This window comes from Triticum aestivum, chromosome 4A (genome assembly GCF_018294505.1).
Source record: "Triticum aestivum cultivar Chinese Spring chromosome 4A, IWGSC CS RefSeq v2.1, whole genome shotgun sequence".
Taxonomy (NCBI): domain Eukaryota; kingdom Viridiplantae; phylum Streptophyta; class Magnoliopsida; order Poales; family Poaceae; genus Triticum; species Triticum aestivum.
The window spans coordinates 438,549,015-438,693,193 of record NC_057803.1 but is presented as its reverse complement, the minus strand read 5'-3'; positions in this window follow the sequence as shown (position 1 = coordinate 438,693,193).

The window sequence follows — 144,179 nt, the reverse complement described above, 5'->3', positions numbered from 1 at the left end:
CTATTAGTAGTATCTTGATCTAGTAGAATAAAGTTTATGGCATGATCTAGTTTTGAGTTTTGCTTTATGATCTTTCTTTGTAACCGTGTCCGTGAGCTATATATAATAAAGATTAGTGTTGAGTCAAGGGCTTGATTATTTTGCCATGATCTTGGGTGAATAAAAGAAAGAAGAAAAGAATAAAAAGAAACAAAAAGTTCATATTGATCTTATTGAGAGTAATGACTTCACATAGAAAGAGTATGATGATTAAAAGTTGTTGGGAGTTGGCAGACATAGCTTTGGTCATTATTGCAGTTAATAGGAAGTAATAAGGAAAGAGAGGTTTTCACATATAGATTTATTATCATTGACATCTTTTATGATTGGGAGCACTCATTAAAATATGACATGCTAAAGGGTTGATGTTGGACAAGGAAGACAACGTAATGAGTTATGTCTTTCTTATATCTGAGATAAAGTATGTTGTCATGGATCCTCTAACTTGTTGAGCTTGCCTTTCCCCCTCATGCTAGCCAAATTCTCAGCACCAAGTAGAAATACTACTTGTGCTTCCAAATACCCTTAAACCAGTTTTGCCATGAGAGTCCACCATATCTACCTATGGATTGAGTAAGATCCTTCAAGTAAGTTGTCATCGGTGCAAAGCAATAAAAAATGCTCTAAATATGTATGATTGATTGGTGTGGGAGAAATAAGCTTTATACGATCTTGTGATGTGGAAGTAATAAAAGTGACGGACTGCATAATAAAGGTTCATATCACAAGAGGCAATATAAAGTGACGTTCTTTCGCATTGAGATTTTGTGCATCCAACCATAAAAGCGCATGGCAACCTCTGCTTCCCTCTGCGAAGGTCCTATCTTTTATTATTATCTTCTACCTTATGCAAGAGTCATGGTGATCTTCACCTTTCCTTTTTCATTTTATCCTTTGAAAAGCTCAGCATGTTGGAAAGAACATGATATATATATATATATATATATATATATATATATATAATTGGATATAGGGGAGCATGAATTATTATTGTTGACATTACCATTGAGGTAAAAGGTTGTGGGGCAAAACTATAAGCCCCTATCTTTCTCTGTGTCCGATTAATACTCCGTAACCACAAGTATTGCGTGAGTGTTAGCAATTATGAAGGACTAGATGATAGTTGAGTATGTAGACTTGCTTTTTAGCTCTGACATAGACTCTTCCCGAGGTTATTATAAATTGCAATTGCTTCAATGACTGAGATTATAGTTTGTCGGAGCCCAATAAGGTTTATGATTTGTACTTTTGCATTGTGAATAGATCATCACTTGAACATAAGTAATCATATGACAAAATCTATATATGTTGCTGTTATGAGAATAATCATGATGCCTTCATGTCTGTATTTTATTTTTATCGAAGCCTCTACCTCTGAACATGAGGACATATTTATTGTTATTGGCTTTCCGCTTGAGGACAAGCGAGGTCTAAGCTTGGGGGAGTTGATACGTCCATTTTGCATCATCCTTTTATATCGATATTTATTGCATTATGGACTGCTATTTCACTTTATGTCACAATACTTATGGCTATTTTCTCTTATTTTACAAGGTTTACATAAGGAGGGAGAATGCCGGCAGCTGGAATTCTGGGCTAGAAAAGGAGCAAATATTAGAGACCTATTCTGCGCAACTCCAAAAGTCCTGAAACTCCATGGAACATCTTAAAATAAATAAAGAAAAATCCTCGCCAAAGATGAAGGCCAGGGGGCCCACACCCTACTCACGAGGGTAGGGGCGCTCCCCCCTCCTAGGGTGCGCCACCCTACCTCGTGGGCCCCCTGGTGGGTCTCCGACGTCCATCTTCTGCTATATTTAGTCTTTTGATGAGAAAAAAATCAGAAGGAACTTTTCGGGACGAGACTCCTCCGCCACGAGGCGGAACCAATCTAGAGCTTCGACAGAGCTGTTCTGCCAGGGATACTTCCCTCCGGGAGGGGGAAATCATCACCATCGTCATCACCAATGCTCCTCTCATCGGGAGAGGGCAATCTCCATCAACATCTTCACCAGCACCATCTCATCTCCAAAACCTAGTTCATCTCTTGTATCCAATTCTTGTCTCAAAGTCCGGGATTGGTGCTAGTAGGTTGCTAGTAGTGTTGATTACTCCTTGTAGTTGATTATAGTTGGTTTATTTGGTGGAAGATCATATGTTCAGATCCTATATGCATATTATTACCCCTATGATTATGAACATGAATATGCTTTGTGAGTAATTACATTTGTTCCTGAGGACAAGGGAGAAGTCTTGCTATTAGTAGTCATGTGAATTTGGTATTCGTTTGATATTTTGATAAGATGTATGTTGTCTAGCCTCTAGCGGTGTTATGTGAACGTCGACTACATAACACTTCACCATTATTTGGGCCTAGAGGAAGGCATTGGGAAGTAATAAGTAGATGATGGGTTGCTAGAGTGACAGAAGCTTAAACCCTAGTTTATGCGTTGCTTCCTAAGGGGCTTCCACATGTTTCATGCTATGGTTAGGTTTACCATAATACTTTTGTTGTAGTTGCGGATACTTGCAATAGAGGTTAATCATAAGTGGGATGCTTGTTCAAGTAAGAACAGAACCCAAGCACCGGTCCACCCACATATCAAATTATCAAAGTATCGAACGCGAATCATATGAACATGATGAAAACTAGCTTGACGATATTCCCATGTGTCCTCGGGAGTGCTTTTCCTTATATAAGAGTTTGTTCCGGCTTGTCCTTTTCTACAAAAAGGATTGTGCCACCTTGCTGCACTTTATTTACTTTTGTTACTTGTTGCTCGTTAAAATTTACCTTATCACAAAACTATCTGTTACCACTTATTTCAGTACTTGCAGAGAATACCTTGCTGAAAACCGCTTATCATTTCCTTCTGCTCCTCGTTGGGTTCGACACTCTTACTTATCGAAAGGACTATGATAGATCCCCTATACTTGTGGGTCATCAGTTGGTTAGTGCGTATAGGCCAGTAGCCAGACTCAGATCAAATACCCAGATCTCGTTAAGCGTGTTATTTTGAAATAACCACGAACACCAACCAGGGCCAGGCCCACCTCTCACCTTGGTGGTCTCCGCCTGCCCTGTCGCTTTGCCACAAAGTAATAGTCAGGGGCCATCGGGAATCTAGGCCTACCACTACCTGGGTGGAACCACCTGCCCCTTCATCCCCCAACATCGGAATCTCTTGCGGGTACTCAACGAGCCGACCCGACTTTAGTCACAACATGTATAGTATGTATGTATAGTATATATCCATGATCAACACCCGACGTGATCATGGCCCGATAGTATAGCATGGCAGACTGGCAAGAATGTAGGGCCACTAGTGATATTCTAGCATCCTATACTAAGCATTTAGGATTGCCGGTAAGGTATCAACAGTTGTAGCAACAATGATAGGCTATGCATCAGAATAGGATTAACGGAAAGCAGTAACATGCTACACTACTCTAATGCAAGCAGTAGAGAGAGATTAGGCGATATCTGGTGATCAAGGGAGGGCTTGCCTGGTTGCTCTGGCAAGAAGGAGGGGTCATCTTCGATGTAGTCAAACACACGGACTTTGGCAGCGGTCTCGGAGTCTACCGGAAATTAGTAATGGAGGGGGAACACAATAAATAACAGAGCAATCAATGTAATAAAAAGCAAGATGCGGCATTACATTGTGCTAGGGGTGACCTAACGTAGGGACAGGTGGTACCGGTGAAGGGGGGAAACATCCGGGAATGTATTCCCTGTGTTTGGCATTTTCAGACAGATGAAACAGAGGTGGGTTGTTGCACGTTCGCTATGCTAGGGACGTGCGGCAGACAAACGAACTGCGTATTCGGATTCGTCTCGTCGTTTTGAGCAACGTTTATATATAAAACTTTTTCATCCGAGCTACGATTTATTTATTATGAATTTTTCAAAGTTTTAAACAATTTATTGAAATTATTAATATTCCAAAAATATATCAGAAATGCTAAGTGTACCCAAAAGTACACCTAGCCCGCAGCTGTGTGGGGCTGACAGAGGGCCCGGTTAACTGCCTAGTCAGCAGTTGACTGGTCAATGTTGACTGGTCAAGGCCCCTGTGGGACCCATCTGTCATTGATTGAACTGATAAATGATTCTAATTAATCTAATTAAAATGTGGGGCCGAGCTGTCAGTGTCTATTAACTTAATGAAATTTAGATATTAGTTAATTGACTAATAGTGGTGGTGGGGGCCACCTATCATTAGGCCAACTCTAAGTAATAAAAAAACAAAAAGAACAGGGGCTAATCCCCATTACCAGCTCGGCTGAGCCTGCGCTCCTATAGAGGACGGCGAGGCCATGGCCAATAGCGGCCGGCCGGAGCAGTTGTGAGCGGCGGGAGAGCGGGGCACGGCCTGGCACCAGTGTGCGAGGCGCTTGAGATGGCCGCCGGCGTGCACGAGGTAGTGGGAGGAACGGTGGGCACGGGGGACCGGGGGAGCCACGGACGACGGTGGTTGCCAAAGCAACAATGGGCGGAGGCGGGGACTCGAGCGGGTGTGGTACCGGCGTCCGGTGGAAGGCGTGACTGCGAGCACCGTGGGGCGAGCGGCGCGGGAGGGCTGCCGGGCGTGGCGGGTTGCGTTTGCCGGTGGCAGCGGGCGAGAGAGCGTAAGGTGGCAGAGGCAGCCGCCGGCGGGCGTGGTCGGGCGCAGCGGCGGCGGGGTTATGAGGGCGCGAGTGTGGACGGGGAGCACTAGGCGGAGACGGGCACAGGGCGTGTTGCAGGCAGCAGCAGCTGTGACCGCACGCAGTAGCAGGGCAACGGTGGCCGTGAGACCATGCGCGCATGTGGGTTGCGGGCAGGGGCGTGTGGGCGCTGCCGGCGCGGCGCTGGGCCGCAACGGGTCCTCGCGGGGCGGCCGAGGGTGCGTCCTGGACGAGCAGGGTGTGGCCCGGGCACGACGACCGTGGGAATCGAGCGCGATTACGGCGAGCTTTGGCTTCGGCCACGGCGAGCAACGGTATAGAGGGGCACGGATCGAGACCGGGAAGAGCAAGAAGCGGACGAGAGGCTCACCACAAGCTCGATGGTGAGGTTGGGGGGTGGGTGGGGCGGGGACGGCTTTGAGGTGACGAATCGGAGCGATGATGGGCGGTGGCCAGAGGTTGAAGAAGGGGTCAATCCCGTCGTTGCAAGGCTCCCCAATGTCGAGTCGGTGTAGCAAGAGACGTAGACAATGACTGTGGTTCTTCTATACACGGAGATGCGGCGAGGGGAGCATGGTGGCTGTGCGAACGACGGTGCAGCGGCCATGGGCACCTCGAGGTCGAATAGAGTGATGAGAGGAGAGGGAAAGATCAATCTACGGCTCGCCAATGAGGCCAGGGGCGGTCTTATCCTCGCGGGGGTTCGCCGGATGCTTGACACGGCGACATCCGCGGCACGGACGCGCGTGCATGAGCCACGCCATGGCCTTTGTTCCCTCTATATAGAGGTTAAAGGAAAAGGTCCTGGTAGTGGGCTGGGCCGTTTACTGTAGCGGGTAGAGCCCATTGCTATAGTAGCAAGTTTTCCCTTTTTCCTTTTCTTTTATTTCTGTTTTATTTTAACTATTGTTTTATTTTTATTAGCCAAGGCAAATGAATTTAGTTAAACATGCAATTTGGCACATAATTCAAGCACAATATTTTGTAGTGGCACATAAAGTTTGGAGGTAATTGGAGTTAAATAAATAACTAATAATTTTGCAAAGGCCATTTTATTTACTGTTGGAGCACTTATTAATTTCCTAGGGTTTTATCTGTGATTCAAATGATGTTGGTTTCTACATGGTAATTCCTTAGTGAATATTTACAACCTAATGAACATTTTTAATTCACTGTTTTATGAAACTATACTTTGACTTGTTATTTGAATTTGTATTTGAACTAATTTTGAAACGAGTGAGGTTGAGAAAAATTTTAGTTACAATGACCTAGCATCATTAACAGGGGTTTACTGTAGCTTAACTATCAGGGTGTCACAGCTGGCCACTTGGGCAAAATAACAACAAATGTGACATGTTCAAAATATGACATGTCCACTTCAAAACGAATCATCCTAGAATTCTGTTAAATACACCTAAAACACCTAAATTCTATTAACTACACCTAATTAAAAACCTACATTTTTAACATGATTCGATCATAACTAGGGTTCATACTACATTGTTCGAAGATTAAACACCTAAAATACCTAAATTAAATTAACAACTTGGGGTGGCTGGTCTTACCTCCATCGAGGTCGGAGGGGGTTGGTGACAAGGATGATGGCGGGGATGATGCAGGGGCTCCTTGATTTCTACAAAAACAAAATATATACAAAAACATTCTTATCATCATCTTAGGACTTAGTGAAACTCCATAAGCTACATTTACTTATTCTATTCTAATTTACTTATAATTTCCTATTCTATCCAAATTTTCTAAAAATTTCCTATTCTATTCAAAAGACCTAGATTTACTTATTTTTCCAGTTTCATATGTTATTCTATTCAAATTTACTTATTCAAAATTTCAAAAAAAATCCTATTCTATTCAAAAGACCTACATTTACTTATTCTTTTCAAATTACTTATTCAAATTTTCTAAAAACAAAATGTACTGAAAACCTACATTTACTAAAAACAAAAACCTACATTAAAAAAAACTAAAACCTATTTATAGAGAGGGGGAGGAGGAGGTGGGAGGAGGCCAGGAGGAGGGAGGAGAGGATGAGGGAGGAGGAGGAGAGAGCAGGAGAGAGAGGAGGGAGGAGGAGGAGGAGAGATGGATCGACCTTGGGCTGGAGGAGGAGGACGGCGATGACGGCAGCGACGGAGGCGATGAGAGAGTGTGAGGGGGAGAGTGAGAGTACGCGCGCGGGGGCCTGTTTGGATTAGGGCCCTTAGTTGTAGCGCTTGTCTGTAAAAACCGCTACTGCTAAAACCTATAGCAGTAGCGCTCTCTGCAAAAACGCGCTACTGCTAAAATCTGTAGCAGCAACGCTCTTTGTAAAAATGCGCTACTGCTAACGCTAAGCATGTAATTTTTTTCAAAAATACATTAGTCATCAATGATATTTTTTTTTAGAATCTAAATTGTCAATAGGAATCTTCTCCAGTTTAAGAACCGGTGAAGATTCCTATTGCGGCCATAGATCCTACACATAGAGTTCAATGAATACCAAGTGGTTGTGATGGTTCAAGAAGCACCATATTTAAGGTGGTAAAAATTCTGATCGCGGAGCGAGGTGGGACTAAACTTTGGTCTTATTAGGAGGGGACTGAATTTATCGGTAGCGCTTTTCAGGGAAAACGCGCTATTGCTAAGATCAATAGTAGTAGCGCTTACTATGCATGAGCGCTACTAGTATCCCTAGCATACCTGGAACGGTCTGTCAGTTTTAGTAGTAGCACGTTTTCTAGCTCCAGCGCTACTGCTATTCTCATATTAGCAGTGCTGGTGCTGCCCAAGCGCTATGCTATTTAGCAACAACGCTTGTTTTGTAAAAGCGCTACTGGTGAGCTCCTGTGTATAAGCATTTCCCTAGTAGTGATTGGAGGAGTCACATACAGAAGAACAATCCCCCAAAACCATTTTGCAAATGGAGCTTTGCACAAGGGGATCAAAAATGGCAGTAAGATGAGCAAGAACACAGGTTTGAGCAATGGGATGATTTTTTTCTCGAGGAAGACGAAGTGGATGGGTGCTGGAATAAGTGGGTGGACCCACGTGGTACCCACAAGGCAGGGAGTGTGCCCTCCTGCCTTGTGGTCCACTAGTGCAGCCCCATGGTGTGTTCTCATTGCCAAAAATTCTTAAATATTCTATAAAAAAGTCATACTAAATTTTCAGGGCATTTGGAGAACTTTTATTTTCAGGACATTTTTTATTGCATGGGTAATTTAGAAAAATAGACGAATAATACTTTTTTTCTTTATTTATTCTAAATAACCGAAGGTAAAAAGTAGGTACACAAAGTTGTGCTTTCTAAATTCATCCATCTCATGCCCATCAAAAGGAATCCATTAACAAGGTTGATGAAGTCTTATTAACAAACTTCTTCCTAAAGGCATGAAACCGGAGAACTTTTGAATAACACTAGGTTACCTCAACTGGGATATGCATGGCCCCAACAATAAGAATATCATATTTATTTTTGACAGTAGGAATAGGGAATGCAAAACCTCCAATAGCAATAGTTGAAAATTTCCATTAGAATTGATGCTATTCACTTGAGGTTGTTTTTTTGAAAAGTGTACCGTATGATCATTACCATTAACATGAAAAGTAACATTACCCTTGTTGTAATCAATAACAGCCCCTGCAGTATGCAAAAAGGGTATACCAAGGATGATCGACATACTGACGTCCTTGGGTATATCAAGAGTAACAAAGTCCGTTAAGATAGTAATGTTTGCAACCACAATAGGCACATCCTCACAAATAACGATGGGTATACGAGTTGATTTATCTGCCATTTGCAAAGAGATTTCAGTAGGTGTCAACTTATTCAATTCAAGTCTACGATACAAAGAGAAAGGCATAATGATACGTCTCCAACATATCTATAATTTATGAAGTATTCGTGCTGTCATATTATCATTCTTGGATGTTTTACAACCATTTTATAGCAACTTTATATCATTTTTTCGGACTAACCTATTGACCCAGTGCCTAGTGCCAGTTGCTGTTTTTTGCTTGTCTTTTACATCACACAAAATCAATATCAAACGGAGTCCAAACACCGCGAAACTTTTTGTGGATTTTTTATGGACCAGGAGACATCCAATGGGCCAGAGCAGCACCTGGGGGGTGCCCTAAGGGGGGCACAACCCACCAAGGCGCGCCTCGGCCCCCAGGTGCGCCTAGGTGGGTTGTGCCCACCTCGGTGGCCTCTCGCACCCCCTCTTCGCCCTATAAATCGTCAAATATTCCAAAAACCCTCTGGGTAAACCTAGATCAGAAGTTCTGCCACCGCAAGACTCTATAGCCACGAGAAACCAATCTAGACCCCATTCCAGCACCCTTCCGGCAGGGGAAATCATCACCGGTGGCCATCTTCATCATCCCGGCGGCCACCATGATGAGGAGGGAGCAGTCCTCCCTCGGGGCTGAGGGTTTGTACCAGCAGCTATGTGTTTAATCTCTCTCTCTCTCTCGTGTTCTTGAGATGTCACGATCTTCATGTATCACGGGCTTTGTTAATATAGTAGGATCATATGGTGTTTTCCCCTCTCTATCTTGTTCTGATTAATTGTGTTTCCCTTTGAGATTTTGTTTTATCAGATTGAATACTTTTATGGATTTGAGAGCACTTGATATATGTCTTGCATATGAATACCCTTGGTGATAATAGGGTATTATTTTGATTCACTTGATATATGTTTTGGCACTCAACCCGCGGATTCCCAAGGTGACATTGGGGTAATCTACACATAGGGGTTGATGCACGTTCTGTCTTTGTTTCTCTGGTAGAAATCTTGGGGCACTCTTTGAGGTTCTTTGTGTTGGATTGAGTATTATGAATCTAAAATTATTTGGTGGTATTTTAGTATGAACTCTTGGATAGATCGATCGAAAAGAATAGCTTCAAGGTGATTTCGTACCCTACAAACAATTTCTTCTTATGCTCTATGCTAGATAGGAACTTTGGAGTGATTCTTCGTTGCACTTTGAGGGATGGTTATATGATCCAATTATATTAGCATTCTTGAGAGATTGCACTAGCGAAAGTATGGACCCTAGGCCTCATTTTCAAGCATTGCAACACCGTTTGTGCTCCATTTTATCAATTACTACCTTGCTGTTTTTTTATTTTTCCTATTACAAAAATAAATATCTACTATCCATATTACATTTGTATCACCATCTCTTCGCCGAACTAGTGCACCTATACAAATTACCATTGTATTAGGTGTGTTGGGGACACAAGAGACTTTTTATTATTTGGTTGTAGGGTTGTTTGAGAGAGACTATCTTCATCCTATGCCTCCCATGGATTGATAAACCTTAGGTCATCCACTTGAAGGAAAATTGCTACTGTCCTACAAAACTCTGCACTTGGAGGCCCAACACGTGTCTACAAGAATAAGGTTGTGTAGTTGATGTCGGTGTCAAAACCGACGGATCTTGGGTAGGGGGTCCCGAACTGTGCGTCTAAGGCGGATGGTAACATGAGGCGGGGGACACAATGTTTACCCAGGTTCAGGCCCTCTTGATGGAGGTAATACCCTACTTCCTGCTTGATTGATCTTGATGATATGAGTATTACAAGAGTTGATCTACCACGAGATAGGAGAGGTTAAACCCTAGAAGATAGCCTATGGTATGATTGTTGTTGTCCTACGGACTAAAACCCTCTGGTTTATATAGACACCGGAGGGGCTAGGGTTACATAGTGTCGGTTACAAGGGAGGATATCTACATATCCGAATCACTAAGCTTGCCTTCCACGCAAAGGAGAGTCCCATCCGGACACGAGACGAAGTCTTCAATCTTGTATCTTCATAGTCCAACAGTCCAGCCAAAGTATATAGTTCGGCTGTCCGAGGACCCCCTAATCCAGGACTCCCTGAGTAGCCCCTGAACCAGGCTTCAATGATGACGAGTCCGGCGTGCAGATTGTCTTCGGCATTGCAAGGAGGGTTCCTCCTTCGAATACTCCATAGAAGATTTTGAACACAAGGACAGTGTCCGACTCTGCAAAAAAAATTCCACATACCACCGTAGAGAGTATAATATTTCCACAAATCTAATCTGCTGACAACTTTTCATAACGTGACATCACGCCATGGCCCCGGTTATTATTCGAACCGTTTTTCTCAACCAGCTACTGCACATATTGCGAGGTGGTTTTCTTGGCACGTCTTGTTGAAGCAGAGATCGTGTCCCCTTATCACGGGATTCTCAACAATACGGGTGTGGGTAACCCAACCACGCCATCAATCACGACGCTTGGGCAATAAGCGTGTTTTACCAGGCAAGTGGGGAGGCATGCAGTTTCTACCACCCTTATAAAGGGATAAGGGCTCCTCTTTTTTACCCACGCCTTCTTCTTCCCTGTCCATCCATTCTCGCGCACTCAAGCTCCAGCGCCCAAGTTCTCATCTTCTCCGCAAAAACACTCCGAACATGTCCGGGGCGGGAGGCAAGTGGATGGCCTCCTCCATTACGGAGGAGAACATCACGAAGCTCCGGGAAGCCGGATACCTGGTCGCAGATATTGCGCACCGGCTCCCAAGTGCGGGGCAAACCGTTCCTACCCCCGAGCCCCATGAAAGGGTTGTATTCCTTACCCATTTCGTCCGCGGGTTGGGATTTCCCCTCCACCCATTTGTTCGCAGGCTCATGTTCTACTACGGGCTGGACTTCCATGATCTGGCCCCCAATTTCATCCTCAACATCTCGGCGTTTATCGTCGTGTGCGAGGCCTTCCTCCGCATCAAGCCCCACTTTGGCCTGTGGTTGAAGACCTTCAATGTTAAACCGAAGGTGGTGGTCGGCCAGCAAGCAGAGTGCGGATGCACCATGGTGGGCAAAATGCCCAACGTCACCTGGCTCAAAGGCTCCTATGTGGAGACCGTAAAGGGGTGGCAATCGGGGTGGTTCTACATCACTAAGCCACGCGACACCAACTGGGCGGCGGCCCCCGAATTCTGATCCGGCATCCCCATGCGGCTCACCTCCTGGAAAGAGAAGGGCTTATCTTGGGGTTCATCGGTGGAGCTGACCAGACTCCAGAACTGTGTTAAAAACATGATAAGCAAGAAAATGAAGCTTGTCAACGTGGTCCAGGTCATGCTCTTCCGCCGAATGCTCCCATGTCAAAGACGGGCATTCAATATGTGGGAGTTCGACTCGACAAGGCACCAGACGCTGCGAGAGCTCTTTGACACGACGCACCAGGACATCTGGAGGGTGCTGTTCAAATCTGCCAAGGTACCTCCTTCTCTTACCGAGGACCGCGGACTCAGCGCAAAGCGCCCTGCTAATTCGGTAAGCTCCTTATACCTCATAAGGCATTTCTTTCCCTAGTATAATTATGTGAGGGATCTGAACCTCCACATTATTTGACAGCGATGGGTTGCGACAGCGGAGCGGATCGATTGTCTGGCCCCACTGCCCGAAGATCCAGCAAGTACTCTCCTGACGGAGATGCTGGTTCCGGCACCCTATGAGGCGCCGAAGAAGAAGGCCAATAAGAAGGCCGCGGGGACCAGGAAAGGTCTCCGGCGCAAGGTTGTATCGGAATCGTCGTCCGATAGCACCGAGACGCCCTCCTCCCCCGAAGACGAGGAGGAGGAAGAGGAAAATTCCCCCCATTCAGCTGGGAGAGATAACAAAAGGAAGGCTGCCCCATCCGGGGAGGCCGAAGGGTCCAAGAAGGGAAGAGCCCTCCTTCCGGACCGCTCCACCACGGCCGCATTAGACGGTGAGGAGTGGTTGCCCAGGGACAAACCCCTGGCGAAGTTGTAAGTATCCGGATACCATAACAGTTCTGGTATATTTCGTATTATTGTTTCTTATCATGCCGAACATGATCATGCAGCCCACCCAAGGACCGTCTCGATGTATCCTCTTCGGATGGGTCTCTGGGCCTGTCGAAGATGAACAGTGATTCGCTCTCGACCGCCTCCTCCCCCCGCCCAACGGATAACACCGAGGTGTTGTCTCGAAGGGCACCAAGCCAAGGGAAGGTAGTTCTGGGGGCGCCCCAAGGCGACCTCCCAGACGCCGGGCGCATGGGAGGCAAGGTTCCCATGGGCCCTAATGACGGGGGCAGCAAGTCCGGCCCCCGGCCGAATACTACACTAGAACCTCCCATGGTTTCGGACTTTGTCGGGCGACCCCTCACTAAGGGGGGTGAGCCGTCTGTGCCGATGGCCTCTGTCCATCCAGAGGCACTGGACAACTTGCTGGAAGCGCTTCGCGGCGCTTCCATTGACGAAGAGCACCACACTGTCATGAGTGCGGTGGTAGAGAAGGTTCAGTCTGCTAAAAGAGGACTGACTGAAGCCTGTGCCAGCCTCCTAACAGGCTTTGAGGTAAGTAATCAATTTATAAGAAAATGTTATAGCATAGACAGTAGCCCCTGATGCTCTGTTTCGTGTTCGCAAAGAAAGGCCGAACAGAGGATCAAATAATAATCACAGGAGTCTAATCAGAATGTGTCTTATGTGAATAAGCAGGCTTCGCTGCTGGCCGCTGTCGCTCGCACTGCGGAAGTCTCCGCACTGAAGCGGGACCTTGAGCGGTCCGAAAAAGATCTCGGCCTTACCAAGAGGCAGCTCAAAGAAAACAAAGGTAAGTAATAACCGTCTGTATATTGATAAGGAATGAAAAGTAATGTGGTTGTTAAGTCACAGGATCATCATGAATTTTGCTAGGGGCCACGACCGAAGTGGCGGCCCTGAAGGAGGTGCTGTCCAAGGCCGAAGACAAAGCGGCCAAGGAGCACCGAGCGCGAGAAGCAAGAGGCTCGAGTCGGCGAGGTGCAGCAAGAGCTCTAGGATTTTGTCAAAAAATACGAGTCCTTTGAGCGTGACTCTAAGACGCAAGGGTCTGAGCTTGCGAAGGCCCTTGAGAACGCAAAAAATGCCAAGGCCGAAGCCCACAAGGCCCTCCAGGAGCTTCAGGCGGTCCAGAAGATAGTGGCGGGTAAGGAATTCATTATGCAAAGCAAGCACGTGAAGGAAACTTTCCTTTTACTTATCTGAGTTCGGAGCTCTCCTGGAGCGTTCGCAGATCTCCCCCACAGTGTGTCCGATGCCGCGGAATTTTACCGAACCAAGGAAGGGAGATCGATGGAGAAGTTGTTCTGGTCTCAGTATACTTGGACCGAACATCCAATGCCCTTGAGAGACCAGTTGAAGCAATTGGTCGAGCTCTACAAGGCGTCCGAATAGGCCATGAAGGGCCTCATAGTCCGGATGTGGCCTGGTGAGCCCCTGCTTGGCAGCTACTTCGGCCTGGTGAGGCGGCTTGTGAATGCCTGCCCATGGCTTGAAGTCATAAAGTGGTCCGTCTGCATTGAGGGTGCGCGCAGGGCTTTTGCCCGAGCGAAGGTGCACTGGGCGAAGATGGACCCCGAGAAGCAGGTGAAGGAGGGGCCACCGAAGGGCAAGGAGCATCGCCGCCCCGAAAAGTATTATGACAGCGTCCTGAAGGGTGATTGCCTTGTGGTGGAGGAATGTTCTAAGGATATAATATTTGAATGAATGTACTCATGTGATCCTGTAATATGAAAATGAGTTAATCTGTGCTATATAACGCTTGTTGATTTAAAATATTACCTTCTGTGCGGCCGTTTATGAAATCTGAGAGTTGGCTAGTCGTCGGCTTCTGCCCCCATGTAGCTAGTACTGAGGTGTTCGGGATAAATTTGATCACTCTTTATCCCAGTTTTGGGTCATTCGAAGGAGGTGTTCAGCACAATGAACCAGGCAATCGGACTATAAAGCTTTATCACTCTCACTTAGCCATAGAAGTCTACAATTTTAAATTTTGGCGAAGCCCCTAGTATTCCGAAGGCCGAACTTGGGGCACTATGAACGCCTAAATCGGACAAGGCCGACTCCTCGCCTGAAGCGGAAAAAAACTTTAGGGATTTGGGACCTCTCGAACAGCGACCAGCTCTCGCTGCATCATGACAGTCAGTTTTCGGCTTTCTCTACTGAGGTGCTCGTCCGAAAGAACCGGGACACAATCGCAGTAGTTATCCCAGTGCTACCTTAGCCAATATAGCGGAACGTAAGGCACCAAAACATGGGAGCTGGGCAAACACAACTATTGACCCAAGACATGATTCGGAGCTGATGCATATAATGCTATAAGTTCGGGGTGCCGCACTATCAAAAGTGTTCAGACTTTTCTTGCCGTGTTATGGGGTACACTGAAGCCCCTGGCGTACTGAACGTATCAGAATGTATGGGAGCAACTTGTCGTGAATAGACAAACAAGGAATAAAGAAGAAGAAGAAGATGAAGAAATGTAATAATAAGCTGACACTGTGCGTTGCTATTTATAGGATACGTCAAAGCGTATGTGTATAAGTAGTACAATAAGCAAAAATAGGACTATCTGACATGTCCGATCCAAGGGCGAGCTGCGTGCAGGTATGTAAAATAGGTATAACGATCGGTATGAGAGACCACCTAGGTATTCCCTTGTACGTCAAAGCTTCTTGCTCCCTTGGTGCTTCCCTCCCGTGATGGGTCCGATGATCTAGCTATCGGAGAGGGCCTCCAGAGAATAGGGTCCTGAAAGGAAGAAAATGATAAAGATATACTGGTCGCGAGGCGGTTGAACCGCATTGTGGGACGTGCCATAGCGGTGCCTCCGCCTATACCCATGGTATCTTTAGTGCGTAGTTATGTACGCGCAGCGCAAATTTCGTGCTTGACTGGGACTAGGACGGAGGCCGAATTGCTAGGCTACCTCTAAACGCGCCTGGTGATTCTGTTGCAGGTTATTCCGGACTCGCTTGAATGTGTTTGTGGACCTTGTCGCCGAATTGGCAGTTTGCCTCAAAAGGCTGCTTCGCACTTCTGCTGCAAGGCCCGCAGTGTGCTCCTCCGTGCGGAGTGAGCGTTCTGTGTTTCCGTTAACTGTTATAACCCCACGAGGTCCTGGCATTTTGAGCTTGAGGTATGCATAATGCGGTACCACATTGAATCTAGCGAATGCGGTTCGTCCGAGTAGTGCGTGATAGCCACTACGGAAGGGGACGATATCGAAGATTAACTCTTCACTTCGGAAGTTATCCGGAGATCCGAAGACCACTTCCAGTGTGATTGAGCCCATGCAACAGGCCTCTACACCTGGTATGACACCTTTGAAGGTGGTTTTTGTGGGTTTGATCCTCAAGGGGTCTATACCCATTTTGCGCACTGTATCCTGATAAAGTAGGTTCAGGCTGCTGCCACCGTCCATAAGGACTCGAGTGAGGTGGAATCCGTCAATGATTGGATCAAGGACCAATGCGGCAGAACCGACATGACGAATACTAGTGGGGTGGTCCCTGTGATCAAAAGTGATCGGACAAGAAGACCATGGGTTGAACTTTGGGGCGACTGGCTCCATCGCGTAGACGTCCTTGAGTGCACGCTTCCGTTCCCGCTTGGGGATATGGGTTGCATATATCATGTTCCCCGTTTTCACTTGGGGAGGAAATTTCTTCTGTCCTCCTGTGTTCGGCAATAGAGGCTCCTCCTTGTCATCGCTATGCAGCCCCTATTCCTTACTTCCGGCATTCAACTTGCCGGCCTATTTGAACACCCAACATTCTCTGTTGGTGTGGTTGGCTGGTTTATCGGGGTGCCGTGAATTTGACACGAGCGGTCAAGTATACGGTCCAAACTGGACGGGCCTGGATTGTTTCTTTTGAACGCCTTTTTCCGCTGACCGGATTTAGAGCCACTGAATCCAGCATTGACTGCCGTGTCTTTGGCATTATCGCCATTGTTGCGGCGCTTGTATCTGTTGTGACGTGGCTTGCCGTTGTTGTCTCTGGCCTCCGATGTGCCAGGGTTGCTTGCTGTGTTATTGCTATGGGTCAACCAGCTATCCTCGCCCGTGCAGAAGCGGGTCATGAGTGTTGTGAGGGCTGCCATGGACTTTGGCTTCTCTTGGCCGAGATGTCTGGCGAGCCACTCGTCACGGATGTTATGTTTAAAGGACGCTAGGGCTTCAGCATCCAGACAATCCACAATTTGGTTCTTTTTGGTTAGGAACCGAGTCCAAAATTTCCTGGCTGACTCTCCGGGCTGTTGTGTTATGTGACTTAAATCATCAGCATCCAGTGGTCGCACATAAGTGCCCTAGAAGTTGTCTAGGAATGCGTTTGCCAGGTTCTCCCAACTTCCAATGGAGTTTGCTGGCAAGCTATTTAGCCAATGCCGAGCTGGTCCTTTGAGTTTTACGGGAGGTACTTGATGGCGTGAAGATCATCTCCGTGGGCCATGTGAATGTGGAGGAAGAAATCCTCTATCCATACCGCGGGGTCAGTAGTACCATCGTATGATTAAATGTTCACGGGTTTAAACCCTTCTGGGAATTCATGATCCATTACTTCATCAGTGAAGCATAGGGGGTGTGCGGCACCTCTGTGCCGGGCTATGTCATGACGCAGTTCATACGAGTCTTGTCTGCTGTGTTCGGCCCGGCCGGATTTGCTTTTGGTATATCCGGCATGACGGTCGTCGTCATGTGTTGGGGCGCACCCTCGTGATCCAAAGATCGATCTTTTGTGTCCTGCTTTGTTTTCCAATACGTCTCGCAGGTCCTGCGTGTTACCCCGGGCCTTGCTGTTCTTGTTTGACTGGCGACGGGGTGCGGGCTGGACTTCGGGCTTATATGGCACTTTGTCTCAGCCACAAGGTGGCCGGTCTGCCGCATCATACGCTGGAAGCGCATGCTTTAATGCTTCCTCTTCAAGTTGGGGTAGCAACCTGCGCTTTGGGAAACTTTTGATTGGGCGCTGGAGTTCCTGTTCCTCGGCTGCCAGGACCTCAGTCCATCTATCCTCTAGCAGATCTTGCTCAGCTTGAAGCTGTTGTTGCTTTTTCTTTAGGCTTTTTGCTATAGCAATAAGCGGGTGCTTAAAGTGCTCCTGACCGACGGGATCCTCAGGCACGATAAATTCTTCGTTGCCGAGGCTCACCTCGTCTTCGGAGAGAGGCATGTAATTGTCATCCTCTGATTCTCTGTCTGCTGCCTGTTCCTTGGGGCTGGCTTGCCCATCCTCCTGCTCAAAGCCTGGCTGGAGGGGATTGTCTTCGTCTTTGGCACTATTTGCAGCGTTATTGTCTCTTGTGCCGGATCGCTGTTTTTGCTATGGCAGGGCTTAGAGCGGCGCCGATGACGCTGGTTCTTGGATTGCTTCTCGGGGGGATTATCCTCCGTTGCCTTATTGCCATCACTTTCTTTGGGGGTGTCCACCATGTATGTATCATACGATGAGGTGGCAGCCCAGCGCCCTGTGGGCGATGGTTCCTGTTTGTCTCCCGCATCGTCATGCATACCGTCGATGTCTTCGGAGTCGAAGTCGAGCATGTCGATTAGGTCGTCGACAGTGGCTACTAAGTGGGTGGTGGGTGGGGAACGAATTTCTACGCCGTCCGCTTCCCACTTGAGCCGGACATAGTACGGCCAAGGGTCTCCTGACAAGGAGAGAGACCGTAATGAGTTTAGCATGTTGCCTAGGGGCAAGTGCTGAAATATATCCGTGGAGGTGAACTCCATGATCGGTGCCCAATCAGATTGGATGTGCACGGACGTGAGCGGTTCGAAGTCTGTGGCCGAGGACGAATCCGAGTGTCCGGCGACACAGGTCTCATAGGAGGTGAAGTCAGTATTCGGCTCTATCGCCGCTGAGTGTGCGGCCTCCGTGGCGGGGTCCATCCACCCATCCTCAGACAGCGCGATCTGTTACGGATTGAGGTCCGGAGTAGTTACAGGTGTGATCTCCCGAACACTGTCTGATGGCAGAGCTAAATCATGCTCATCGTGACTGTGCGGCATACCTGACATGGGTTCGAATCCGTCAAAGATCAAGTCTCCGCGGATGTCGACGGTATAGTTCAAGCTTCCAAACCTAACCTGATGGCCAGGGGCGTAGCTCTCGATCTGCTCTAGATGACCGAGACAGTTGGCCCGAAGTACGAAGCCGCCGAATACGAAGATCTGTCCGGGGAGGAAAACCTCACCCTGGATCGCATCGTTGCCGATGATCGAAGGAGCCATCAAGCCTTATGATGACGACACAGTGGAACTCTCAATGAAAGCACCAATGTTGGTGTCAAAACCGGCGGATCTCGGGTAGGGGGTCCCGGACTGTGCGTCTAAGGCGGATGGTAACAGGAGGCAGGGGGCACAATGTTTACCCAGGTTCGAGCCCTCTCGATGGAGGTAATACCCTACTTCCTGCTTGATTGATCTTGTTGATATGAGTATTACAAGAGTTGATCTACCACGAGTTTGGAGAGGCTAAACCCTAGAAGCTAGCTTATGGTATGATTGTTGTTGTCCTACAGACTAAAATCCACTGGTTTATATAGACACCAGAGGGGCTAGGGTTACACAGAGTCAGTTACAAGGGAGGATATCTACATATCCGAATCGCCAAGCTTGCCTTCCACGCAAAGGAGAGTCCCATCCGGACACGGGATGAAGTCTTCAATCTTGTATCTTCATAGTCCAACAGTCCGGCCAAAGTATATAGTCCGGCTATCCGAGGACCCCCTAATCCAGGACTCCCTCAGTAGACATCACATAACATTGGCTCCCAAATCACATAAAGCAGTGTTAACATAGTTTCTTTTAATGGGGCACGGTATAGTTGATATTCCTGGATCTCCTAGTTTCTTTGGTATTCCGTCCTTCAAAGTGTAATTGGCAAGCATGGAGGAAATATCAGCTTCTGGTATCTTTCTTTTATTTGTAACAATATCTTTCATATACTTAGCATAAGGAGACATTTTCAAAATATCAGTCAAACGCATATGTAAAAAGACAGGTCTAAGCATTTCAACAAAGCGCTCAAAATCCTCATCATCCTTTTTCTTGGATGGTTTATGAGGAAAGGGCATGGGTTTCTGAACCCATGGTTCTCTTTCTTTACCATGTTTCCTAGCAATGAAGTCTCTCTTATCATCATGTTGATTCTTAGATTGTGGGTTATCAAGATCAATAGTAGGTTCTACCTCCACATCATCATCATTACTAGGTAGAGCATCAACATGAACATCATCATCAACATTAGCAATAGGTTCATGTTCATTACCAGATTGTGTATCAGCATTAGAAATAGAAATACCATTGGATTCTCAGGTGTGTCTATAACAGGTTCACTAAAACATGCAAAGTCCTATTAGTTTTCCTTTTCTTTGTATTACTAGGAGGACTAGGTGCATTAGTGTTAATTCTCTGAGAATATTTCTCAATTCTCTTAGGATGGCCCTCAGGATACAAAGGTTCCCAGGTCATTTTACCACCTCTGGTCATAACCCTAACAACATTACCATTTTTCTTACTATTCAACTCACTGAGCAAATCATCATGTGCCTTAAGTACTTGTTTGACTTGAGTTTTCACCATGAAAGCATGCTTACCAATAATATCAAGATCACTAACAATTCTACTCATATAATCACCCAAGCAGTCAAGCATGTAATCATTACATTTCAATTGTCTACTAACATAAGCATTGAAAATTTCTTGTTTAACAATAAACTTATCAAACTTATCCAAGCATTGGCTAGCAGACTTATTATGAGGAATATCACCTTCATCAAATCTATAGAGAGTGTTTACCTCTACAAGCTGTGTCGGGTTATCAAGACCATGTATTTCTTCAATAGGCGGTAGATTCTTAACGTCTTTAGCGTTAATACCTTTTTCTCTCATAGATTTCTTTGCCTCTTGAATATCTTCAGGACTAAGAAATAGAATACCTCTTTTCTTAGGAATTGGCTTAGGAGTTGGTTCAGGAAGTGTACAATCATTATCATTACTCAATATATTATTCAATAGCAATTCAGCTTGCTCAACAGTTTGTTCCCTGAAAACACAACCATCACAACTATCTAGGTGGTCCCTTGAAGCATCGGTTAGTCCATTATAAAAGATACCAAGTATTTCATTTTTCTTGATAGGATGATCAGGAAAAGAATTAAGTAATTGGAAAAGCCTCCCCCAAGCTTGTGGGAGACTCTCTTCTTCAAATTGCACAAAGTTAAATATTTCCTTTAAAGCAGCTTGTTTCTTATGAGCTGGGAAATATTTTTCACAGAAGTAGTAAATCATGTCCCGGGGACTATGAACACAACCAGGAGCAAGAGAATTAAACCATAACTTAGCATCACCCTTTAACGAGAAATGAAACAACTTAAGAATATAGTGATAGCGAATTTTTTCCTCATGAGCAAATAGGTTGGCTATATCATTCAATTTAGTAAGATGTGCCACAACACTTTCAGATTCATAACCATGGAAAGGATCAGATTCAACCAAAGTAATTAACTCAGGATCGACAGAGAATTCATAATTGTTATCAGTAACAAAGATAGGTGAAGTAGCAAACTTAGGACCATATTGCATTCTAGCATTCAAAAAAATTTCTTTCCACTTGCATAATAATCTCTTAAGATCATTTTTATCCTTACAAGCAAGAAAGTCCCTAGCTACCTCTCCATGCATAACGTAACCCTCAGGTATAATAGGAAGTTCATATCTAGGAGATCTAGGTCTAACAGGTGTCTCAAAGTGTTCAGTTTCAATAATTTCATCAGTTTCAGAAATATCATCATCTTCAGCACAATCAATAGTTCTAACTCTAGCAAGATGTTCATAAAGTAATTCACCTAGAGGCACCGTTTTATCAAGCAAAGTAGTAGCATCATAAGCATCATTCATAGTAGAAACAGAATCATCAATAACATGCGACATATCAGAATCAATAGCAGGTGTAGGTGTCGCAAGCTTACTCAAAACAGAAGGTGAATCAAGTGCAGAGCTAGATGGCAGTTCCTTACCTCCCCTCGTAGTAGAGGGATAGATCTTGGTTTTGTTTTCTTTCAAATTCCTCATAGTGATCAACAAATATAAATCCCAAGTGAACCAGAGAATAGAGCTATGCTCCCCAGCAACGGCGCCAGAAAAAGGTCTTGATTACCAACAAGTATAGGGGATCGCAACAGTTTTCGAGGGTAGAGTATTCAACCCAAATTTGTTGATTCGACACAAGGGGAGCCAAAGAATATTCTCAAAAATTATCTGAGTTGTCAATTCAACCACACCAAAAAGACTTTATATCTACAACAAAGTATTTAGTACCAAAGTAGTATGGAAGTAACAGTAACAGTGGAAAAAGTAACAGTAACAGTGGCAAAAGTAACAGTACTAGTTTTGTAGGAATTGTAACAGCGGCAACGACAAAGTAACGTAGCCAAGATCAATATGTGAAAATATCGTATGCAATCGATAAATGATGGATAATTATGTCGGATGGCATTCATCATGCAAAAATTATAACCTAGGGTGACACAGAACTAGCTCCAATTCATCAATATAATGTAGGCATGTATTCTGAATAGTCATACGTGCTTATGGAAAAGAACTTGCATGACATCTTTTGTCCTACCCTCCCGTGGCAGCGGGTCCTAATGGAAACTAAGGGATATTAAGGCCTCCTTTTAATAGAGAACCGGACCAAAGCATTAGCACTTAGTGAATACATGAACTCCTCAAACTACGGTTATCACCAGAAATAATCCCAATTATTGTCACCTCGGGGTATGTGGATCATAACTCCTAATAGGTGTCTACAACTTGCAATATAGGATCAAGAACACAAATTTATTCATGAAAACATAATAGGTCCAGATATGAAATCATGGCACTTGGGCCCTAGTTACAAGCATTAAGCATAGCAAAGTCATAGCAAGATCAATCTCAGAACATGGTGGATACTAGGGATCAAACCCTAACAAAACTAACTCGATTACATGATAAATATCATCTAACCCATCACCGTCCAGCAAGCCTACGATGGAATTACTCAAGCACGGCTGCGAGCAAAATGAAATTAGTGATGGAGGAAGGTTGGAGAAGATGATGACGATGAATCCCCCTCTCCGGAGCCTTGAACGGACTCCGGATCAGCCCTCCCGATGAAGAATAGGAGGCGGCGGCGGCTCCGTATTGTAAATTGGAATTGAGGTCGGTGGAGGTCTAGGGAACCCACAAGGTAGGGGGTGCGCCCAGGGGGTAGGGCGCGCTCTCCACCCTTGTGGACGGCTGATGGGTCACCTCTGGTTGAATCTTTCGCCAATATTTTTTATTAATTCCAAAATATTCTCCGTAATTTTTCAGGTCATTTCGAGAACTTTTATTTCTGTAGAAAAATAACACCAAGGCATTTCTGCTGAAAACAGTGTCAGTCTGGGTCAGTTCCATTCAAAGCATGCAAATTAGAGTCCAAAACAAGGGCAAAAGAGTTTGGAAAAGTACATACGATGGAGACGTATCAGGGCCCCGAGATACCTCTCCGTCATATAGAGTGACATATCCCAGTCTTGATCCATGCCAACTCAATAGACACCCTCGAAGATACCTGTAGAGCATATTTATAGTCACCCAGTTACGTCGCGCGTCTGATACACACAAGGTACACCTCTGGTGTCAGTGAGTTGCATGACCTGATGGTCATAGGAACAGATACTTGACATGTAGAAAATGATAGCAATAAACTTGATACGATCATATGCTACGCTTATAGTTTTGGTCTTGTCCATCATATCATTCACTTATTGATGTGATCCCGTTATCAAATGACAACTCATGTCTATGGCTAGGAAACCATAGCCATCTTTGATCAACGAGCTAGTCTGGTAGAGGCTAACTAGGGACATATTGTTATCTATGTATCCACACATGTATTTGAGTTTCCAGCCAATACAATTATAGCATGGATAATAAATGATTATCATGAACAAGGAAATATAATAATAACCACTTTATTGTTGCCTGTAGGGCATATTTCCAACACCTAATGAAGATGTTGCATCCCATCTTAATACTTTCGTTGAATTGTGTGATATGCAAAAGAAAAAAGATGTGGATAATGATATTGTCAAATTGATATTATTTCCGCCCTCACTATGAGACTGTCCTAATACTTTGTTTTCATCCTTGCCTTGAAATAGTATTGATTCTTGGGATAAGTGTAAGGATGCTTTTATTGCCGAGTATTTTCCTCCCGTAAAAATTATTTCTCTTAGAAATCAAATTATGAATTTTAAGAAATTTGATCATGAACATGTGGCACAATCTTGGAAGAGAATGAAATTAATGATAAGAAATTGCCCCACTTGTGGTTTAAGCTTATGGATGATCATACAAAAAATTATGTGGGGTTAAACTATTTTCTATAAATATTTTAGACTCTGCTGCGAGGGGTACTTTTATGGAACACATTAGGAGAAGCTATAAAACTCCTGGATAATATTATGTCAAATTATTCACAATGGCACACTACAATAACTCCAACTAATAAAAAGGTGAATTCTATTAGAGAAATTAATACTTTGAGTGATAAAATGGATGCGCTTATGAAAATGGTTGCTAGTAAGAGTGATCATGTTGATCGTAATGATGTGCCATTATCTACTTTGATTGAGAAAAATAATGATTCTGTTGATGTGAATTTTGTCTCTCTAAAAAATTTCAATAATAATGCTTATAGAGGAAATTTTAATCCTATGCCGTTTCCCGAAAATTCCTCTAATAATTATGGAATGTCCTATGGTAATTCTTATAATAATAATAATAATAATAATAATAATAACAATAATAGGATGCGCTCTAATCTTGAAATTAATATTAAAGAATTTATTAATTCTCAAAAGATTATTAATACTATGATAGAGGAAAAATTGAATAAAGTTGATGATATGGCTAGGAACATGGATAAAATTGCTCATGATGTGGAAAATCTCAAAGATAATTTTTTTCACCCAAGCTTTATATTAATAAGTCTACTGAAACTATCTATGTCTCCATTAATGAAAGTAAAGACAAAACCGCTAGATTGAGAGCTAACCGAGAATTCCTAGAAAAGGATCTTCCACCCAATTTTTACTGTAATCATGATGAAGATATTAAGATTATTGGTGTATCACCCGTAGAATATTTATTTAGTAATATAATACTTGATGAAAAGGGACTGAAGATGAGTCAACTTTAGCTAGAAGGCATCCCAATTGTACGGAGGGTGGTGATCTCAATGAAAAAATTGTTAAAAGTTGGTTTGGAGAGGTCAAAACTTTAACTAGTGATGTGTCCACTACTTTGGATTTCAAGGATTTTAATTATGATAGTTGATTCACCCAATTCTTATGAACAAAATAAAGTTTTACTAAACATATCGTAAGCTATGATGAAAGCTTTAGAAGAAAAGCTAGAATTGGAGGTTTCAATACCTAGGAAATTATATGATGAATTGGAACCTACTACTGAAATAAATATTAAAATTATGAGTGCAATGCTTTATGTGATTTGGGTGCTAGCATTTCCACTATACCAAAATCTTTACGTGATGTGCTAGGCCTTCACGATTTGGATGAATGTTCCCTTAATTAGCACTTAGCGGATTCCACTATTAAGAAACCTTTGGGTAGAATAGATGATGTTCTTATTCTGGAAAATAGAAATTATGTGCCCATTGATTTCATTGTGCTTGATATTTATTGCAATCCATCTTGTCCTATAATACTTGTTAGACCTTTCCTACGTACCATAGGTGCTATTATTAATATGAAAGAAGGTAATATAAAATTACAATTTCCATTAAAGAAATGAATGGAACACTTCTCTAGAAAGAGAATTAAGCCACCATACGAATCTATTATGAGGCCCATCTATGCAATTAATTTGAAGGATGATAACACTTCAAACTATGCATTAAGCATAACTAAGGGTGTAAAACAATAGCGCTTGTTGGGAGGCAACCCAATAGTTATATCTACTTTCCCTTTTTTCTTTATGTTTTTGAGTGTGCACACAATTGTGCTATTGTTATGGTTGTGTTTTTGTGTTTAAATTAGTGTTTTTCCAAGTAAAGCCTTTGGGGGTGATTTGGTTGATAGTTGATTTGATTCAGTGAGAAAATAGAAACTTTTGCTCCCAGTAGCAGAATTGTTTAGTTTCACTGGAACGTGATAAATTTCTGATTTTTTACAAATTATTGATATACAAATTTCCCATGTTTCCCCAATTTTTAGAATTTTTGGAGTTACATAAGTATTGTGCTTAGTTAGATCATTACAGACTATTCTATTTTTCATATTCTGTTTTCAATGCATTGTTTGCTTGTTTTAATGAATCTATGGATTGTGTCAGGGGGTATAAGTCATGGTGAAGTTAGAATACAGTAGATAATATGCAAAAATAAAATATGAATTGGTTTACAAGAGCACCTAAATTTTATGATTTGATAGTTATACTAACGGATCTCATGAGTTTTCTATTGAGTTTTGTGTGCTGAAGTTTTCAAGTTTTAAGTGAGATCGCGATGGATGAAGGAATAAGAAGTGGCAAGACCCTCAGCTAGGGGATGCCAAATGCACCCTAAGTTAATATTCAAGGAGACCCAAGCATCTAAGATTGGGGATGATCCAGATGGCATCCTCTCTTTTCTCTACCAACCATCGGTAAATTACTTGGAGCTATGTATTTATTCATCACACGATATGAGTTTTGCTTGGAGCATCGTGTATTATATGAGTATTTGCTTTATTTTATTTTTAGTTTTCCACAATCATCTTTGTCGAACACACCTTTTTTAGAGGGACACACATCATTCATGATTTATTAGAATATTCTATGTGCTTCACTTATATCTTTTGAGCTAGGCGGTTGCTCTAGTGCTTCACTTATATTTCTTAGAGCACGGTGGTGGTTATATTTTAAAGAAATAGCTGCACTCTCATACTTCACTTATATTATTTTGAGATTTTGATAAATAGTAATGGCAATTTGCACGGGTTATGAATTTGATCCTAATATGATAGGTATTCAAGAGAGATATAACAAAAACTTTCATGTAGATCACTGAATATGATAAGTTTGATTCGTTGCAGTTTTGTAATATAAAGATGGTAATATGTGGGAGGTACTAGTGATGATTGTGGTTTAGTAAGAATATTGGTGTTAAGGTTTGTGATTCTCAAAGCATGCACGCATATGGTCTCTCGTTATGCTACGAAGTTGGAGCACGACTTATTATTGAGTGTCTTCCTTTGCGTGAAGGTTGAGGGCGCACGATGGTTAACTCCAACCAAGCTCCCCTCTAGGAGCATGCATAGTAGTACTTTGCTTTGAGGGCTAATAAACTTTCACAATAAGTATGCGAGTTCTTATGACTAATGTGAGTCCATGGATTATATGCACTCTCACCTTTCCGCCATTTGCTAGCCTCTTCGGTACTGTGCATTGCCCTTTCTCACCTCGAAATGTGGTGCAAACTTCGTCGGTGCATCCAAACCCCGTGATATGATACACTCTATCACACATAAGCTTCCTTATATCTTCCTCGAAACAACCACCATACGTACCTATTATGGCATTTCCATAGCCATTCCGAGATATATTGCCATGCAACTTCCACCGTTCCATTTTTTATGACACACATCATCATTGTCGTATTGCTTTGCATGATCATATAGCTTACATAGTATTTCTAGCTCAGATTTTCATACATGTTACGCTAGATCATTGCACAATCCTGGTACACCGCTAGAGGCATTCGTATAGTCGTATTTTGTTCTAGTATTGAGTTATAATTATGAGTTGTAAGTAAATAGAAGTGTGATGATCATCATTATTCATTAATAGAGCATTGTCCCAAGTAAGGAAATAATAAAAAAGGCCAAAATGAGCCCATAAAAAGGCCAAAAAGACCCCAACAAAAAAGGAGAAAAATGAGAGAAAAAGAGAGAAGGGGCAAGGTTACTATCCTTTTCACACTTGTGCTTCAAAGTAGCACCATGTTTTTATATAGAGTCTCTTATGCTTGCACTTTCATATAACTAGTGGGCATTTTTCATTATTGAACTTGGCCTGTATATTCCAATGATGGGCTTCCTCAAATACCCGAGGTCTTCATGAGCAAGCAAGTTGGATCCACACCCACTTAGTTTTCTTTTTGAGCTTTCATACACTTATAGCTCTTAGTGAATCCATTGCATGGCAATCCCTACTCCTTGCATTGACATCAATTGATGGGCATCTCCATAGCCCGTTGATTAGCCTCGTTGATGTGAGACTTTCTCCTTTTTCTATCTTCTCCATATTAATCTCTACCACTGTATTCTATTCCACCCTGATAACCCACAAGTATAGGGGATCACAACAGTTTTCGAGGGTAGAGTATTCAACCCAAATTTATTGATTCAACACAAGGGGAGCCAAAGAATATTCTCAAGTATTACCAGCTGAGTTGTCAATTCAACCACACCTGGAAACTTAATATCTGAAGCAAAGTATTTAGTAGCAAAGCAATATGATAGTAGTGGTAACGGTAGCAAAAAGTAACAATAGCAAAAGTAATATTTTTGGGTTTTGTAGTGATTGTAACAGTAGCAGCGGAAAAGTAAATAAGCGAAGAACAATATATGGAAAAGCTCGTAGTAAATGGATCGGCGATGGAGAATTATGCCTGATGCGATCAATCATGTAACAGTCATAACATAGGGTGGCACAAAACTAGCTCCAGTTCATCAATGTAATGTAGGCATGTATTCCGAACATAGTCATACGTGCTTATGGAAAAGAACTTGCATGCCATGTTTTGTCCTACCCTCCCGTGGCAGCGGGATCCTATTTGAAACTAAGGGATATTAAGGCCTCCTTTTAATAGAGTACCAGACCAAAGCATTAACACATAGTGAATACATGAACTCCTGAAACTACGGTCATCACCGGTAGTGGTCCCGATTATTGTCACTTCGGGGTTAACGGATCATAACACATAATAGGTGACTATAGACTTGCAAGATAGGATCAAGAACTCTCATATATTGATGAAAATATAATAGGTTCAGATCTGAAATCAGGGCACTCAGGCCCTAGTGACAAGCATTAAGCATAGCAAAGTCATAGCAACATCAATCTCATAACATAGTGGACACTAGGGATCAAACCCTAACAAAACAAACTCGATTACATGATAAATCTCATCCAACCCATCACCGTCCAGCAAGCCTATGATGGAATTACTCACGCACGGCGGTGAGCATCATGGAATTGGTGATGGAGGAAGGTTGATGATGGCGATGGCGATAGATTCCCCTCTCTGGAGCCCCGAACGGACTCTAGATCAGCACTCCCGAGAGAGTTTAGGTCTTGGCGGCGGCTCCGTATCGTAAAACGCGATGAATGCATCTCTCCGATTTTTTTCTCCCCGAACACGAATATATGGAGTTGGAGTTGAGGTCGGTGGAGCGTCAGGGGGCCCACGAGGCAGGGGGCGCGCCCAGGCAGGGTAGGCGCGCCCCACCCTCATGGATAGGGTGTGGGCCCCCTAACATGGATTATTCTTCCAGTATTTTTTATATAATCCAAAAATAATCTCCGTTGATTTTCAGGTCATTCCGAGAACTTTTATTTCTGCACAAAAATAACACCATGGCAATTCTGCTGAAAACATCGTCAGTCCGAGTTAGTTCCGTTCGAATCATGCAAGTTAGAGTCCAAAACAAGGGCAAAAGTGTTTGGAAAAGTAGATACGACGGAGATGTATCAACTCCCCCAATCTCAAACATTTGCTTGTCCTCAAGCAATTTAGTTGATAAACTGATAGGGATAAAGAAAAACTTTTACGAACTCTATTGTCTCTTGTTGTCGTAAATATGTAAAGCCAACATTCATGTTTTCAGCAAAGATTATGAACTAACCATATTCACCATAACATTTAGGTCTCATGTTTACTCATATCAATGGCATAATCAACTAGCGAGCAATAATAATAAATCTTGGATGACAACACTTTCTCAAAACAATCATAATATGATATAACAAGATGGTATCTCGCTAGCTCTTTCTGAGACCGCAAAACATAAATGCAGAGTACCTTTAAAGATAAAGGACTGACTAGACATTGTAATTCATGGTAAAAGAGATCCAGTCAAGTCATACTCAATGTAAACTAACAGTAATGGATGCAAATGATAGCGGTGCTATCCAACTGGTGCTTTTTAATAAGAGGATGGTGTCTCAACATAAAAGTAAATATATAGGCCCTTCGCAGAGGGAAGCAGGGATTTGTACAGGTGCCAGAGCTCAGTTTTGAAATAGATATGAATAATATTTTGAGAGGTATACTTTCATTGTCAACATAACAACCGAGAGATCTCGATATCTTCCATGCTACACACATTATAGGCGATTCCCAAACAGAATGGTAAATTTTATACTCCCCCTCCACCAACAAGCATCAATCCATGGCTTGCTCGAAACAACGAGTGCCTCCAACTAATAAGAGTCCTGGGGGAGTTTTGTTTGCAGTTATTTTGATTTGATTTGCATAAAGCATGGCACTGGGCATCCCGGTGACCAGCCATTTTCTTGTCAGTGAGGAGGGGAGTCCACTCCTCTTGAGAATAACCCGCCTATCATGGAGGATACAGACAGCCCTAGTTGATACATGAGATATTCGAGCATACAAAATAGAATGTTTATTTGAAGGTTTAGAGTTTGTCACATACAAATTTACTTGGAACGGCAGGTAGAGTTGGACGCACAACTTTGGTACATAGGTATGGTGGACTCATATGGAACAACTTTGGGTTTTATGGAGTTGGATGCACAAGCAGTATTCCCGCTTAGTACAAGTGAAGGCTAGAAAAAGACTGGGAAGCGACCAGCTAAAGAGCGACAACAGTCATGAACATGCATTAAAATTAATCAACACTGAATGCAAGTATGAGTAGGATATAATGCACCATGAACATAAATATTGTAGAGGCTATGTTCATTTTGTTTCAACTACATGCGTGAACATGTGCCAAGTCAAGCCACTCGAATCGTTCAAAAGAGGATACCACCCTATCATACCACATCACAACCATTTTAATAGCATGTTGGCACGCAAGGTAAACCATTATAAACTCCTAGCTAATTAAGCATGGCATAAGCAACTACAATCTCTAATTGTCATTGCAAATATGTTTCTTTCATAACAGGCTGAATCAGGAAAGATGAACTAATCATATTTACAAAAACAAGAGAGGACAAGTTCATACCAGCTTTTCTCATCTCAATTAGTTCATCATATAATCATCATTATTGCCTTTCACTTGCACGACCGAACGGTGTGGATAATAATAATAGTGCACGCGCATTGGACTAAGATGGAATCTGCAAGCATTCAATTCAAGAGAGAAGACAAGGTAATATGGGCTCTTTGTTAGATCAATCAATAATGCATATGAGAGCCACTCAACATTTTCATTATGATGGTCTCCTCTCGCCCCCCAAAGAAAAGAAACAAAACTATTTACATGGGAAAGCTCCCAACAAGCAAAAGAAGAACGAGAAATCTTTTTGGGTTTTCTTTTCAATTACTACCACTACAGGCATGGAAAGTAAACTAACTAAAAGCTACAACTAATTTTTTTCTTAAGGTTTATCAAACACACAAGAAGAAAGCATAAAAGGGAAATAAACTAGCATGGATATTACAATGAAAAAGTATGAGCACCGACAACTAGCATGAGTGTGTGAACATGAATGTAATGTCGGTGAGAGATACGTACTCCCCCAAGCTTAGGCTTTTCCTAAGTTCGTCTATGCCCATGGATGGCCTGGTGGGTATCCAAAGTTGAAGCTGGGGTCGTACTGAGATGCATCAGCTATTGCCTGACGAGCTGCAGATTGGAGGCGAGCTGCCTCCATCCTCCTCTCATACTCGGTCACCTCCTGCCTGGTTATAACATGTCTCCCTTTTGCCTGAAAGTCAAAGAAGGCAGGAGCAGGGAGAGCGACGTGATAGATGTGTCGTCTGTCAAAGATTAGTCAGTTCTGCAGGAACTGATTGTTCCTCTCAACAAACTAATGACAAACCATGGCATTATAATCTAAATAAGAAGGAGGCAACTCGATATCATCTCCATGTATGGGTATCTCAAGAAAATCACCTGAACGGGTTGCATAAATTCCACCAAAGAAATCTCCATTAATTTTGTTATTATGCAACCTGCGTGCAACAATGGCCCCCAAGTTATATTGTCTATCTCCTAATACAACACTCTTGAGAACACTAAGATCTGGAACACACATGTGACATGCCTCATCCTTACCATTTATGCATCTACCTATAAAGAGAGCAAAATAATGTATAGCAGGAAAATGAATGCTCCCTATGGTAGCTTGCGTGATTTCCCTAGATTCCCCCATAGTGATACTAGCAAGAAAGTCTCTATATTCAGATTTGCGAGGTTCACTAACATTACCCCACTGTGGGAGTTTACAAGTAGTGTTAAAATCTTCTAAGTCCATGGTATAAGATTTATCATAAAGATCAAACAGGACAGTTTGAGAATTGCATGATGATGAAAATTCAAACCTTCTCACAAAGGAATCAGTGAGGTAGTGGTACTGACGGCACTTATCTGCCATGAAGCTCTCAAGATCGGCATTACGCACATATGCTTGGACCATGAAATCTTCTGACGGCCATTCACAAGGCCGCACTTGAGCGTCCCTCGGTGGTTCATCGTCTGGCTCTTGCATTGCGGGCCTGGGTCCTTGCTTCCTTGAAGAACCACCTTTGTACATTTTCCTAAACATATTTCCTCCTCTGAAAAATTTCTGAAATTTTCAGTAACTTCAAAATAAAAGTGAACCAAACTCAACAAAATTGATAGCAACTACTCGCACAAGTTCCTTGAGACTATATCATGCATTAGAACTACTTGGGACCATATAAATTTGACATGAAAGCTCAAGAACATGTTCACCTAGGCAGCAAAAATTTGCAATGAATAAAGCACCAGAACAAAAACTAATTGGACCATTGGAGGAGTCACATATGAAAGAACAATCCCCCAACGTAGTTTTGTGAATGGAGCTTTGAGCTAGGAGATCGAAAATGGCAGCAAGATGAGTTAGAACTCGTGCTTGAGCTGGTTGGTGATTTTTTGGGAGGAAGAAGGAGTGTGTGGTGGCTGGAATAAGTGGAGGGGAGCCACCAGGGGCCCACGAGGCAGGGGGTGTGCCCAGGGGGGTGGGCGCGCCCTGGACCCTCGTGGCCAGGTGCTTGCTCCCCCTGGTGTGTTCTTAGTGCCAGATATTCTCACATATTCTAGAAAAATCATTTTTAATTTTCAGAGCATTTGGAGAACTTTTATTTTCGGGGTATTTTTTATTGCATGGATAATTCAGAAAACAGATAGAAAATTCTATTTTTTCTTTATTAATATAAATAACAAAAAGTAAAAAGAGGGTACAGAGAGTTGTGTTTTCTAAATTCATCCATCTCATGCTCATTAAAAGGAATCCACTAACAAGGTTGATCAGGTCTTGTTAACAAACTCATTTCGAATAACATGAAACCAGAGAATTTTCGAATAACACTAGGTTACCTCAACGGGGATATGCATGTCCCCAAAAATAAGAATATCATATTTCTTCTTGATAGTAGGAAGAGGAAATTCAAAACCTCCAATAGTGATTGTTGAAAATTTTCCAATAGAATTGATACTGTGGACTTGAGGTTGTTTCCTCGGAAAGTGTACCGTATGCTCATTACCATTAACATGAAAAGTGGCATTGCCTTTGGTCCAATCAATAACAGCCCCTGCATTATTCAAAAAGGGTCTTCCGAGAATAATAGACATACTATCGTAATTGGGAATGTCAAGAATAACAAAGTCTGTTAAAATAGTAACATTTGCAACCACAACAGGCACATCCTCACAAATATCGACAGGTATAGCAGTTGATTTGTCAGCCATTTGCAAAGATATTTCAGTAGGTGTCAACTTATTCAAATCATGTCTACGATATAAAGAGAGAGGCATAACACTAACACCGGCTCCAAGATCACATAAAGCAGTTTTAACATAGTTTCTTTTAATGGAGCATGGTATAGTTGGCACTCCTGGATCTCCAAGTTTCTTTGGTATTCCACCCTTAAAAGTATAATTAGCAAGCATGGTGGAAATTTCAGCTTCCGGTATCTTTCACTTATTAGTAACTATATCCTTCACATACTTAGCATAAGGATTCATTTTAAGCATGTGGGCCAAACACATATGCAAAAAGATAGGTCTAATCATTTCAGCAAAGCGCTCAAAATCCTCATCATCCTTTTTCTTGGATGGTTTAGGAGGAAAAGGCATGGGTTTCTGAACCCATGGTTCTCTTTCTTTACTGTGCTTCCTAGCAACAAAGTCTCTCTTGTCATAATGTTGATTCTTTGATTGTGGGTTATCAAGATCAACAGCAGGTTCAATTTCTACATCATTATTATTACTAGGTTGAGCATCAACATGAACATCATCATTAACATTATCACTAGGTTCACGTTCATTACCAGATTGTGTTTCAGCATCCGAGATAGAAATATCATTAGGATTCTCAGGTGTGTCTACAACAGGTTCACTAAAAGCATGCAAAGTCCTATCATTTTTCTTTTTCTTCCTCTTAGAAGGACTAGGTGCATCAACGCTATTTCTCTGAGAATCCTGCTTAATTCTCTTAGGATGGCCCTCAGGATACAAGGGTTCCTGAGTAATTTTTACCACCTCTAGTCATAACTCTAACAGCATTATCATTTTTCTTATTATTTAATTCATTGAGCAAATCATTCTGAGCTTTAAGTACTTGTTCTACTTGAGTGGTAACCACAGAAGCATGTTTACTAATAAGTTTAAGTTCACCTTTAACACTAGCCATATAATCACTCAAGTGTTCAATCATATAAGCATTATGTTTCAATTGTCTACCAACATAAGTATTGAAGTTTTCTTGTTTAACAATAAAATTATCAAACTCATCTAAGCATTGGCTAGCAGACTTATTATGAGGAATATCACCTTCATCAAATATATAGAGAGAATTTACCTTTACTACCTGTGTCAGGTTATCAAGATAATGTGTTTATTCAATAGGTGATGAATTAAGACCATGTATTTCTTCAACAGGAGGTAAATTCTTAACATCTTCAGCTTTTATACCTTTTTCTTTCATAGATTTCTTTGCCTCTTGCAAATCTTCAGGACTGAGAAGTAGAATACCCCTTTTCTTCAGAGTTGGCTTAGGAGTTGGTTCAGGAAGTGTCCAATTATTTTCATTAGTCAACATATTATTCAATAGCAATTCAGCTTGATAAACTGTTCTTTCCCTGAAAACACAACCAACACAACTATCCAGGTGGTCTCTGGAAGCATCAGCTAGTCCATTATAAAAGCTATCAAGTACTTCATTTTTCTTGAGAGGATGATCAGGCTAAGCATTAAGTAATTGGAGAAGCCTCCCCCAAGCTTGTGGGAGACTCTCTTCTTCAATTTGCACAAAATTATATATATCCCTTAAAGCAGCTTGTTTCTTATGAGCGGGGAAATATTTAGCAGAGAAGTAGTAAATCATATCCTGGGGACTACGCACACAACCAGGATCAAGAGAATTAAACCATATCTTAGCATCACCCTTTAATGAGAATGGAAATAATTTAAGGATATAATAGTAGTGAGTTTTCACATCATTAGTGAACAGGTTAGTTATATCATTTAATTTAGTAAGATGTGGCACAACAGTTTCAGATTCATAGCCATAGAAAGGATCAGATTCAACCAAAGTAATTATATCAGGATCAACTGAGAAACCATAATCCTTATCAGTAAAAAAGATAGGTGAAGTAGCATAAGAAGGATCGTATTTCATTCTAGCATTCAGAGATTTTTCTTTCAGCTTAGCTAATAGTTTCTTAAGATCACTTCTATCATTGCAGGCAAGAAAGTCTCTAGAAGTTTCTTCATCCATAACATAACCCTCAGGCACAACAGGCAATTCATATCTAGGGGGAGAATCTTCATCATCACTTTCATCAATATTATCAGTTTCAATAATTTCATTCTCTCTAGCCCTAGCAAGTTGTTCATCAAGAAATTCACCAAGTGGCACAGTAGTATCAAGCATAAAAGTAGTTTCATCATAAGTATCATGCATAGCAGAAGTGGCATCATCAATAACATGCGACATATCAGAATTAATAGCAGAAGCAGGTTTAGGTGTCGCAAGTTTACTCAAAACAGAAGGTGAATCAAGTGTAGAGCTAGATGGCAGTTCCTTACCCCCCCTCGTAGTTGAGGGGAAAATCTTGGTTCTTTGATCTTACAAGTTCTTCATAATGATAAGCAGATATAAATCCCAAGTGACTCAAAGAATAGAGCTATGCTCCTCGGAAACGGCGCCAGAAAATGGTCTTGATAACCCACAAGCATAGGGGATCGCAACAGTTTTCGAGGGTAGAGTATTCAACCCAAATTTATTGATTCGACACAAGGGGAGCCAAAGAATATTCTCAAGTATTAACAGCCGAGTTGTCAATTCAACCAAACTTGGAAACTTAATATTTGCAACAAAGTATTTAGTAGCAAAGTAATATGATAGTAGTGGTAACGGTAGCAAAATTAATATTTTTGGGTTTTGTAGTGATTGTAACAGTAGCAGCGGAAAAGTAAATAAGCGAAGAACAATATATGGAAAAGCTCGTAGGCAATGGATCGGTGATGGAGAACTATGCCGGCTGCGATCGATCATGTAACAGTCATAATATAGGGTGACACAGAACTAGCTCCAGTTCATCAATGTAATGTAGTCATGTATTCCGAATATAGTCATACGTGCTTATGGAAAAGAACTTGCATGACATCTTTTGTCCTACCTTCCCGTGGCAGCGGGGTCCTATTGGAAACTAAGGGATATTAAGGCCTCCTTTTAATAGAGTACCGGACCAAAGCATTAACACATAGTGAATACATGAACTCCTCAAACTACGATCATCACAGGCAGTGGTCTCGATTATTGTCACTTCGGGGTTAATGGATCATAACACATAATAGGTGACTATAGACTTGCAAGATAGGATCAAGAATTCTCATATATTGATGAAAACATAATAGGTTCAGATCTAAAATCATGGCACTTGGGCCCCAGTGAAAAGCATTAAGCATAGCAAAGTCATAGCATGTGCACCCTGTCTCAGAGCAACCGGTTTACCCCGCATTGCCAGCCTAGAGATCGAGTCTTCTGGCAATACATAACAACATGGTACAGAAACAACCACTTTATTGATACTAGCGGAATACATAGGTATGATATTACATCAAGATACGAGGCCAAGCGGCACACACGGTGCTGCTGGTTAGTATGTACATTATTTAGTGAACATGACGGGGCCTCGATCACACGAACTACGCGGCAGCGGAAGAACGATGAGGTGGCCCTCCAAAGAATAGGGACACCAACGTGGACACGACCTAGACACGAGATGCGCTTCGATGCGAACCGACTTGCCTGAAAGCTGGCATAACACGCCAGGTCAGTACATTGAATGTACTTGCAAGCGCACAACAAACATAAGCACGATGACAGACAATATCATGATAATTAATCAGATTAATACAATGCAAGAAAAACTACAGATGCAATGCAAACCACACCTGCCCCGAGTCTCACGGACTCGCTTAACAAACGGTTAACTCGTAACCAAATGGTAACCATACCGGGGTCACACCTGAAACCGATCACTCATGAACACCTCAAGAGTTCATGATCCACCACGAACCAATGCATCACAACAATCAATTAGTTTGCAAGATTTATTAGAAAAGTTGATCCATGGTGTGACTTACTTCCGAGTCATGCCCATAACCGAGGATGCAGCTATCGATAGATTAAATACACTCTGCAGAGGTAGCGCACTTTACCCATACTATGGAATACCTGGCCTCGCATTCCCATTCGGGTGGACCAAAGTATTCCGACGAAACCCTCCCTTTGTCATGCACTCTCCCCGGCCACTCCGACCAAATCCCTCTCAGGGCTAGGTCTTGGGTGGCCCTATGTTTACCAAAGACACCAACGACCACTGTCGTGGCAAAACGGTACCAAACGGGGACAAGGTACCATAAAAAACGAGCACACAAGGTTATGTCTGCCTACCGGGCTAGGATAGGCACGCCCATAACCTTCCCTCGCGGGAGGTACCGGTGAGAGCCACAACAAAGGACCGAATCAAGACCCTCCCATAAGGTAAATGTGGTCGCACTGAATTAAAAACTCGATTTAGTGGCACCATGATGTGATCAACATCATATTCAAATTGAACTTAATCAAATTTAACTTTGATAAAACATTTTATTAATGACATGATATAATGACAAATAAACATGAAACTACTTATCATTCAAAGCAAACAGTTCATAGTCATGGATCAAACTTATCATCATGATTACCTTGCAACACTTAAAATCAAAACTTCTCTGGTTATAACTCATTTTATTTTATCAAGCAATATTGTTATTAGCTCTTTATTTAATTGAAACTATCACTTACTAAAATAACTAACATTAATTTCCATAGCTATATGAATAATGCAAAATAGTACTATACTAGCGAAACAAGTTCATGCATTCAACCAGTAACTACAACAAGCATATCAAGCATGGTAAAGTAACTAGAAATTAACTAAATTTATTTGTCAAATTTTAAATGCAAATAAACACTCATATTCAAGTAGAAAATCATAAATATTGAAATAACACCATCCAAATGCTGGTGTGGCTTGCCTTAGTGTAGAGGAGGATCACACCCCTCTTGGTTCGCTTCAAGACAAGCTTCTCCGTCTGAAAAAGAATTTAAAACCACAAACATAATTGTCAAAAAAACATTCTGAAAATCACTAGAAATTCTAGATAACAAGGAACAATCCACCCTTTGGTGTGCTGCTAGAGCTTTCTGAGACAAAGACAATGCAAAAAGAATCAAATCATTTGGACTTATGGTTTAGAAATGGTGGCTGGTTAAAGTTTGGTCAAATTCCTGAATTATATTTGAATTAAACAGAAATCCTGGGGGGGGGGGGTGACGTCGAAGGCGTAAAACAGAAATATGCCTCCACTCGAACCACTTCGGCCGCGAGTGGTGAGACCGACAGGTGGGTCCCGTGAGTCAGGAGAGAGAGGGGCGAGCAAGATCAGAGAGAGGCAGAGCTTCGCCGGAGCTTACGCCGACGACGAGGGTGTTTGAGGCTAGGCTAGAGGGATAGGATGGTAGAGGGGCTCGAGGTGCACCTGCCCGTACCGTGGCTTGGCGAGAGATGGACGGAGCTGCTCGTGGTTGAGCTCGCATGCGACGGTGGCGGACGGGTTTCGCTGGAGAGATTGAAGACGACAGCTAAGGGCGGCTCCGAGGGCTTGGCAGTGTCCAGGCAGCACCAACGGACCACCGAGGCCCCACCCAAGCAGCTGGCTTGAGCTCGAGAGGCCTTGGAGTGCAGCGGCTGGCCTGCGGGGATCGCCGGAGTCCTCTAGTCGGGGCGACGGCCAGAGGCTTGCCTGACCGAGCTTCTGCTCGTCTACGTGTTCGTGCAGGTTGGGTGGAGTGGTGCTTGGCTCGAAAACGAGGTGGGGAGCACTATATATAGCCGGATCAAGGGGGGAGCATGTCGCTGCCGGAGCTCTCTGGACATGCGGCGAACGACGACGGGAAGCTCCAAGACGAGGGGGCAAAGGCTCAGCGTCAACGCAGGAGCTTGCCCACGCTCGTGGACGAGCACAGGCGGTTGGGGAAGTGGACAAGTGCACGCGCGCACTGTGGCGTTTTGGCCGCGACACGCCCGTGCTTGCTGCGGCGGCTCCGGCGTCGGTGAGCGCCAGGAAGCGGTCAAGGGTGATGGGCCGGGACTTGTGGCATGGTGCGGTAGTTGGCGGTGAGCGCTAGAACGAGCACGCACGAAACAGAGAGCAAGGCGCCAGCCAGAGTGCATCGAGACGCTGCCAGGCGCTGTGTCCTCGCGTGGTCACCAAGCTGGCATGGTCAAAACGACGCCCAGGAGCAGCCAAACCTTGTCTACGCGCTCGACCGTGCAGTGTTTAGTCTAGGAGTGGTGATGGTTCATACACAGGTTGATCGGATTGGACTCAACTAAGCTGGCAAGTTTCTGTCCAGAAACTTGGTCGCCAAGTTTGGCCACCTTCTAGAAGGCCATTAGGGCTGATCTCCTGGGGTTTAGGGTTTCTTAGGAGGGTGTTTAAGCTCAAGAAAGATCAAGGCTAGAAGCTCAAGGAAAAATGTACTTGCTGTACAAACTGGAAGTTTGGGCCAGAATAGAAATGATTTCCTATAGCAAAAATATTCCAAAAAGTGGGGCAATATTTTTGCATGGGAAGGTGAGCCAAGGTTCTAAGAATATTTAGGAATTATATGAGATTTTTCTGATCAATAAAAATTGGGGTTGCTATGGAGCACAAGTTGCTGAAGTGAGTTTCAGAGAGAAAAATGAATATTTTTCTTTCATGAAAATACTCATTTGCTTATTTTGAGTATTTATCAGAGGAATAAGGTAGATAGGTCACTTGGGTGAAAGCCAAGGATATGCCCAAGTGAAAAGTCCATTTGAAATGATTCCAAAATCCAAATCAAATCAAGTCAAAAACCACGATAAAAACCAAGTCCGGAAAAGAGAGAGAAGGCAAGTCCGGAACAAGAGAGAAGGCAAAAATCCAGGCTGTCACAAACCTCCCCCACTTAGTATGAATCTCGTCCCCGAGATTGGGTTGCTTGGGAAAACCATTCTGGGTATGCAGTCCTTAAAAATTCCTCTCTTTCCCAGGTCTTCGGTGTGATGCTCCCACTGAACCTTGTAAAACCGTATCTCTTTGCTGCGAGTGACCCTTTCTGTCTGATCCAATATTCTAATTGGCTTTTCCTCATAAGTCAAATCCTTGGCCAATTCTATCTTTGCCATATTAGTCCTTTTCTTCGGTGGCGAGATACATGTTCTTAGCTGTGATATGTGAAACACGTTGTGTACTTCTGACAGTTTCGGTGGCAATTCCAACTGATATGCAACCGTACCGACTCTGGCCATGACGGGGAATGGACCGATATATCTGGGTGCCAATTTTCCGCGGGTCTGGAACCTCTTGACTCCTTTCATAGGGGTGACTCGGAGATATGCGTGTTCTCCTGGTTCGAAGCTGATCTGACGATGTTTGGCATCATAGTAGCTCTTCTGTCGAGATTTGGCCAATTGCAGTCTATCCCGGATTTCCTTGACTTGCTTTTCTGCTTCGAGCATTAAATCAGTCCTGAAAATATGTCTGTCACCGGTTTGAGACCAATTCAATGGGGTGCGGCATTTCCGGCCATACAGGGCTTCACAGGGTGACATCTTTAAGCTGGCCTAGAAACTGTTGTTGTAGGAAAACTCGGCGTAGGGCAGACAGTCTTCCCACTTGGTTCCTTGGGCCAATGTACATGCCCGAAGGATCTCCTCGAGTATTTGATTTACTCGCTCAGTCTGTCCATCTGTCTGAGGATGATACACCATGCTATACTTCAGAGCAGTCCCCAAGGCTTGATGTAGTCAGGACCAAAATGCAGAGGTGAATAGAGATCCCCTATCGGAGGTGATAGTCTTGGGTACTCCATGTAGACCGACGATTCTTGATACATACAGCTGTGTGAGTTGATTTGCATGGTATGTAGTCTGGATAGGCAGGAAGTGTGCTACCTTGGTTAAGGTGTCCACTATGACCCATATCACGTTGTTTCCTCGATGAGACCTAGGTAGTTCGGTGAAGAAGTCCATGCAGATATCATCCCATTTCCATTGGGATATCGGCAGGGGTTGGAGGAGTCCGGCGGGTTTTTGGTGTTCCGCCTTTACCTTGTTGCATATGTCACAACATGCCACAAAGTATGCGATGTCCTTCTTCATTCCATCCCACCAAAATACCTAATGAAGATCCTCATACATTTTGGTACCACCGGGGTGAATTGAGTATGGCGCTTCATGCGCTTCTGCCAATATCTTCTTCTTGAGACCTTCTTGGTTGGGTACACAAAGTCTTCCCCGAAACCTTAGCGAACCTTGCTGATCCATAGAGAAATCCGGTGCATGCCCTTGGTGCATCTTCTGGACATATATTTGTAACACCTTATCATCCGCCTGAGCACTGTGGATTTCTTCTTCGAGAGTAGGGGCAACTTCCAATATATTGGTAAGACGGGAGTCGGTGATCACCAAATTTAGCTGCATGATTTATTCATAAATCTCCAGAGACGAGGAATTTATTAGGGCATTAAGTTTGGCTAGCTTGCAGCTAAGGGCGTCAGCCACCACATTAGCTTTGCTTGGGTGATAATTTATCCCGAGGTCATAGTCCTTAACCAACTCGAGCCATCTTCGTTGTCAAAGGTTCAAATCGGGCTGAGTGAATATATACTTGAGACTCTTATGGTCGGTGAATATCTGGCACTTCTTTCTAATTAGATAGTATCGCCAGATCTTCAAAGCGTGCACCACCGCGACCAATTCCAAATCATGAGTAGAATAGTTTCCTTCATGTTGCCACAGTTGTCGAGATGCATAGGCCACCACCTTGCCATCTTGCATGAGTACACACCCTAGTCCTCTTCTGGATGCGTCACAGTAGATATCAAAACTGTGGTAGATGTCTGGAAGAGTTAATACGAGTGTCGATGTCAGCCTGGTTTTTAACTCATTGAAGCTCTGTTCGCAGTCCTCCGTCCATATGAACTTCTGATCCTTTTTAAGAAGCTCAGTCATTGGCTTGGCGATCTTGGAAAATCCTTCGATAAAATGACGATAATATCTGGCTAGTCCAAGGGAACTCCGAATTTCTGAGACTGTTGTGGGTGTGGACCAATCAAGTACATTCTTCACCTTGCTTGGGTCCACTGAGATTCCCTCTGCCGAGAGGACATGCCCGAGGAATCCCACTTGTTGGAGCCAGAACTCACATTTGCTGAATTTGGCATAAAGCTAATGGTCGCGAAGCCTTTGCAAAACTGCTCGAAGATGCTCCTTGTGTTCGTCCTTGCTCTTGGAGTAAATGAGGATGTCATCAATAAACACCACCACAAATTTATCCAAGAAGTCCATAAACACCTTGTTCATCATATGCATAAAGAAGGCAGGGGCGTTGTTGAGGCTGAAGGACATCACCGTGTATTCATAAAGACCGTACCGAGTGGTGAACGCAGTCTTAGGAATATCTTCCTTCTTTATCTTGAGTTGATGATATCCGGTCCTCAAATCAATCTTTGAGAATACTTTGGCCCCACTGAGTTGATCAAACAGATCGTCAATCCTTGGCAGTGGATACTTGTTTTTAATGGTGACTTCATTCAGCTGTCGGTAGTCTACGCACATTCATAGAGTACCATTCTTTTTGTCCACGAAGATTGCTGGTGATCCCCATGGTGAAGAGCTTGGACGTATGTATCCTTTCTGCAACATCTCATCCAGTTGTTTCTTCAATTCCACCAATTCCGAGGAAAGCATCCGATAATATTTCTTATGTATCGGAGTGGTTCCAGGCACCAGGTCAATAGCAAACTCCAATTCTCGGTTTGGTGGCATGCCGGGTAATTCTTCAAGAAATACATCTGGATACTCACTAACCACTGGGATTAATTCCACCTCTTCTACCACAGCTGTGAAAACCATATCTATCGTCGGGATGCGCTTGCGGGCATAAAAACTTGTGGTGCGACCTTCCATATTTTTCAGGGTAACTTCTCTGGTCGCACAACTGATGCGGACTTGGTATTGGGTTAACAATTTCATGCCCAGAATGACATCCAATTTGTTGGAATCGATGATTATCAATGATGTTGGAAACTTGACGCCCTTGATGTCAATCTCCAAATTTCGGCAGACGAGATTACTTTTGAGTAGGGATCCCGGGGATTGTACCAGCATGTGCTTTCCCAAAATCGAGCAAGGAAATTTTTTTGGGAAGCAAAACCCCGTGAAATAAAAGAGTGGAAAGCCCCAGAGTCAAATAAAATTACGGTGGGCATGTCATTGACCAGAAACATACCAATGACGACTTCTGGGTCCTCTTGGGCTTCGTCCATGGAGATGTGATGAATTTGCCCTTGGATCATATCTGGGGCGGAATACAGCTCCATGTAGTTGACTTGTGGCTGAAATGGAGCTATGTGCTTGGTGTTCTTGGGACACTATCTGGCGTAGTGTCCGGTTTGGCCACAGCTGAAGCACGAATTGTTGCGTTGACAATCGTCGCGCACCGGACTGATCAAAACATTCTTGACTTGTGTGGTAGTCTTGTTGACATTCTGCTGCCAATTGGGTTTGTACTGCACCTGAGTCTGTTGCCAAGTATGAGCCTTTTGCACTGGTTGCATATCCTTCTTCTGCTCGAATTTGCACTTGTGCTCATTAGTAGCTGGCGTGTTGTCGTGCAGGAGCTTTTGTTCCCTTTCTGCGATGAGTGCCTTGTTCACCAGAGTCAGGAAGTCTGGGAAATCAAACATGCCGAGAGTGCACCTGAGATGCTGATTCAGGGCTCCAAGAAATGATCAATCTTCCGCTCTTCTATGGCCACATCATGGATAGAATAGCGGGCCAGATGGTTGAATTTATTCAGATACTCGTTGACGGTCATGCTCCCTTGAGTGAGAGCGAGAAATTCGCGTCGCTTGATCTTCATGACTCCGGTGGGAATATGATACTTGTGGAAATGATCCTTGAATTTTGCCCAAGTAATTTCCTCATCTGTAGGCTATATTGCTTTGGCATTATCCCACCATATAGCGGCAACTCCTTCGAGATAATGCGTTGCAAAGGGAACCTTGTCTCCTTCTTCTGTGCAAGCAATCTCCAGTTTCCTCTCAATAGTCCTTAGCCAGTCGTCGGCGTCCAAAGGATCAGTAGCATAGCTGAAACTGGGAGGCTTGGTTTGTTGAAAATCTAACAGCCTAGAGTGATGGCCATTCTGGTTTCCATTCTGCCCAACCATAGCTTGTACACTTTTTAGTATTTCCAGAAGATCGTTGCTCCTTCTTTCTTCAAACATTCATAGGATTTGCTTGGTGGTAGGCGGTTGTGGCGGTGGCGGCAGAGGTGGATGGTATGGCTCGGGGGAATATCCCGCCTGTCTTGCGGAACGACGGACAGGGACATCCTCAGAAGCTTGGCTGCTGCTGCCCCCACATGTCATCCTATTTTTCGTTTTACCAATACATAGCAACCAAGATGAGAAAATTCCAAATGGGAGGAAAGCCAATGACAAATCTCGGAAGAAAGCAGCGAATGAAAACCAAGGCGAATAAAAAGTTCCAACATAATTATACATAGTCCCAAGATGAAAGTAAACATCACAGCGGGTCTACTACCCTCGTACATGAAACTATGCATCATGGCAAGTGCGATTACCGCCATACATCATGCTCATGATTATAGCGATACTTTAACGGTCTACTGCTCGGTTGGTGCTGCTGCAGGCTCATCTCCTGAGCCGGACCCTGATCCTGAACCGATAGAAGATACCTCTGGATCACAAGAGACGCGACGACGCTGCCTTGAGGGCTCTCCCTCAGGGGCGCGCGGGGGATGGGATCTAAGCATAGGAGCAGTAGGAGTAGCGACAAGGGAAGACCATGCAGCAGGAGCGCTGCGAGGGTTCACCGTCAGAGGGTTAACGGTACCTTGCGAGGTCGTCGGGGGAACATAGGGGGAAGAAACTGGAGCAGAAATATAGATGACAACGGGAAGAGGGTTCCTCATACGAGCAGCTGCGAGAGCGTGAAAGCTCCCGAGCTAACTCGTAGTTAAGGAGATAACTAGCGGTGATGTAGCTTGAAAGGTGGCTAGTGGAACGATCACACGCCGGATTAATCAAGGGAAAGCGGATACCCCCATTCTCGTGCAGAGATGGGTCGTAGAAAAGACGAGGGTGGGTGTGCATGCGACACTACTAGGAAAACGGCTATAGATGAAATGGACACTAATGGCACACCACGTGTGTGGTGCGCCATTAGAATATAGCAATGGCGCACCACATACAGGTACGCCATTAGTAATATATTACTAATGGCGCACCTGGTGTGCGGTGCGCCATTAGAAGTTTTGAAAAAAAAACAAAATTTGTTACTAATGGCGCACCGTGGGTGTGGTGCTCCATTACTAGTTGACATAGTAATGGCGCACCACACCCACGGTGCGCCATTAGAAGTTTTGAAAAAAAAGTAAAAAAAAATAAAAAAATTTGTTAGTAATGGCGCACCAGTGGACAGTGCGCCATTACTAAGTTTTTTTCAAAAAAAAATTCAAAAAAAAATTCAAATTTTTTATATTTTTTTTTCAAAACTAGTAATGGCGCACCGTGGGTGTGGTGCGCCATTACTAGTTTAACTACTAATGGCGCACCACCCCACGGTGCGCCATTACTAGTTTGCCCGGCTTCCACCAAATGCACCCCCTGGACCGCCTTCTCAGTTTAAAAAAAATAAAAAAAATGATAAAAATGTCAAAAAAATAAAAGAAAATAAGTTTCCCATGTGATATGTGGTCTAGTTGTTGGGAAAATTTACAAATATAAATTTCGACTTTATTTGCAAAATCTCTCTAGAAATTTGTAAAATGGGCATAACTTTTACATACGAACTCGGATTAAAAAGTTTTATATATGAAAAAGCATCTACTCGAAAAGTTACATCCGAATTTAACGTTAAACATTTTCAAAATCCCCCAAAATCTAACACAAAAAAAGTTACGGGGCTTTCAAGATCTAGAGGCAAAAAAAATTCAAAAAAAGGTTTTGAAATTTTTTTTTGAATTTTTTTTCAAATAATGATACGTAATATGATCGGGAAGTTTGAAATATTTTTCGAAATTTCATCATATTCATGAACATGAACAAAGTCCTAGACATCAACAAGGTATAATAGGATTGATATGCTAAATATATCAACAAGTGCCTGTGAAGTGAGCTGTTGCTGGGGTTGGATAGAACTTTGAAGTTAAGCGTGCTTGGGCTGGAGTAGTGTGAGGATGGGTGACCTTTCGGGAAGTTTGACCATGGAGTGCGATTTGTCCTGAGATTAAGCATATTGACCCGAGAGTAAGCCATAGTGACCTGAGATTAAGAAAAAACGAAAAAAAATTGAAATTCTAGTGGCGTGATGCTAATGGCGCACCGGTGGTGCGCCATTAGTAGGCAAAACTGGTGCGCCATTAGTAGGCCTTTTCCTAGTAGTGTGTTTAAGCTCAAGAAAGATCAAGGCTAGAAGCTCAAGGAAAAAAGTACTTGTTGTACAAACTGGAAGTTTGGGCCAGAATAGAAATGATTTTCTATAGCAAAAATATTCCAAAAAGTGGGGCAATATTTTTGCATGGGAAGGTGATCCAAGGTTCTAATAATATTTAGGAATTATCTTAGATTTTTCTGAGCAAGAAAAATTGGGGTTGCTATGGAGCACAAGTTGCTGAAGTGAGTTTCAGAGAGAAAAATGAATATTTTTCTTTTATGAAAAATATTCATTTGCTTATTTTGAGTATTTATCAGAGGAATAAGGTAGATAGGTCACTTGGGTGAAAGCCAAGGATATGCCCAAGTGACAAGTCCATTTGAAATGATTCCAAAATCCAAATCAAATCAGGGCAAAAACCACGATAAAAACCAAGTCTGGAAAAGAGAGAGAAGGCAAGTCTGGAACAAGAGAGAAGGCAGAAATCCAGGCTATCACATAGCAACATCAATCTCTAAACATAGTGGACACTAGGGATCAAAACCTAACAGAACTAACTCGATTACATGATAAATCTCATCCAACCCATCGTCGTCCAGCAAGCGTATGATGGAATTACTCACGCACGACGGTGAGCATCATGGAATTGGTGATGGAGGAAGGTTGATGATGATGATGGAGACGAATTCCCCTCTCCGGAGCCCCGAACGGACTCCAGATCAGCCCTCTCGAGAGAGTTTAGGGCTTGGCGGTGGCTCTGTATTGTAAAACGCGATGAATCCTTCTCTCCGGTTTTTTCTCCCCGAACACGGATATATTATGGAGTTGGAGTTGAGGTCAGTGGAGCGTCAGGGGGCCCATGAGGCAGGGGGCGTGCCCAGGGGGGTAGGCACGCCCCCACCCTCGTGGACAAGGTGTGGGCCCCCTGACATGGATTCTTCTTCCAGTATTTTTTATATATTCTGAAAATAATCTTCGTTGATTTTCAGGTCATTTCGAGAACTTTTATTTCTGCACAGAAATAACACCATGGTAATTCTGCTGAAAACAGCGTCAGTTCGGGTTAGTTCCATTGAAATCATGCAAGTTAGAGTCCAAAACAAGGGCAAAAGTGTTTGGAAAAGTAGATACGACGGAGACGTATCACACCCATAGTGCTATATCCATGGCTTGCGCTCATGTATTGCGTGGGGGTTGAAAAAGCTGAAGCACATTAAAAAGTATGAACCAATTGCTTGGCTGACACCGGGGTAGTGCATGATATATATTTTTTGTTAAGAAGATGGAGCATGACATGGCTATATGATTTTTTAGGGACAACGTTCTTTAGCATTGATATTTTCAAAGGCATGATTGTTTGTTAGTATGCCTCAGTATTGATGTCTTCATGTCAAAATATAGACTATTGTTTTGAATCATCCGGATCTTAATATTCGTGCCACAAAAGAGATTATATCACTGGTACAGTGACATCCTAAACAAACGGTTTAAAACCCCTTTCCGCGGTGGCATTTGGAACCGTCGCCAAGTGAGTGTGGGTGATAGGGGGGTCCTTCCACACGACCCAGAAATCGTCGGGGATAGGCCCTCATGGGACCCAGGCTAGGGCCATGTGCGATCGTGCGAGGCATGGAAACCCAATCATTTCCGTAGGTATGTATATCCCACATGGTGAATCCCAGAAATCATTTCCGTAGGTATGTACATCCCACATGGTGAATCCCAGAAATCATTTCCGTAGGTATGTACATCCCACACGGTGAATCCCAGCAATCATTTCCGTAGGTATGTACATCCCACACTGTGAATCCCAGAAATCATTTTCATGGGTATGTAGATCCCACACGGTGAATCCCACACAGTTCTTTGTGTGGAAACGTTTGTGCAAGGTGGCCAAACGCAAACAGTTCGCTGCCGGAAGCCGTGTGTGATTGTTAGTTGATCGAACACGCCTACTTTCCAGAAACCGTGTGGGTTGTTTGAGTTCATCGCCCACAGTGTTGTCTGAGTAACCATTTGCAATTGAAAGCCCCAATAAGCAAGGTAATTTGCCTATTATTGACAATCCACGTACTAATCAAACTGATATTTCTTATAAAACACGCCAGATATTTCATATCCATATAAAAGCAACCAGGATTTCCTAATCGAATTACATCATATAGCTTCGGCACTCAGTTACGCCATTACACAACAGCACCAAGTTTCACACGCAGCATAAAAAACCTTTGGAATGTAGCATCATACACGGTAAATAGATAGATGAATCTCATCTGGGAAACTTCAGAAGCGGAAGGCAAATATTAAGCCTTCAGTGATGTTGAATGTCCTTGCAACTTTAGGCCAGTGGCTATGGATAATTACCCGCCCAACCTTCGTCCTCTTCAGCAAGACTTCAATATTGTACCATGGGTGTTTAACGAATACCTTCCTCGCCTCTTGACCATGCAGGTGGTTTGAGAGGTAATCATCGGTGAACTGCTTTGAAAAGTACTGAAAACAATGCTATGCATAAATTGCTGCTGTAAATTTTGAAATGGCGCAAGGGGTAAAAACAAGGTAAAAGAGTTGGTACCATCCTATAGTTGACTGATGTCTTCTTCATTGTACAAACAAAGATCTTGCTCTTATTCATCGCAAGTTTCTTCATCCTAACAATCTTTCTGAGTTTCTTGACTTGACTGATATTCATGGACATCTCATTTCCCCATATGCAAAATGGGTCGAACAGTGGGTCTAAGCCTCTGATAGTAGGACCTACATGTGCAAGGCCAAATTATAAGAAACCTAAATATTAGAATGATTCCTGCAACTGCACAATAATGTGCTATTAGCCAAAGGACCCCATTTGAACAAACCTCGATGGTAAACCATAGTGTCTCCCATTTTTCCCCTGCAACACACATAAGGAAGATCTTGATCAGGTTAACTGAGAGTTGCCATACTATCAGTAGAATATGTATTGAGTACAGTCAAATTGCAGAACTAAACCAAACAGTTAAATGGACAGGAGACCAAATGAACCAAAATAGTTAACTGAGCACGACATTGCAGAGTAGAAACATGTATGAGAAGATAAGACAGTTAACAAAACAAAGAATGCTTGAGAACACTACTATAAAATGTAGCAATTGTTAGACCAAAGTGTTAACTAAACATTACATTTCAGAGGACCAAACTGTTAACTGAACATCAGATTGCATATTAACATTATAGAGGACAAATCACTAGAAGGCAGTGGCGGTGGCCTCGAGAAAACATCACGAACTGTATTTTAAAGTAGACAACTGCACCGCGGTGTCGACGGTGGCCTCGAAGACGAGGTGCTCCTCCAAGATCTGGCGGTCAACACACATGTCAGCCATAGCTACCTCGTTCGCGCGCGCAGCTGCATGCTACTCAGCTCCATGTTATACTACGTGTAAAATGGCTGTGGGCGGCACTTAATTGAAGCAGGGGGCAGTGATTTCGGTGGAAGGTGTCGCTGCGTGTAAAATGGCTGTGGGCGGCACTTAAATGGCTGTTTAAATTTGGAATTATTCCGGGTTCGTTTGACATTTTTATGCATTAATTGAGTTTCTGGGCATTTAATGTGCATAATTCAAATTTGAACTACAAGCACATGCTCCAATGCACCAAAGTTTGCTAAAAAATCACATGTGTGTCTTTGGGTGAATTTATAGGTCCCATGCAAGAAATGGAAATAAAATTCAAACATCTGGGTGTCATTCCTCGGCCGGAAAGATTGAGAAACTTGTTTTTTTCATTCTTGTAAATTCAAAACATGGCTGAAAATCATGAAACTTAGCATCGTGTCATGACATGGAACCAACATGCTGCAGTAAATTTGTTGGCCGAATTGGGACAAGCTTTGGTGTAAGCTTCTTGCAAACCGGAGCTTCCCTCAAGAAGGTCCTAGTTCCGAGACGGAACGTGTCACCTCCGTGTGAGAAACGACATACGTACACTGCCTTCTCTCGCCTTAATTTTTTTACACGGGAAGATTAGACCAAATAGAAGTATCAAGCTAAAGTTTGGAATTATTCTGTGTTCATTTAACCTTTTTATAAATTAATTGAGTTTTGGGCATTTAATGTGCATAATTCAAATTTGAACTACAAGCACAGGCTCCAGTGCACCAAAGTTGTTTGAAAAATCACATGTGTGTCCTTGGGTGAATTTCTAGTTCACATGCAAGAGATGGGAGTGAAATTCAAACATCTGGGCGTTGTGGCTCGGCCAGAAATATCGAGAAACTTAGTTTTTTAATTCATGTAATTCCAAAACATGCCTGCAAATCATGAAACTTGGCATGGTGTCATGACATGGCCCCAACATGTTGCTGTAATTTTTTTGGCCGAATTGGGACAAGCTTTGGTGTAGGCTTGTTGCAAACCCGAGCTACCCTCAAGAAGGCTCGTGGTTCCGAGAGGGAACGTGTCACCTCCGTGTGCGAAATGACATACGTACACTGCCTTCTCCCGCCTTAATTTTTTTACACAGCCAAATTAGACCAAATAGAAGAACTGTGCTAAATTTTGGAATTATTCCGGGCTCGTTTTTCCTTTTCTATACATTAATTGAGTTTCTGGGCATTTAATGTGCCTAATTCAAATTTGAACTCCAAGCACAGGCTCCAGTGCACCAAAGTTGTTTAAAACATCACATGTGTGTCCTTGGGTGAATTTCTAGGTCCCATGCAAGAGATGGGAGTGAAATTCAAACATCTGGGCGTCGTGGCTCGGCCGAAAAGATTGAGAAACTTGGTTTTTTAATTCCTGTAATTCCCAAACACGCCCGAAAATCATGAAACTTGGCATGGTGTCATGACATGGCACCAACATGCTGTAGTAATTTTTTTGGCCGAATTGGGACAAGCTTTGGTGTAAGCTTCTTGCAAACCGGAGCTTCCCTCAAGAAGGCTCCTGGTTCCGAGAGGGAACGTGTCACCTCCGTGTGCGAAACGACATACATACACTGCCTTCTCCCGCCTTAATTTTTTTACACGGGCAGATTAGACTAAATAGAAGTATCATGCTAAAATTTGGAATTATTCCGTGTTTGTCTGGCCTTTTTTATAAATTAATTGAGTTTTTGGGCATTTAATGTGCATAATTCAAATTTGAACTACAAGCACAGGCTCCAGTGCACCAAAGTTGTTTGAAAAATCACATGTGTGTCCTTGGGTGAATTTCTAGGTCCCATGCAAGAGATGGGAGTGAAATTCAAACATCTCGTCGTAGTGGCTCGGCCGAAAAGATTGAGAAACTTAGTTTTTTAATTCATGTAACTCCAAAACACGCTTGCAAATCATAAAACTTGGCATGGTGTCATGACATGGCCCCAACATGCTGCGGTAATTTTTTTGGCCGAATTGGGACAAGCTTTGCTGTAATCTTCTTGCAAACCGGAGCTTCCCTCAAGAAGGCTCGTAGTGCCGAGAGGGAGCGTGTAACCTCCGTGTGCGAAATGACATTCGTACACTGTCTTCTCCCACCTTAATTTTTTTACACTGCCAGATTAGACCAAATAGAAGTACCGTGCTAAATTTTGGAATTATTTCAGGTTCATTTGGCCTTTTTATACATTAATTGAGTTTTTGGGCATTTAATGTGCATAATTCAAATTTGAACTACAAGCACATGCTCCACTGCACCAAAGTTGTTTGAAAAATCACATGTGTGTCCTTGGGTGAATTTCTATGTCCCATGCAAGAGATGGGAGTGAAATTCAAACATCTGGGCGTCCTGGCTCGGCCGAAAAGATTGAGAAACTTGGTTTTTTAATTCCTATAATTCCAAAACACGCCTGAAAATCATGAAACTTGGCATGGTCTCATGACATGGCACCAACATGTTGTGGTAATTTTTCTGTCCGATTTGCGAAGGCGCACACATTAACAATCAACAAAGTCATTTTGGAACAAGTGATGTCACGTTGCAAATCGAAAACACAAGTATTATTGAAACCGTGGGTGTTCGACTTACCAATTACATGCATCCACGCGCCCCCTTTTTTTATTGGCTAGGAGGTGCCATGCGGGGTAGCTATTTGAGTACAGGAGGCGTGCGATCAGAACCATGTGCGCCCTCATCGGGAGGAGAGCCCTTTTGACCGCTACCCGTCGCGCACCTCCCTCCCAACGTCTCCATTAATGGCGCCCGAGCACCTGTTCTACGATGTGGCTATCTGTCTCACTAGACTAAGATTTAAGAGAGAAAAATGAAAATCTGAAAAGAAAGTTTTGCACGGATCTTGATGTAAGATCCGATGGACCTATATAGCATCGACTGCGACTTATAGCAAGCATGATGAATATAAGGACGATGACATTGGATAATAATTGTCTTACATATTTATAAACACAATTAAGAAAAAGCCAAAAGCGGCAATGCCCAATATACACATGGGCAAAAGAAGAAGGAAGACAACTAGTCTATGCGGCGGGCGACGAGGAGCTCTTTCTTGTCCTCAAGATGCTAGTTGAGAGCATCCATGGATTCCTCCGCCAGCCTTTTGCGCTTGATGCGCAGCATGGCATTCTCGTCCATAAGTTTCTTGACGATGACGCCGGTCCTCTTCAACAAGGTAGTGGTCTGCTCCTGCTGCTCCACACTTCTGACGATCTTCACCCTCAGCAGGTCACGCTCGGCCCGGAGCTTCAAATTGCTCTCATTTAGTTACCGTATGACGTCGGTAGACTATTCAAACGAGGCTTGCAGGTCATCCGACAACCTCGCCCACCTGAACATCTGATCCATTTGCCTAAGGACGAGGCCACACATGCGCCTGTAAGAGTGCTCTCCTACCCGCGAGGCATTTTCCTAGGCTGTCGCGGTGCAGGAGGACATCTCTGCCGCATTCATGGTGCGGTGGGACATCTCTTCTACTTCCGTGGCACGGCCGAACCAGTGTGCTGCTTCGACGGTGCGGCGGGTCCTCCGTGCTGCTTCGGCGGCACGGCGGGAACTCTCTGCTACTACGGCCATGCGACGGGACATGTTGGCTGCTTTCGCGGCATTGTGGGACATCTCTCATGCTCCCACTTCGAGCCTCGCCTCTCCATGGTGGCAATCTCTCGACCCAGAACTCACGCTGGCCATGGCATACGCAAGGGAACGATGATGAATGACTTGTTTGTTTTTGACTTTTTGTGGATGTGGAGTTGAGGAGGAATGTGCAATCATCTTGGATTAGTAGTATTTATAACCGCGTAGTAATACGCTCCTAAGTGGGAAACCGTTTAGGTTTTGATCGGGCTGAACAGGTTTGCAATTTGGAATGTGACGGGATGCGGCCTCCCCGCTCTTCTAAAAAATTTGTGACGGGACACATGCTCAAAATTTACTGACGGTTATAAGTGCGGCACTATTCTCAGAAGGCGTAACGTGGGCACGTACGCCTTCTCGGTCGCATACGCGGCGTTTGCACCATAGGGTGCACCGCAATAGGCAATGTCAACACCATTGCGCACGGTTCTTTTAATTATAATGGGTGTGCCCGTCTAGTGCACACACGTTGATCTATCTAACTACTTCAGTTTGTTGTGGCTAATCGCAAATAGTTCATCCATGGGAAGTGTAGCCATCAATCGCACACACTTTGACCTGGCTGACCCATTTCTATTCGGTTGCCTAATCGCAAACAGTTAATCCTTTTGAAGTGTATGCCCTCAATCACACACACCTTGATCTGGCTGACCATTTCTTTTGTGTTGCCTAATCACAAACAGTTCATCCAAGTGAATCATATGCTATGTATCGCACACGCCTTCATGTGGTTGCCCGTTTCTTTTGTTCCTCCTCATCTCAAACAGTTAATTGAACCGAACTGTTAGCCCTTCATCGCAAACACAACTAAAACCTGAACCCTGTTTGATGCATCCGTCATTGCAAACATTTTATACATTTTAGATGGTTTTCATATAGCACCGTCTACGATTATTGCATCGCACACAGTTTCTCGAAGGGTCTTTGATCGTAGTGTCGCGTTAGGTAGCATTCCATCTCAAAAATTCTATTTTTATCATTTACCTACCCGAGGACGAGAAGGAATTAAGCTTGGGGATGTTGATACGTCTCCAACGTATCTATAATTTATTATTGTTCCATGCTATTATATTATCAATCTTGGATCTTTATTATGCTATTATATATCATTTTTTGGGACTCGCCTATTAACCTTGTCAGGACCCCGACTCGATGTCACATCGATCTAGCTTGTAACACCTCATATCACTTTGCGGCCTCACGCACGGTATCCCCACGGGTGTTGCCTTACCTTTTCCCGGGACCGTTTGCGCCTTTTGGCTCACGTATATGATAGTGTCGCTAGCATCCATATGATAAGGAGCCCGGGCTGACATGACTAGTTGTAAACCCAAAGTGGCACAGACTTACAGGGACAGGCATCCATGACCCAACTTCGAACGTGTCGGTCATCAGCAAGTGGGTCCGGGCTGTAGCACTGGGCTAGCAGGACTCCGGTAAACCGGGCTGTAGCGGGCTAACAGGACTCCGGTACTCAATGCATGACATTTCCCCGAAGAGATAGACACAGGAACAAAGAAGGACACATGCCGGCCAGCCTAAGTGTTCCAGAGAAGTAGCAAGCTACCATGGCTCAGCGGTAACACTAGAAGACATTTCCCGGTAAGAGAGGCTACTAAAGATAAACAACTAGATAGTCAGATCCCACACATACCAAACATTTCAATAACATACACACAGTATGCTCGATATGTGCAAATACAACATGGCATCACAACATGACTCTACGACACAAGTACTTTATTTAAGGCTTAGAGAGCCATACATAACATACACATAGGTACGGGTCACACGACCCAGCATTCAAGTCATACAGTCATACAAACCAGCAGCGGAAGTAGCTTGTCTGAGTACAGACAACTAGTAAAATAAAAAGAGGCTTGGGAAGCCTAGCTATACTACGTGGTCCTTCACAAGCTCAGGATCACCACCTGGGCCTTAGCCTACTCATTGATGTCAACGTCTAGGAAGAACCCATCAGAAGGGTGCAGCTCTTCTGTACGTCAAATGGAGGGTGGAAGCGGTGCTAAAGAGGACGGGTTCCCATAGCATTTTGGAAACTTTCCCAAAATCGAGAGGTGAAAAGACTTCCTCGATCCGAGTTAATTTCCAAAGGAACACCATGGAGAGACACTATTCGGGAGATGTATAAGTCTGCCAACTGACTAGCGGTTATACTCTCACGAACAGGTAAGAAATGGGCCACTTTGGAAAGACGATCGACAACGACGAAGATAGCATTATTCCCTCTCTTGGTCCTGGGAAAACCGGTAATGAAATCCATACCAATTTTATCCCATTTCCATTCAGGAATAGCTAGGGTTGAAGGGTGCCAGCAGGCCGTTGATGCTCTGCTTTTACACGACGGCAGACGTCGCAATTAGCAATATACTGAGCAATTTCTCTCTTCATCCTAGTCCACCAGAACCTCTGGCGTAGGTCCTGATACATCTTGGTACTACCGGGATGAATGGTGAGAGGAGATTCATGAGCCTCCTTAAGGATCAACTGCCGTAGATGCTGGTTCTTGGGAACCACTAAACGGTTCTCAAAGTACACAACACCATGATCATTTGTGGAAAAACAACTAGCACCTCCGCTAGCAATGTTCTCCTTGATTTTAGATATTCCCTTATCTCGCTTTTGGGCAGCGATGATTTGATCCGTAAGAGTAGGTTTCGCCACCAAGGTGGAAAGAAATCCTTGAGGAACAATGTGAAGGTTAAGCTTCCGAAATTCCTCATGGAGAAGCGGTTGACTTTGTTGTAACATCAGGTTGTTACAATAAGATTTACGACTTAGCGCATCAGCCATGACGTTGGCTTTCCCTGGGGTGTAAGTTATTCCTAAGTCGAAATCTGTGATCAACTCAACCCAACGTCTTTGCCTGAGATTCAAATCCGGTTGGGTGAAGATATACTTCAGACTTTGGTGATCAGTGAATATTTCGCAACGATTACCGAGAAGGTAATGTCGCCAGGTTTTAAGTGCATAGACTACAGCTGCAAGCTCTAGATCATGAGTAGGATAATTCTCCTCATGTGGGTGCAATTGCCGTGAAGCGTAAGCAATTACGTGTCGATCTTGCATGAGAATGCAACCTAGTCCTTGTCGCGAGGCGTCGCAGTAGATAACAAAGTCCTTAGAGAAATCTGGCGGTACCAATACGGGAGCAGATGTCAGGCGTCTTTTCAGTTCCTGAAAGCTGTGCTCACATTGTGGAGTCCATTCGAACTTTTTATCTTTCTTGAGGAGTTCGGTTAGAGGTTTAGCAACTTTGGAGAAGTTCTCGACAAAGCGACGGCAATAGCTCGCTAAGCCCAGAAAACTCCGAACTTGCTTGACCGATTCAGGTGGAGTCCAATTAAGGACGGCTTGAACTCGCTCAGGGTTAACAGCAATACCTTTACCAGATATTACATGACCCAGATAGGTCACTTCTGACAACCAGAATTCACATTTAGAAAATTTGGCATAAAGGCGATGCTCTCGAAGTTTCTTCAACACTAGCCTTAGATGTTCGGCATGTTCTTCCTCGCTCTTGGAGTAGATGAGTATATCATCGAGGTAAACCACGACGAATTTATCCAAATACTCCATGAAGATTGAGTTCATTAACCGAGAAAAGGTGGCTGGAGCGTTGGTTAAACCGAAGGACATGACGGTGTACTCGTATTGGCCATAACGAGTAACAAAGGCCGTTTTAGGAATGTCCCCGTTCCTGATTTTGATTTGATGGTAGCCCAACCTCAAATCCATTTTGGAGAAGACTGAGGATCCAGCGAGCTGATCATACAGGTCGTTGATCCTGGGGAGCGGATATTTGTTCTTGATTGTGACCAAATTGACAGGTCGATAATCTACAACCATCCGGTCCGTACCATCCTTCTTCTTGACGAAGAGGACGGGGCAAGCCCACGGAGATGAACTAGGTCGGATGAAACCCTTTTTCAAGGACTCATCGAGTTGTTTCTTAAGCTCGGCTAGTTCTAGTGGTGCCATCTTATAGGGTCTTCTAGCAATCGGGACGGTTCCTGGAATGAGGTCTATTACGAACTCAACATCCCTGTCAGGTGGAACACCTGGCAATTCCTCTGGGAAGACATCCGGGAAGTCACGGACTACCGGAACGTCCTCAAGGTCTGGCAAAGGGCTGGCGTTAAGAGAATATAATTGTCGCTTGGCTAATCGGGTCAAGACATTGACTATCTTCCCCGAAGGATGGGTGAGTTGAACAGTCCTAGAGAAGCAATCAATTTTGGCATGATGAGCTGACATCCAGTCCATACCCAAGATGATATTAATATCTGAAGATTTGAGAGCTATCAAAGATGCAAGGAAAACAAGTCTGTCGACTTGGATTTCATTTCCATAACTTACCCTGGAGGTTTGCCATCTAGAACCGGGAGTAGAAATTTCCATAGTGGATGGCATGTCACAGAATGCGGTGTTATGCAAACGAGCATAGTTCTCGGATATAAATGAATGAGATGCTCCTGTATCGAAAAGAACAGATGCCGGGTGGCAATTAACAAGGAGCGTACCGAGAACGACGTTGGGATCCTCTTGAGCTTCTTCGGCAGAGATACAGTTGACATGGCCACGTGTAGCGGTGGCCGGCTTGGCGTGGAACACTTTACCTGTCGGCTTGCCACGGCCAACAGCTTTAGCAGATTGGTTGGGGTTGGTTTGGGGACACTCGCGCATATAGTGGCCAGATTCCCCACACTTAAACAAGTCACGGAACTGGTACGTGGAGGAGCACTGTTGGTTGGACCACCATAGGGCTTGGCTGGTGCAGACTGTTGAACGGGGCGAGGCGCCTGGAAGGATGGCCTCGGTGTGAACCTGGGTGGCAGGGCAGTGTTGGGCACCCACACGCGGCGCTTCTGAGGACCAGCACCGGATGAGGAACCCACGTCACGGCCATGCTTGCGTGTTGCGTCATAATCAGTCTGACCAGTCTCAGCACTGATGGCCTTGTTAACAAGCTTCTGAAAAGATGTGCACTCATGCAGACGGAGGTCGCGGCGAAGCTCAGGACTAAGCCCCTTACGGAACCTTGCTTGCTTCTTGGCATCAGTAGAAACTTCCTCAGTTGCATATCGTGCGAGGTTACCGAACTCCCTGCTGTAAGCATCCACAGAGAGTCGGCCCTGAGTGAAACTGCAAAATTCCTCACGTTTACGGTCCATGAGACCCTCCGGAATGTGATGTTCACGGAAAGCCTCGCTGAATTCAGCCCAAGTAGTGACATGGCCCGCTGGGCGCATAGCTCCATAATTCTCCCACCATAGACTGGCGGGGCCTTCAAGATGATATGCAGCAAAGGTGACCTTGTCAGCCTCAGCTACTAGCGCGGAACGCAGTTTGTGAGAAATACTGCGAAGCCAGTCATCAGCGTCGAGAGGCTCGACGGAGTGGTGGAACGTGGGTGGATGTAACTTGATGAAATCACTGAGTGACACCACGTTAGTCCTCTGATGGTGTGCTGTGTTCTGTTCAATACGCTCCAACAAACGGTTGGTCTCCCGCTTGTTTCTTTCGGCTTCCATCATAACCTCGGCTAGGGAAGGAGGATGAGGCAGATTTGCATTCCTGACTTCACTGCCTTCGGCCTGCTCTTGAGGAGCAGGGTTATTGCGCGTGTTGACCATCCTAGGTAAACAAGACAATGATTTAGTCAGAATGATAAGATTCCGACATAGAATACAGAATGTAAGGAGTAACTCGGAATGCAAGATGATCATCCGTATGACATGGTAGATACAGAAACTGCTTCTTTATTCCATCGTCATACACACCATACAAGGTTTAGTACAAGACCAAACAAGGTACTATTACGGTGAAAAGAGGATTACATCTCATCGGAGGCATCCCAAGCTCCTATACATTATTTTTCTACACCTCCGGAAGGCGGTACAAACTAGGTCATATCCCACGAGTCACGCAGGACGATAGACGACACAGCTAGTACGAACTAGTGATACTACCACTAACTCAGACCGATCCGTAGTAGTCCTCGTAGAAGTCACCTCCATAGCCTGGAAGCTCAACATGATCATCCGGGAACAGACGATCTCGCGGAGCTTGTGGACCATAGGGGCTAGGATGAGGTCTTGGACCAACAGACGGTGGCCTGCGGGGACCGCGAGGTGGGGTGATGCCTCCTACATCACGCCAACCCATCACGTCTGGCAGAGCAGATCTCACAGGATAGAGATCACGCATATCCGAATATCCAGCTTGCACCGCCGGTGCAAACCGAGTCAACGTGGCCCAATGGTCAGCACGGGTATTGAAAAGCTCTAGCCTCAAGGCCCGGTTTTCACGGTCCTTATCCTCGAGCATCTCAGCAGTGGTGCGAGTCCGTGAATCCTCCTGAGTGGGGTCAGCATAGATAGCCTGGAGATACCCTTGTGCTCCCGGAAGTGATCCTGGCATATACCGGAAATCAGAGTCCCGAAATAGGCCAGACCTGACTCGCATGATGGTCATCATAGAGTAGGCGGCGTCCTGCACAGCCATCTCAATAGTAACCCCGAGTCCATAGGAGCAGTGAAGGGGCTCGGTGGATCCAGGATAAGATGGAAATATCCTGACAGTGCAGAGATACTGGCTTTGATTAAAGTCTCGGAATTGCTCTTCGACCGTGTACTCAGGATACCAACGGTATCCAGCCTCAGTCATTACCCTGACCAACATGGCGGTATGGCCGGGTACATCTAGGCATCGAGTCAGGCGAACCACTTGATTAAGGTCGCGAGTGGCCATCTGAAAGCACAACCATAATGCAAAGGCATTAGAATTTCTAGCAAAATTTCGGCAGCATAACAGCTGTAAATGCTCAAGAAGGATTTTGAGACATTTGACAAAGGATTTCATACACACTCAACATCATCATATCAAAGTTCTGAGTCCATCCTAACAACATGATGTGGTAGTAGAACTGTACTAGGCTTGTATCCATCCAACCTATAAGGTACTACTGATTAGTAACACGTGAACCTGATAGAGAGAATAACCCCCGGTGGAAGAATAGACTGACTCAGATCAGAATGTCATAAGATAAAGGAGTAAAAAGAGCCTTACGTTCCAACCCACAAACAATTCCCCTACATATAACTAAAGAATTTCTAGACTCAACATCGACCAGTTTGGCTTGGAGAACCTACAGGCAGTCCGGCTCTGATGCCAACGCTGTCAGGACCCCGACTCGATGTCACATCGATCTAGCTTGTAACACCTCATATCACTTTGCGGCCTCACGCACGGTATCCCCACGGGTGTCGCCTTACCTTTTCCCGGGACCGTTTGCGCCTTTTGGCTCACGTATATGATAGTGTCGCTAGCATCCATATGATAAGGAGCCCGGGCTGACATGACTAGTTGTAAACCCAAAGTGGCACAGACTTACAGGGACAGGCATCCATGACCCAGCTTCGAACGTGTCGGTCATCAGCAAGTGGGTCCGGGCTGTAGCACTGGGCTAGCAGGACTCCGGTAAACCGGGCTGTAGCGGGCTAACAGGACTCCGGTACTCAATGCGTGACATTTCCCCGAAGGGACAGACACAGGAACGAAGAAGGACACATGCCGGCCAGCCTAAGTGTTCCAGAGCAGTAGCAAGCTACCATGGCTCAGCGGTAACACTAGGAGACATTTCCCGGTAAGAGAGGCTACTAAAGATAAACAACTAGATAGTCAGATCCCACACATACCAAGCATTTCAATAACATACACACAATATGCTCGATATGTGCAAATACAACATGGCATCACAACATGACTCTACGACACAAGTACTTTATTTAAGGCTCAGAGAGCCATACATAACATACACATAGGTACGGGTCACACGACCCAGCATTCAAGTCATACAGTCATACAAACCAGCAGCGGAAGTAGCTTGTCTGAGTACAGACAACTAGTAAAATAAAAGAGGCTTGGAAAGCCTAGCTATACTACGTGGTCCTTCACAAGCTCAGGATCACCACCTGGGCCTTAGCCTACTCATTGATGTCAACGTCTACGAAGAACCCATCAGAAGGGGTTGCAGCGTCTTCTGTAAAAATGTAAATTATAGCAACATGAGTACAAAGGTACTCAGCAAGACTTACATCAGATCCTACATACATGCACATTATCAAGAAGGGTTGGTGGAGTTATTGCAGCAAGCCAGCTTTGACTCTTGGCTAGGCTATCCTACGAGACTCCAACTTGAAATGGTTTTGCGTACACGAGTCCACTACTCACCACTTCAATACACTACCGAGGATCCACCTCCGTCTTCCTACGGAAGAGCCATCCTCGGCACTCACACTTATCTTGAGGCTTTTAGTAGTTTCCATTTACTTGTCTATGAACTGTATAGGCAACCAAGTAGTCCTTTACCGCGGACGCGGCTATTCGAATAGATCATGATAACCCTGCAGGGGTGTACTTCTTCATACATGTTTCCACCACTTAGCGTCTGCACACGACATGTGCTCGGCAGACTTCAAGCGAAAGCCGACGTGGGTGTAGACCACGACCTACCTAAACACCTAAGTCTCTAGTCCAGGTTTATCGCCTATTCGGGTTCCATCCATGAGGAGATCCGGCCGGAGTTTCGCTCACAGCCCCAAACGATGTGAACAGGGTTCCGTGACACCAAACGGGTGCCCGGTTACCCGGCCACGTACCTACCGCATCACAGCCCACCCCTACGGTCAGCGCTGTCCACGGCCTCCAGTAGGCTACAAACACCAGAAACTACTTGCAACTCCTGGACAGAGGACTAGGGTGAATAAGAAGTCGAGCGGGGTCATATTTCAGGGCCCAATGCATGGTAGTAGCTGTATCTTAAATCACACATACAGATCTCAGTGCTTAAGGTCGGCTTCAATGAAACAACCCACCATGTACTCCTACATGGCCTTTCATCGATACCTTTACCAAATCGTGTTCACCACACCACTCTCATTACCGACATAATCATTTCACTCTAGTCCATCACCCAGATGAACCAGACCTGACACGACTCTAAGCATAGCAGGCATAGCAAGGTAGGAACAACACATACATATGGCTCAATCAACTCCTACACATGCTAGTGGGTTTCATCTAGTTACTGTGGCAATGACAGGTCATGCAGAGGAAGTGGGTTCAACTACCGTAGCACACAGCAGTTTGAAACGCGTTGTCTTAATGCAGTAAAAGAGAGCAGGAGCGAGAACATGGGATTGTATCGATATGATCAAATGGTTGGTTGCTTGCCTGATGGTTCGATGCACTGATACGGTTCTTCGTTAGGGTAATCACGGTACTCCTCGGAGGCAGAACCTGCCGCAAAGAACACCGATACACAACCATCACCAAACAATGTGCAACAATATGATGCATGCATGAAACATGGCAATATGAGTGTGTTGGGCTAATGCAACTAAGACCAGAAGGGTTTGAACCAATTTGAACCAAAGATTCAAATTTCAAACTCATACATGGCCCTTTAAAGTGTTTTACCTTGTTCTGCATTAAACATCAAGTTAACTTGTTTAATCATGCATGAAAATAGTACAGATGGATAGATTGGATTTTTCTGATCATTTTTCATATATAATTGTCTGATTTGGAGTTACAGAATAAAAGTTATGAATTTTTGAAGTTTAAACTATATTCTGGAATTTCCTATATTAGATTAAATCCAGAAATTAATTTATTGCGTCAGCCTGACGTCAGTGTGACATCAGCAGGTCAACGGGACACGGTCCGGGTCAAACCTGACAGTGGGTCCCGCGTGTCAGTGTGATTAGATTAGTTAAAGTTTAATTAAAACTAAACCTGTTTAATTAACAGGGCTGGGCCCCACCTGTCATTGACTCAGGAGAGTCAACCAGGGCCCACCCGTGGTCAAACCCGGGTCGGCTGCACCGGCGTTTAGCCGCCGGCGAGCCCGACGCGGCGGCGGAAGTGATTTTTGCCGTTCCGGCAACCAAACGAGCCGCGGAGGCCACCGGAGAGGAGCTGAGGTCGAGCCGCAGCTCTTGGTGGAGTCCGTTGGGGTCGGGGTGGCCGGAGTTGGCGCCGGCGACGACTTTGGCGGCCACCGGAGTTCGGCCGAAGTCGAACTTGTCGCTAGGGGGGTCGGTGAGGTGCGGGGAGTAGCTAGTTAGGTGCTACGTGACGCGGTGAGCATGATGGACACCGTGGAGTGGTCGGAGGGTGACCGGGAGCACGTCGGCGACGAGCTCCACGGTGGTGGGTGCGGTTGAGCTCCGGGAGGTCGCTACACGGCTCGGGAACGAGAGAGGGAGGGTAGGAGGGGTAGCTAGGCTCACAGCGCACCCGTAGAGGCCACCGGCGGGGTCGGGGACGAGCTGAGGCGGCGACGGTGTTGAAGGGGATCTCCGGCGACGGCGGTTCGGGCGAGGTCGTTGCGGTGGACTCGGGCGTTGCGAGCGCTCGGGGCTCGGCTTGCTCGATGAAGTGGACAGCGGCGGAGCTCCTGGACACGACGAGAGGACGCACGGGCGGCGGGGAGCGCGGCTACGACGTAGGCACGGCGGCGGTAGCGTCGGCCATGGCTGGGGGGCGCGAGGGGGAGGAGCTGGAGAGGAGAGGGGGTGTCTGGGGGGTTCGGGGAAGAGAGGGGGAGCGATCCACGACGTCACCGGGCGAGGGGAGCGGCGAGGCGGCGAGCAGGTGCGTGGCGCGCGCTGCGGTCGCCGTCGGGCACCTGCCTGCCTGCCTGGCCGGCAAGCAGCTCGCTGGAGCGGCGCTGGGCTGGGCCGGCAGGTGGGCCGGGTGCTGGGCGCCAGGTAAGTTTTTCTATTTTTTCCTGTTTTCTGTTTTTTTAATACTTCTGCAACTTTGTTGATTTATTAAAAATACTTAGGCAACTCCTAAAATCACCAAACTACTCCTGGTCCATAGTTGGATTATTTCCAACATGAAACATTTTAGTTTGGAGATATTTGGGCATCTGAATATTTTATATAATTTTAAATGCCCAAATTCAAATATCTATGATTTAATTCAAAGACCCTAGGATGACCTAGGAAAATGTGCATCACTTTTGTCAGGGGTTCTGAACCAGGACAAAAATGATGGGCATTTTAGAAGGGCATTTCAGGTTCATTGAAAAAGTTTTTAGTAAACCCTAGTTGGTTTCAGAGGGGGCTGGGGGTTCTGTCATCCCCATTTCAGGTTTCTGATGAAAGAATAAACATGATGCAACACTCTAATGCATGAACTAGCTAGGGTGTGACAAACCTAGTGCCCAATGCAAGTTGCTATTTTTTGCTTGTTTTTTTGCTTTTCCAAAAATCAGTACCAAATGGAGTCCAAATGCTGCGGAACTTTTGACGATTTTTTCTAGACCAGAAGGGACCCTAGAAGCTTTGGGAGAAGTCCTAAAGAGTCACAAGGGAGCGACAAGCCTGCTAGGCGCGTCGCAGGGGGCGCCCCCAGGCTTGTGGGCCCCTTGTGGCACCTCTTGACCTAATTCCAGCTCTATAAACTCCCAAATATTCCCAATGCATAAGAGAGCCACCCCAAATACTTCTTCTGCCGCCGCAAGTTTCTGTTCTTTGGAGATCTCGTCTGGAGACCTTTTCTGGTACTTTGCCGGAGGGGGAATCAATCATGCAGGGCGTCTACAGCAACCTTGCTGCCCTTCCGATGATATGTAAGTAGTTTACCACAGACCTATGGGTCCATAGCTAGTAACCTAGCTGGCTTCTTCTCTCTCTTTGATCTTCAATAAAATGTTCTCCTCGATGTTCTTGGAGATCTATTTGATGTAATCCTTTTTGCGGTGTGTTTGTTGGGATCTAATGAATTGGGGGTTTATGATCAAATTATTCATGAATATTATTTGATTCTTCTCTGAACTCTTTTATGCATGATTATTATATCTTTGTATTTCTCTCTGATCTATCCATTTGGTTTAGCCAACTAGATTGATTTGTCTTGCAATGGGAGAGGTGCATTGTGATGGGTTTGATCTTGCGTTCCTCAATCCCGGTGATAGAAAGGGACATGACACGTACTTGTACTGTTGCCATTAAGGATAAAAGTATGGAGTTTATTTATATTAATTGGGTTTACTTTGTCTACATCATGTCAGCTTGCTTAAGGCATTATTCTGCTCTTTATGAACTTAATACTCTAGATACATGCTAGATAGCGGTCGATGTGAGGAGTAATAGTAGTAGATGCAAGCAGGAGTGGTCTACTTTTCTCAGACGTAATGCCTATATACATGATCATTGCCTTGCATATCATCATAACTATGCACTTTTCTATCAATTTCCCAATTGTAATTTGTTTACCCACCGTATGCTATGTGCAAGAGAGAAGCCTCTAGTGAAAACTATGGCCGCAAGTATATCTTTATCATATATTAAAATGCAAAAATACCTTGCTGCAATTTATTTACTTTAATTTTTTTGTTTTTGCTTCTCTATCTGTCACTACAAGATTTGATCCTTGCGATTAACCACCAAGGGATTGACAACCCCTTGTTTGCGTTGGGTGCAAGTATTTGTTATTTTGTGTGTAGGTGTTATTCACGAGGTCTTGCGTGGTTCTCCTACAAGATTGATAACCTTGGGTCTTAACCGAGGGAAATACTTATCTCTACTATACTGCATCACCCTCTCCTCTTCGGGGAAATCGCAACGCAACTCATGAGTAGCAGGGGGTATGTGATATCCTAGCTTAATAGGAATGATAGATTACTCATATCAATAATGTGCACCTTTTTCCTGGAAACTGGTCTCCAAAGATCCTCTAGGTTAAGCATATTTGGCATGGGGTAATTTAACATGGGCAACTGACCGAAAGTTGTTCCGGGTGTGCACGAGTCAAGACAAAGTGTGCGAGAAAGACTAGTAGTCTGTGGGAGCAGTATAGATCCTAGGTGGTAGACATGCACCGATCGGTAACCAGTGGTTGTGGCTAGGGTGTTAGAGTAGTCTACTGTGAGAATTAGCTCATGGACAACAATGTATCGTCCTAGACGTCATGGGCTAGCGGGGCTACCTCTCCCCACATTGTACTAGTCACCATCATTGATGTATCCTCCTCGTGTGGCACTCGTTCCTCCCGTGGTGATGGACACACTGGATTTGGCGCCTTGGGTTCCATTGTCCCCATCGACATCCCCCCATTCATGTCGCCTGAGTGGCAACACTCCTCCGACGAGTAAGAGGAGGATACAGTCACCCCCTCACCCCGCCCTCCCCCTTCATCCAGTGTGAGCCTGAGGACCCAATCGGGATCATGCCAAACCTATTCTCCCCAGTAACACCCACAATGCGGCTATATCTCCCACGTGTCGGGGCACGACTTAGAGGCATAGCCGCATGGTAGGCATGTCGCAAGAGGGGTAATCTTTACACATCCCATGTACAGAATAAGAAAGGGATAAAGAGTCAGCTTACAATCGCCACTTCACACAATACATAAATAAGTCATACATCATCCAAGGTACAATCAAAGGTCCGACTATGGAACCAAAATAAAGAAAGACAACTCCAAATGCTAGATACCCGATCGCCCCAACTAGGCTCCTCTACTGATCATCCGGAAAAGAAACATAGTAACAACCTAAATCCTCGTCGAACTCCCACTTGAGTTCGGTAGCGTCCCCTGCACTGGCATCATCGGCACCTCCATCTGTTTGGAAGTATCTATGAGCCACGAGGACTCACCAATCTCACACCCGCGAGATCAATACTATTTAAGCTTAAGGGTAGGAAAGGGTAGTGAGGTGGAGCTACAGCACTAAGCATATATGGTGGCTAACATACGCAAATAGGAGCGAGAAGAGAAGCAATGTAATGGTCGTAAGCTAGAAGTGATCAAGAAGTGATCCTGAAACTACTTACGCACAATCATAACACAAGAACCATGTTCACCTCCCGGACTCCGCCGAGAAGAGACCCTCACGGCTACACACACGGTTGATGCATTTTAAATAACTTAAGTGTCAAGTTCTCTACAACCGGATATTAACAAATTCCCACCTGCCCATAACCGCGGGCACGACTTTCGAAACTTCAAAACCCTGCAGGGGTGTCCCAACTTAGCCCATCACAAGCTCTCATTGTCAACGAAGGATATTCCTTCTCCCAGGAAGACCCGATCAGACTCGGAATCTCGTTTACAAAACATTTCGACAATGGTAAAACAAGACCAGCAAAGCCGCCCGAATGTGCTGACAAATCCCGATAGGAGCTGCACATATCTCGTTATCAGGGCACACAGGATTGTCCAAGATTCCGGTAGGCCAATCCAGAGTTGCCCCTAGTGGTCACCGGCGGCTGACAGGTTGGACCAACACTCAGAGGAGCACTAGCCCGGGGGTTTAAAATAAAGATGAACCTTGAGTCTGCAGAACCCAAGGGTAAAAAGGCTTAGGTGGCAAATTTTAAAACTAAGGTTGGGACTTGCTGGAGGAGTTTTATTCAAAGCGAACTGTCAAGGGGTTCCCATAACACCCAACCGCGTAAGGAATGCAAAATCAAGGAACATAACACCGGTATGACGGAAACTAGGGCGGCAAGCATGGAATAAATCACCAGGCATAAGGCCGAGCCTTCCACCCTTTACCAAGTATATAGGTGCATTAAAATAAACAAGATATAATAATGATATCCCAACAATAACCATGTTCCAACAGGGAACAAACTCCAACTTCACCTGCAACTAGCAACGCTATATGAGGGGCTGAGTAAAGCGGTAACATAGCCAAACAATGGTTTGCTAGGAAAAGGTGGGTTAGAGGCTTGACATGGAAATATGGGAGTCATGATATAGCAAGTGGTATGTATCCCGACATAGCAAAAGAGCGAACAACTAGCAAGCAAAGATAGAAGTGATTTCGAGGGTATGGTCGTCTTGCCTTCAAAGTTCTCAGAGTTGATGAAAGCTTGATCTTCGTTAGCATACTCAACAGGTTCCTAGATCACGTACTCGTCTCCTGGCTCTACCCAAAGCAATAACACAAGCAAAGGACCAACAATCAATCATGGTGCAATGCACATGCAACATGATGCAAAACATGACATGATATGCGAGATGTGATATGCAATGCATATGCGTGCTTCGGAAGGGAAAGAATGAACAAGGAATCAACTTTACAAACAAAATGTGCTGCTGGAAAGATGAGATGATTTCAGTCGAAATCGATATAAAGATCACCGGAATCGGATGCACGGTTTGCAAATGGCAAGTGAAATAAGAATGGCACAATTCTGTGATTAACAGCACGATGCCATCTAGAATGCAACAAGAAACTAAGCTATTGCGCTCCAACATATCAACAAAATACATGGCAGTGATCTACTCAAGACGCTTGACAAAATATGAACACTGAGCTACGGCTAAATCACACAAGAGCAGGTTTAAACAAGCATGTCAAAAGTGCAAAAGATATCAGCTTCAAAGACTTAGTGAAAATTCTAACATGTCAGGAATAACATCAGGAAGCCATGTTTAGAGCAAGCAAACAACAAGCTACAGGAACAGGTCGCAGCGAAAAAAGAAATGGCATGAATCTACTCAAAGCATAGAACAAAAGTCTCTTACTGAACATGAGCCAAAAATGCACAGAAGATATGATGGCACCCATGTAAACATAGCAAGTTTTGTTAACAGTTTCAGACTTGGTAGAAAACTGAGCATGGCAAAAACAGAATTATGAAGGCATCTTTGCGAGCTCAAATCACTCATCACAAAGACTTGCATGCCAAACTAACCATAGCATCATCAAGAAGACATGTTCATGAAGCTAAACATGGCAAGAGCAAGTTCATAGCATGCATGGATCAACTACAACAACCATGGCAAAATTGATTAACATGTAAACAATCTGCCAGGAAAATTTTATAGCAAAAGTAGAGAAAGATTAAGATAGTCTAGGGCACTCCATAGTTGCAAACAGGGGCATGGATTGATAGAGCACAACCATATGTCCAAAAAATCCTTAAGCAACTCAAGTCAAGCATGGATCTCACTGTAGCAACATGTTTACATGGCATAAAAATGACAGCAGGAAAAGGACTTGGCAAAATCCTAAGTCCCTGAAATCATCAAAATCACGAAGGCTACTTTGCATGATTGTGCTAGTCACCACATTGATCACAGAAATACATGGCAAACACCCCTATAAATATGGCATGGCATACATCAAAACACATGTAGAGATCATGCCCATAAGAAGCACACAACAAATGTGACAAAAATGACAAATCCTCATAAACTGATAAGTAACAACACCTAACAATTTATGGCACTCTTGCATTAGTTATTTGAGCACCCAGATGAACTCAAACAAGCATGTCACAATGGAATGAAATGAGGAGCATCTCCCAATGAAAATTTTGGTATATCATGTGCATGAAACAGAGCTACAGTCATGGAGTTGTGGTATGAAAGACATGGGCATAAAATTATCAGGATCTGGGACTTAGCAGTTATAGAAAAAATGATGAACGCGAAATAGTAAAAAATCGCACCGGGCGTGACTTAGGAGGGGAGCTCACCATGGGCTCGGGCCATATGGAAAGAGGAAAGGCGGGCCGGCGGATCTGGGCCGGAGAGGCGCTGCGGCCCACGAGGCCAGCGGGAGGCCTGGTCGTCCTCCTCCTGATCCCGATCGGCACCGAGGAGGCATGGTGGCGGTGCCCGACGGTCAATGGCGAGCTCCGGCGAGCTTGGGGCTCGGGGAAGGCCAGTGAATGGTGCAGGTGGCCGGATCTGGTTGGATCCGCACGGATCTACGGCGGAGGAACCCATCCCGGCGAGGGCGAGAGGCGGCATGCGGCAGACGGCGGCTCCAACCGGTGAGCACAACGGTGGGCGGCACGGGCGGTGCTCCGTTGAGCGGGCGACGGGGCTGCCTCGGTGGCGCTGGCGTTAGGTGGCGTGGGAGTGAGGCGGCGGAGCGGCGCACGTGATGTGGAGGCGAGGCAGCGAAGAGCGGCGGCGGGGTTCCGGTCACCGGCGACGCGCAAACGCGGCGGTGGAGCAAGGACGGCGAGGTGCAAGGCGCTGGCGGCGGGCGACGCTCGGGCCGGGCGGCGGCGAGGTTGGGCTCGCGTGGGACCCGGATGGGCTCCGCGGGCCGCGGCGGCGGTGGAAGGATGGTGGGTGACGTGTTGCCTCCTGGTTGGACGCGGACAGCGGCGCGGACATGCCCGGTGGTGGGAGGTTTTGTCCGGCGGCGCGAGGAGGAAGATACTAGGGTTTGCACCGCGAATTTTTGGGGAGGAGCACATATTTATAGGTAGGAGGAGGTAGGAGTGTCCAAATGGAGTGTATTTTTCACCCACGTGATCGTGATCCGACGGCGGAGGACATGGAAGAGGTTTGGATGGGTTATTGGGCCGTTTTGGAGGGGTGTTGGGCTGCAACACACACGAGGCCTTTACGGTTCTCCAGTTAACCGTTGGAGTATCAAACGAACTCCAAATGGAACGAAATTTGATAGGCGGTCTACCGGTGGTGTACCAAGGCTGCTTGGCAAATCTTGGTCCAGTCCGAGAACGTCTAAACCCCGCTCACGAAAAGAGACAAGATGGGGACGCCGGTACATGTAGGAGTGTCAGATTGCAAAACGCACAATGGGGAAAATGCTCGAATGCATGAGACGAACATGAATGCAAATGCGATGCACATGATGACTTGATATGAAATGCATGACACGAACAAAAGCAAAACGAAGACAAAAACCCAACCACGAAGGGAATCTCATATCGCATCTCCGGAAAAGGCAAGAGTCGGAGTTACAAATATGAAAAGTTGTATCCAGGGCGTTACATCCCCCAAAGCGGAGGAACTCTGCTTCAAAGGGGAGTGGCTTCGCTAGCGCTATGAGCAGGAAGAGAATCAGTAGATCGAGCTTGCCACTCCTTTGAGGAGACCAAGTAGAGGTGTGATCTCAGCCACCGTTTGGTTACCAGAGAGCACTGGTATCGTATCATGCTATACAAATGGTTTTTAACCCCTTTGCGCGACAGCATTTGGAACCATTGCCTAATGAGTGACTGTGATAGGGGGGTCCTTCCCACACGACCAACAAACCGTCAGGGATAGGCGAGTGGCAACTGACGACCACCGTAGAATAAACGTATGAGAAGCCGCTCCACTCTCACATGTTATGTCTCGACATTACGTTTCTGATTAAAGAGAAATACCAAATGATTACGCCGCTATAGTCATGTGAAAAAGGTGGGCATCAACATTTAATCTACCGATATGTTTGTGATAGGTACGTTATTGCACGCGGTTCAAGAATGTAAAATGTGTGTGCTGCCTGTCGGCGTTCTGGGAACAGGGGTCCCCAGACTTGCCTGCCTGCGGCCCACGGTGTGGCTTTGCAAGCGGGCCTGTATGACCCATCTTCACCAACAAGCATTCAAGACCCTCGCGAGGGGCCAAGCCTCGCAAGGCGGACGAGACAAGACCTCCTCGGGAGCTGCCTCACTAGGATGGCTCGCGAGGGGCGGAGATATCAAGGCAAGGCAAACCTCGCGTGGTTCCAATGACGTGAGCCATGACGATCGAGGCCAGGCGGGCGCGAGCGCGCATAGTGTCCTTGTTTCCTCTATGGTGCTAAGGAGGCAAGCGCATGTGAAGAGTACCGAGGCGTCAAGAAAAGGTTTCCATATCGGTGCAATGAGACCAAGACCAGCAGGACGGCGAGACGGAGGTCACCACCAGAGCCTTTGGCAGGTGAAGACTGCTTTTGTCAGGATAACTTGTACTAGCTGTCCCCTTTCAAATTGGCCATTGTTGGCTCCCTTCCCGCTCAATATTTGGGGAGAGGACCATGGCCTCTATAAATAGGATTAGCCACCACAGTAAGAGGCAACTGAAACTAGGGCGGACAAGGAGAGCCTCAGCCATCTCATCTTGGACTAGATCCAACCCATCCACGCACCCACCAAGCACAAGAACACCTTGCGTCAGGATGCTGTTCTTCCCCTTGTACTGTTCGTCATCAGCCCGAGAGGCAATCCACCACACCACAATGGAGTAGGGTATTACACCACAACGGTGGCCCGAACCAGTATAAATCTTTTGTCCCTTGTGTTGCGAGTTCGTCGAGCTTGCCTTTAAGATAGTGGCGAGGATGAGGGCGTGAGTTGGTAGGGGGTGATCTTCGCGCGCACCCCAGTGTTCGAACCTTGAGAGATTTGCCGGAACCCGAGATCCGCCATTTGGCGCGCCAGGTAGGGTTGCGCCGAAAGTTTCATTCCATCGCTCCGCGTCCCGATGCTTCATCACCTCCATGTCGGACGCACACCGAGCTCGCGCTAAGCGTCGGGCCGCCCTTGCCGCCCGTGTCGTTCAGACGGCTCCCGTCGGCGGGCCACCCCATGGTTCTCTGTCGCCTGCCACCAACACTGTTGCCGGCCAGGTGGGGAACAAGCAGCAAGCCTCCTCGCTACACCCCTCGGTACGGCGGGGCGGCCGCACCGCCACTCCATTGCTGACCCCGGCCGGCTCGTCGTCCCACGCCCATTGCGCTTCCACGGACGCACAGGCCGCGCTGTGCATGGCGCGCGAACTCCTGCGCTACCGTCCCATCGACGACCTCTACGAGGACTGACTCGACCGCATCGCCCAGATTGTCAGCACCGCAGGGGGCTCCCCTATGCCGTCCCTCTCGCTGTCTCGCCCTCCGCCAGCTGCGGGCGACGTGGCTCATGGAGCGCCTCCACCACCTCTGCCCCAAGACGGCGCCCTGGTGCCAAGGCATGCGGCCCCCCGGCGTGATCCACGACGTCAGGCGCCTATACGCGAAGAAGGAAGCTGCCAAGAAGTCCCTCGTCCGCAAGAAAATGCTCATGCGCTCCCGGCGCCGCTACGACAAGACCGTGCGCCGCCTGTGATGGCGGTGCGGGGGCGTCAACACCAGGCTCCACATCAGCAAAGGGTCTCGTTGGCCACAGCGGGCTGCTCCGCTTTCACCCTCGAGCTACGCAGTGTCGCATAGCCAGGCAAGTTCAAGCCAGACCTGCCTCCACGCTACGACGGCACCCCCGACCCCGTGGAGTTCCTGCAGCTCTACGAGCTGAGCATCGAGGCGGCCAACGGCGATGAGAAAGTCATGGCGAACTGGTTCCCCATGGCTCTCATGGATGGCGCACGCTCGTGGCTCCTGAACCTGCCTCCAGGCTCCATCTCTTTCTAGAACGAGATGCCTGACCATTTCGTGGCCAACTTCCAGGGCACTCGCGACCGCCCTCCAGCCACGGGTGACCTGCGCCGCGTCAAGAAACAACCAGGGGAACCCTCCAGAAGTACATTCAGCACTTCAACAATGTTCGTCTCAAGATTCCCAAGGTGACGGACGAGGCCATCATCTCTGTGTTCTCCGATGGAGTCCATGACGTCAAGATGAAAGAGGTGCTCACCATCCACGAGGAGCTGAGCACATACCTGGAGCTGTTCAACCTGGCGACCAAGTGTGCAAGGGCTGAGGAAGGGCGCCATTCCCTTCTCGAGCTCCCAGCTGCCGACCTGGAAGAGAAGAAAGCCAAGGCCAGGGACGTGAAACGCAAGGGAGCAGCCGTACTCGCGGCAGAGCCAGACACGAAGCACGGCAGGGACCAGCCTGAGTCATCCAAGAGCAGCCGACCGTTCTGCGCCTTCCACAACATGCACAGCCACAACACCAACGATTGTCAAGAGCTTAGGGCTATTCGCGATGGATTCTTTGGTCAATGCCCCGAGCGCAATGTCCGATGCTACGACCGAGGAGGAGGACATGGCGGAGGACGCTGGGAGGACCGGGGCCCATGCCCGGAGTGGCGCGACTGGGCTCGTGAGGACCGCTGGCAGGATCAACCTCGTGAAGGTGCTTGGAGGGATCGGCCTCGCGAGGACCGTCCTTAGGGCAATGCTGGGCTTCCCCCACTGCCGCCACCACCAAGAAAGAACAACGACCACCACCAAGATGACGGGGCTGGGGGCTACCAGGAGCCGCGTGCTATCACCTGCATCTTCGGCAGAGTTCAAGCCCCAGCCTCACAGCGTATCTTCAAGCAGTTTGCTCACGAGGTGAACGCATCCCTTCCCAAGCTCGAGGCTACACACCCGCTCAGGTGGTCCAAGTGCGCTATTACCTCCAGCTTGGCAGCCCAGCTCAAGTGTGCGGCCACCACTGGCGCTCTCCCGATGCTCTGTTCACCCGTCATCAGCAACGTGCAAGTCACCCAGACTCTCATTGACGGTGGCGCAGCGTCCTGTCCGTCGAGATGTTCGACAACCTTCAAGTGCCCTACGATCAGCTTCAGCCTACCAAGCCTTTCTCAGGAGTGACCTACGGCTCCATCACCCCGATAGGTCAGGTCCGCCTCCCAGTTACCTTGGGTAGCGTGACAACTACCACATTGAGCTCATCGACTTCGACATCGCCCACATCCGCCTGCCGTACAATGCCATCCTCGGGTATCTAGCTCTGGCTAAGTTCATGGCGGTGACCCACCACGGCTACAACGTCCTCAAGATGCCAGGAAGCGGCGGAATCATTATAGTCCCCTCCAAAGAAAGAGATGCGGTGTGCTCCCTCGAGCGTGCCTTCCAAGCTGCAACAATCAACGACCCCGATAGCAAGGACGAGTACCCTCCTGAGGCCATCCCCAAGAAGAAGTAGCTACTCCGTACTGGGCTTCAGGAGAACGGCGCCGCAAGTGGCCCCAAGTCAGGATCAGCGCCCGCACCTGGGGTGCCACCCTCGGTCGCATAGGAAGGCGCACCCGGCGCCCTCCTCGGGTAGGGCTCGGGGGCTCTTTTCTGGAGGGCCTCAGACCTTGCCAGCATTACGAGGGAGGCGCTTGGGCACCATTTGGAGGCGTGATTCGTGGCACGTTTCCCTCAGGAGGACACAGGGTGAGGAGCGCCCAACGCTCAGGAGTTCATTACCAAGACCACTCAGGAACTTTAAGAAGCAAGAGAAATTCACGGCGACCGCCGCCCACCTGGCGTCGCTCCCCACCCAGGCGAGGGTGGTGAGCTGCGCATCTGTGTCGACATCCCAGTGCTCAACAGGGCCGTGTCTCAGGAGCTCTTCTGGCCTTCGCGCATGGGACGCTGTGAGGGCCCACCGCACAGCTACATTCGCATGCCATTCGTCCTGCCGAGCGTGGCTACTGCCTTCTAGCGCAACCTGCGGAGCGTCATGACGGGTCAGGAGGACATGCGTCACGCAGTCCTGGCAGAGATGGAGATGGTCCTCCGGAGGCCGCCTGATCCCCCAGAGCCTCCCGAGGCTCAGGGCTCCGGTGGCTCGTGAGGAGTGACCCCTTCGCCGCGTACCTTCAGCTGCCTCAACACCCCTTCATCAACTGAATCAGGTGACATTTTCCAAGTTTATTTAGCTGGGAATGCCCTCAGGGCTGCATCATTCCCAGGTCGCGTGGGTCCGTCCCTGTGGCATGTATCCCTTTTTTATGTCTTTAGCTTACCATGCTGGTGGCGCCCCTCGAGCTGCATCATCCCCGAGCCGCTCGGGCCTGACCTAGTGGCTTGTTTGCTTTCCATGCTTAATCTATCTATGACTGTCGCTTGCTCGATTGTCACCCACCATGGCAGCCACGCGCCGACCGTCATTCTTTAGGACCCTTCGTGTGAGAGGGTTAGGTGCTCGGGCCCGTCCCTGCTGTTGGGGATCATACCAGAAATTTAAAATTTTCTACGCATCACCAAGATCAATCTATGGAGTAATCTAGCAATGAGGGGAAGGGGAGTGCGTCTACATACCCTTGTAGATCGCTAAGCGGAAGCGTTGCAAGAACGCGGATGAAGGAGTCGTACTCGCAACGATTCAGATCGCGGTTGATTCCGATCTAGCGCCGAACGGACGGCGCCTCCGCGTTCAACACACGTACAGCCCGGGGATGTATCCTCCTTCTTGATCCAGCAAGGGGAGAGGAGAAGTTGAGGGAGAACTCCAGCATCACGACGGCGTGGTGGTGGAGCTTGTGGTATTCCTGCAGGGCTTCGCCAAGCTCTACCGAGGAGGAGGAAGAGTTGGAGGAGGGAGGGCTCCATTGGGAAGAGGTTACGGCTGCCCTCCCACCCCTCCACTATATATAGGGGCAAGGGTAGAGGGGGAGGCGCCCTAGGGTTTCCCCTAGGGGACGGCGGCTAGGCAGATTGGATCTCCCTAAGGAAAATCCTAGGGAGACTTGCCCCCCAAGCCAAGCAGGTGGAGGCCTGCCTCCCAAGCCAGGTGGAGGCACCCCAACCCCCAAGTAATGTAGGAAAGGGTGTGGGGGGGCGCACCACCCCTTAGTGGGCTGGTTTGCCCCTTCCCCTTTGGCCCATGAGGCCCTCCCACACTTGCCGGGGCTCCCGAAACACCTTTCGGTCATGCTGGCCATAGCCTGATACCCCCGGAACACTTCCGGACTCCAATACCCTTCGTCCAATATACCGATCTTCACCTCCGGACCATTCCGGAGCTCCTCATCATGTCCGGGATCTCATCCGGGACTCCGAACAACCTTCGGTAACCACATACTATTTCCCATAACAACTCTAGCGTCACCGAACCTTAAGTGTGTAGACCCTACGGGTTTGGGAACCATGCAGACATGACCGAGACAACTCTCCGGCCAATAACCAACAGCGGGATCTGGATACCCATGTTGGCTCCCACATGTTCCACGATGATCTCATCGGATGAACCACGATGTCGAGGATTCAATCAATCCCGTATACAATTCCCTTTGTCCAGCGGTATTGTACTTGCCCGAGATTCGATCGTCGGTATCCCGATACCTTGTTCAATCTCGTTACCGGCAAGTCTCTTTACTCGTTCCGTAACACATCATCCCATGATCAACTCCTTGGTCACATTGTGCACATTATGATGATGTCCTACCGAGTGGGCCCAGAGATACCTCTCCGTTTACACGGAGTGACAAATCCCAGTCTCGATTCGTGCCAACCCAACAGACACTTTCGGAGATACCTGTAGTGTACCTTTATAGCCACCCAGTTACGTTGTGACGTTTGGCACACCCAAAGCACTCCTACGGTATCCGGGAGTTGCACAATCTCATGGTCTAAGGAAATGATACTTGACATTAGAAAAGCTTTAGCAAACGAACTACACGATCTTGTGCTAGGCTTAGGATTGGGTCTTGTCCATCACATCATTCTCCTAATGATGTGATCCCGTTATCAACGACATCCAATGTCCATGGTCAGGAAACCGTAACCATCTATTGATCAACGAGCTAGTCAACTAGAGGCTTACTAGGGACATGGTGTTGTCTATGTATCCACACATGTATCTGAGTTTCCTATCAATACAATTCTAGCATGGATAATAAACGATTATCATGAACAAGGAAATATAATAATAACCAATTTATTATTGCCTCTAGGGCATATTTCCAACAGTCTCCCACTTGCACTAGAGTCAATAATCTAGTTCACATCGCCATGTGATTAACACTCACAGGTCACATCGCCATGTGACCAACATCCAAGAGTCTACTAGACTCAATGATCTAGTTCACATCACTATGTGATAAACACTCAATGAGTTCTGGGTTTGATCATGTTATGCTTGTGAGAGAGGTTGTAGTCAACGGGTCTTGCCATATTCAGATCCCTATGTATTTCGCAAAACTTTATATCGTAGATGCTGCTACCACGTTCCACTTGGAGCTATTCCAAATTATTGCTCCATTGTACGTATCCGGTATCTCTACTTAGAGCTATCTGGATAGGTGTTAAGCTTGCATCGACGTAACTCTTTATGTCGAACTCTTTATCACCTCCATAACCGAGAAACATTTCCTTATTCCTCTAAGGATAATTTTGACTGCTATCTAGTGATCCAGTCCTAGATCACCTTTGTACCTTCTTGCCAGACATGTGGCAAGGCACACATCAGGTGCGGTACTCAGCATGGCATACGTATAGAGCCTATGACAAGAGCATAGGGGACGACCTTCGTCCTTCCTCTTTCTTCTGTCGTGGTCAATCTTTGAGTCTTACTCAACTTCACACCATACAACTCAGGTAAGAACCCCTTCTTTGACTGATCTATTTTGAACTCCTTCAAAAACATGTCAAGGTGTGCGTTCTTTGAAAGTATCATCAGGCGTCTTGATCTATCTCTATAGATCTTGATGCCCAATTTGTAAGCAGCTTTATCCAGGTCTTCCTTTGAAAAACACTCTTCAAACAACCGTTTATGCTTTCCAGAAATTCTACATTATTTCGGATCTTACAATATGTCATCCACATATACTTATCAGAAATGTTGTAGTGCTCCCACTCACTTTCTTGTAAATACAAGTTTCTAGCAAACATTGTATAAACCTAAAAGCTTTGATCACTCCATCAAAGCATGTATTCTGACTCCGAGATGCTTGCTCTAGTCCATAGAAGGATTGCTGGAGCAAGCATACCTTTTAGCATCCTTAGGATCGACAAAACCTTTTATTGTATCACATACAAACTTTTCTTACGGAAACTGGTAAGAAAACTTGTTTTGGCATCCATCTGTCAGATTTCATAATCGAAAAATACAGCTAATGCTAACATGATTCCGACGGACTTAAGCATCGCTACGGGTGAGAAATTCTCATCGTAGTCAACTCCTTGAACTTGTGAAAAGACTCTTTCCCACAAGTCGCACTTCATAGACGGTAACATTACCGTCCATGTCCGTCTTCTTCTTAAAGATCCATTTATTCTCAATGGCTTGCCGATCATCGGCCAAGTCCACCAAAGTCCATACTTTGTTCTGATACATGGATCCTATCTCGGATTTCATGGCTTCTAACCATTTGTCGGAATACGGGCCCACCATCGCTTCTCCATAGCTCGTAGGTTCATTGTTGTCTAACAACATGATATCTAAGACAGGATTACCGTACCACTCAGGAGTAGTACATATCCTTGTCGACCTACAAGGTTCGAAAGCAACTTGATCCGAAGCTTCATGATCACTATCATTAACTTCCTCTTCAATAGACGTAGGCGCCACAGAAAACATCTTTCTGTGTTGCATCACTCTCTGGTTGAAGTAAAGGTTCGACAACCTCATCAAGTTCTATCTTCCTCCCACTCAATTCTTTCGAGAGAAACTCCTTCTCGAGAAAGGACCCGTTCTTAGTGACAAACAATTTGCCCTCGGATCTGAGATAGAAGGTATACCCTACTGTCACCTTTGGGTATCTATGAAGATGTGTTTGTCCGCTTTGGGTTTGAGCTTCTCCGGCTGAAGCCTTAAGCATCGCAGCCCCAAACATTAAGAAACCACAACTTTGGTTTCTTGCCAAACCAATGTTCATACGACGTCGTCTCAACGGACTTAGATGGTGTCCTATCTAAAGTGAATGCAGCTGTCTCTAACGCATAACCTCAAAATGAAAACGGTAGATTGGTAAGAGACATCATAGATCGCACCATATCTCATAGTGTTCGATTACGACGTCTGGATACACCATTACCTTGTGGTGTTCCAGGTGGCTTCAATTGTGAAACAATTCCACAATGTCTTAAGTGATTGCCAAACTCATAACTCAGAAAATCCCCTTTTGATCAGATCGTAGGAACATGATCTTATTGTTATGATGATTCTTAACTTCACTCTGAAATCGCTTGAACTTTTCAAACGTTTCAGACTTGTGCTTCATTAAGTAGATATACCTATATCTACTCAAATCGTCAGTGAAGATGAGAAAATAGCGATATCCACCGCACGCTTCAATTCTCATTGGATCACACGCATCAGCATGCATGATTTCCAACAAGTCACTTGCCCGTTTCATTGTACCTGAAAACGGGGTCTTAGTCATCCTGCCCATGAGGCATGGCTCGCATGTGTCAAGCGATTCAAAATCAAGTGACTCCAAACATCCATCGACATGGAGTTTCTTCATGCATCTTACGCCAATATGACCTAAGCGGCAGTGCCACGAGAAAGTGGTACTATCATTATTAACTCTACATCTTTTGGCGTGAACATCTGTATTACCACGACCGAGATTCAATGAACCATTCACATAGGATGCATGGCCATGAAAGGTATCATTCATGTAAACAGAATAACCATTATTCTCTAACTTAAATGAATGACCGTATTGCAATGAACATGATCTAATCATATTCATGCTCAACGTAGACACCTGATAACATTTATCTAGGTTCAATACTAATCCCGAAGGCAGATGGAGCGTGCGATGGTGATCTCATCAACTTTGGAAACACTTCCAACACACATCGTCACCTCGCCCTTAGCCAGTCTCCGTTTAGTCCGTAGCTTTTGCTTCAAGTCACCAATAATAGCAACTGAACCGGTATCCAATACCCAGGTGCTACCAGGAGTACTAGTGAGGTCCACATTAATAACATGTATATACTTTGTTGAAGTTGCCAGCCTTCTTATCTACCATGCATTTGGGGTAATTCCGCTACCAGTGACCGTTCCCCTTACAATAGAAGCACTTAGTCTCGGGTTTGGGTTCAACCTTGGGTTCCTTCACTGGAGCGGCAACTGGTTTGCCATCCATGAAGTTTCCCTTCTAGCCCTTGCCCTTCTTGAAACCAGTGGTCTTGTTAAACCATCAACACTTGATGCTCCTTCTTGATTTCTACCTTTTGCGGTCTTAAGCACCGCGAACAGCTCCGGGATCAACTCCATCCCTTGCATGTCATAGTTCATCACGAAGATCTAGTAGCTTAGTGATAGTGGCTAGAGAACTCTATCAATCACTATCTTATCTGGAAGTTTAACTCCCACTTGATTTAAGTGATTGTAGCACCCAGACATTCTGAGCACATGCTCACTAGCTGAGCTATTCTCCTCCATCTTGTTGGCAAAAGAACTTGTCAGAGGTCTCACACCTCTCAACATGGGCATGAGCCTGAAATCCCAATTTCAGCTCTTGGAACATCTCATATGTCTTATGGCGTTCAAAAACGTCATTGGAATCCCGATTCTAAGCTGTAAAGTATGGTGCACTAAACTATCAAGTAGTCATCAGGATGTGTCTGTCAGGTGTTCACAACATCCACAGACGATGTTGTAGGGGTTTGCACATCGAGCGGTGCATCAAAGACGTAAGCCTTCTGTGTAGCAGTGAGGACACTCCTCGGACTACGGACCTAGTCCGCATCATTGCTTACAATATCTTTCAACTTAATCTTTCTCTAGGAACGTATTGAAACAAGGAGCTACAACGTGAGCTATTTATCTACAACATATTTGCGAAGACAATTTAGACTATGTTCATGATAATTGGGTTCATCTAATCAAATTATTTAATGAACTCCCACTCAGATAGACATCCCTCTAGTCATCTAAGTGAAACATGATCCGAGTCAACTAGGCCGTGTCCGATCATCACGTGAGACGGACTAGTCAACATCGATGAACATCTTCATGTTGATCGTATCTTCTATACGACTCATGCTCGACCTTTCGGTCTTCCGTGTTCCGAGGCCATGTCTGTACATGCTAGGCTCGTCAAGTCAACCTAAGTGTATTGCGTGTGTAAATCTGGCTTACACCCGTTGTATTCGAACGTTAGAATCTATCACACCCGATCATCACGTGGTGCTTCGAAACAACGAACCTTTGCAACGGTGCACAGTTAGGGGGAACACTTTCTTGAAATTTTAGTGAGGGATCATCTTATTTAAGCTACCATCGTTCTAAGAAAATAAGATGTAAAACATGATAAACATCTCATGCAATCAAATAGTGACATGATATGGCCAATATCATTTTGCTCCTTATGATCTCCATCTTCGGGGCTCCATGATCATTGTTGTCACCGGCATGACACCATGATCTCCATCATCATGATCTCCATCATCATGTCTTCTTGAAGTTGTCTCGTCATCTATTACTTCTACTACTATGGCTAACGCTTTAGCAATAAAGTAAAGTAATTACATGACGTTTATGTTGACACGCAGGTCATAAATAAATTAAGACAACTCCTATGGCTCCTGCCGGTTGTCATACCCATCGACATGCAAGTCATGATTCCTATTACAAGAACATGATCAATCTCATACATTACATATATCATTCATCACAAGGCATATGTTGCAAAAACAAGTTAGACGTCCTCTAATTGTTGTTGCAAGTTTTTACGTGGCTGCTATAGGTTTCTAGCAAGAACGTTTCTTACCTACGCCAAAACCACAACGTGATATGCCAATTTCTATTTACCCTTCATAAGGACCCTTTTCATCGAATCCGATCCGACTAAAGTGGGAGAGACAGACACCCGCTAGCCACCTTATGCAACTAGTGCATGTCAGTCGGTGGAACCAGTCTCACGTAAGCGTACGTGTAAGGTCGGTCCGGGCCGCTTCATCCCACGATGCCGCCGAATCAAGATAAGACTAGTAACGGCAAGCAAATTGGCAATATCGACGCCCACAACTGCTTTGTGTTCTACTCGTGCATAGAAACTACGCATAGACCTAGCTTTGATACCACTGTTGGGGATCATAGCAGAAATTTAAAATTTTCTACGCATCACCAAGATCAATCTATGGAGTAATCTAGCAACAAGGGGAAGGGGAGTGCATCTACATACCCTTGTAGATCTCTAAGCGGAAGCGTTGCAAGAACGCGGATGAAGGAGTCGTACTCGCAGCGATTCAGATCGCGGTTGATTCCGATCTAGTGCCGGGGACGTCTCCTCCTTCTTGATCCAGCAAGGGGAGAGGAGAAGTTGAGGGAGAACTCCAGCATCACGATGGCGTGGTGGTGGAGCTTGTGGTATTCCTACAGGGCTTCGCCAAGCTCTACGGAGGAGGAGGAAGAGTTGGAGGAGGGAGGTCTGCGCCAGGGAAGAGGTCACGGCTGCCCTCCCACCCCTCCACTATATATAAGGGCAAGGGGAGAGGGGGAGGCGCCCTAGGGTTTCCCCTAGGGGGCGGCGGCTAGGCAGATTGGATCTCCCTAGGGAAAATCCTAGGGAGACTTGCCCCCCAAGCCAAGCAGGTGGAGGCCTGCCTCCCAAGCCAGGTGGAGGCGCCCCAACCCCCAAGTAACGTGGGAAAGGGTGTGGGGGGGCGGGGGCGCACCACCCCTTAGTGGGCTGGTTTGTCCCTTCCCCTTTGGCCCATGAGGCCCTCCCACACTTGCCGGGGCTCCCGAAACACCTTTCAGTCATGCTGGCCATAGCCTGATACCCCCGGAACACTTCCGACTCCAACACCCTTCGTCCAATATACCGATCTTCACCTCTGGACCATTCCGGAACTCCTCGTCATGTCTGGGATCTCATCCGGGACTCCGAACAACCTTCGGTAACCACATACTATTTCCCATAACAACTCTAGCGTCACCAAACCTTAAGTGTGTAGACCCTACGGGTTTGGGAACCATGCAGACATGACCGAGACAACTCTCCGGCCAATAACCAATAGCGGGATCTGGATACCCATGTTGGCTCCCACATGTTCCACGATGATCTCATCGGATGAACCACGATGTCAAGGATTCAATCAATCCCGTATACAGTTCCCTTTGTCCAGCAGTATTGTACTTGCCCGAGATTCGATCGTCGGTATCCCGATACCTTGTTCAATCTCGTTACTGGCAAGTCTCTTTACTCATTCCGTAACACATCATCCCATGATCAACTCCTTGGTCACATTGTGCACATTATGATGATGTCCTACCGAGTGGGCCCAGAGATACCTCTCTGTTTACACGGAGTGACAAATCCCAGTCTCGATTCATGCCAACCCAACAGACACTTTCGGAGATACCTGTAGTGTAACTTTATAGCCACCCAGTTATGTTGTGACGTTTGGCACACCCAAAGCACTCCTACGGTATCCGGGAGCTGCACAATCTCATGGTCTAAGGAAATGATACTTGACATTAGAAAAGCTTTAGCAAACGAACTACATGATATTGTGCTAGGCTTAGGATTGGGTCTTGTCCATCACATCATTCTCCTAATGATGTGATCCCGTTATCAACGACATCCAATGTCCATGGTCAGGAAACCGTAACCATCTATTGATCAACGAGCTAGTCAACTAGAGGTTTACTAGGGACATGGTGTTGTCTATTTATCCACACATGTATCTGAGTTTCCTATCAATACAATTCTAGCATGGATAATAAACGATTATCATGAACAATGAAATATACTAATAATAACTAATTTATTATTGCCTCTAGGGCATATTTCCAACACCTGCAGCATTGATAAATCCAGTGGCTGAGCTCTGTTTGGCGGGCCGGTCCAATTCATGTCACCTCCTGGGGCCATTGGTGCTTGGCCTTCTCACGTGATAACCTCAGGAGATTCGTCCGGCGCAGGTTGTCTAACCACCTCGCAGGACCACCACAGTGAACAAGAATCAAGACCAGGCGCAACCCGCCTTGAGGTAGGGCCTCATGAGTCCCGCGCTGGCTCATGAGTGCCCAAACACACCTCGTCTAGCCATGTCGTGCAAGCCACGTGTCAGGGCGGGGTTGTACACGCCCCGGGGGCTCTCCGTAGTAGGGAGTCCCCACCCACAAGCCGGGAACGGACGGGCGATCACCACAGCGATTTGTTCCCCTCCTCGCGCTAACCTGCAGGAACTCCCTGAGGACCACAGCGGGCTGTACCGCAGACTCTCTCTCTCTTCTCCCATGCGATTCGCTTGCGCGTTAAAAGGGGGGCTCCTGAGCATCGCGACTCCGGAGCTCTTACAGGCTCTCCAGCCATCACCACCTGGCCTTGACCATGACATCGCGACCTAGCATACCAGTGGCGGCTGAGCTCTCTCGAGGGCCAGGACCTGAGGATGCAGAGCACTCAGGAGAGCATGGAGAAGAGGGGGAGGCTCGCACGGGCTAGCATAGCTACTCAGCAGCGGCCGACGCCCAGGCCTGGCGTCTCGCAAAGCACCAACCTTGGATTGCCAAGATAAGTTTCACGCTCGGGTCAACCAACCGCTACGGCATAGAGTTCTTATTTGTGTTGCCCCGCTGCGGCAACGTAGTCTCCCTTTCTTACCTCTCGGTGGTCGCTTGCGCACCAAAGGGGACCTCCTAAGCATCGTGTCTCAGGGGCTCTTACTGGACCTCGGGCCGCTCACCTCCTGGCCTTGACCACGACAATGCGACCTGGCATACCAGCGACGGCTGAAGCCTGCCTGGGGACCGGGACCTGTCGGCGTAGAGCACCAAGCCGTCGCGAGGTTGGAAAGGGGAAACTGAGCCGAAACGGAGCACGCACACGCATAACTCCATAATAAGGATAATATCAACCAAGGACATTGCGGACCCTTTACATGCCCCCACGGGGTACTTCTCGATTCCTCGCAGGGAACAAAAGGAAAGAACTTCTGGGAGCCCTACCTACATGCACTGCAGTTGCCGACGCCATCATCAACAGTGGGCCATAAGAGGCTGGCGCCAACCTCATCTAGATCAGCGGCGGTGGCAGCCAGCCGCTACAGCCTTGCTCCGGGCACGACGAGAGCTTGGGGGCACGTAGCTGTCGTCGCTCATCTCTGGAGACTCCACGAGCTCGGGAGAGTCGCTGGACCACCAGGAGTCACTGCTGTCACTGGAGGAGCTGTAGGCAAGGCCTATGGCAGACCCGACACTCGCTGCTGCGCCGTCCTGGCGACCTCCTTCAAGGCATCACTCCAAGCAGCGGCCTTCCTCGTCGAAGACCTTAAAGAACAGCGTGGAGGCGCCATCATACTCAAAGTGGATGGCGAGGGCGCCGTTCGCACGGTAGGCTGGCGATCTCGCCCCAGCCTCAAGTCATGAAGATCCTCCCGGAGGCGACGGCCTCAACTTCTGCTCCAGTTGCCGGGGCGTCGTAGTCGGCATGCTGCAGCCAAAGCTCGAGAAGGCCTCTCGGCGGTGTAGAACTGCGGAAGGCGAATCCAAGTGCTCGGGGGCATTCCTGCCCCACAAGACGAACTCACGCGAGGAGTCTGTAGCGTGGACCCCTAGGGTGACGGTGTGCGCCTTCGCGGCATGGCGGCCATGGCCCTGGAGCGGGCGGCGGCGCTCATCGCTCCTCCCTCCGGAATCATTGGCGTGAGCATACAAGGGCAACGGGTACCCAGGAGGCGGCCTTTCGTACCACGGCCGCGACACCACCGGCCTCACGACCATTTCGCGATGACAGGGCCTCCTCTTCTTCGGCGGGAGCAGCTCGGGCTCGTTGAGGGGAGCCTTACCCTTCTCCGCAGCCGAGAATCTCCGAATCGGTGCCATGACTGCACCAGCAAGGAGTGGAGCAAGGAAGGGGAAGAAGCGGGAGAGGCAGAGGAGAGATGGGTGATGTGGGGTCCGCCTCCCACCTCCCATTTATAGCCAAGGGGAGGCCAACCGCCGGCCTCCATGATCTAAGGTAATGATGATCTTTTTCCTTCATGCACCAAGGACCCGTCAAGTCGGGCAGTTGTCGAGGCTGCATGGGGAAGCAGAGACGCCCACGACCAATCAACCGCCACGCTTCGACCAAGGCCGCAGGCTATTGGGACCCGCGGTGCTCCGCACTTGCCCTTTGGCTTTCGCCTTGAAGCCAAGCCCAAGCGCGCGTTGGGCCCGGAGGCTACAGTCGGCATTTTGGGAACGGGGGTCCCCAGACTTGCCTGCCTGCAACCCACGGCGTGGCTCTGCAAGCAGGCCCATGCCGCCCATCTTTACCAACAAGCATTCAAGACCCTCGCGAGGGGCCAAGCCTCGCGAGGCGGACGACACAAGACCTCCTCGGGAGCGGCCTCACCAGGCTGGCTCACGAGGGGCGGAGAGATCAAGGCAAGGAAAACCTCGCGAGGTTCCAATGACGTGAGCCATGACGATCGAGGCCAGGCGGGCGCCAGTGCGCACAGTGTCCTTGTTTCCTTTTTGGTGCTAAGGAGGCAAACGCAGGCGAAGAGTATCGAGGCGTCAAGCAAAGGTTTCCATATCGGTGCAACGAGACCAAGACCTGCGGGACGGCGAGACGGAGGTCACCATGGAGCCCAAGGCGGCGTCACCACGAGAGCCTTTGGCAGGCGAAGACTACTTTTGTCAGGATAACTTGTACTAGTTGTTCCTTTTCAAATTGGCTGTTGTTGGTTCCCTTCCCGCTTAATATTTGGGGAGAGGACCAGGGCCTCAATAAATAGGATTAGCCACCATAGTAAGAGGCAACTGAAACTAGGGCGGACAAGTAGAGCCTCAACCATCTAATCTTGGACTAGATCCAGCCCATCCGCGCACCCACCAAGCACAAGAACACCTCGCCTCAGGAGGCTGTTCTTCCCCTTGTATTGTTCATCATCAGCCCGAGAGGCAATCCACCACACCACACTGGAGTAGGGTATTACACCACAACGGTGGCCCGTACCAGTATAAATCTTGTGTCCCTTGTGTTGCGAGTTTGTCGAGCTTGCCTTTGAGATCGTGGCGAGGTTGAGGGCGTGAGTTGGTAGGGGGAGATTTTTGCATGCACCCCGGTGTTCGAACATTGAGGGTTTTGCCGGAACCTGAGATCTGATAGTGCCTCTACTAACGCCAACGTGTCCATTTTCATAACTGTGTCCGATTGGTATTCCTATCACACACGCACACTGGTTTGAAACATTTTCGGTAATACCATGAATCGCACACGCATATGAGACAAAACCGTGTGTGTGTTCGTCGGGCATCGCAGATGTTTCACGTCAAAGAACCATATGTTCTCTATTTTCATCGCACACTTTGTTTTCTTTCTAACCGTGTGCACATTATTTTATTCGCTCCTATATAATTTTATTTTTCCCTGTAATTTATTATTCGAATTGGAAATTTTGAAATATAAAATGTGGAATTCAAATTCCCAGCACAATGGTTCAATAATGAATCCATAAATAAAATTGTTAGTACAATATGTTCAATAATTACAGGATTAGGTAGCAATTAACTATGATGAACCACAATATTTAGTTGAGATAAAGGTGAAGAGACAAGTGTAAATCATTTTGACTGCAGATGGTGTTGAAGAAGCAGAATGCTCATAATGTGCATTCCTGCATGCCATAGGCACGAACAACTTTTGTCCAACCCCTTTTGACGATCGCCCGCCCATCCTTCACCGCCTTCAGGAAGACTTCTGGAGCATTATCATGGTAGCATGAATTATATACTTTAACCTTAGTTGCCTCCACTCCGGTCATGTAGTTTGCAAGGTAATCATCAGTAAATAGCTTCGGAAATCACTGAAAAGAGAAAAAATATTAGATACTAGGATCTAATAGAGTAACTTGTTGTGGGCAGGGGAAAAGGCAACACATTACTTACCATCCTAAAGTTCACTGTTGTCTTGGACAAAGTGTAAATAAAGAGCTTAATTCCCATCACCCGTTTCTTTCACCTAACAATCTTTCTTAGTTTCCTCACTTGACGCTTGTTCATGAATATCTCATTGCCCCATACGCAAAAGGGATTGAAGCGTGGATCAGTACCGCTCATATATGTACCTACAAGCAACCAGTAAATGTTAGAAGCTAAACTGAGATTGCACAAATGATGTAAAATACAACTACCTACGTTCCTAAGTACAAGTATTTTTAGAGATTTCAATATGAACTACATACGAATGTATACAGAAATATAGATATAGTTTAGATTAGAATCTAGATTCACATATTTTGATCCTTATGTAGTCTACATTGGAATCTCTAAAAATACTTATATTTAGGAACAGATGGTGTATGTGATGCAGCTAACCTCGACGGCAAACAATGGCATGCCCATTGTAGCATTGTTTAAGTACATGGAAAGCCAATGTTAACTACAACAGGGTTAACATCAACCAAAAATAGCAAATGGTAATAAAACAACATCATCTGTAGTGATATCTTCATTGCGAAGGAGTAGCATGGTAGCAAAGGGATGAATTAAAAAATGGATACAACTGTTAATTGCAACAGGCTTAACAACATCCCAAGTCATGTTTTGTAAGTTTGTAGCCATTCAAATACAACTGTTTAAAAATGGATACAACTGTTAATTGCAACAGGCTTAAATGCCATTGAAACCGGTACTGATAAAAATGCAATTGGAAGAGATAAACATCACAAGGCAGGTGCTGCAAGAGCGGAGAATGGCCCAGTTGTCTATAAAAAGGTAGGGACAATAGCTAAAATGTGTTAGGCATGTTCATTACAACATGCTTAATACATCGACCGTATAAAACATAGCCATTAATTGCAACTGGTATTGGTAAGATTGAAATAGTGAGTACATAATTGGTAAATCCTGAGAGGTAGTTGTTGGGGCACTTCATCTTGGCCAGGGTCCGCCCAAAGTCAGCGACGGCAGATGCGAGCTGTTCCTCTGGGTCGAAGTGTGGATCAGTGCCACCGACATGTGTACCTACAGGAAACCAGTAAATGTTAGAAGTTAAACTGTAATTGCACAAATGATGTGAAATACTATAAGACATGGGATGCAGCTAACCTTGACGGCAAACAATAGCATCGACTATTATGACCCTGCGTAAGTACTAAGCATGTTAAGTACAACAGGGTTAGCATCCACCAAAAATAGCAAATGGGCAACATCTCTAATGATATCTTGAGTTATGTATTGTAAATTTGTTGCTGGTATTGGTGAAATTGAGCTGGACAGTTAAAACTTGAATATCACACAGTGTGCAGTACTGAAATAAACAAGGCACGAACATGCTTAATACATCAACCATACAAAACATAGCCATTGCAAGTGGTATTGGTAAGATTGAGCTGGTCAGATCATACTTGTTAAGTCCTGGGGGTAGTCGCTGGGGCGCTTCATCTAGGCTAGAGCCTGCACCAGGTCGGCGGCAAGGGAGGCAAGGTGTTCCTGTTCCTCCGGGTCAACATGCACAGCGGCCATCGCTCCATGGACCGCCATCATCTCCTCGACCTCCACATGATATGTGGTTGGGCTTGCGCGGCGATGCTCTGGAGACAAGGGCTGTGGGGATTGGGAGGCATGAGGATGTTTCGTAGGCGCCATTTAAGCAATCACGCCAGGGCCGTGATAGAGATGGGTTACATGACTGGATTCGAGCAAAACGTAGATGTGGTTGAAGCTGTGGTTGTAGCGGCGGCGGTTTGAGCTGCCGGTAGGGGGAGGTGGGGGAGGGGAGATACTGAGGAAATTTGATGGGTGGGGATGTGGTTGGAGGAATACATTCTGAAATCGCGCGCCTAATGAAAATTTCACTACGAAACTTGAAACTTGGGCGGGGGAAACACACAACACAAACGAAGCACGTAAAATACTCGTGTGCGAGAAAAGAGAAAATTGGTAGATCCCGTCTACAAAAAAATGTACACGTATAGTTGATTTTTTCGGTCAATGGTATGCCTGCTTTATTATGAAACATCGCATAGGTAACTGACTTATGGATCATTAACACAAAAAAATACACACGGGTACGCCATAGAAACCATGTGTTCTGCGATCTTCTAATAATTCTTATATCTATCAGCATCTCCAGCCACACCTAATTTCAAAAATCTCTTTCATTTTATCAGGATTATTTAACGTACATGAACGAGGCAACACTACTGAAGGATGGTGCTAACACGATGTATGATCAAAGAACCTTTGACAAAACTGTGTGCGATGGAATAATCACAAACGGTGGTGTAAAAAACCCGCCAAAATGGTGCAAAACGTTTGCGATGACGAATGCATCAAACACGGTTCCGATTTTAGATGTGTGTGCGATGCAGGGCATACAGTTCAGTTCAATGAACTGTTTGCGATGAGGAAGAAGAACACAAACAGGCAGCCAGATTAAGGCATGTGCGATATACGGCATACAGTTCATTGGGATTAAATATTTGTGATGAGGAGGAACAACGGAAACTGGCAGCTAGATAAAGGTGTGTGCGATTGAGGGCATACACTTCAGAAGGATTAACTGTTTGTGATTAGGCAACAGAACAGAAACAGTCAGCTAGATCAAAGTGTCTGCTATTGATGGCATACACTTTTCACAGATGAACTGTTTGCGATTAGGCACAACAAACAGAAACACTTAGACAGATCAACATGTGTGCTCTAGACAGGCACACATTCTAATTAAAAGAAGCATGCGCGATGGTAATAACGAGGGAGCACGGTTGTGGAACAAGACGTGTGCTGACATTGCCTATTGTGGTGCACCCTATGGTGCAAACGCCACGTACGCGACCGAGAAAGCGTGCCCATGTTAATCCTTCTGGGAATAGTGCCACACTTAGAAATTATAGAACCATCAATAAATTTTGATCCTGCGTCCCGTCACATTCCAAATTACTACCATGCTATATTTAATTGCAAACCTGTTCACATCGATCAAAATCTAAACGGTTTCCCACTTAGGAGTGGATTAGTACGCGGTTATAAATACTACTACTCCAAGATGACTGCACATTCCTCCTCAACTCCTCACCCACAAAAACAAACAAGTCATTCATCATCGTTCCCTTGCGTCTGCCATGGCCAGCGTGAGTTCTGGGTCGAGAGATTGCCACCAGGGAGAGGCGAGCATGGAAGTGGAAGCACGAGAGATGTCCCGCCTTGCCACAATCGACATTTCCCGCCGCGCGTCCGTCACAGCACGGAGGTCCCGCAGCGCCGCTGAAGCAGCACAGAGGTCTCGCCGCACCGTTGGTGCAGCAGACTGGTCCAGCCGCACCGCGGAAGCAGCAGAGATGTCCCGCCGTGCCGCGAATGCAGTAGAGATGTCCTCCCGCGCCGTGGCGGCCTGGGAAAATATCTCGTGGGCAGGCGAGGACTCTTACAGGCGCATGCATGCGATCGTCCATAGCCAGATGGATCAGATCTCTGGCTGGGTGAGGATGCAGGACGACATGAAAGCCTCATTTGAACAGGCTACCGGCATCATCCGACAACTAAGGGGGAGCAATGCGAAGCTCTGGGAGGAGTGCGACCTGCTGAGGGCGAAGATCGTCGGAAGTGCGAAGCAGCAGGAGGAGACCACTGCCATGTTGAAGAGGACCGGCATCATCGTCGAGAAACTTATGGACGAGAATGCCATGCTGCGCATCAAGTGCAATAGGCTGGTGGTGGAATCCGTGGATGCTCTCAAGCAGCATCTAGAGGACAAGAAAGAGCTCATCGCCGCTCGCCACGGAGACTAGTTCCCGCAGCCTGCAGCAACGCATCAAGAAAGTACATATCAGTGAGCTAAATCATTGTCTTCCTTCTTCTTTTGCCCTTGTGTATTTTGGGTGTTGCCGCATGTGGCTTTTTTACTTATGTTCCTAAATATGCAAGACAATTATTATCCACTGTCATCGTCCTTATATTCACCAGTCTTGCTATAAGTCACAGTCGATGCTATATAGGTCCGTCAGATCTTACATCAAGATCCATGCAAAACTTTCTTTTCAGATTTTCTTTCTTCTCTCTTAAATCTCAGTCCAGTGAGAAATAGCCACGCCGTCAAACAGGATCTTGGGCTCCACTAATGGAGACGTTGGGACGGAGGTGCGTGGCGGATAGATGTCAAAGTGCTCTCCTCCCGACGAGCATGCGCAGGGGGCTGATCGCACGCCTCACGTACTCAAATAGCTACCCCACATGACACCTCCTAGCCAATAAAAAGGGGGGACACGTGGTGGCACGTAATTGGTAATGGGAATGCCCACAGTTTCAATAATACTTGTGTTTCCGATTTGTAACGTGATAGCGCTTGTTCCAAAATGACTTTCTTGATTGTTAATGTGCGCCTTCGCAAATTGGACAGAAAAATTACCACAGCATGTTGGTCCCATGAAATGACACCATGCCAAGTTTCATGATTTTCATGCGAGTTTTGAATTTCTAGCAATTTAAAAAACATGTTTCTCAATGTTCCCAGCCGAGCCACAATGCCCAGTTGTTTGAATTTCATTCCCATTTCTTGCGTTGGACCTATAAATTTACCCAAAGACACACATGTGATTTTTCAACAAACTTTGGTGCACTGGAGCATGTGCTTGTAGTTCAAATTTCAATTATGCACATTAAGTGCCTAGAAACTCAATTAATGCATAGAAATTCCAAACGAACACGGAATAATTCCAAATTTAAACATGAAACTCCTATTTAGTCTAAGCTTCATGCATAAAAAAATCAAGGCGGGAGAAGGCAGTGTATGTCGTTTCGCACACAGAGGTGACACATCCCTCTCGGAATCATGAGCCTTCTTGAGAGAAGCTCTGATTTGCAACAAGCTTATACCAAAGCTTGTCCCAATTCGGCCAAAAAAATTTACCACAACATGTTGGTGCCATGTCATGACACCATGCCAAGTTTCATGATTTTCAAGCGTGTTTTGGATTTACAGGAATTCAAAAACCAAGTTTCTCAATCTTTCTAGCTGAGCCACGACGCCTAGATGTTTGAATTTCATTCCCATTTCTTGCATGGGACCTAGAAATTCACCCAAGGACACACATCTGATTTTTTAACCAACTTTTGTGCACTGGAGCATGTGCTTGTAGTTCAAATTTGAATTATGCACATTAAATGCCCAGAAATTCAATTAATGTATAAAAAATCCAAACGAACCCGGAATAATTCCAAAATTTAGCACGATACTTCTATTTGGTCTAATTTGCATGTGTAAAAAAATTAAGGCAGGAGAAGGCAGTGTATGTATGTCATTTCACACATGGAGGTGACACGTTCCCTCTCGGAACCACGAGCCTTCTTGAGAGAAGCTCCGGTTTGCAAGAAGCTTGTACCAAAGCTTGTCCCAATTCGGCCAAAAAATTTACCACAACATGTTGGTGCCATGACATGACACCATGCTAAGTTTCATGATTTTCAAGCGAGCTTTGAATTTCCGGGAACTTAAAAACCAAGTTTCTCAATTTTCCCGGCCGAGCCATGACGCGCAGATGTTTGAATTTCATTCCCATTTCTTGCATGGGACCTATAAATTTACCCAAAGACACACATGTGATTTTTCAACAAACTTTGGTGCACTGGAGCATGCGCTTGTAGTTCACATTTGAATTATGCACATTAAAAGCCTAGAAACTCAATTAATGCATAAAAATTCCAAATGAACCCGGAATAATTCTGAATTTAAACATGACACTCATGTAGTTGCATGTTCACTGTACATAAATGTTCTAGCAATTCAAACACCATCCTTTCCCTCCCTAACAGCATTTTGTATTTCAAAACCAAATGAAAAAATCATGTAGATCACAAATAGTTTACTAGAAAGAATCGTGTGGGATGCAATATAAAATATCTAGCGCACCATCTTGTCTGGCTTACGCAGGAAGCTTCATCGTCTACAGTCCACCGCCCCCGCTTGAACCACACTTGCGCGCCAGTTTCTCGTGGCACCAAGCGAAATTTTTTTGCCACCGTGGAAATATTTATCTCCTTGCCCCTCCCTCCCTCGAAAAGCCACATTTCTAGTGTTCCTCCTTACTTTCCAAGTTCAAACCTTCACTGCTGCTTACTAACAGCTCAACCTCCTCGCCGATGACCCTTCTTCTTGCAGCGCCGCCTCCTCGCCGGCTACCCTTCTTCTGGCAGCACCACCTCCTCACTGACGACCCTTCTTCTCACAGCGCCGCCTCCTCGTCGGCGACCCTTCTTCTTGCTGCGCGGCCTCCTCGCCGCCGACCCTTCTTCTTGCTACGTGGCCTCGTCGATATTGTCAGGTAATCCACACCCCACCCACATCACCCTCCTCCTTCCCCATCCCACATGCCCCGACCGACGATGCGACACCTTCAGCCGAAACCACTGTCCCCCTCCTCCAATTAAGCGCTGCCCATAGCCATTTTGCACGCAGTATAATCTGGAGCTCAGTAGCATCTAGCAGCGGAGAAGAAAATTGCATCCGCAGGCGCGCATGCGGTCGCTATGGCTGCCATGCGTGCCGACCACCAGATCTTGGAAGAGCGCCTCATCTTCGAGGCCACCGTCGACACTGCCACGTGGTTGTCTACATTAACATACAGTTCGTGATGTTTTCTCAAGGCCACCTCCAGTGCCTTCTAGTGATTTGTCCTCTGTAATGTTAATATGCAATCTAATGTTCAGTTAACAGTTTGGTCCTCTGAAATGTATTGTTCAGTTAACAGTTTAGTCCTCTAGAATGTAATGCTCATAGTACTGTTCTCAAGCATTCTTTGTTTTTTTAACTGTCTTATCTTCTAGTACATGTTTCCATTTTGCAATGTCTTGCTCAGTTAATTGTTTTGGTTCATTTGGTCTGCTGTCCATTTAATTATTTGGTTCAATTCTGCAATTTGATTTTCATTTGCTGTGGGTACAATTTTGTATTGTTATGCATGTGAAATAAATCGAATTTGGCTGTACTCAATACATATTTACTGATAGTATGGCAAAACTCAGTTAACATGATCAAGATCTTCCTTATGTGTGTTGTAGGGAAACAATGGGAGACACTGCGGTTTACCATCGAGGTTTGCTCATGCATGGTCCTTTCGCTAATAACACATTATTGTGCAGTTGCAGGAATTATTCTAATATTTAGATTTCTTACAATTTGGTCTTGCACATGTAGGTCCTGCTGTCAGAGGCTTAGACCCACTGTTCGAACCATTTTGCATATGGGGAATGATACGTCTCCGTCGTATCTACTTTTCCAAACACTTTTGCCCTTGTTTTGGACTCTAACTTGCATGATTTGAATGGAACTAACCCAGACTGACGTTGTTTTCAGCGGAATTGCCATGGTGTTATTTTGGTGCAGAAATAAAAGTTCTCGGAATGACCTGAAAATCAACGAAGATTATTTTTGGAAAATATAAAAAATACTGGAAGGGAGATCCACGTCAGGGGGCCCACACCTTGTCCACGAGGGTGGGGGCGCGCCCCCTGCCTCGTGGGCCCCCTGATGCTCCACTGAGCTCAACCTTGACTCCATATATTCACTTTTGGGGAGAAAAAATGAGAGAGAAGGATTCGTGACGATTTACGATATGGAGCCACCGCCGAGCCCTAAACTCTCTCGGGAGGGCTGATCTGGAGTCCGTTCGGGGCTCCGGAGAGGGGAATCCGTTGCCATCGTCATCATCAACCTTCCTCCATCACCAATTTCATGATGCTCACTGCCATGTGTGAGTAATTCCATCGTAGGCTTGCTGGACGGTGATGGGTTGGATGAGATTTATGATGTAAACGAGTTAGTTTTGTTAGGGTTTGATCCCTAGTATCCACTATGTTCTGAGATTGATGTTGCTATGATTTTGCTATGCTTAATGCTTGTCACTAGGGCCTGAGTGCCATGATTTTAGATCTGAACCTATTATGTTTTCATGAATATATGTGAGTTCTTGATCCTATCTTGCAAGTCTATAGCCACCTATCATGTGTTATGATCCGTTAACCCTGAAGTGACAATAATCGGGATACTTACCGGTGATGACCGTAGTTTGAGGAGTTCATGTATTCACTATGTGTTAATGCTTTGGTCCCATACTCTATTAAAAGGAAGCCTTAATATCCCTTAGTTTCCAATAGGACCCCGCTGCCACGGGAGGCTAGGACAAAAGATGTCATGGAAGTTCTTTTCCATAAGCACGTATGACTATATTCGGAATACATGCCTACATTACATTGACGAACTCGAGCTAGTTCTGTGTCACCCTAGGTTATGACTGTTACATGATCGATCGCATCCGGCATAATTCTCCATCACCGATCCAATGCCTACGAGATTTTCCTATATTGTTCTTCGCTTATTTACTTTTCCGTTGCTACTATTACAATCACTATAAAACCAAATAATATTACTTTTATTACCGTTACTTTTGCTATTGTTACCACTACTATCATAGTACTTTGCTACTAAATACTTTGCTGTAGATATTAAGTTTCCAGGTGTGGTTGAATTGACAACTCAACCGCTAATACTGGAGAATATTCTTTGGCTCCCCTTGTGTCGAATCAATAAATTTGGGTTGAATACTCTACCCTTGGAAACTGTTGCGATCCCCTATACTTGTGGGTTATCAAGAACATTTTCTAGCGCCATAGCCGGGGAGCATAACTCTATTCTTTGAGTCACTTGGGATTTATATCTGCTTATCACTATGAAGAACTTGAAAGATCAAAGAACCAAGATCTATCCCTCAACTACGAGGGGAGGTAAGGAACTGCCATCTAGCTCTACACTTAATTCACCTTCTGTTTTGAGTAAGCTTGCGACACCTAAACCTGCTTCTGCTATTAATTCTGATATGTCGCATGTTATTGATGATGCCACTTCTGCTATGCGTGATACTTATCATGAAACTACTTCTATGCTTGATAATACTGTGCCACTAGGTGAATTTCTTGATGAACAACTTGCTAGGGCTAGAGAGAATGAAATTATTGAAACTGATAATATTGATGAAAGTGATGATGAAGATTCTCCCCTAGATATGAATTGCCTGTTGGTCTCGAGGGTTATGTTATGGATAAAGAAACTGCTAGAGACTTCTTAGCTTGCAATGATAGATTTGATCTTAAGAAGTCATTAGCTAAGCTTAAAGAAAAATCTCTGAATGCTAGAATGAAATATGATCTTGCTTATGCTACTTCACCTATCTTTATTATGGATAAGGATTATGATTTCTCTATCGATCCTGAGTTAATTACTTTGGTTCAATCTGATCCTTTTTATGGCTATGAATCTGAAACTGTTGTGGCACATCTTACTAAATTGAATGATATAGCTACCCCATTCACTAATGATGAGAAAACTCGCTATTATTATATCCTTAAATTATTTCCGTTCTCATTAAAGGGTGATGCTAAGATATGGCTTAATTCTCTTGATCCTGTTTGTGTGCGTAGTCCCCAGGATATGATTTACTACTTCTCTGCTAAATATTTCCCCGCTCATAAGAAACAAGCTGCTTTAAGGGAAATATATAATTTTTTGCAAATTGAAGAAGAGAGTCTCCCACAAGCTTGGGGGAGGCTTCTCCAATTACTTAATGCTTTGCCTGATCATCCTCTCAAGAAAAATGAAATACTTGATATCTTTTATAATGGACTAACTGATGCTTCTAGATATTACCTGGATAGTTGTGCTGGTTGTGTTTTCAGGGAAAGAACAGTTGATCAAGCTAAAATGATATTGAATAATATGTTGACTAATGAAAATAATTGGACACTTCCTGAACCAACTCCTAAGCCAACTCTGAAGAAAAGGGTATTCTATTTCTATGTCCTGAAGATATGCAAGAGGCAAAGAAAACTATGAAAGAAAAGGTATAAAAGCTAAAGATGTTAAGAATTTACCTCCTATTTAAGAAATACATGGTCTTAATTCATCACCTAGTGAAGAAATACATGGCCTCGATAACCTGACATAGGTAGTAAAGGTAAATTCTCTCTATAGATATGATAAAGCTAAAATCCCCCCTGCTAAGTTTGCTAGCCAATGTTTGGATGAATTTTATAACTTTATGGTTAATCAAGAAGATTTTAATGCTTATTTTGGTAGACAAATGAAACATAATGCTTATATGATTGAACACTTGAGTGATTACGTGGCTAGTGTTAAAGGTGAACTTAAAATTATTAGTAAACATGCTTCTATGGTTACCACTCAAGTAGAACAAGTGATTAAAGCTCAGAATGATTTGCTCAATGAATTAAACAATAAGAAAAATGATAATGTTGTTAGAGTTATGACTAGAGGTGGTAAAATGACTCAGGAACCTTTGTATCCTGAGGGCCATCCTAAGAGAATTGAGCAAGATTCTTAGAGAATTTATGTAGATGCACCTAGTCCTTCTAAAAGGAAGAAAAAGAAAAATGAAAGAACTTTGCATGCTTCTAGTGAACCTGTTATTGACACACCTGAGAATCCCAATGATATTTCTATTTCTGATGCTGAAACACAATCTGGTAATGAACATGAACCTAGTGATAATGTTAAGGATGATGTTCATGTTGATGCTCAACCTAGCAATAATAATGATCTAGAAATTGAACCTGCTGTTGATCTTGATAACCCACAATCAAAGAATCAACGTTATGATAAGAGAGACTTTGTTGCTAGGAAGTGATGTCTACTACACAACCTTCTTCTTGTAGATGTTGTTGGGCCTCCAAGTGCAGAGGTTTGTAGGACAATAGCAAATTTCCCTCAAGTGGATGACCTAAGGTTTATCAATCCGTGGGAGGCGTAGGATGAAGATGGTCTCTCTCAAGCAACCCTGCAACCAAATAACAAAGAGTCTCTTGTGTCCCCAACACACCCAATACAATGGTAAATTGTATAGGTGCACTAGTTCGGCGAAGAGATGGTAATACAAGTGTAATATGGATAGTAGATAATGGTTTTTGTAATCTGAAAATATAAAAACAGAAAGGTAACTAATGATAAAATTGAGCGTAAACGGTATTGCAATGCTAGGAAACAAGGCCTAGGGTTCATACTTTCACTAGTGCAAGTTCTCTCAACAATAATAACATAATTGGATCATATAACTATCCCTCAACATGCAACAAAGAGTCACTCCAAAGTCACTAATAGCGGAGAACAAACAAAGAGATTATGGTAGGGTACAAAACCACCTCAAAGTTATCCTTTCTAATCGATCTATTCAAGAGTCCGTAGTAAAATAACATGAAGCTATTCTTTCCGTTCAATCTATCATAGAGTTCGTACTAGAATAATACCTTAAGACACAAATCAACCAAAACCCTAATGTCACCTAGATACTCCAATGTCACCTCAAGTATCCATGGGTATGATTATACGATATGCATCACACAACCTCAGATTCATCTATTCAAACCAACACAAAGTACTTCAAAGAGTGCCCGAAATTTTCTACCGGAGAGTCAAGATTAAAACGTGTGGCAACCCCTATGCATAGGTTCATGGGTGGAACCCGCAAGTTGATCACCAAAACATACATCAAGTGGATCAATAGAATACCCCATTGTCACCACGGGTATCCCACGCAAGACATACATCAAGTGTTCTCAAATCCTTAAAGACTCAATCCGATAAGATAACTTCAAAGGGAAAACTCAATCCATTACAAGAGAGTAGAGGGGGAGAAACATCATAAGATCCAACTATAATAGCAAAGCTTGCAATACATCAAGATCGTATCACCTCAAGAACACGAGAGAGAGAGAGAGAGAGAGAGAGAGAGAGAGAGAGAGATCAAACACATAGCTACTAGTACATACCCTTAGCCCCGAGGGAGAACTACTCCCTCCTTGCCAGGGAAAGCACCGGGATGATGAAGATGGCCACCGGAGAGGGATTCCCCCATCGGGCAGGGGGCCGGAACGGGTCTAGATTGGTTTTCGGTTGCTACGGAGGCTTCTGGCGGTGAAACTCCCGATCTATTGTGCTCCCCAAAGTTTTTAGGGTATATGGGTATATATATATATAGGAGGAAGAAGTACATCGGTGGATCTTCGAGATGTCCACGAGGCAAGGGGCGTGCCCAGGGGTGTGGGCGTGCCCTCCACCCTCGTGGGCAGCCCGAGACTCTTCTGGTCCATCTCCGATACTCCGTGGGCTTCTTCTGGTCCAAAAATAAGTTCCGTGAAGTTTCAGGTCAATTGGACTCCGTTTGATTTTCCTTTTCTGCGATACTCTAAAACAAGGAAAAAAACAGAAACTGGCACTGGGCTCTAGGTTAATAGGTTAGTCCCAAAAATAATATAAAAGTGTAACAAAGCCCATTAACCATCCAAAACAGAATATAATATAGCATGAAGCAATCAAAAATTATAGATACGTTGGAGACGTATCAAGCATCCCCAAGCTTAATTCCTGCTCGTCCTCGAGTAGGTAAATGATAAAAACAGAATTTTTGATGCGGAATGCTACTTGGTATAATTTTTTTAATGTGACACTCTTAATTGAGCTATGAATATTCAGATCTGAAAGATTCAAGATAAAAGTTTAATATTGACATGAAAGCAATAATACTTCAAGCATACTAACCAAGCAATTATGTCTTCTCAAAATAACATGGCCAAAGAAAGTTCATCCCTACAAAATCATATAGTTTAGTCATGCTCCATTTTCGTCACACAAAAATGCTCTCATCATGCACAACCCCGATGACAGGCCAAGCAATTATTTTATACTTTAGTAATCTCAAACTTTTTCAACCTTCACGCAATACATGAACGCGAGCCATGGATATAGCACTATGGGTGGAATAGAATATAGTGATGGGGGTTATGTGGAGAAGACAAAAAGGAGAAAGTCTCACATCAACGTGGCTAATCAACGGGCTATGGAGATGCCCATCGATTGATATTAATGTAAGGAGTAGGGATTGCCATGCAACGGATGCACTAGAGCTATAAATGCATGAAAGCTCAACAAAAGAAACTAAGTGGGTGTGCATCCAACTTGCTTGCTCATGAAGACCTAGGGCATTTGAGGAAGCCCATTGTTGTAATATACAAGCCAAGTTCTATAATGAAAAATTCCCACTAGTATATGAAAGTGACAAAACAAGAGACTCTCTATCATGAAAATCATGGTGCTACTTTGAAGCACAAGTGTGGAAAAAAGGATAGTAGCATTGTCCCTTTTTATTTTCTCTTTTTTATTTTTTTGGGCCTTCCCTTTTTTTATTTGGCCTTTCTTCTCTTTTTATTGGGGGGGGGGGGGACAATACTCTATGAATGATGATCATCACACTTCTATTTATTTACAACTCAATGATTACAACTCGATACTAGAACAAAGTTTGACTCTATATGAATGCCTCCAGCGGTATACAGGGATAGCAATGAATAAAGAGTGAAATGTATGAAAAATTATGAACGGTGGCTTTGCGACAAATACGATGTCAACTACATGATTATGCAAAGCAATATGAAAATGATGAACGTGTCATGATAAACGGAACGATAGAAAGTTGCATGGCAATATATCTCGGAATGGCTATGGAAATGCCATAATAGGTAGATATGGTGGCTGTTTTGAGGAACATATAAGGAGGTTTATGTGTGAAAGAGCGTATCATATCGCGGGGTTTGGATGCACCATCGAAGTTTGCACCAACTCTCAATGTGAGAAAGGGCAATGCACAGTACCGAAGAGGCTAGCAATGATGGAAGGGTAAGAGTGCGTATAATCCATGGACTCAACATTAGTCATAAAGAACTCATATACTTCTTGCAAAAATATACAAGTCAACAAAAACCAAGCACTACACGCATGCTCCTAGGGGGATAGATTGGTAGGAAAAGACCATCGCTCGTCCCCGACCGCCACTCATAAGGAAGACTATCAAAGAACACCTCATGTTTCAAATTTGTTACATAACGTTTACCATACGTGCATGATACGGGACTTGCAAACTTCAACACAAGTATTTCTCAATTTCACAACTACTCAACTAGCACAACTTTAAAATCACTACCTCCATATCTCAAAACAATCATCAAGCATCAAACTTCTCTTAGTATTTAGGACACTCATAAGAAAGTTTTTACTAGTCTTGAATACCTAACATATTAGGATTAGTTTCCCAATTTAAGGCAATTACCATGCTGTTTGAGACTCTCAAAATAATATAAGTGAAGCATGAGAGTTCATCTATTTCTTCAAAATAAAACTATCGTCGTGCTCTAAAAGATATAAGTGAAGCACTAGAGCAAACAACAAACTACTCCAAAAGATATGAGTTAAGATCAATGAGTAGTTGTATAATTATGTAACTATGTGAAGACTCTCTAACATTTAAGAATTTCAGATCTTGGTATTTTATTCAAACAACAAGCAAAACTAAATAAAATAAAATGACGCTCCAAGCAAAACACATATCATGTGGTAAATAAAAATATAGCTGCAAGTAAAGTTACCGATGAATGAAGACGAAAGAGGGGATGCCTTCCGGGGCATCCCCAAGCTTAGGATTTTGGTTGTCCTTGAATATTACCTTGGGGTGCCTTGGGCATCCCCAAGCTTAGGATTTTGGTTGTCCTTGAATATTACCTTGGGGGTGCCTTGGGCATCCCCAAGCTTAGGATTTTGGTTGTCCTTGAATATTACCTTGGGGTGCCTTGGGCATCCCCAAGCTTAGGCTATTTCCACTCCTTATTCCATAGTCCATCGAATCTTTACCCAAAACTTGAAAACTTCACAATACAAAACTTAACAGAAAACTCGTAAGCTCTGTTAGTATAAGAAAATAAATCACCACTCAGGTACTGTTGTGAACTCATTCTAAATTCATATTTGTGTAATATCTACTGTATTCCAACTTATCTATGGTTCATACCCTCCGATACTACTCATAGATCCATCAAAATAAGCAAACAACACATAGAAAACAGAATCTGTCAAAAACAGAACAGTCTGTAGTAATCTGGATCAAACGTATACTTATGGAACTCATAAAATTCTCAAATAATTTTTTGGACCTGAGGAATTTGTCTATTAATCCTCTGCAAAAAGAATCAACTTAATAGCACTCTCCAGTAAAACATGGCAGCTAATCTCGTGAGCACTAAAGTTTCTGTTTTTTACAGCAAGATCACAAAGACTTCACCCAAGTTTTCCCAAAGGTTCTACTTGGCACAAACACTAATTAAAACATAAAACCACATATAAACAGATAATAGATGAATTATTTATTACTAAACAGGAGAAAAAAGTAAATAAGAAAAATAAAAATTGGGTTGCCTCCCAACAAGCGCTATCGTTTAACGCCCCTAGCTAGGCATGATTATTTCAATGATGCTCACATAAAAGATAAGAATTGTAACATAAACCGGGCATCATGAAGAATATGACTAGCACATTTAAGTCTAACCCTCTTCCTATGCATAGGTATTTTGTGATCAAACAACTTATGGGAACAATAATCAACTAGCATAGGAAAGCAAAACAAACATAACTTCAAGATTTTAAGCGCATACGGAGGAAACTTGATATTATTGCAATTCTTACAAGCATATGTTCCTCCCTCATAATAATTTTTAGTAGCATCATGAATGAATTCAACAATATAACTATCACATAAAGCATTCTTTTCATGATCTACATGCATAGAAAATTTATTACTCTCCTCATAAGCAAATTTCTTCTCATTCGGAATAGTGGGAGTATCATAAGAGACTCGAATACTATAAATTGTTTCCATATTAAAAGAGTAATGTTCAGAAAAGGGGTAATCATAATCATGACAAGTTTTATAAATATAATCATAAGTGTCATCGCAATAGTCATCATAAATAGGAGTCATGCTATCATCAAAATAAATTTGCTCATCAAAACTTGGGGGACTAAAAATATCATCTTCATCAAACATAGCTTCCCCAAGCTTGTGGATTTGCATATCATTAGCATCATGGATATTCAAGGAATTCATACTAACAACATTGCAATCATGCTCATCATTCAAATATTTAGTGCCAAACATTCTAATGGATTTTTCTTCTAGCACTTGAGCACAATTATCAGAATCCTTATTTTCATGAAAGATATTAAAAAGATGAAGCATATGAGGTACCCTCAATTCCATTTTTTTGTAGTTTTCTTTTATAAACTAAACTAGTGATAAAACAAGAAACAAAAAGATTCGATTGCAAGATCTGAAGATATACCTTCAAGCCCTAACCTCCCCAGCAACGGTGCCAGAAAAGAGCTTGATGTCTACTACACAACCTTCTTCTTGTAGACGTTGTTGGGCCTCCAAGTGTAGAGGTTTGTAGGACAGTAGCAAATTTCCCTCAAGTGGATGACCTAAGGTTTATCAATCCGTGGGAGGCGTAGGATGAAGATAGTATCCCTCAAGCAACCCTGCAACCAACTAACAAAGAGTCTCTTGTGTCCCCAACACACGCAATACAATGGTAAATTTTATAGGTGCACTAGTTCGGCGAAGAGATGGTGATACAAGTGCAATATGGATAGTAGATAATGGTTTTTGTAATCTGAAAATATAAAAACAGCAAGGTAACTAATGATAAAAGTGAGTGTAAACGGTATTGCAATGCTAGGAAACAAGGTCTAGGGTTCATACTTTCACTAGTGCAAGTTCTCTCAACAATAATAACATAATTGTATCATATAACTATCCCTCAACATGCAACAAAGAGTCACTCCAAAGTCACTAATAGCGGAGAACAAATGAAGAGATTATGGTAGGGTACGAAATCACCTCAAAGTTATCCTTTCTGATTGATCTATTCAAGAGTCCGTAGTAAAATAACATGAAGCTATTCTTTCCGTTCAATCTATCATAGAGTTCATACTAGAATAACACCTTAAGAAACAAATCAACCAAAACCCTAATGTCACCTAGATACTCCAATGTCACCTCAAGTATCCGTGGGTATGATTATACGATATGCATCACACAATCTCAGATTCATCTATTCAAACCAACACAAAGTACTTCAAAGAGTGCCCCAAAGTTTCTACCGGAGAGTGAAGACGAAAACGTGTGCCAACCCCTATGCATAGGTTCATGGGAGGAACCCGCAAGTTGATCACCAAAACGTGCATCAAGTGGATCAATAGAATACCCCATTATCACCACGGGTATCCCACGCAAGACATACATCAAGTGTTCTCAAATCCTTAAAGACTCAATCCGATAAGATAACTTCAAAGGGAAAACTCAATCCATTACAAGAGAGTAGAGGGGGAGAAACATCATAAGATCCAACTATAATAGCAAAGCTCGCGATACATCGAGATCGTATCACCTCAAGAACACGAGAGAGAGAGATCAAACACATAGCTACTGGTACATACCCTCAACCCCGAGGGAGAACTACTCCCTCCTAGTCAGGGAGAGCACCCGGATGATGAAGATGGCCACCGGAGAGGGATTCCCCCTCCGGCAGGGTGCCGGAACGGGTCTAGATTGGTTTTCGGTGGCTACGGAGGCTTCTGGCGGCGGAACTCCCGATCTATTGTCCTCCCCGAAGTTTTTAGGGTATATGGGTATATATAGGAGGAAGAAGTACATCGGTGGATCTCCGGGCTGTCCACGAGGAAGGGGGGCACGCCCAGGGGGGTGGGCGCGCCCCCCACCCTCGTGGGCAGCCCGGGACTGTTCTGGTCCATCTCCGATACTCCGTGGGCTTCTTCTGGTCCAAAAATAAGTTTCGTGAAGTTTCAGGTCAATTGGACTCCGTTTGATTTTCCTTTTCTGCGATACTCTAAAACAAGGAAAAAAAACAGAAACTGGCACTGGGCTCTAGGTTAATAGGTTAGTCCCAAAAATAATATAAAAGTTTATAACAAAGCCCATTAATCATCCAAAACAGAATATAATATAGCATGAAGCAATCAAAAATTATAGATACGTTGGAGACGTATCAGGAAGCATGGTAAAGAAAGAGAACCATGGGTTCAGAAACCCATGCCCTTTCCTCCTAAACCATCCAAGAAAAAGGATGACGAGGATTTTGAGCGCTTTGCTGAAATGATTAGACCTATCTTTTTTGCATATGCGTTTGACTGATATGCTTAAAATGAATCCTTATGCTAAATATATGAAGGAAATAGTTACTAATAAAAGAAAGATACCGGAATCTGAAATTTCCACCATGCTTGCTAATTATACTTTTAAGGGTGGAATACCAAAGAAACTTGGAGATCCAGGAGTACCAACTATACCATGCTCCATTAAAAAAACTATGTTAAAACTGCTTTATGTGATCTTGGAGCCGGTGTTAGTGTTATGCCTCTCTCTTTATATCATAGACTTGATTTGAATAAGTTAACACCTACTGAAATATCTTTGCAAATGGCTGACCAATCAACTGCTATACCTGTCGGTATTTGTGGGAATGTGCCTGTTGTGGTTGCAAGCGTTACTATTTTAACGGACTTTGTTATTCTTGATATTCCCGAGGACGATAGTATGTCTATTATTCTTGGAAGACACTTTTTGAATACTGCAGGGTCTGTTATTGATTGCACCAAAGGCAATGTCACTTTTCATGTTAATGATAATGAGCATACGGTACACTTTCCGAGGAAACAACCTCACGTCCATAGTATCAATTCTATTGAAAAAATTTCAACAATCACTATTGGAGGTTTTGAATTTCCTCTTCCTACTTTCAAGAAGAAATATGATATTCTTATTGTTGGGGACATGCATATCCCCATTGAGGTAACCTATTATTGTTCAAAATTTCTCCGGTTCCATGTTATGCGGAATGAGTTTGTTAACAAGACTTGATCAACGTTGTTAGTGGATTCCTTTTGATGAGCATGAGATGGATGAAGTTAAAAAACACAACTTTCTGTACCCTCCTTTACTTTCTGTTATTTACATTGACTAAAGCAAAAATAGTATTTTTCTGTCAGTTTTCTGAATTATCCATGCAATAAAAAATACCCCGAAAATAAAAGTTCTCCAAATGCCCTGAAATTTAAATATGATTTTTTCTAGAATATTTGAGAATATCTTGCACTGAGAACACAACAGGGGGAGCAAGCACCTGGCCACGAGGGTCCAGGGCACGCCCACCCCCTGGGCACGCCCCCTGCCTCATGGGCCCATGGTGGCTCCCCTCCACTTATTCCAGCTACCACACACTCCTTCTTCCTCCCAAAAAAATCATTAGCCATCTCAAACCTGAGTTCTTGCTCATCTTGCTGCCATTTTCGATCTCCTAGCTCAATGCTCCATTCACAAAACTGCTTTGGGGGATTGTTCTTTGGTATGTGACTCCTCCAATGGTCCAATTAGTTTTTGTCCTAGTGCTTTATTTATTTCAAAGTTTTGCTACTTAGGTGCCCCTGTTCTTGAGCTTGCATGTCAAATTTATATGTTCAAAAGTAGTTTTAATGCATGATATTGCCTCTAGGCACTTGTAGGAGTAGTTGCTATCAATACTGTTGAGTTTGGTTCACTTTTATTTTTAAGTTACTAAAACTTTTAGAAATTTTTCAGAGGAAGAAATATGTTTAGGAAAATGTACCAAGGTGGTTCTTTAAGAAAGTAAGTACCCAGGCCCGCAATACGGGATGCGGACGAGGAACCACCAAGGGATGCTCAAGTGCAGCCTTGTGAATGGTCATCAGAGGAATTCATGGTTCGAACAGGAATCAAGGAGGAATTTGAAGCATATGTGCGTAATGCAGATCTTGAGAGCTTCTAGGCAGATAAGTGCCGTCAATACCTCTATTTAACTGATTCATTTGTGGGAGGGTTTAAATTTTCATCATCACGCAATTCTCAAACTGTCCTGTTTGATCTTTATGATAAATCTTATACCATGGACTTAGAAGATTTTATCACTTCTTGTAAACTCCCACAGTGGGGTAATGTTAGTGAACCTCACAAATCTGAATTTAGAGATTTTCTTGCTAGTATTACAGTGGGGGAATCTAGAGATGTAACATGAGCCACCATAGGGAGCATTCATTTTCCTGCTATACATTATTTTGCTCTCTTCATAGGTAGATTCATAAATGGTAAGGATGAGGCATGTCACATGTGTGTACCTGATCTTAGCGTTCTCAGAAGCGATGTTTTAGGAGATAAACAACACAACTTGGGGACTATTGTTGCATGTAGGTTGCATAATAATCATATTCATGGAGATTTCTTTGGTGGAATTTACGCAACTTGTATAGCTAACTTTCTTGAGATACCCATACGTGGATATGATATTGAGTTGCCTCATGCATATTTAGATTATGATGCTATGGTTCGTCATCAGTTTGTTGAGAGGAACGACCAGTTCCTCCAGTACCGACTAATCTTTGACAGACGACGCACCTATCATGTCGTTCTCCATGCTCCTACTTTCTTTGACTTTCAGGCAAAGGGGAGATATGTTATAACCAGGGAGGAGGCGACTGAGTACGAGAGGAGGGCGGAGGCAGCTCGCCTCCAAGATGCAGCTCATCAAGCAATTGCTGCTGCATCTCAGTACGACCCCAGTTACAACTTTGGATATCCGCCAGGCCATCCGTAGCCATTGACCTACTTAGGCAAAAAGCCTAAGCTTGGGGGAGTATGTATTTCTCACCGACATTACATTTATGTTCACACACTCATGCTAGTTGTCCGTGCTCATACTTTTTCACTGTATTATCCATGCTAGTTTATTTTCCTTTTTATGCTTTCTTCTTGTGTGTTTGAAAAACCTTAACAAAAACTAAAAAAAATAGTTGTAGATTTTAGTTAGTTTACTTTCCATGCCTATAGTAGTAGTAAATAAAAGAAAACCCAAAAAGATTTCTTGTTCTTCTTTTGCTTGTTGGGAGCTTTCCCGTGTAAATAGTTTTATTTCTTTTCTTTGGGGGTCGAGAGGAGAAGATCATAATGAAAATGTTGAGTGGCTCTCATATGCATTATTGTTGATCTAACAGAGAGCCCATATTACCTTGTCTTCTCTCTTGAATTGAATGCTTGTAGATTCCAGCTTAGTCCAATGCACGTGCACTTTTATTATTATCCACAATATTCGGCATGCAAGTGAAAGCGGATAATGATGATTATATGATGAACTTATTGAGATGAGAAAAGCTGGTATGAACTCGACCTCTCTTGTTTTTGTAAATATGATTAGTTCATCGTTCCTGATTCAGCCTATTATGAAAGAAACATGTTTGCAATGACAATTCGAGATTGTAGTTGCTTATGCCATGCTTAATTAGCTAGGAGCTTATAATGATTTACCTTGCGTGCCAACATGCTATTAAAATGGTTGTGATCTAGTATGATAGGGTGGTATCCTCTTTTGAATGATTCGAGTGGCTTAACTTGACACATGTTCACGCATGTAGTTGAAACAAAATCAACATAGCCTCTATGATATTTATGTTCATGGTGCATTATATCCTACTCATGCTTGCATTCGATGTTGATTAATTTTAATGCATGTTCATGACTGTTGTCGCTCTCTAGCTGGTCACTTCCTAGTCTTTTTCTAGCCTTCACTTGTACTAAGCGGGAATACTGCTTGTGCATCCAACTCCATAAACCCCAAAGTTGTTCCATATGAGTCCACCATACCTACCTATATACGGTATTTACCTGCCATTCCAAGAAAATTTGTATGTGCCAAACTCTAAACCGTCAAATAAACATTCTATTTTGTATGCTCGAATAGCTCATGTATCAACTAGGGCTGTCTGTATCTTCCATGTTAGGTGGGTTATTCTCAAGAGGAGTGGACTCCGCTCCTCACTAACGAGAAAATGGCTGGTCACCGGGATACCGAGTCCCATGCTTTATGCAAATCAAATCAAAATAACTGCAAACAAAACTCCCCCGGGACTCTTGTTAGTTGGAGGCGCTCGTTGTTTCGAGCAAGCCATGGATTGATGCTTGTTGGTGGAGGGGGGGTATAAACTTTACCATTCTATTTGGGAACCGCCTATAATGTGTGTAGCATGGAAGATATTGAGATCTCTCGGTTGTTATGTTGACAATGAAAGTATACCTCTCAAAATATTATTTATATCTATTTCAAAACCGAGCTCTGGCACCTCTACAAATCCCGGCTTCCCTCTACGAAGGGCCTATCTATTTACTTTTATGTTGAGTCATCATCCTCTTATTAAAAAGCACCATTTGGAGAGCACCGCTGTCATTTGCATCCATTACTGTTAGTTTACATTGAGTATGACTTGACTGGATCTCTTTTACCATGAATTACAATGTCGAGCTGGTCCTTGATATTTAAAGTTGCTCTGCATTTATGTTTTGCGGTCTCAGAAAGGGCTAGCAAGATACCATCTTGTTATATCATATTATGATTGTTTTGCGAAAGTGTTGTCATCCGAGATTTATTATTATTGCCCGCTAGTTGATTATGCCATTGATATGAGTAAACATGAGACCAAAGTGTTATTGTGAATATGGTTAGTTCATAATCTTTGATGAAAACCTGAATGCTGGCTTTACATATTTACAACAACAAGAGCAAACAGAGTTTGTAAAAGTTTTTCTTTATCACTTTCAGTTTATCAAGTGAATTGCTTAAGGACAAGCAAAGGTTTAAGCTTGGGGGAGTTGATACGTCTCCGTCGTATCTACTTTTCCAAACACGTTTGCCCTTGTTTTGGACTCTAACTTGCATGATTTGAATGGAACTAACCCGGACTGATGCTATTTTCAGCAGAATTGCCATGGTGTTATTTTTGTGCAGAAATAAAAGTTCTTGGAATGACCTGAAAATCAACAGAGATTATTTTTGGAAAATATAAAAAATACTAGAAGGGAGATCCACGTCAGGGGGCCCACACCCTGTCCACGAGGGTGGGGGGCACGCCCTACCCCCCTGGGCGCGCCCCCCTGCCTCGTGGCCCCCCTGATGCTCCACTGACCTCAATCTTGACTCCATATATTCAATTTCAGGGAGAAAACATGAGAGAGAAGAATTCATCATGTTTTATGATACAGAGCCACCGCCAAGCCCTAAACTCTCTCAGGAGGGCTGATCTGGAGTCCGTTCAGGGCTCCGGAGAGGGGAATCCGTCGCCATCATCATCATCAACCTTCCTCCATCACAAATTTCATGATGCTCACCACCATGTGTGAGTAATTCCATCGTAGGCTTGCTGGACGGTGATGGGTTGGATGAGATTTATCATGTTATCAAGTTAGTTTTATTAGGGTTTGATCCCTAGAATCCACTATGTTCTAAGATTGATGTTGCTATGATTTTGCTATGCTTAATGCTTGTCACTAGGGCCCGAGTGCCATGATTTCAGATCTGAACCTATTATGTTTTCATGAATATATGTGAGTTGTTGATCCTATCTTGCAAGTCTATAGTCACCTATCATGTGTTATGATCCGTTAACCCCGAAGTGAGAATAATCGGGATACTTACCGGTGATGATCGTAGTTTGAGGAGTTCATGTATTCACTATGTGTTAATGCTTTGGTCCGGTACTCTATTAAAAGGAGGCCTTAATATCCCTTAGTTTCCAATAGGACCCTGCTGCCACGGGAGGGTAGGACAAAAGATGTCATGCAAGTTCTTTTCCATAAGGACGTATGACTATATTCGGAATACATGCCTACATTACATTGATGAACTGGAGATAGTTCTGTGTCACCCTAGGTTCTGACTGTTACATGATCGATCGCATCCGGCATAATTCTCCATCACCGATCCAATGCCTACAAGCTTTTCCTATGTCGTTCTTTGCTTATTTACTTTTCAGTTGCTACTATTACAATCACTATAAAACCCAAAAATATTACTTTTGGTACCATTACTTTTGCTATTGTTACCACTACCATCATATTACTTTGCTACTAAATACTTTGCTGCAGATATTAAGTTTCCAGGTGTGGTTGAATTGACAACTCAGCTGCTAATATCAGAGAATATTCTTTGGCTCCCCTTGTGTTGAATCAATAAATTTGGGTTGAATACTCTACGCTCGAAAACTGTTGTGATCCCCTATACTTGTGGGTAATCAGTGAAATGAGATGTCCGTGAATATCAGTCAAGTCAAGAAACTTTGAAAGATTGTTAGGATGAAGAAACTTGCGACGAATAACAGCAAGATCTTTGTTTGCACAATGAAGAAGACATCAGTCAACTATAGGATGGTACTAACTCTTTTACCTTGTTTTTACCCCTTGTGCCATTTCAAAATTTATAACAGTGATTTATGCATATCTTTGTTTTCAGTACTTTTCAAAGCAGTTCACCGATGATTACCTCTCAAACCACCTGCATGGTCAAGAGGCGAGGAAGGTATTCATTCAACACCCACGATACAATATTGAAGTCTTCCTGAAGAGGATGAAGGTTGGGCGGGCAATTATCCATAGCCACCGGCCTAAAGTTGCAAAGACATTCAACATCACTAAAGGCTCAAAATTTGCCTTCCGCCTCTGCAGTTTCCCAGATGAGATTCATCTATCTATTTACCATGTATGATGCTACTTTCCAAAGGTTTTCGATGTTGCATGTGAAACTTGGTGTTGTTATGTAATGACGTAACTGAGTGCCGAAGCTATCTGATGTAATTCGATTTTGAAATCCTGGTTGCCATTATATGGATATGAAATATCTGGTGTGTTTTATAAGAAATATCGTTTTGATTAGTACATGGATTATAAATAATAGGCTAATGACCCTACATATTGGGGTTTTCTATTGCAGACGGTTACTCAGACATCACCGTGGGTGATGAACGCAAACAACCCACATGATTTCTAGAAAGTAGGCGTGTTCGATCAACTAACAATCACACATGGCTTCCGGCAGAGAACTGTTTGCGTTAGGCCACCTTGCACAAATGTTTCTACACAAAAAACTGTGTGTGATATACATACAAACTTAACTATTTTTCTAGGATTCACCGTGTGGGATGTACATATGAATGAAAATGATAGGGTTTCGATGCCTCACCAGATCGCACACGAGCTCATTTTGCCCCAGTCGGTGTGCCAGGAGGGCCTATCCCCGACGGTTTTTAGGTCGTGTTGGAAGGACCCCCTATCAGCCACACTCACTTGGAGACGGTTCTAAACGCCGTCACGGAAAGGGGTTGAAAACGGTTTGTATAGCAGGTCTCTGCACCAGTGCAAGGTGACACCCGATGAGCAATCATCGGTTTATGAAATGCAATCAAGTGTCAACCTGCCTCGCTCGTGTAGCCAGATTTGATCCCATGCAACAAGAGAGAAGCTTGCTCCCATCCACCGGCGCAGCAATTTAAGCCTGTGTGTGGCCAACTCGCACGGCAAGGTGTGACTAAAAACCATTTGCGGCAAGCTCTAGTCTCCTCCGATGGCTGCAGGCGGACGTTTTGGTAGTATTTGGGGCCGGGGTGCGGAAAAAAAACTTCAGAGCACACATTCTAATCAACGCTCAAGCCCTCAAAGGATGCGCTTACCGACATTTTACGTTAATAATAGATAGTACCAACTTAATGTACTACTAGTAAATTGCTCTAAGACTAGTGCGTATGTAGTACTGGTAGATGCTTGTAATTAATTATACAAACTTATGGGTGGCACACGCACTAACTACTTGTCACATGCTGCCATCAGGGCATGCTGGCCAGACACCGGCCTTCTCCTTCCCGGCCTTGTAGGCGGTAGGCCACCGTGCTTTGATCTCCGGCAAGCTCTCCAAAGCACGGCGTGCGGCCTCTTCTTTCTTGCGGCAGCGGGACTCCCTTTTCCTGTCTGCTTTCTGCCTTGTCCGCTCCTTTTGTGCGGCTTTGGCCGCCTCTAGATCCACCGCCCATTCGGCCATTGCAGCCTCAAAGTGCGCCCATGTAACTGTGTGGCCAGCGATGGCGATGAACTCAGCACGGCGAGAAGCCATCACTTCCTTACCATGTGTGCGGCCGTGGGCGGTGAGGAACGCAGCGCGGCGGGATGCCATCGCTTCCTTACGAGTTACTGTGCACCGCGGTGCCATCAACTACGCTTGGAGAGAGCTTTGGGAGGGAGGGGACAGGCAGCCATACAGTGCGGTTGTTTTTAAGAGCTCAACGACAAATGACGAAAGAAATTTGGCTTCCCTTACAATTTTGCTCGTTCATTATCGGACACGGTTTATCTCCATCGCCTCTGGAAACAGTGTTCACTGAACCTATTGTGTGTTGCATTATGATTGGCCAGAACCTCAGCCACGTAGATCGCGTGTGTGCACCGTAGGATGCGCCGCGATCGAACAACAATCCACGTCCCTCACATCATACCTGTGTAGCTGTAGCTGGATTGGATTTATATGCGCTAAATGCCTAGAAAATGCACATAATCCCCTAAATATGGCAAATGAGCCCAAAAAATGCCAAATTTGAACACGATGATTTTGCAGGGTGTATGTTCGTCGTAGAAAAAAACTCCAGGGCAAAGAACAAAGAAAATTTGGATTCCCCTTCAATCTTGGCGATTTCCCTCTCGAAAGAATGAAACTTCCTCGGTGATGGTTCTATTTATGAAGGGCGTGCATGACGACATAAGCCAAACCTTCTCAAAATTTTACCAGGGCATGGTGAGGCCATACCATGGCACCATGCCAGGCTTCATGTTATTCAAGCATTTATTTCCTCTTTTTTATAGTTGAAAACCCAATAAACAAATGTTTGTGGTTGACTATTGCCACACATTTCATCGAAATATCTGTCCATTCCTTGTAAAAGGCATGAGAATTTACTAAATGGCACGAGCATGGTTTCCAGGCCGTTCTTGTGCACCCTTTCATGCACCGATTGTTTGAACTTGAATTATGTGCGTTAATGCCTAGAAAATGCAGATAATCCCCTAAATATGGTAAATGAACCTGGAAAAGTGCCAAATTTGAACACGGTGATTTGCAGGGTGTATGCTCATGATAGAAAAAAAACTCATGGACAAAGGACAAAGGAAATTTAGACCCCCCTTCAATCTTGGCCCTCGAAACCATGAAACTTCCTCGGTGATGGTTCAATTTACGAAAGGTGTGCATGAGGACATTAGGCAAACATTCTCAAATTTTTACCAGGGCACGGTGAGGCCATACCATGGCACCACGCTAGGCGTCATGCTTTCGAAGCATGTATTTCATTTTTGTATAGTTGTTAACCCAGTAAGTGACGCGTTTGTGGTTGACTATTGCGATACATTTACTTGAAATATCTGCCCATTCCTTGTAAAAGGTATTAGAATTTAGTAAATAGCTCGAGCATGGTTTTCCAGACCGTTCTTGTGCACCTTTTCATGCATCGATTGTTTGAATTTGAATTATGTGCATTAATGCCTAGAAAATGCACAATCCCCTAAATATGGTGAATTAGCCCGGAAAAACATCAAATTTGAACACATTGCATTGGAGGCAGTATGTTTTTCGTTGGAAAAAACTGAATGACAAACTAGGAAGGAAAATTGGATTCCCCTTCAATCTTGCTGTTTTCCCTCTTGAAAGCATGGAACTTCCTTGGTAATGGTTTGATTTACGAAGGGCATGCATGACGACATAAATCAAACCTTCTCAGCTTTTTACTAGGGCGCGATGAAGCCATACCATGGCACCATGCCAAGCGTCATGTTTTTCAAGCACGTATTTCATTTTTCTATAGTTGATAACCTAGTAAATGACGCATTTGTGGTTGACTATTGGCACACATTCCTTGAAATCTCTGCCATTCTTTGTAAAAGGCTTGAGAATTTACTAAATACCACGAGTATGGTTTTTCTAGACCGTTCTTGTGCACGTGTTCATGCACCAATTGTTCGAATTTGAATTATGTGGATTAATGCCTAGAAAATGCACATAATCCCCTAATATGGTAAATGAGCCCGGAAAAAATGTCAAATTTGAACACGTTGCATTCGAGGGGGTATGTTGATTGTAGAAACAACTGAATGACAAGCTAGGAAGGAAATTTGGATTCTCGGCCCCTTCAATCTTGCTGATTTCCCCCTCGAAACCATGCAAATTCCTTGGTGATGGTTCGATTTATGAATGGCGTGGACGACGACATAAGCCAAACCTTCTCAAATTTGTACGAGGGCATGGTGAGGCCATACCATGGCACCATGCCGGCCGTCATGTTTTTCAAGCATGTATTTTATTTTTCTATAGTTGAAAAACCAATAAATGACGTGTTTGTGGTTGACTATTGCCACACATTTTCGTGAAATATGTGCCCATTCCTTGTAAAAGGCATGAGAATTTACTAAATAGCAAGATCATGGTTTTACAGACCATTCTCGTGCACCTTTTCATGCACCAATTGTTTGAATTTCAATTATATGCATTAATGCCTAGAAAATGCACATAATCCCCTAAATGTTGTAAATGAACCCGGAAAAGTGGCAAATTTGAACACGATGATTCGCAGGGTTTATGTTCATTGTAGAAAAAAAACTCATGGACAAAGGACAAAGGAAATTTGGATTCCCCTTCAATCTCGGTGATTTACTATCGCACACGATTCATCTCCGTGTCCTCCGCGAACCGTGTGTGTTCACCCACACATGCAAAAGGAAAAAGAAAACCCCCGCCCACTTCGTCCCCACCCACTCGTCGTGGACTCCTCCGCAATATTGCACCTCATCAACTTCTATGGCAACGGCAACCCTAAGCTCGACGCTGTTGTCAGCGGACGGAGGGCGCGCTCCAAACGGCACGTGATTTCACCACTACCACTTTCCGCCGCCTATCTGCACCGACATTCTAGACTCTGGTCGATTTGGGTTTTCTGCGGGATTGGGCCGGGGATTTTTCTCATGGATAAGGTAATCAACTTAGCGAAATATTCACTCATTTCTTATCCCAGTCCGTCTGTCGTTGTTAATCAACCGGCGAAAATCACCGTCGACTCATTTTTCTTCTAGCTGATTCGAGGGTTTTCATTCATGTGTCCACAGTCCGAGCACAAATCAGGCAAGTGTGGTCGTGGACGGTCGGAAACAAAGTTCTATCTCACCATTCTGGATGACTTCAGGGAGTGCTCGGTATGTTCAATCTCAACCTACCACAGTCGGCATGGCCTAAATTTGTGAACATATATCATTTGTTGCTACATTTCGATAAAAGGTACGCACGTGCAGCCTAGATGTCGAAGCCGATTCCCCCCTATATTAGGAAAATATATGATGTATTGTTCATTCAGTTACTCTCATATTTGCATCAAATCTTTGTTACATTATCTTATCTATTTTTATTTATATATTTTTGTACTTTGCTTCCATCTATATATTGATATGTTCTATCAGTTACTCCCATATTTCCATCTTGCTCTGTTATTTCAATATATCTAATTTATGATCTTAATTTTCATTTCAAGCAGTACATTCCTTGCTTTGCAAGCACGGGAGTATAAGGAAATCTTGGGCTTTACTTTGTTGATGACACCATGGATGTCATATTGACAATGCATCATGGATTTTGTCGGTGGAAATGACACCTACGGGATCACGTGGATCCCTTCTACAGTTTGGCAGGGAAGAGGGGTGTGCAAAGAGCATATCTAATGATCAACACGACGGATTTTTACCCAGGTTCAGGCCGCTGAGCAGCGTAAAACCCTAGCCCTGCTTGAGTGTATATTCTGTGTTCTTGAGCTTTGGCTCCCTGCTATGCATGCAAGCTGGGCCGAGAGGTCCAAAAGTCCAAATCCTCCTCCAGTACACTATGGGCCACCTTCTATATGCCAAGGGGTGGCCACAGTGGCATACAGGAGGTGTAAAGTAGCTACAATGTCTATGTTTATCATTGGAGTCTTAGGACAAATGCATTAAATGCGCTGCTTACGTGCCCCTTAGCTTTATCTGGGATGGGAATAGAGCTCGTCCCATCCGTCGCCGCCCCGCTCCGTCTCGACACGCGTCCAGGAGGATGAGGCATGAAACACGAAGTTGGCTGGCCAGCTGCTGCGCTGGAGAGGCGGTAGGGTCTTCACAAAGATCAGCCACGCAGGTGCTTGCTAGGCTGGCAGGCCAGCCATCGCGCCGGATTGGTGACTGGGCGGCCGAGTCTTGTCGTGGCTTTGCAACCGTCCCCAGCAAGGGTCTTGCCAGGGCCTTGCCATCGTCCCCGGCAAGGACCTTGCTGGGAACTTCATCTTTTAGTCTTCATAAAGATCTGTATGCCACTATGCATGCGCCCCTGGGTCTTTGTCTCGACATTGTCGATGGTGTCAGAGCTCCTAACCTCAAGGGTGGTGGTTTCATCAGTGCTTCGCAAGGCGTCCCGGCAAGGACCTTGCCGGGGTCTCGCAAGCCGTCCCGGCAAGGATCTTGTCGGGGGTCCAGCTCGTCTTCTACTCTCTGGTCTCTGGCTTGGCCGCTTCTCTATTGATCTTGTTTACCGCCTCCAGCTTCCCCCATCAAGCCGTGCCACGGGTGCGGCTGCAACTGTCTGTGCACAAGTAAGGGGTACCAAAGGGCCCAAACTTTAGTACACCGACAGGAGCCCCTAGGCCTGGGCCACACACGGGCGCGGAGTGTCGTTGGGACAGGACCAAACAGTGCACGGGCACGCTGGCAGGGGATAACTGCGGTAATCTTCTCGTCTGTCATGCTCGCAGCGGCCTGTGAGGGCCCTTTATTCATGGGATGGTAATTTCCATTTCACGCTTCCTAGTATGCCCACCTTTTTCGCCACGTACACCGCATGATGGCATGGGGTAGGTAGAAGACGCGCGGGATATGGAAAGGTGTGCTGTGGCAGATACCCATGTGCCTATGATTGGCGTGGGGAGGGTGGTCGATGACTCCGCTCGTTGCCAATGGCCTTAATGATTCGGACTCGAAAGGGCCCTTTAGAGAAGGTATAGAGCCAGCCCTCATCCCTTCCCATTTGGCCATTAAAGGGGGGTCGGGAGGAGAAGGAAGGGCATCCCTTCGCGTCTTCTCTTCTTCTCTGTTCTTCATCCACCATCATGCCGAGAGGGCGTGGTCGCAGCCGCCCCCCTGCGAAGGTGACTAGATCTTCCTCTCGCCAGAGAGCCGTGGCGGTTAAGGAAGACCCAAGCGCCCATGGAGGAGGTGCTGGACGGGGTCGCGGTCGGCGAGGTGGTCGAGGCAGAAGTGGACGTGGAAGTGGAGCACCCGCGTCGCCACCGTCTCCTCCCGCTCCGTCAAGTGGCCATGTCGGAGACACGGTGTAGGAGTTTATCTTGCAGCTGCGCAAACCGCTGCGCAGCCGTCTTCGCCTTCCCGAGCCATTCACGAGGGTGCTGGAGGTTGACCAGCCGCCGAGTTTGAGGCTTCATATGAGGGGTTGTTGCAATGGCAACATGTGGGTGAACCTAGAGTTCCCCGCCCCTCATGTAATGCTTCTTCATCGCGGTTGGAAAAGCTTCGCACGTGCCCGCATCCTGATGAAGGGGCACATCCTCAGCTTGAAATTAGTGGAGGCTGACCTGCTCTCCGTCAAGGTTTTCGGGCTCTCGGGAATCCGGTTAGTGTGCTGCGTGGAGAGCTCGGCCGACGACGAAAGCTCCTCCTAGAGCGATAGTGACGAGGAGGAGACCGATGGGGAGGACGACGGGGACGGGTCCGACTAGACGTCGGGCGCACTATCACCAGGCGATGCCGGCAGCACCATCATTTGCACCCGGTCTTCTCCCAGCAGTGCGATTTTTTGTGGGCAGTTCTTGGCGGTGGCTTCCCAAGCCAGGTCCTTGAACTTCTCGGGGCTGCCGCTTCTGGTGGCTGGCGCTGGAAGGCCGGAGAAGATGAAGAAGGCGGGTGGCAGGTCATCAAGTCGGAGTATGATGGAATCAATGCCTTCGTTTTGTATTGCCAGCCCGCTTCCTCATCTTTCGGCTCCTCCCCTGGCACCATCATCACCATCCCTCTTCCGGATGGCCGCCGGGATGTTCTCTTGGTGTCCTCCACCGCGCGCACCTCTCCTAGGTGCCCTTTTTGCCCTCCCGCTATCTTGATCCACTTTCTGAGGAGAGGGACAAGAAAAGGATTATGGGCATCTTATCTTTTTTTAGATCTTAAGCCCGCGGGCACTTGTTGAACTTAAACTTCATAACCCCTTGCTTATGCTTACATTTCGTATGAATTGTACTTGTTAATCAACGTATTAATGAAGAAAAGGGTGTTTGCCGGGTTCTTTTGTGCGTGAGTGAGGCTCACACCAAGGAACGAGTCCTTGTTATCTTTTTAAGTAAACAACGTCACCCGGCAACAAGCCTTGCCGTCTTCCCGCTTCATACCACGACTACGCTCACGCCCTTGGCGGAGGTAGGGGCAAAGTAGGATTTAGCCCCTTCGTCCCCCCTTCCACCGCAAGTACAACCAAATTCCAGCCCAAATGGGTTTTTAGGCATAGGAAGGAGGGAGCACGGTGGCATGGGATCGATTGAAGTTTCGTACATTCAAGTTTCATATGGAAGTACACAACGGGGGAAAAAGACTTATCTGAATCTGTAGCCCCTAGCAGCCTTGGCTTGCCGGGGTTGGGGTGTTAGTTCGTCTCCTTTCCTCCAAAAAGTTCCGCTGAAGCACCCGTGCAGCCTGCGAACCAAAGAGGACTGGAAGGGACAAAAATACACACACTCGACCTCTATGCTAGGTGCTAGTTGCCGCTAAGCACTATCGACCTATTAGAGAAAAGCTCAACCTAACATGCATGCAAATTCTTAGGGCGCCAGCGCTTCATTTATTCATCTGTTGCTCAGGGTCTGCGCCTGGCTGTGTACAAAGGGTTACATGCCTTGCCGGCAAGGCTTGTACAAAAGGTGGTCTACCGGGGGGCCCGGCAACCATGCCTTATGGGTAAAACTTACGAAGATGTTCGATGTTCTAGGAGTTGCTCATTGGGATACCATCTTTGGTCTCCAGGCGGACTGCGCCGGGCCTGGTGACTCGTATTACCCGATAAGGGCCTTCCCACTTTAGCTTCAACTTGTTGGAATTCTTGGCCGACTAAATGCGCTGAAGAACAAGGTCACCTTCCTCAAAGGTTCGGGCATTGCGGCTATGGTAGCGGCGCAAAGCTTGCTGGTAGTGTGCAACTCACACAACAACCTGAAGACGATCTTACTCAAGGAGCATAGTGTCATCTTGCCGCACCTGCTCTTACTCAAGCTCATCATAAGTGAGCACTCGAGGTGATCCGTATGTGAGTTTTGTGGGGAGAACTGCTTCTGCCCCGTACACGAGGGAGAAGGGTGTCTGGCCGGTGGCTCGATTTGGCATTGTCTTGATTGACCAAAGAACCACCAGCAACTCGTCAATCCAGCGTCTTTCGCACTTGTGCAGCCTGTCAAAAGTCCTTGTCCTGAGGGCCCTACAACACTTCAACATTTGCCCTTTCCACCTGGCCGTTGCTTCGTGGGTGTGCAATGGAAGCAAAACAGATTTTGCTGCCGAGGTCTTAGATGTATTGCAGGAAGGTGCGGCTTGTGAATTGTGTGCCGTTGTCGGTGATGACTCTGTTAGGCACACCAAAACAGCAAACTAGTCCCTTGAAGAACTTGACGACATATTGTGATGTCACCTTTCTCACTGCTTCCACTTCTGGCCACTTTGTGAACTTGTTGATCGCAACGTACAAGTACTCAAAGCCCCCGAAAACACGGGGAGAGGGGCTGAGTATGTCGAGCCCCCAAACCGAAAATGGCCAGGAAAGAGGGATCATCTGAAGAGCTTGGGCTGGTTGATGGAGTTTCTTTGAATGGAACTGACACGCTTCACACTGGGTTACTAGTGCAGTTGCATCCTGGAGAGTAGTGGGCCAAAAGAAACCTTGCCGGAATGCCTTGCCGGCAAGGGCTCTTGATCCTATGTGAGAGCCACATATGCCTCCATGTATCTCTGCCAACAACTCTAGTCTGTCCTTCCGGGTAGTGCACTTTAACTTCACGCCGTTCAGTCTTTTCCTGTATAGGACAGCATCCACAAACTGGTACATGCCAGACCGACGGGATACTTTCTCCGCTTCTTCCTGTTCCTCGGGGAGTTCCCCTGTTTGGAGGAACTGAACGGTGTGATGCACCCATGCTGGAGCCTGAGGCTCGACGGCAAGGACTAGAGGCATGTCTTCTGCCATGGGAGCAGTAGTCTCTAGGGCAAGGGCTTGAGGCCCTGCCGAAGCCTGTCGCTCCCCGGCGAGCTTGGCGTCCCCGGCAACATCCTTGCTGGCGGCTCCTGGGAGCTCGGTGGGAAAGTACTTGCCGGGGCCTGATTTTCTTCGCTTATTCTACCCTGCTGATGGTTCAACAGATGGCCGAGTCAATTGGAGCACAAAGGTCAATGGTTCCACAGGTAACTTGAGGGCAACACGTTTTGACAGGTCGTCAGCAATGCAATTCTCTGCTCGAGGAGCATGGTCTGCTTGTAGACCGTCAAAACGCTCTTCCAACTTCCTCGCTTCATTTACATAAGCTTCCATCAACGGGCTCTGATAATCCTTGTTCACTTGCTTCACTATGAGTTGCGAATCCCCATGGACCATCAATTTTCTGATCCCAAGGTCTGCCGCGATCCTGACATCGGCAAGCAGCCCCTCATACTCAACAGTGTTGTTCTTTGACCTCTCCTGGGGAAAGTGCATTTGGAATACGTACTTGAGGTGCTCTCTGGTGGGCGCGGTGAGTAACACACCAGCACCGACGCCTTGCAGCAAGAAAGCCCCATCAAAGTACATAATCCAGTCGTGGCTTGTTTCCTTGCCGGGGAGAGTGGTCTCCTGAATTTCTCCGTCAGGTGTTGAGGTCCATTCTGCAATGAACTCCACCAAGCCCCTGCTCTGGATTGTTGAGGTGCTTTCAAACCTGAGACCAAAGCTTGACAGTTCCAACGCCCATTCCACAATCCTTCTGGTTGCATCTGGGTTGTGCAAGATCCGTTGCAACGGGAAGCGAGTGATGACAGTGATCTCATGTGCTTGAAATTAATGACGTAGCTTCCTCGAGTCCATAAGGAGGCCGAAGAGCAACTTCTGCACACCAGAGTATCTTGATCTAGCCCCCTGCAAGAGGGAGCTCACAAAGTAAAGTGGGTGCTGCATCATCTTCTTCCTCGTATCACTTCGTTTGCTTGAGCGGATCCTGCCTTGCTGGCACCAGACTCTGTCTTGGTTCCTTCTTTGCCGGTGCCAGACTCCGTCGGGGGTCCTGCCTTGCCATCACTAGACCCTGCCGGGGGGAGCTCTGGCTCGTCATCCGATAGTCTTGCCACTGCTACCGCCTCTTCGTCAACTTCCCTCTGAGCCACTAGCGCGGCACCGACCACTTGATTCATTGCCTCTAGATATAGCAGCAATGGCTCTTTGCGGTTTAGGTGCAACTAGTATTGGTGTAGAGGAGAGGTTCCTCTTCAAATTCTGCAGCGCTGCCTCGGTCTCCGGGGTCCATTTCACTGGCCCTGCCTTTTTCAAAATCTTGAAAAAGGGGAGGGCACGCTCAGCAGATTTGGAGATGAACCTACTCAAAGCACTAAAAAAGACATATCCGTGACATTTTGGGCCGAACGATTTTTTTCTGTCATGCTTATGGCACTTCTATGATGATAATTGTGACAAAACCCGATATCATCATAGATGTGGTGGGCTCCTACTTCTGTGACAAAAACATGATAGAAAATGGGCTTTTCGTCTTGGGCGGGTCGGAGAAGCAGCTGCATGACATTCTTTGGGTTGTGCTTGACGGAAAAAAAACATGGTAGCACTAGTATGCGTTAGTGCTATACAAACGGTTTTTAACCCCTTTCCGCGACGGGATTTGGAACCGTCGCCTAGTGAGTGACAGCGATAGGGGGGTCCTTCCCACACGACCCAGAAATCGTCAGGGATATGGCCCTCTTGGGACACACGCTCAACAAAATGAGTTCATGTGCGACCGGTGATCCTTATCCTAACAATCTTTCTAAGTTTATTGATTTGATTGATATTCATGGACAACTCATTTCCCCATATGCAAAAATGGTCGAACAGTGGGTCAAAACCTCTGACAGCAAGACCTACATGTGCAAGACCAAATTGTTAGAAACCTAAATATTACAATTGCACAACAATGTGCTATTAGACAACGGACCATGCACGTGCTAACCTCGATTGTAAACCTCAGTGCTTCCCATTGTTTCCCTGCAACACATATACGGTAGTTAGTCATCTAGTTAAGTAAGGGTTCGCATGCTATTAGTAAAAGATGTTGATGAAAAATAAGCACATTGTAGATTCATCGGATTAATTCAAGCCACATGGAAAACCCATTTATCCTAACCAAGCATGATTAAGAACTAGGAAATATAGCACTTGTATATGTTTCTCATGTGTTAAGTGCAGCCAAATTCGATTAATTCCTCACATGCACAACAATACAAAATTCTACCCATGACAACTGGACATCGCATTGCAGAATTGAACCAAGCGGTTAACTAAACACCACAACAAATGAACCAAACATTAACTGAGCACCACATTGCACAGTAAAACATACTCCTAGTACAAGATCAGACAGTTAACCAAATAGTTAACTACAGCCAATTGTAGCAATTGTATTTGTTTGTCATGTATTTACTATAGCCAAATTCAATTTATTCCTCACATGGTATACAATAATAGAATGCAACAACAACTATTGAACATCGCATTGCAGAATTGAACCAAACAGTTAACTAAACACCACAACACAAATGAACCAAACGTTAACTGAGCACCACATTGCACAATGTATAACCAAACCAAGCATGCTTGACAACTTGGAAATATAGCAATTGTATTCGTTTCTCATGTATTTTGTAAAGATAAATTCGATTTATTTCTCACATGCAAGACAATACAAAATTGCAACTTGAAGAATTGAACATCACATTTCCATAATTGAACCAAATAGTTAACTGAAAATGACAACTAATTAACAAAACAGTTAATAAGTGAGCACCACATTGCACGACATATAGAACATATACACTAGAGCAACATATTGCATGGTAAAATTAGATAGCACAATTAACTAGAATTTGTGAAGGAAAGGCAGGAGTAGCACACACAACGGGTAAACCGAGCATGCTTAATCGGTGTAGCTAGCAAATGGCATGGTGCTCCTCCAAGATCTGGGGTCGGTATGAATGGTTGCCATCGTGACCTCATCCGCGCGTGCGGCCGTGATTTTCTTCTCTACTGCCAAATGCTTCTTGAGATCCTGGCTATACTGCGTGCACCATGGCTTAGGACAGCATTTATTTGGTGGAGGGATCGATGATTTGGGTGGAAGGTGTCGCGCTCGCGCCGGCGGTCGGGGCATGTGGGATGTGGAAGGAGGAGGAGGATGGGGGTCGGGTGTGGATTACCTGCCTGGATAAACGAGGCCGAGCAACATGAAGGAGAGTCACCGGCGAGGAGGCGACACTGCAAGTAAGGAGTGAACGTTTCAACCTGGAAAGGAAGGTGGAACTAGGGGAAATGTAGCTTTTGGTAAGGGGGAGGGGGTGGGGAGGTAGATATTTCCGTGGAAGCCGAAAATTTGGAATCGCTTCAGTGAAAAAACTGGCGCGCAAAGTGTCATCAGACACGGTCCCTTATTCAAAACTGTGTATGATATGTAAACGTCACAAATGATTCAGATAGCTTAACCCACGTGTGATGAGTTTGAACACCAAAAATTTTGGTTCGAATTTCCATGGTTACAGTGGTCATCCACGTCATTGCATAATTTGGGTACACAGAGGAGACTACAGCACACCCACACTTCTCAATCGAGCAAGTTCAGCAATTAAACAGAGCTAGCTCACCTAAACATTACTCTAAAAAATTAAAGACTGACGCTCTTAATTAAACAAAACAAAGAGTACTGCTATGGCTGGTGCTCGTCGATCTCCGCCACCGCCTCCATGTCCAGCTCATGCCCGACAGTCTCCTCGGGAAGGGGCTCCATGGCATCCATCGCACCATACTCGGCAAGCATCTTGCCATCCGCATCCGCCATCTCTTTATAAAAGGCCGCCACGAGCTGGGCGTGGGCGGCCGCGATCTGGGCTTGGACGGGCTCCGTCATCGCAAGGTATGCGGCGGAGGAACGGACGGCTGCTCGAACGCTCTCGGCGATTGCCAGCTCTTCGGCCGTGGGTTGCCGACCATTGTCCGAGATGCTTCGTTCGATTTGTGCGGTGACCGCCAGGAGCTGGGCGTGGGCGGACTCCATTAGGGATGAGGCCGCCGCTGCGGAACAGACAGCTGCTGTGCCGCTCTCGCCAGTTGCTATCCCCGAGGTAGATGTAGCTGCCGCCACCTGAGAAGCAACAACGGCCGTTTGGGCTGCCTTGGCTGCCCGGTCGCAGATTGCGGCCACCCTCATGCACCTTGTTAACACACGCATGGCGGCTGCAGCCGCGCTCTTGCTGAAGTGGGCCGCCGAAGTAACCCTCATGACGTGGGTCCACATGCCCATCTTTCACCGATGACGATTAAAAAGTGAAATGATATTTGGGGAGCTAGCTAGTGTGCATGAGGCGCCGGTTGTGGACTGTAGCCAACTGTCGGAGTAATGGGCCACGGGTAGGCCAACCCGGGTCCCAGAACCTTTCAAGACATCGGGGCGGGCTGCGCCCCTCAAAGACCCTAGGACGAAGAGCCGCCTCCGGAGGAGTCGACGGCAAGACGGCCGACTGCCCGCTCACGGCCGAGTCCCAGGGACGACTTCCAGAGAAGCCGGCTTTGGGGAGTCGGCCTATGACTCCAACAAACCCCATGACCTCATCAAAGGGGACGAGGCAGGAGCGTGGCTACAGCGAAGCCCACCCCGCCCCTCACCAAGGGCAGGCATGGCCACATCACGCCGTACCCCAGAAGATCTCCGTGCGGTGTGGCACTGTTGCCATGCCGGCCCTGACATCAGCACCGCAGGGCCAAATCCTGCACCCACGACGGCTTGTCTGTATGGCCTGGAGGCAGCAGGCCCCACTAGTTAGTGAGACCTCGGGAGACGGCAGGAGAACCACCAGTCGGACCCGTCGGGAGTCGGCCCGGGGGAGTCGGCCGAGCCCTCCCCCGGGGCCCACGCGCCATTAATCAAGATGTGATGGGGAGAGGCAACAGTGATCGCCTGCCGGGTGGCGGGGCTGTTGCCATGACCTCATAATCAAGCCCACGTCATCAGAAGCACGGCTACAGTAAGCAGCAGCCGGCAAGACCCACCAGCGGATGACGCAGGCTGTCGGCTCCATACCCGGCTAGTCGGCGGGGCCCGCCAGTCGGCGGGCCCCAGCGGTCGGCAGAAAAGACGGAGGCCGGAGACACTGACGGCTGGGCCCGCGCCCAGCCGGATTACCATTGTACCCCTGGGGGGTAGGCCTATATAAACCCCCCAGGGCACCCATGCAAAGGGTTGGAACCCATTAGCTCTAGACCAGATCATATAGAAGGGAGAGAGCTAGCCTTGCCCTCTCCTACCACCAGAAAACAGCTCAAGGAGCAACCGTGTAAACACTTTGGCCATAGTGATCATGCGGAGACCCCGCAGAGCAGCAGTAGGGGTATTATCTCCCTGGAGAGCCCCGAAGCTGGGTAAGATTCGCCGGCATTCATGTCTTCGCCTCATCCCATTTCCAGGCACCGGCGACGTTGTACTCACCCCCACCATGATAAGCCATCCATTGGCATATGTCGCACCAAACCCCCAATATTTGGCACCCACCGTGGGGCCTGGTGCACCGCCGTCCGGGGATCTGTTCTGGACGGTAACTCTTTTCCTCCCTGGCAAGCGCAGCCAGCCAGGCACGCTAGATGGAGTTTGCGCCGACGCGCTAAGCGGCATCGAGATCGCCTGCGCGGTCAGCTCCTTGGCCGAACTCGTCGGCGAGGTCCGCCTCTCCGACGAACCTACATCCAACGCAGGCACGGGTGGCCCCGAGAACCTCCTCGCAGGCCTCCTCGATCAACTCCATGTTTCCGGAGAGCCTGCCGTAGACTTGGAGTCCGTAGGCTCCACTGACCCGATGCTGGTCGACTCCGACACTGCGTCACTCGATGCGTTCCCCACCAATGTGGTGGTCTACGACGAACCTCTCCCCCACGCAGAGAGCAATGGAAGCACCGTCACCGAGGTGCTAGTCATCAGTCATGACGAGCTCCCCGGCGGAGGAGCGCATGACTCGCTCGGTGCGGCGCTGCAAGACCTAACTGCACCCATTCCGGAAGACGCTGACGCTGAGACGTTGGAGGCGCGCCGCCTTCAGCTCGTTGAAGGCGCGAAGAAGCTTGCCAGCATGAGGCGCTTGTCAGAAGCCTATCAGCGGGAGATGGATCGCGCCGTCGGCGGCTCGCCGGCCCTGGCGGGGCCCAGCGCCTTGGCACAGTCCGGCAGTGCGGTGTAGCCATCGCCAACCTGTTTGGGGCAAGCCGCCCTGTGTACGCTACACCAGCGGAGAACATCCGAGCCGCCCAGGCAGCGGCGGACGAGCTGGACAATTTCGAGGGCGAAGAACGCCGCCTCATGATGGAGCGAGTCCAGCGGCTTCTCGACGCGGCTGCCGCACAGAACGAGGCCGACTGCCGCGCGGAGGCGCCTCAACGGCCCATCGACGACCTTCATCGAGATCAAGGCGCGACGTCTCGGACGCCGACTGGCAGCGCCCAAGGAAGAAGAGACAAGGAGCCGACTGTGAGCCACAGTCGGACTCGCATTACCATAGAGCGCGACCGAGACGGCCGCCCAAGAGCAGTGGAACGACGGGATGACTGTTCGCCTCCCCCTCCACGCAAGGAGAGGCGAGTCTCCCCACCGCCTGTTGACCATCCGACTCTCGGTGACGGCCTTGGCCGCCGAGAGGGAGTTGGAGAGAACGACGCCCGCCACCGGATCGACCGACTCCACCGATCCTTAGCGCTGGAGGAAGAAGACGAGCTGGGTCCACCTTGTTTCGGGCCCCGCATTCAGGACGAACCCTTCCTAGAGGGTTCACACTCCCAAGAGACACGCCCAAGTATACCGGCTCCATGAAGCCGGAAGACTGGCTAGTCGACTACTCCACGGCTGTCAGCATAGCAAACGGCAACAAGCGTGTCGCCGTAAAGTACGTTCCGCTCATGCTCCAGGGCACGGCCCGGACGTGGCTGAACAGCCTAAAGCCCCACAGCATCAACAGTTGGGTCGACTTCACCGAAGAGTTCATCCGCAACTTCACCAGCACATACAAGCGTCCTCCCAAGCCTCGTCAACTCTCCTTGTGCGTGCAAGGCCCCGATGAGTCGACTCGCGATTACCTCACGCGTTGGGCCGAGCATCGGAACTCCTGCGAGGGCGTGCACGAGGTGCAGGCCATCGAGTACTTCACGGCCAGGTGCAGAGAAGGCACCCTTCTCAAGCACAAGCTCCTTTGCGACGAGCCAGAAACCCTCGACGAGCTGCTGATCATAGCGGACAAGTACGCCACGGCCGACTCCTCCATGAAGGCGGAAATTCAAATCAGCACAACTGGCAAAGTGGCTCCTCAAGCTCCAAGAACTCCGGCGGCAGACACCGGCCTGTGACAACAGCAGGGCGACAACAAGCGCAAGGCCCCGCAGCCGGCTTCCAGCAGCCGGCAGGTCGCGACCGTTGAAGCCCAGCAACCAGAAGAGCAGCCCCTGCCCAAGCGACAGAAAGGCAGCAAGCCAAACTGGTTGTCGGCCTTCTCCTATGAGCAGACCTTGGATGGACCTTGCAAGTTACACAGCGGCGCAAAGCCGTCGAATCACACCACCCGGAAGTGCCACTGGCTCACCAGGATTGCCAAGGGAGACGACCTCCTGCCTCCCCCGCCTGCTGGGCAGCCGCCTCCATCTCCGCCCCAGCAGCCGGCTGTCAGGCCAGTCGGCACAATACAAGACGAATACCCTGAAGAGCATGGAGCCTATGTGGTGTTCACCAGTGTGGATGATGATCGACGCAGCAGGCAGCTGCAGCGACAAGAGGTGAACGCGGTAGCATCGGAGACGCCAGGGTTCATGCACTGGTCTGAGAAGCCCATCAGCTGGAACAGGGCTGACCACCCAGAAGTGATGCCGAGTCCGGGCTCCTATGCTTTGGTCCTGAACGCCACCTTTGCTACGGACAGACAAGCCGCGCATTTCTCGTGAGTTCTGATTGACGGGGGCAGCAGCATCAATATCCTGTACAAGGACACCATGGAGAAGTTAGTAATCAAGCAAAGACAGCTTCAGAACAGCCGAACTGTGTTCCACGGCATTGTTCCTGGGCTTTCCTGCTCGCCAATCGGCAAGATCCTGATGGACGTCCTCTTGGGGACAAAGATCACTTCGTAGAGAGCCCGTTTGGTTTGAGGTGGTGGATCTTGAGAGCCCATACCATGCGCTGCTTGGCCGACCTGCCTTGGCCAAGTTCATGGCGGTCCCCCACTACGCCTACCTCAAGATGAAGATGCCCAGTTCCAAGGGAATTCTGACTGTGGCTGGCGACTACCGGAAGTCGTCTGCTTGCGCAGCAGAGAGCAGTCGGCTGGCCGAGTCCTTGGTAATCGCAGCTGAGAAGCGGCTCCTTGAGCGAGTTGTGGCGATGGCCGCAAGCAGCCTGAGGTGTCGCCCAACCAAAGAGTCGGAGACTGAGGGTTCGTTCAAGCCGGCCAAAGAGACAAAGAAGATACCCTTGGACCCGGAGCACCCAGAGAGGTACGCCGTCGTAGGTGCAAACCTCAACAGCAAATAGGAAGGCGAGCTCGTCGATTTCCTCCATGAGAATCAAGACATCTTTGCATGGTCCCCCAAAGACATGACAGGTGTACCGACGGAATTCGCCGAGCACAAGTTACATGTCCGATCTAATGCAAAGCCGGTCAGATAGCCCCTGCGTCGCTTATCAGAAGAGAAGAGAAGAGTTGTCGGAGAAGAGATAGCCCGACTCCTAGCAGCCGGCTTCATTATGGAAGTATTCTTTCCAGAATGGCTAGCAAATCCGGTCCTGGTGCTAAAGAAGAACAAGCAGTGGCGAATGTGTATTGACTACACGAGCCTCAACAAGGCCTGCCCCAAGGACCCATTTGCTTTACCAAGAATCGATCAGGTGATAGACTCCATAGCCGGATGCGAGCTGTTGAGTTTTTTGGATGCATATTCAGGATATCACCAGATCAAGCTAAACGCGGCTGACAGACTAAAAACCGCCTTCATCACGCCGTTTGGAGCCTTCTGCTACCTCACCATGACATTCGGCTTAAGGAACGCTGGCGCCACCTTTCAGCGTTGCATGCAGAAGTGCCTCCTCAAGCAGCTCGGCAGGAACGCCCACGTTTACGTGGATGACGTGGTGGTGAAGACGGAAAAGCATGGGACACTGCTGGAAGACCTCAAGGAGACCTTTGAAAACCTGCGTCGGTTCCAGATCAAGCTCAACCCCGAGAAGTGTGTCTTCGGAGTACCAGCCGGCCAGCTCCTTGGCTTCCTGGTCTCTGAACATGGCATAGAATGCAACCCAGTAAAGATCAAGGCCATTGAGAGAATGGAGGTACCCAGTCGACTGCTGGACGTGCAGAAGTTCACCGGCTGCTTGGCGTCCATCAGCCGATTCATCAGTCAGCTGGGCGAGAAAGCTCTCCCCTTGTACCAACTCATGAAGAAGACCACTTTTTTCGAGTGGAACCATAAGGCGGACGAAGATTTTCACCAGTTTAAGAAGATGTTGACTACTCCACCTGTCCTGGCGGCTCCGACTCCCAAGGAACCTATGCTCCTGTACATCGCCGCCACCAGCCGAGTAGTCAACACGGTCATTGTAGTGGAGCGCAAGGAGGAAGGCAAGGCGCTGCCTGTCTAGAGACCGGTATATTACCTGAGCGAGGTACTGTCGACCTCCAAGCAGAACTACCCCCACTACCAGAAGATGTGCTATGGCGTACACTTTGCTGCCAAGAAATTGAAGCCTTACTTTCAAGAGCATCCAATCACGGTGGTCTGCACGGCCCCGCTTGCCGAGATCATTGGTAGCCGAGATGCTTCTGGCCGAGTGGCCAAGTGGGCCATAGAGCTGGCTCCTTACACCATCCACTACCAGCCCCGCACCGCCATCAAGTCACAAGCACTGGCCGACTTCCTCGTCGACTGGGCCGAGACCCAGTACCTACCTCCAGCACCTGATTCCACCCATTGGCGGATGCATTTCGACGGCTCCAAGATGCGCACTGGCTTGGGAGCCGGCGTCGTCCTCACCTCTCCCAAAGGCGACAAGCTCAAGTATGCGCTGCAAATCCACTTTGCCGCCTCCAATAACGTCGCCGAGTACGAGGCGCTCATTCACGGGCTCCGGCTTGCCAAAGAGCTTGGCATCCGCCGGATCTTGTGTTATGGCGACTCGGACTTAGTGGTCCAGCAATCATCTGGCGACTGGGACGCGAAAGATGCAAACATGGCGAGCTACCGTTTCCTCGTGCAGCAACTCAGCGGGTATTTCGAAGGGTGCGAGTTCCTCCATGTGCCAAGGAATGACAACGACCAAGCAGATGCATTGGCACGAATCGGCTCTACCCGCCAAGCAATACCATCTGGTGTCGCCCTTCAACGCCTCCTCAAGCCGTCTGTCAAGCCTTCACCAGAATCAGACTCCATTTTTGTGCCAGCTCCTCCCGAAGACGTCGGATCCGACTCCAGAGCTCCGGCAGTCGGAACGAGGATTTTGGCGGAAGACCCCAAAGCTGCCACAGCCAAACCCGGCCCGGGGACTGCGGTGGCGGACTCGAAGACTCCAGAACTCGGCCCAAGGACCGCGCCAGTCGGCCTGGGGACTTCAACAACCCAGCAAGCGGCTGTTGACTCCACCCTGCCGCCTCCCAGCCCAACCGCCCTCGTCCAAGTCGCAGTTCTGGCAGTCGAAGAAATAGCAGCACCCTCGTGGGCCCAGCCCATCCTCAAATTCCTGGTGAACAAAGAGCTGCCGATCGATGAAACTTCAGCTCGGCAAATACAACGTCGGGCGGCAGCCTACACCATAGTCAACAGAGAGCTGGTCAGGCGCAGCGTCACTGGTGTCTACCAGCGCTGCGTAGAGCCAGAGCAAGGCCAAGCGATTCTCAAAGACATCCATCAAGGCGAGTGCGGCCACCATGCGGCTTCAAGAGCACTCGTCGCCAAAGCCTTTCGGCATGGTTTCTTCTGGCCAACTGCCTTGGAAGAGGCCAAGGAGCTGGTCCAAAGATGCAAAGGGTGTCAGAAGTTCAGCTCCAAGCCGCACCAGCCAGCTTCTGCACTCAAGACCATCCCCATTGCCTGGCCTTTCGCAGTTTGGGGTCTAGACATGGTGGGACCATTCAAAACAGCACGAGGTGGTTTAACTCACTTACTTGTCGCAGTGGACAAGTTCACCAAGTGGATAGAAGCAAAGCCAATCAAGAAGCTGAACGGTCCGACTGCCATAACTTTCATCTCCGATATCACAATTCGGTATGGCATACCACACAGCATCATCACCGACAACGGCACAAATTTCGCCAAAGGCGCCTTGGCCCGTTTCTGCGCAACACAGGGCATCCGACTGGACCTAGCGTCCGTCGCCCACCCGCAGTCAAACGGCCAAGTGGAGCGAGCAAACGGCCTCATCCTGTCCGGCATCAAGCCTCGGTTGATCGAGCCTCTGGAGCGCTCGGCTGGCTGTTGGCTCGATGAGCTGCCAGCCGTCCTCTGGAGTCTGCGCACGACTCCAAACAAGTCAACCGGCTTCACGCCCTTCTTCCTCGTCTACGGTGCCGAAGCCGTCATCCCAACGGACATAGAGTTCGACTCCCCACGAGTCACCATGTACACCAAGGAGGAAGCAGAAGAAGCACGACAAGACGGCGTCGATCTGCTGGAAGAGGGCCGGCTGTTGGCACTCAGCCGGTCCAGCATCTACCAGCAGAGCCTGCGCCGATACCACAACAGGAAGGTCAGGCCAAGATCTTTCCAAGAAGGCGACCTTGTGCTCCGGCTGATCCAGCGAACAGCCGGCCAGCACAAGCTGTCGGCGCCTTGGGAAGGCCCTTTCATCATCAGCAAAGTACTGGGCAACGATTCCTACTACCTGATCGACGCTCAGAAGCCCCGAGCACGCAAGAGGGACGACTCCGGCAAGGAGACAGAGCGGCCATGGAATGCAAATCTCCTCCGAAGATTTTACAGTTGATGCAGTATGTACCACGCTACCTTTTGTATTAAAGTACCAAGACTTCGGGCCCCCCGAGGCGAGCTCGGGGACTGCCCTCTTTTGTCTGTATGATAAAAATTATGACTGCGAGTATGTTACTCCTTTTTATGCCGTTTGGCACCGGGCTCGACAAGTCGGCCTGGGGACTTGCCGCCTTGCACTATGAAATGCTTCCTACAGTCGGACAAGTAGTGTGTAAACGCCCAAACCGTCTACTGTCAGAAGCCGCAGCTCGCAGAGCGACTGTACGGTGGGCAGCAGTAAGGTAGAATGAGCATTCGCATGAAAAATGGCTAAGGACTCAAAGCATAAAACATAGCTCAAGACGGCTTCCAGCCTTTCTCGCAAACCGACTCTCGGATAGTCGGATTGCCGTCTTCTATCTAACTTGCTCAAAAAATCTTGAAAACGGCTAAGTACTTGCTTTCCCAAAGTAGCCTAGCACTTGATCCAGCGACAGTCCGCAGAGCGGCTGTCCGATTGGCAAGGCAGGCAACTAAGAGAAAGCGGCAAAGGAAAAAAGCCAAAAGAGCATTGAGCAAGAAAAGATAGAACTCAGGTAAATATATTTACATAACATAGGCCCTTGGCCGAATTTTCGAGTAGAGGTTCAAAATACACCCCGCGGGTTGAATTGTGCGAATTAACAAGTTCTTCAAAGACTACTAAAGCAGACAAAACAAAGATACAGCGGCAGCTTAGGAAGCAGCAGATGGACTCAGAGGGTCGGAGGAGGCGCTAGCGCCAGGCGTCGGGGCAGCCGGCCGGCTAGTCTCGGCTTGATCGCCTCCGGCAGCAGTCGGGTCGGTTGCACGCGGCTCGTTGCTGGAGGCACGGTCGAGCTGAGGTTGGCCGTCTGCTCCGTCTTCTGGTGCCTCCACCTCGCCTCCGTCCTCTGCCTCGCCCTCTTCCTCGACGCTGGAGCCAATCACCTCCGCCGAGTCCTCGCCGTAGTCTGGGTTCATCCCAAACCACTCCGGCGGTACCTCCTCGCCGTCTTCAGACCGCTCGGGGATGAAGATGCTGGTGTCGGTGTACTCGGCGATCGCCGCAGCAGGCTTGACGAGGGCGTCTTCCGCGGCCACCAGCTCCGGCTGGGCCTCTGACCGAAGCGTGGCTAGCAGGTCTAGGTCCAGTCCCGGATACCATGCCTTGACGAACTCCAAGGCCCGGCATGCTCCAGCTCGGGCCGAAGAGCCCTTCCAGGCCTCAAGACGACCAGCCGCGACCTCCAGCCAGTCGGCCGTCAGGCTGGGGGTTCGTGGAGCCTGCATATCCGGCCACAAGGTGGCAATCACCTGGGCACCGACACGCTGAAGCCGGCGCAGCATCCGGTGAGCCGGCCGGAGGCGAGCCTCGATGCTCAGGATGTGCTCGTCAAGAGTTCGGGGGCGTCGGCGGCAATCTCTGCGCCCTCCGCCCTCCGACCTTCACGGTCAGCCTCGATGGCTTGGATGGCGGCCTGCGACTGCCCAGGGAAGAAGTCTGCAAAAGACACGAAGAAACGAAGAAGCAAGTCAAAAACCAGGAGTCGGCACGATTTAAGTCGGCAGCTCAAAGAAAGAAAATAAAGAAACTCACCATCAACGATGTCTTCAATCTCGTGGAAGCCGGAGGACAGCAGCGCCTCCTTGTCAGACCAGGAGGAGCGCTCGCTCGCGAACTCGGCCAGGAGGGCGGTTTCCGTCTCCTCCGCCTCCCTCTGCGTCTTCACAAGCAGCTCCTTCTGCTCTGCCAATTGAGTGGCCAGCAGATCGCGCTCCATGGCGAGCTTGCCGCACTCCTCCTCTTTGGCGCGCAAAGTAGAGTTGGCGTCGCTCAGCTGCTGTTGAAGAGCAGCGTTGGCCCCTCAGAAGAAGAAAGAACGAAGGCGTCAAGTCATTAGTAAAGAAGGTCGCTGGGGAGATCCGGCCCGACTGCTCAGCAGTCGGCCCGAATCTCGGGGACTACAGCCCGCGGGTGCGCCAGCGCGCCCCCGCGAAGAAGGAAAAAGAACTTACTCCGGCTCTCTGACAGATCGGCGGTCCGCTTGCCCAGCTCTTCGACGTTACGGTTGAAGGCAGTGACGCGGAGGTTGTGGTAATCCTGCGATGAATGTTTCAGACAAAAAGTTAATGCTGAAAGTTCATCAATTGGAGTTCCGGGCTGCCTGCTAAGCAGCCAGCCAGAAACTCGAGGACTACACCCAGTGGGTGCGCTGGCGCGCCCCCACAGAGAGGAACAAGAAAAACAAAGACCAAAGGGAAAAAACATACCCGAACGGCTGCCCGCGACACCAGGAGTGCCTTGGTGCAACTCTGGAGAGCGTCGCCCTCAGCGCGAAGCTTCGCATGGACGTCCAGGAGCGCCTGGTTCAGCGGCCCTGTGCCGCCTCCTCGCACCCACCCAGTAGGCGGGGCGCTTGTCGCCTCGGCGTCTGGGATCGCCGAGCTAGCGGTGCCGGCTTCCAGGGGGCGGGGCGCCATAGTAGCCTCGCCACGGCCTCGTCTCCAGACGGCGGCGCGTTGGCGAGCCGACTTGAAGAAGTAGCCTCGCCACGGCCTCGTCTTTGATCGGCGGCACCGGAGGGCCTGCCGGCTGCCCGCCCTACGCACCTTCAGACGGCGGCGGAGGCGGCGGCGGAACATTCACATCCGGCGTAGAGGGGTCGCCGCCCTCCCCCTCCATGAATGGGTTCTCCCCGCCGGCATCCCCAGTCTGCCCCGTGAACTCCGGAGGCAGCGGCGCAGAGTTCAACAGGGTAACGAGAACCGTTGAATGGCGGCATGCGACTTCCTCGGCCTGCTGCTTCGCCGCGGCGACGGCTTCGGCCTCCGCCTTCTCCAGGCGGAGGGCCTCTTCTTCGTTGCACTTCTCCTGCGCATTCCGCTCCGTCGCCTCCCAGAGGTCAGCAGCGGGGTCAATCCGCCGAGTGGTGGCGGACGTCTCCGCTGACCCCATGACGGAGGCGGCGGTGACCCTCTGAAGAGAGAGGGGAGCCCTGAAGCAAGAGGGGCAAGCAGAGACTTAGACAAAGTCACAAAGAAAGAATAAAACTTTGAAGACAGAATACTTACGCGGAGACCAATGGCGGCTTCTTCACTTCCTTACGGAAGCGGATGGCCTTCGCGGCCGCCTCGTCCCGCCGGGTTGCCGCAGCCGAACCCTTGGGCTTCTTCGGCCGACTGCCGAACAAGGTCGGCACGGCCCTGCGCTTCTTTCCGCCGCCTGGAGCGCCCGGCGCGACAGAAGAGCCCGCGCCCGGCTGGCTGGCTCCTGGCCGATGGCGAGGGGCGACTTCTCCCTCGGCGTCATCATCAGGCCAGTCGGCAAAGGTGGCCGAGGGCTTGAAGTCGCCTGCTGTTCCTCCTCCTCCCTTGGCGTCATCTTCCAGAGCCGTCGCCCCCAGATCGGGGTCGTCGACGTCGCTCTTCGCCCGGTCGGCAAGGAACTCGTGGGCCGGCCCCGAGGTGCCGGCTGGTGGGTGGAAGAGGGGATTCTAACCAAAGCCGGCTGGTCAAAACAAAACTCGGCAAGAAGAAGACAATCCAAAGAAAGAAAAGAAATGCGACTCACCACGGGCGGGGGGTTGGCGCGGGAGTACGGCTCCTTACCGAATCGCCAGTCCTCCAGGAGCCTCCTGTCCGAGAGGTAGTTCACCATGAAGGCCACCTCTTCGTGAAGCATGTCCTTGGTGCACATCTGACTCGGGTCGTGGTGCCCGCTCATCTGGCATATCATATGAGGGCGTCATTGGAGTGGGAGAACTCGGCGTGAAACGAAGGCGGCCAACAGGTCCGGACCAGTCAGACCCTCTGACTGCGTCAACACTCGGAGTCGCGTGATGGCGCTGGGGCCCGCAGGCGTCAGCGAGTTGGCCCGGTACGACCAGTTGGGCAGCCGCCCAGCCGGCGGGCCGGCTTCGAAAGCTGGCAAGTTGACCCAGTCTCCCCTCGTGGAGGCGTTCTTGACGTAGAAGTGGGATCTCTGCCACATCCTCACCGACTTGATCAGCGAGATGGAGGGGAAGGGATTGTCGGCCCCCGACCTTCGCATGACGATGAAAGCGCCGCACTGAACCGGCACGCCCGCAGCCTGGGTGCCGAGCTTGGAAAAGAAGAACTCCCCCCAGAGCTCGAGGGTGGGGAGGACTCCGAGGAAGCCTTCGCACATGGCCACGAAGGCGGACAGCAGCACCACTGCGTTGGGGGTGAGGTGGTGCGGCTGGAGGCCGTAGAATTCGAGGAAGGACCGGAAGAAACCGCTCACCGGCAGCCCCAACCCGCGCAGGCAGTGCGAGCGAAAGATAACCCGCTCGCCCTCCTGCGGCGCAGGGGAAATCTCCCCCTTTGGCGCAAGACGCACCTGCACGCGATCCTCGCCGAGAAGCCGACGAGTCCGGCGGAGGAACTCAACATGGTCTTCATGAACTTCGGAGCCGTCCCAGGTGCCGGAGCGCACTGGGGGAGGCGCGGCGGCGGAGGAAGAACTCATTGCGAGCTGTCACCACAATGTTCGCCGGAGCTTGGGCGTGCGGCGGAGCAAAGAAGAGAAGAGGAAGGAGGAGAGCGAGGAGCATCAAGGAGGAAGAGAACGAGGAGTAGTGGGAAGGAGGGGCGCGCGTGCCCCCCTCTTCCCCGTACTTATAGCCCCGTGGGCTGCGAAGCCGAGGGGGCGGACGTGGGGATTTACTGCGCCCACAACCCCACGACCCCCACGATCCACGTAAAGTTACTGCGCGCAGTAACTCCACGGGGATCCCAACTATCCACCGGGGCCGCAGCGGATACGCTCGAGCGCCGAGGCGCAGTAGTGGCGGGCCCCGCCTATGGGCCTGTCCCGTCGCGCGCGTAGGCTGGCAGGACGGCCTAGCCACGTGCCCTCGCGTGACAGGCCTAGAACGGGCGGTGGCCAGGAGGCTTAGCTAGCACGCCACTTAAATCCCGCCGCGACGTTCGAAATACCGAGCGAGTCGGAATTGAGTGGGTCCGAGTTTAGCAAGTCCGACTCCTTCTAATCGGCCCGGCAGAAGTCAATCAAAGACCATGTGTTGAGCACCCGGAAAGAGAAACTGATGAGGCTTCTCGGCCGATCGTCCATGGCGCCTCACCAGCTTCGGGGACTACTGTCGTAGTAATGGGCCACGGGTAGGCCAACCTAGGTCCCAGAACCTTTCAAGACATCGGGGCGGGCTGCGCCCCTCAAAGACCCTAGGACGAAGAGCCGCCTCCTGAGGAGTCGATGGCAAGACGGCCGACTGCCCGCTCACGGCCGAGTCCCAGGGACGACTTCCAGAGAAGCTGGCTTTGCGTAGTCGGCCTGCGACTCCAACAAACCCCATGACCTCATCAAAGGGGACGAGGCAGGAGCGTGGCTACAGCGAAGCCCACCCCACCCCTCACCAAGGGCAGGCATGGCCACAGCACGCCGTACCCCAGAAGATCTGCGTGCGGTGTGGCACTGTTGCCATGCCGGCCCTGACAGCAGCACCGTAGGGCCGAATCCTGCACCCACGACGGCTTGTCTGTACGGCCTGGAGGCAGCAGGCCCCACCAGTCAGTGAGACCTCGGGAGACGGCAGGAGAACCACCAGTACGACCCGTCGGGAGTCGGCCCGGGGGAGTCGGCCGAGCCCTCCCCCGAGGCCCACGTGCCATTAATCAAGATGTGATGGGGAGAGGCAATAGTGATCGCCCACCGGGCAGCGAGGCTGTTGCCATGACCTCATAATCAAGCCCGCGTCATCAGAAGCACGACTACAGTAAGCAGCAGCTGGCAAGTCCCGCCAGCGGCGGACACAGGCTGTCGGCTCCGTACCCGGCTAGTCGGCGGGCCCCAGCGGTCGGCAGAGAAGACGGAGGCCAGAGACACTGACGGCTGGGCCCGCGCCCAGCCGGATTACCATTGTACCCCTGGGGGTAGGCCTATATAAACCCCCCAGGGCACCCATGCATAGGGTTGGAACCCATTAGCTCTAGACCAGATCATATAGAAGGGAGAGAGCTAGCCTTGCCCTCTCCTACCACCAGAAAACAACTCAAGGAGCAACCGTGTAAACACTTTGGCCATAGTGATCATGCGGAGACCCCGCAGAGCTGCAGTAGGGGTATTATCTCCCCGGAGAGCCCCGAAGCTGGGTAAGATTCGCGACGTTCATGTCTTCGCCTCATCCCGTTTCCAGGCACCGGCGACGTTCTACTCGCCCCCACCATGATAAGCCATCCGTTGGCATATGTCGCACCAAACCCCCGACACCAACGCACCTTGTCGCGTAAGCCATAGGCGTACTATACACCGACGGTGCTCCATGATATTTTGTGCTGCATCTCACACGGTCGGTGATAATAAATTGTGTGCGATCTACTCGATTTTTCATCTTGATTTGAATTACATAATGGGGTCACAGCGGCAATGGATGCTGTTTGAATTGCTATACCTTTTATCTGCAGTGAACATGCAACTATATGTGTGTCGTAAAAGAATTGGAATTATTCACGGTTCGTTTGAACATTTTATATATTAAATTGGTTTTCTAGCCATTTCAGGTGCACAATTCAAGATTAAACTACATGCACATGCTCTGATGCACCAACATGGGTTGTAAAATCATACATGTGTCCATGGGTTTATGCATATGTCCCACGCAAGAAATGGGGATGAAATTCGAACACCACGGCACCATGGCTCTCCGGCAAACATCGACATACTTGCTTTTGTAATTCTTGTAAATCCAAAATTCGTCCGAAATTCATGAAACTTGGCATGCTATCATGGAGCAGCATCAACATGTCGTGGTAAATTTTTTGTCCCATTTGGGGCAGGTTTGAGTATATGCTTCTCACAAACCAGAGCTTCTAACAACAAGCCTGATGGTTTCGGTAGGGAATGTTTCACCTTTCCAGATGAAACGATGTCCATTGCCTCTTCTCTATTTCAATTTTTTTCCTACCGTCAACATAGAACAACAGGAGTGTTATGTTAATTTTTGGGATTTTTCGGGGTTCGTGTCGACATTTTTATGTATTAATTTAGTATTCAATGCATTTATGTGCATAATTCAAATTTGAACTACATGCACATGATCTAATGCATATAAATTGGTTGAAAATTCAAATATGTGTTCTTGGTTGCATGCTTAGGTCCCATGGAAGAAATGGGAATGAATGTCAAGCACCCGGCCACTGTCACTCAGCCACAAACATTGAGATACCTGGTTTTTAAATTCTAGTAAATCCAAAACTCATCTGAAATTCATGAAACTAAGCATGCTATCATGGAGCGGGATGAACATGCCATGGTAAAAATTTTGTCCCATTTGGGGCAGGTTTGGGTATATGCTTCACACAAACCAGAGCTTCTCACAACAAGTATGATGGTTTCGGTAGGGAATGTCCCACCTTTGGGGACGAAATGATATCCATTGCCTCTTATTGCTTTCAAAAAATTTCTCGTGTCAACATAGAACAATAGGAGTGTTGTGTCAATTTTTGCAATTTTTCGGGGTCCGTTTGGACATTTTTATGTATTAACTGAGTTTACAATGCATTTATGTGCATAATTCAAATTTTAGCTACATGCACATGCTCCAGTGCATATAAATTGGTCGAAAAATCAAATATGTGTCCTTGGGTGCATGCTTAGGTCCCTTGCAAGAAATGGGAATGAATTTCAAACACCAGGGCACCGTTGATTGCCGGCAAAACTTTGAGATACCTGGTTTTATAAATCTAGTAAATCCAAAACTCGTCTGAAATTCATGAAACTTGGCATGCTATCATGGATCGGCATCAACATGTCGTGGTAATTTTTTTGTCCCATTTGGGGCGGGTTTGGGTATATGCTACTCAAAAACCAAAGCTTCTCACAACAAGCATGATGGTTTCGGTATGGAACGTCCCACCTTTGGGTACGAAATGGTATCCATTGCCTCTTATTGCTTTCAAAAAATTTCTCGTGTCAACATAGAACAACAGGAGTGTTGTGTCAATTTTTGTGATTTTTTGGGGTTCGTTTGGACATTTTTATGCATTAGCTGAGTTTTCGAAGCATTTATGTGCATAATTCAAATTTGAACTACATGCGCATGCTCCAGTGCATAGAAATTGGTTGAAAAATCCAATATGTGTCCTTGGGTGCATGCTTAGGTCCCATGCAAGAAATGGGAATGAATTTCAAACACCAGGGCACCGTTGATTGCCGGCAAAACATTGAGATACCTGGTTTTTAAATTCTAGTAAATCCAAAACTTGTCTGAAATTGATGAAACTTGGCATGCTATCATGGAGCGGCATAAACATGTCATGGTAAATTTTTTGTCCCATTTGGGCCAGGTTTGGGTGTATGCTTCTCACAAACCAGAGCTTATCACAACAAGCATGATGGTTTCGTTAGGTAACGTCCCACCTTTGGGTACAAAACGATATCCTTTGCCTCTTATTGCTTTCAAAAATTCTCCTATGTCAACATAGAAAAATAGGGGTGTTGTGTCAATTTTTGTGATTTTTCGTGGTTCGTTTGGACATTTTTATGCATTAACTGATTTTTCAATGCATTTATGTGCATAATTCAAATTTGAACTACATGCACATGCTCCGGTGCATATAAATTGGTTGAAAAATAAAATCTGTGTCCTTGGGTGCTTGCTTAGGCCCCGTTCAAGAAATGGGAATGAACTTCAAACACCAGGGCACCGTTGATTGCCAGCAAAACATTGAGATGCCTGGTTTTTAAATTCTAGTAAATCCAAAACTCGTCTGAAATTGATGAATCTTGGCATGTTATCATGGAGGGGCATCAACATGCCGTGGTACAATATTTGTCCCATTTGGGGCAAGTTTGGGTATATGATTCTCAC